Here is a 144,179-nt window from a genome sequence, read left to right as displayed (position 1 = left end):
TTTTTGGGCAGTAAGTGTGATATAGTCCACGTACATGTGTTCACATACTGCAGTTCATGCTCTCACTTTATTTTTAAAGAGTTATTATTAGGGAAGTCAACTCGAATAGCCTAGTCAAATAATCGGGGATTTTCAGGAAAAATGATGAAACCCCAGTATGCAGTTAAAAAAAAAATATCATCTTCTTTACACACATTTGACACAGAAATTTAAGTTATTCAAATAAAAGTTATCATTAAAAAAATTGATGAATTTTTATTAAATGATTACTATGGGGTTCGTGGATTTTAATCTGTCTTCAATTGATTATTTTTTCATTTATTTGAATAGTTAGGTGACATAGATCTGGAGGTGATGTTTGTGGCCCCCGATGAAGACAGCGAGGAGGAGGGGAGCCAAGTGGGGGAGGATGACAATGGATTCAGGTAACATCCTCAATCTGTGGATCTGTGATTGGAAAATAAATGAACATATTATTTATACAGTTGTAGAATAATCTTTGAGGTTGAGAAACGTTTTTTTTTTTAATCATATAAAAGCTGAGGCGTTATCACATTCATGAGCTATAGTTGATTTGTATACTGTATACAGGGAAATATTCGCTCCCATTTTATTTTCGCCCCTTTCACCCTTGTTGTCAACGGGTCAAATTAAGACAGGGTGAATTACGATGTCTTAAACTATCTCTCTTAAAACACATCTATGTCTGGGCGAATTCAAGATGGGGCGAAACTGTTTGCAAGAGTAGAAGGGCGAAAATTACACGGGGCAAAAATTACCCTTTATATAGGTATAAAATTGCTTGGAAATGTGGTCTATTATTTTGCAGGCAGTTATTTTTTAATGCTTTACATTGATAGATACAGAATCTATGATGACGATGTTCTGAGCAGTAGCAGTGAGGCGGAAATGCGTAAAAATATTCTACAGAAGTCAGCCCTGCCCCCCAAAATAAACGGGGCCATGTCACCATCAGAGTCTGTTCCTTCTAGTCCATCCAGGTGAGAAATACAGGTGGTAAAAATTTGTAGTTCACCTGAGCCCATGCAAGCCTTTAAAGAAATATAGAAAAAAATTCTTGTGAAGTTTTACATGTGATTTAACCTTTTACTGTATTTGACTTTGTAAAGCTGCTTTGGTTAGAGTTATGTCAGATGGCTACTGCTTATGAGGTTAGCAATGTGTCCCCTTGGGCCTCTTGTTCAATTTGGATCAGACACATTTTTGTATCATCAGATATAAGGGGTTTCCTTCAGTTCAACATTGATATAAGATTTGGTTACTCAAGATTAGGAAGGGGTGGTGGTGGTGTAGAACATTGCTTTTATGTGTGAAAAGAACAGATTATTTAGTTAATATTGAGATGAGGGGATGAAGAGTATACTGTCAATTGATTACCGGCTTATCTCTCTTTTTGTACAAATGGAGGGGGAAATACAGTGCACGATGATGATATATCATGTGTAAATATCAAAAATCACATTTACATGTAGTTTATCCCCTGGATCATACATGTAACAACCTCAATTTGATAAACACTTTCTGTAAAAATATGTATAAAGCAGCGTGTTTTACATGAAAAAAAACCTACAGTGTTTGTCATTTAAACAATCACTCCTTGCTACTGATATTTCATTAATTCAACATGTATTTTTTTTCCAAGACAAGGGTTATTTTTGCAGCAATGCATAGTTTTTACTTATTATGATGCTTTCATTTGTCATTTCATAACAGCTTCATCATAAATGTGATTGTTTCCTCTCGTTAGGTTCGAGCAATCAAATGAGAAGCCTGTCGCTAGTCGTCACCCACAGGGAAGCAAGATGCCAAAATCCCAGAGTGTGGAGATGGGGGTTATACAAGCAAACGGTGTACAGCAGAACAGTTCAGAGGACCAGCATCCAACATTCAACGGTGATTACACCTAGGTCTACGGCCCCGGCCACTAACATACTTTGTGATATCCCAGAAGGCATCAGCCTATTTATTTCTTCAACTTATAGTTGCTGGGTTTTTTTCCTAGGTACATGAACATTTAAATGTTTGTATCTCATGATTATGCCCTCAGTTTGTAGTTTCTTTTTTTTTTGAAGATTCAAAAATTAATCAATTTTAAATATTATATTCATTTTGCAATATAGAGTTTGCCCGGTCTTTAATTAGCCCTGTGACAACGAGGGCGAATGGGGCGAAAAAAGAAAAAACGGGGGCGAATATTTCCCTGTATACAGTATTGATAGCCTGACAGTTCTGACTCTGATTATTAAGAGTTATTTTGATCAGATTGTTGATGCACAGTTATTGTTAAATTGTTGAAGGGATATTAAGATGTATTTATTTCTTGAAAGGTTTGGTTTAAGTAAACATAGGAACTAGAAGCAATCTATCTACATGTAATATAAAAATGTAAGTGTTCTTATCAATCTATGTAAGATCTGTTACTATCACCTGATTGTAGCTTTAGTGTACCAGTGTTTGATATTCTTGTGTGCAATGGTTACATAGTACATAAGATCTACATTTACATTTCAATTATAAATTATTTATATCTTATAAAAGGTGTATGATTATGCAATGAGTAGAAGGTTAGAATTGATTTCGTTAAAAGAGAGCTACAAACATTAGCTCTAGGTGATATGTTCTATTTATGGTAGTAGTATTAATTAAGCACATACATGTAAACTTGTGTAAACATGTAGACATCTTCAAAGATTGCTACAGTGACTTTGAAAGTGTAGAGTTTCTCTTGATCTCACTGATCTTGTAGGGGCTGTAGAGAAATTGATTGGGTTCAAAAAAAAAAAAATTTATAATTATAATGTACATTATGCATTTTCACTTTGAACATCTTTTATGAGGGATAAATTGAGTATGTGTACATTTTTATTTAGGCCTTTAAAAAATCTATTAAGCATTTTCCAGACGAGTATTATTATTATTACAATATTCAAGAAAATTCATTTTTATTAATTTTCTTTGAGAAATAAATCAAACAGGTAGCCTTCAGTTGATAATTTTTCTTTCTTAAAGTTACATGTAATTATAACCCACAAACAACTGCCATTATGTTAATTTTTTTATAGAACATGCACTGTAGACCACATGGCATTGTATTCCTACATTGTTATGCTTGACATGAATATCTTAGACTTGTTACACTCATGTTACACCTATGTCATACATGAACATAACACTAGTTACCACACTAGTGCTTGTATTACACTAGCAGTCATTGTTTTACACTACCGATCATTGCATGTGATTTAAAATTTCTAGTGTAAATTGTGTTGCACATATTTGCATTGTATTAAAATTGTGCAAAAAAAAAGCTAAACTTGTGTGTTTTTTGTGGCTTGTCAAAAATATAGTCTTTTAAGTAAACATGCATTCAAACACAAATACAATTTACACATGTATGCTTAAATATGTTACCACATAGCTGTATTTTTCTGCATAATAGTAAAGGTTTCTAATAATATATTGCATTTAGTACCATGAGACAATCATCATTTAAGAAAACTGTTTTATTTTTTGATGATTTCACATGAATTTTATATTTAAAAAAAGCCCTTAAAGATTTTAATCTATGCTTTGGATGTTTTTTGAGAATAAGTGCTTGTTGCCTGTGTGTTCTTGCTTGAGTAAATGTATCATACTACACAATCTGTGAAATTATGTGTGCCAGATTATTTTATGTATTGGTACATGACTTATTTGTAAAGATGCACAATTCGAAAATCAGTTTGTTCTCTTTCATTTGTTGGTTATATTCAAATTTAAATGAAAATTGCTTCAAAACATTAACTTATTACTATAAAAGTGTGTTGGGCCAGAATTTGTTTGTACATGTATTATCGATAAAGTTGTAGTTTAGGATTTGAATTTCTGTTACCTAGATACTGATATTTACAATTTGAAAAATCATATTTTAAAATTCATCTTTGAGGATTAATTTGAAATTGTTCCAAAAGTATGAATACAAAGTTATGAATGTATAATTTTCATGCATAAGGTGTTATGGGATACCTTAATTATTAATTATTAACCATAAAGTGCAGTAACTGTTTAAAAATTCTAATTAAGGTTAAACTGTAAAATGTCCCAGCAGGTTTTAGACCCATGACTTGTCAATTGCTAACTGCTGCTTTTAAAACTTTTTGCACTACACCATTAGATATCATGATTTTGAAAGAGAAACAATATTATGTATAAAGTAATGACTCATATCACTGAAACAGTTCAGCATGCATTATTTGTAGATATCCCGTGCCTCTTCAAATTTTTCCATGTTATTTTTTTATTACTCTTGGCTGTTTTTTGTGCTTTGTTATAAATAATTGTGAATCATTATGTGTACAGTATGTTTTGATATTATTGGGACATAATATTTTTAAAAAAGCTAGCTTTGTAGATGCACATTAGATTTATCAATAAAACCTTGCAGGAGTTTTGAAATCGTATGATAATGCAATAATCATTTTATATCTCTGATATCAGTTTTTAGTGCTAAGAAATATTAGGGGTTTTCGCGGAGAAAGGGGAGTGGGGTATCTTTAACTTATTCATTTCTTTGTTTAAAATGTCCAGCGTCAATATGTCACTCATAGTTGTATAAAATCTATACATTTTGAACAATTACAGTTTTTATTGAGATTAGACTGTCACATGACTGTGTCTAGTGGTATCACTTTAATTAAAGCGACAAAGTTGATCATGTTTTATTGTTTCTTCAGCACAGATTTACAGGTATCGGCATTGTTTAATCAAGTCAAAATGTTTAAGATATTTTTCTCAACTGGATGTATATTTCTGTTAAGTTGTTTTTATTCCATAAAACTTAGTATAAAATTCTATATTGGTTAAAAAAAAAAAAAGGGTTTCTTGTCAGTGTAATATACCATTTTTTGTCCTTTCAAGATTCAGTTTTGTTTAATGATTGAAAGTTAGCATGTTGTATACATATATATGTACATGTAATTTACATGTATGGCGTGCTATGTGGGTCCCTTGAGCATTTAGCTCTTATTTTACAACTTCATGTAGTTAAAAGGTTCTGTATGTGCATGGTATCTGAGCATATTGATTAATTTATTTCACAAAATTAATTCCATTTACTGTTATTTATTAAAATATGTTATGTGTATATGCTTATATCAAATAAAAGAACACATAATTTACATATTAAACTATGATATGACTGATTAATTTCATTTGGAAACGTTCATTTTTTGGAATGCTTGTACTTAATTACGTTGATGGAAAGTTAGTTTGTGTGTTGTGATTAGTTTTCTGGTTTTCTTAAAGAATAATTCATTTTAACTCAACGGGTCTTTAAGACTTAATTACAGTGTGAAATATTCATAAGAAGTAAACATCTAAATCAAATAGGCAAAATAAAGCCATTTTGGAAAAAATGGTTATTTGATTTTTAAAACATTAAAAGTCAGTAAATATGACCAACAAATCAGGCGGATTTGAACTCAGGACCTGCAGTTTGATTCAGATACACCTGATCTTATTGCGCTGTAATGATGTTTTTCAAGCGTACCGACATCTTCGCTATTGCCAACAATGACGAATCATGGTGTTTCTCTTTTCACTCTTTAATAGAGAAACACTATGGATCGCCACCCCTGACGAGCGAAGATAATAACTATATTGAATAATGCTTACAATTTTACAACGCATTATTAAAATTTAAAACCATCGTCTTGTAACGTTTAATAAATTAAAGTATAAACTTTGATGTAGTGAGCTACCTTAGAGTAGATCCCATTTCTTTAATGTAACTGGTCCTAACTTCACCAAACTTGCATAGATGGTGCATCTGGGAATACTTAAGGACAATACAGACTTGGATGCTGAATCTGAGTAATACATGTATAAATTTCAGGTATTGGAGGAGAATAAGGTTTTATCGAACGTAGTTAAAATCGTGAAATACTGCCCTTTGTTGGCCATCCCAAGATTTCCCCTTCGAAACGCCCCGTCTAGCTTGTCGGGTTTCAATACACGGCTAAAAATAAAAAATAAAAGACTACGGGGATTTTTTTATTGGAAAAGAGATAGAAGTTCCCGGGTGATAACGTTGAAAATTTTTTGGCGAGGTATTCCAAGTGACTTCCGAATGGAGAAAAGATGTAAACATTCCCCATTATAAATCTCCATAATTACTAGGAAATTGGTTTAATTTCGTTCCTGTGAATTTTTCCGAGTGAAAAATGATAATGTGTCAATGAAGATATCTTGGAAAATTCCTTTTCATCAGTTTCAATTGCACTCCTTTCACAGGTATGTTTATTTTTTTATTACATATCGTCTAAATGTGCGGAATAAATATCTTGGGACGGCACAGGCCTATTCGATACAAAAACTGCGTTCCGCAAATTCTTAAAGTATTTGTATATGTACACTTTGTATGTCTTACTGTTTTTAAGATCAGTTCTATGTAAGAATCAAAATTCAGTGGCCACGCATAGTCACGGATTTTCTTCATACTTGACAGTTTGATAGATGTTGGTGAGTAAAAAAGCCTTCACCATTTGTTTGTTGCTATGTGGTCCCGTTGCCATGGTAACCAATAGTAAAGATGTAAAAATGTCATATTGAATAAATGCTTATTTGAGAACATATTGTGAGTAATGTGCAGAACTTGGGGTTTCCAGGGTAGAATATATTATTAAAAATAGATGTCATTTTCTAAAAGAAAGAAAAAATTTATGGAGAAACGCATATTATTAGAGCGTTTCCATGGTTACTAAACAAAAATTTTTAAATCTGTTTTCTTTATTTAATTTGAATAAAAACTGCAAATGTTGGATTTTTTGGTTAACACTATTATGATTGTGCAATTAAGAATTTAAATATGAAAACTGAGAACCGTTGCTTTGGTAACAAGCTTAAATATAAGGAAAATTAAAATATTTTTAGGCATCATTTACTTATAATGTATCCAGCTGGAAGGCTATTTCCCCGATAACAGTTGTTCCCAAAAATTTTAAAGCGGCCGACAACATTTGGTCAAACTCGATTCCAGAATCATTGTCCATTGCATTATACTGCTCGACAGACTTTGGTTTTGAACAACTGTCAATAATATATGTATACATGCATATATCTTTTTAATTTTTAAAGTTCAGTGGTATTAGCATTTGAGAATTCAGATAGGTATGTAATTTAATTTTTTTATCTAAAAAGAATAATTATCCTTTACGTATAAATTTAATCTATTTATCTTAACATTTTATTTATTGTGTGTATATTTAAAATATCACAGAAAATGTTATAAATTCTACCTCTCTTTTCTATTTGCGCCATTGTAAATACTTTAAAACACATTCAACGGTTTGAAATTTCATTACTTCATGAATACTAAGCTGAATATAAAAGTTTTTCATCTCATTGGGTCAAAGTTAAAATAAAAAAATTCTTATATACAACAAGACACTGTATTATTCAAATCTTCTTCAAAAATCTCGGTTCAAAAAGTTTTTTCTAATAACGATTCAGCCATACCTTGATTCAAGGCGTGTTCTGTAAAAGCTTTAGGCGTTGAAGTGGCTAGAGGCTTCATTAGAAATCTCTTGTACTTTGAGGTGGAAGATCTCCTATTACACTCCGACCAGAACTGAGGAAATCTGATTCCAAAGGTACAGCAGCTTAGTCTACCTGTGGCATAACAGCCTCAAAAGTTGTCCAGATCTTCTCAATTTCCTTCATTTTCCAATTCAGCGTCCAGGCTTTTAGATTCCATTTCCATGATAGAATACTTCAATTTTTGAACTTGACAAGTTTCTAACACGGGGGAACCTTTTTCAATTCCCCGACCAGATAGACCTATTTACCGAACAATGTCTCTCCGACATTTCTGGGGTTTGGTTCTACACTTGGTGGAACGTATCCTGAATTATTGGTTGTTAGTCCTATTAGTCCTACTTTCCATCAGTGACTTTTGATCGGCCGTATTCCCGTAATCATTGGGAGTTACAGGATCGAATGCTTTGGATGGCAATATTCATCGTTACTTCTGTCGACGGTGACAGATTTCTTTGCTTGAGTTTGGATGAATTTTACGGCATTTCAATACAGCAGTATCCCCTATTCTATCATATAAATATAAAGGTTAATTTGAGGAAAGAAAATTAATGTCATAGAATTTTCATACAGGAAATTAAAGCAGCCTTTATGAGGATCGAATCGTCCTGGCTAGTTTTTAGACTACCTTCATCTCCTGTTCTGTATAAAGATATATATAGCAAAGATTCGAATTACAATGTTCAAATTTTTTTTATTAGATGATAGTTTATAGCTAAACAAATCATAACATTTGAGGTAGATCTGATCGTTAATATGTTGACCACCATGCCCGGCCTCCTTAGACATGACGTATGCATGATGACGTATGCATGACCAACGGAAATGACGTGTCTCAGTATGTTTGACTTGCTTATGACTATAATGTATCGCTTTGTTACATGTCTCCAGAAAGTACGACAAGACTGTTTCATACAATTGATTAGAGACTTGTTTCTGGACTTGTACAGCTTTAAGATATTTTGTATTTTTAAAACGTAGAATTTAGTAAGTGTGCTGTCTATATTTATATAGTAATCCTTAACATGGTACATTGATCTAGTACGTCTGGCACAGTACAAAGTCCTGCAACAAGCATGAATCCAGAACATCAAGGATTGGGTGTCAGGGTACAATTCGAGGGATTTCTAGGGGATTTTCGGTAATTTTACGATGTAATTTTAATAGCTTTGAATCTCTCAGAGGTTGGAAAGGCCTTAGGGGATCTGGACCTTCAAACCTCGACCCCTTCTAGATCGCTCATGCGCATAATTACTTATGAATTAATTTGTACTTCGTACCTAAATTTACATATTTTTAAATATTTAATATTTAAATCTGTTGTGTGACATTGACGCTGTTTCAACGTACTGTAATATACGTGCAACCTCTGTTGTTGTGTCCAATGTATTCATACCTATTATCTAATGACTAGCCAGTGACAGTTAACCATAAGTAGACTCCGCCATCATCAAATTGTTTGACATGAACTGCCCAATGTACAAGCTCTTGTTAGAACGGCTATAATTTACTAGGGCAAGAAAACCCACAGGGACTTAGATAAAAATGAATATTTTTAAATCAACAACTTTACCAATCTTTGTTTAATACACATTTTGACGAAAACATTTGATTTATAAAGTCTAAAGATTTTATATTCGTTAATTGTATTTATACAGCATGAATGAGACACCGTCAGATACATAGTGTGTACATTGTATAAATGAGAAATATTCATCATAGATAAAACCATTAGTTTTATATATTTAACTTCTTAGTTAATAAAGCAATTGATATATAAAGACAATATGTATCTGAACGTTTGCACATTCGCTTTTTGTATATTTCCACCACCAATTGCCTTTTTGGAAAAAATGAAATACAAAAAATGTTAGTACGAAACACCTTAAAGTTTTTTAGTTATTTTATTATTGTATTTATTCGTTTTGTATTTTTGTATTTTTCGTTTTATTCAATAAAATCTGAAATTTACATCAGTCAAAGTTTTACTGCGCAAGTTCATTGAGTTTTTCCTACCTGTAATTTCATTGGTTAGTAATATTAACCAATTATATTTAAGCTATATGTATATATAAGTTACCTATATTCTAATTGAGTATTTAAGTAATTAGGCAGTATACCTTTTCCACAATATACTATCCAGTCTATATCCGTAGCATCTTATGATATGTCAATTTCACATTACCTTACGTTTTACATGTACTTGTCAGTGTAAATGATTAGTCTCTAGGGTTTTTCTCGTTGCATTGTCAATACTTAAGTGTATTTTTGTAATTGAAGTTAAATACTTGGAATGTGTCTGTAAAGTTCAATAGTTAGCTTTCTTTACAGTACGCACTGTAATTGATTTTTGGATGAAACGTATAATGTATTTGTGATAACTTATAACTAAATGCTTTTCTTTCATTCTGTCAGGTTTCTCATACACATGTATAATCTATTATTTTGTAGGTCAATGCATTATACCAATAAAGTCATCAGAAACCCTATTTATTATTCTTTGACTGCTCGGCTACATATGCTTTTACCCAAAATGTCATGTCGAACGATAAGGTTTGAACATAGTCAATTCTAATGTTGCATTTAAATGCAAATTCATGACAAATATGCTTTATGTTCTTGAAATTGGGTTTTGCTGTTCATGCAATAGAACGATTTTAATTTGTTGTAAGAAATCAAACAAAAATTCATATAACAAATATTCTTTTTTTGTATTTATATTAAAAATATACAATAATTATGATATGATTATGCCAATATTTTCCCAAATAATCATATCAGACTCGCTGTGACGTCATACTCTTTTTCCGTGTCCCCTTCCTTGGAATCAAACTTAGATAATTGTTTGAAACACTTCATTTTTCTTAGTGTTTCGATATCCTGACACGATGCATTATTAAACTGTTTATACACCGAGTTGATTTCTAAGCTCAATCGAATCCTATTACTGCTACAACTTTTGTGACGACATATAAAATGGAGTCTTCCGTCCGAGTGCGCATGCGAACTACTACTTGACGACGAGCACTTGACAACAGTGTCTTTGGTCGATGCTTGTTTAACAGGTCTACTGTTTGCAGAAAGACTGCCACCGTGTTTATTAAAGAACGTATCCATTCCAACTGGCTTTTGGGGATAAATAAACCTCGGGCTCGGGGATCCGGTGTTTTGATCGCTCCTGTTGATGAATATTGCCTTCAGTTTATAAAATGTAGGGAAAGGTTCCAAATTCAAACAACACCGACAAAAGGTCCTTTTGAATGCGTAGCGGAATTTTCTGGACAGAAGGTTATATAGAATTGGATTTACCGTCGAACTTACAAAATATAAAACACCTGAAAAGAAACGAAAAACACAGTCAAAAACGTGTCTTCAATTAATAGTCTCCTGTCCTAGCTAAAAATCCAACTGATTGTTAAAAATTATAATATACTTTAAAAAAAACCTCCAAAGCATTCTATCAACCATTCACATTCGAAGTCATGGCTATTTTATTTGATACATGTAACGGCGAGTTTTCTACCTGATCAAACGAAAAACAGTCCCGCAATGACAATTCGAAACGTAAAACGGTAAATTAACTGAATCGAAGGAAATTTAATTTTGCCAACGTGTCCAATTTTATTGAAGTTAATTCAGCTAGAGAGGTTGATTGCTTGGGTCTATGGAGCGTCGATATAACAAATTAAAGAAAATAATCATTAATCTTTAGTTTCCCAAACCAACTGTTTCGGTTCTAAAAATATAAATTATGCAACAGTTTTTTTATTGTAAAATTTGAAAAGGCAACAAATTCTAATTTTCATTTCATCAAAATATACTATTTATTTGAAATTTTGATTGAAATAATAATTAATCAATACGGAATTGTTTGACACCATGCAACGAAATCCGATAGACTAATCTGTGGTGTGTGGCCTATAAAATTTTCACCTTTGAAAAGGTAGATGTACCTGATATGTAAAACAAATGGCTGTGGAATTCCATGGACTCCGGGCTCCAGTCCTTGACGTATAGAGTCATTAGTCTTTGTGCGTGAAATGGCGCCCAGCACAGGAAGAAGGCTACCACTACGGCCACTGTGGATATATAACAGAAAAATCAAATAATTGAAAATGCAATTATTCATTGTTGTTGTACAGGAGAGAGAGAGAGAGAGAGAGAGAGAGAGAGAGAGAGAGAGAGAGAGAGAGAGAGAGAGAGATCGTCTTTCTTTACAAAATTTCAAAACAAAACAATCTAACATTGAAAAGGTTCAGCAATTTCAACTGCATTTTTTGGTAGAGATTTTGACATTGATTTGGCTTTATTAATGGTTTCTAAATTTACACCATCATCAAAAGCTAGACGCTGGAAGAGAAATATAAAGGCTGAGCAGCATCCATCGCGGTGTCATCTCGCCTAAAGTGTAATTCTTTGATCGCGGTGTAACATGTAATTAGAAATGTAATACTTCGATAACTATACACACAGATTGCACTGATAAGGCCTCATTTATTGCAGACCGTCTGACTTTGTTGCAAAATTTGATGAGAAATGGTATCATCTGGATTCCCTTCTCAGCCCTGCTTAAGTGGCAAACAATGTTAGTTGTTGCAGTGATATTTTGTCAGATATAAACATACCGACAGTTATGTACAGAATGACCTTGGCTTTCATTTTTGTTACCAGTTGTTTTGATCTTTTCCCCCTTCATTTCTGTACAGTTTGACTAAGTATTTAAACATTTTTACGAGAACTCGACATCTCATAGCATACACGCGTATTTACATGATGGAGAGAAAGAATTACGCAGAAAGAGGAGGAGAGGGTAAATCCTTCCAAGCGGATTTTCAAAACAAGACAACTGAATTGGAAATGTAATTTCAACTGCCAATTATTGTATTACAAGCCTCTAAATTTAGAGTTTTTATTAAGCCCTGAAGCTCTGCTATAATTTTTGTGACAGTTGTAGAAAGTGTTTGATCGAGTACCGTAATCAAGTTTTTCGTCTCAAGGTTGATTTTATTTGCGTTCATGCTGACTTTTCTAAACCCAATCGATCCCTTTGCAGTTTATATATTTATTTTTTTTCATCTCTTCATTATTTAATTAACCCTATTCTGTTTGCATTATTTGAGACAGTATTTAAAGAATGTGAATGAAGTAAGGTTTAGAGTTAGTAACTGAGGTACTCAGATAATGACTAATTTTTTCCCTCTGTGTTAAACATTTTAAATACTGATGAACCTTCCATCAAAGTCGGTATGCTGGAGGTAAGCATACCTTAAAATTAAACCAATTGGCCTTTTCACTTTTTTCTCATTTTTTTTGCAAGGTTAACCATGATATAACGATTGAAAAAAACAAATGAAATCAAATACCCCCCCAATAGGAAATAACTATCTAAATGACTTTTCTGACGCAGTTCCGTTTTTTTGAAGACAAAAACACGAAATTTGATAGCAATGCCACACATAGATTCACATCTTCAAAACAGCATTCATTTAGTAAAAGGTTAATTAGTACGACTCATACATAAAGATTTACAGTGCAATCACTGTTAAAGTACTATTTTATTTGCCCCCTAACGCTGTTTAAACCGAAGAACTATAGTTTCTATCGCTGTCGGTCATTCCGTCTCAACTTCGTTTTCCAGATTTCTTTTCTTCATTGTGGTTTGGTGAATTGAATTGAAACTTGCGGTGTAGATTTGTAATGAGAAACTATATATCAAATTTGAGTTTTATTAAGATTGCTCAAAAAGATAATGAAGAAATGAATTTAAAAAGACTCGGGTTTTTTCTAATCGGTTTCTTTCTTTCATTAAAAATAATATCATACCGAATTCTCGAAACTTTTTTAGCACATAAAATCGGGGGTATACATATATTGCTTAATATGCAATAGGTACTCTAAAAATGCTTGTTTCATTAATTTCACCTTTACGATACCCAATACTCAGCATTGTTCGATAACTCTCGAATATTCAAATTTGCAGTTATGAGACTATATCTTTCAAAAAATAATGATTTAATGCTTATACATGTATTTATATTTTTTAACTTCTTGACTTTTCTGTAAATGTGATTTATACCTTTAAAATCCTATTTTATCCTAAGGGCAGTTTCATATAAATTGAAGAGCCACTGTAACAGCCACAAGCGTGAACATTGATTTTCGCTAGCGACGTTGCATTTAACATTGTTCAACGTTGGTGACGTCATAATAAAACTCGTCATTTTCAGTAGGCCTACACTACACTGTATTACTTTTTTGTTATAACTACAATATCTTTTCACGCAACAAAATATGTGAAATGTAATTATAAATTTATATCCTTCATGAAATTCGTACCTAGCATCTTTAGAACAGCTTTCCTAGCTCTAGCGGTCGTGGATAGCGCCCCTTTGTATTGGATTCCCATGGATGTATCCACTTCCGTCCTGCGCAGTCGAATTCCGATCAAAATATACATAATTGTTATAACAGTCATTGGAAGAAAAAAGAAAGCGAACGTTGACACTTGGAACATGACGATCATGCGCTTATGCCATTCTACAGGAATGTTGCACAATAATGTGTCTGTAATTGGCAGATTAGTCCTCGGATCATTCAGATAATAAAATGTGCGTGTGTGAAACGGATAGGGCAGAGCACAGCATGCTGATATTATCCATATGCAAATGATGCATTTGAAAGCTCTGGATTGTCGCGTCACTTTTTGTCCCGTTATTGGGTGACATATTGCGATGTAGCGTTCCACAGTGAATCCTGTTATGGTCAGCACAGATGCGTACGAGGTCCATTCTAGGAGGAAGGCCTTGAATATGCAAAATGGCTCGCCGAATCTCCATGGATACGCTTCCCAGATGGTGTAAACTTCCGGTGGTAACGCTACAACGAAAAAAAAAGGGAACGTTTCAATAGAATATGTGTCATAAATAAAATTTAATATACCAATATTTATCATAACGGGTGATTGATTGAGATAAAATAGTGTTTTTCTGCGTGGATGAATGTATCATGATAATCTATATGCTCATACAATTGATACTTCTAATAATTGTGATATAACATGATGGTCATAAAAAGCAAAATAATGGACGTGTACGGTTGTAGAAAACGCTTTAATTTTCATGTCTCGGAAAATTGATGTTCCTAATTTGATTTTAAAGTAAAAAATAAATGCAGAGCCGGTAATAAATTTTTCTTTGAAACAATTTCACCAATTTAATAAGATTGGTGTCAGATAAAATATTACACTTTGATACGAGATCCATTTCATTTGAATGTTATATAGCTTAGTCACAAGTTAAGAATATGGCGAAATTTTATATTAATAAAATGATGTTTTCTTTGAAAGGCAATGAAATGATAAAAGATATATCAGTGCGTCTGCATTTGCACAGAGAGAGAGAGAGAGAGAGAGAGAGAGAGAGAGAGAGAGAGAGAGAGAGAGAGAGAGAGAGAGAGAGAGAGAGAGAGATTTGCCAATGCTAAAGGCCTGGTATCAAACCATCAATTGAATCACTTAGCTGCTCCATTACATCTCCATTAAAATGGAATAACATTGTAGATGAAGAGTTAACGTATAAACAATCATTTAGATTTCGTATCCTGAAAACACTTTCTTTTCCGTTTTATGATATAGAGACAAATTTATAGCCCAACGAGCGAGGCAGATTTATAGCAAAGATGGCTGAGAGAACATCTTTTTTTCCTTTTTATGATATCATTATACGTTTAGGTTTCAGGGGCTTTCATAACTCAATATGCTTGACCAAAAAAAATATAAATGGCATAATAGGCAAAAGATTATACTGCTGCGGCGTTATGGAATGAAATATCACCTGAACATTCCGAAAAAATAGGTCTGGAAGGACTTTTCAACATGATTAGCTTCGCTCACTTGGGCATACAAATGCATTCGAATTTCTTCGAATCGCAATAATACACGATTTATATTCATTTCAAAGACACAAATTCTTTGAGCATCGGAATCTGGCGTAATTGGTATAAGGAACGGTTTGCAAACTATAAGGTAGAGATAATGAATAAATGAATGGGCTTCAAACCCAGAATAGAAATAAGTAAGAAATGTCTTTATTTAGAATAAACAGTCTTTGATAATGTGGAGACAATATCAGATAAAGATCAGTGCCGAAAAAACTCCAAACAAACATCTAGACCTATCTGATCGTTATATCAAATGTTTCGGTTACTGTAAATTCCTCATTTTACACGAATACGTAATTCCGCGATTCCGCTGTTTTTGTATCAAATCACGAGATGTAAAATCGCGATCACCAAATTTTTGTAATTATTTCCTGTAGTTCAAAACAGTCTGAAAAATAAAAGCAACATTTTAAAATAGTGGGGGTTGTTTCTCGCGATTTTTCGTGAATATTAAATTTCTCGCGTTTAATAAGAACGCTACAGTATTAAATATCTAAAATATAAAAGATTATAATTATTATGATTTTCCATGATTGAAATAAAACAAAAAATCACAGGAAAGAATATATTATTTAAAGTAAGACCTCGGACCTTTTGAAACAACTGTGGGTGGCCATATCATAAAGCCCTCACCCTCACTTAAAACCATTTGAGCAAGAGCTTGGACTTTCAGTATCATCTAATTGTCCATTTCTTACGTCAAAACAAGTTTAAAATGATGTGGTTTCAAGCGAAATATACATCGATTGTGTATGCTTAGCTCAAAAGCCTGACACGTCTTGTTGGTTTCAAAGAGCCATATTTGAGAGACCAGCAATGCAATAGACAGGCATAGATAACTTAGCTGTTTGACACAACTACCCAAAGTCCAAGCTCTTGTTAAAATGGGTCTAAAAAAAATTGCGTTTTTTTTAATGATGATACTAGTTATTAAAAATGCATTTTTGTTTGCAATTATTTCATGTAAAATTTCTCAAATTGTGACTAATGAAAGTAACTGTAAATTTTAAGCATGCGCGTTACAGTAATTCTAAACGAATATACTACCATCAAAATAGTTTATGAGTGTGGTGGGAGGTTGGGATGAATGTTTTACCCCAAATTTTTAACGATAATTGGGTTACTCTTGTACATGCACACATTAGTTGGCCAAAAAAAAATATAGAGGGGGTCCCGTGTACTTCTTTCAAAACAGGATGAGACAATCTTTGGAAAAACCGAAATATTAACATGATGTATCACACCGCCACTAGAACAACTCCATGTCAATAAATTTACCCGCAATTATTCGCCCTTAATCCACAAATGGCTGATCCAGTTTTTTCGGAATGGCGGAATCCAAAACGATTACAGCGTTAAATGTAAAGATATGTCAAAAGGCGGCCTCTATATGACAGTCGTTTCCTTCTTCAGACAGCCATTAGTTTGATAATCAGGCTATAATGGGAGTGATAGGTGGCATTCTTGTGCTTAAGTAAAAGCGAGCCAAAACGGAAGGAACAATATCTATACCGTATTGAGTCGGCGCCACTGAGTGAGGCGATTACGAGCAATCTGGGTAATGGAGGAACGTGTGGCTAATCCTTACATATCGTTCAAATCAAGATGAAGCCTCTATCAACTTTATTAATTTTAATTTAACCAGTGTCATCGCCTTTATTAGCAATGATGCTCTATATAGATTTACTGCAGATGTTCACTTTTATATATTAGAAATGATATATCTCGTTAACCCGGTATTTCGGTTTTCTTAGGAACGTGTATAAAACCTGATCAATCAATCAATCAATCAATCAATGAGCTTTTATTTATTTATTTATTTGTTCAATATAGGTTTCATCTTTCCATCGTGGCTCGCAATATTAAGCAAAAATTAGAGTATTTCAAGCAATGTATGGATATTTATTCCGTTTCTATGCCGTATCAACTCAAAAGATCGTTGATGCTGTAAGAACTGCCATCAAGCTATTCGAGCGGGGAATACTTAATATCCAAATCCTATCAAAATTCCTCTAACGGCTCATCGATTCACTATTTCCCTCATGTTTTGCATTGAAAATCAGACACCATTTTTTATGCTTTAATTATTGTTCACGTTTGTTGACCAATGTTTTTAAAAACGAAAACTACTATAAAAAAATAACTTAGATTGTACAAGTAGAATTCATCAACAATGCTTTAGGATAGAGTAGATTTCTAAACATGATTATTTCTTTAATTAATTATTGTCGATGTCACGTGGTTGAAGGGAGTCGGCGATAGGACTGTAGTAACAAATCACCATGCACCCAAGAAACAGTTTTAATTTGCGGTAATGGTGGGGGTTGTTTTTTTTGGGGGGGGGATGTTTTGTCGAACATTAATAAAAGTACCTTTTTATATTAAGTGTGCCCCCTTATTTTTGCATTGATAGACTAAAGAACAGATAATAATGAATTAACCAAATTATGATATATCATCGCAAAGAATATTTAGATTATGTATACGACCTTATAGACATGTACTATTATATAATACATGTTTGATTTACAGTCTAATCAGTATAGTACACGTACATATAGTACATGTACTAGATTAATTAAGGGGAAAGCAGAAGTACTGATAATGATAGTTTGTAACACGCATGGTGCCACTTTGCGCTATCCTGTTTATCCAAAAGTGAGCGAACAGCATCTCTTTTTAAGTCTTACAGTCTGATACGGAAACCTTATTTTAAGACAAATAAGCACTGTGATCTCTTTTCGTTGAAGTTATATTTATGATAAGAAGTTAATTAATAACATGAATACTAATTAAAGGTCCTCTGCAGAATTTTGCCCACATGGATTTTTTTTTACCGCGAGAATGTAAAAATGCATTAGACTATCGACATGTATTTGAGTTGCATGAAAATGCGCGAGTTTTGCACGTTTTCTTGTTAATTTTCCTTCCATAAAACAGTTGGTCCCCTGGGGTGTCGTCAGGGGGTGTGCTGAATACAGCCCACAGCATGCATTTATCTACGAGTGGCAGAATGCGGAACAGGGTCGTTAACAGAATTACATAGCATTCCCATGCTTCTTGGGATCACAGGAATTAAAAGAGTGTTGTAATATGGTACATCTGTCAAAACTTGTTTTTATACACAAAGGATGGGTTTAGAGTGTTTTCGCAGATTTGTGCAGAAACTGCAATTGTATCAATATCATTACGGATAAAAAGTTTCACGTTTGTGCCGACTTATTGCATGTACCTTAATTAATAGCTTAGTGTGAAAGTATAATAGTGACGCATGTAAGTCATGACATCAGTTGCATGCCCGAGAAAAAAGCCAAAAAACAAAAACAATTAGTCGCATAATAGACATAATTGCTTTCTTGATGCGACATTAACGTTCCCAAGTCATAGTTCCAGGTGATGAAGAGCATCTGAATAGGTATAAAGCTGTCATATATCGTAGACTCATGAAATGTGTCCATATTTTAGCTTTAAAAAATAAATTTCTTGATCGAGTTTCAAAATTATAAAGGAAATTTTTTATAAAATCATTGGAAAAATTACCTTAAATTATCATTTAATGGTCCATTCATTTTACGGTTTAACATACATGTGAAATTTGAAACCTACTACATCTATACATGCATGTATATTTCGAGAGCGTGAATGTTTTAGTTACGAGTAATAGTTTACAAAATCAGTGTGTTTTCAAGAGGAATGGAAGAGTATTCGAAAGGCTTTCTTGTGTATTTCAGACCTTTTAAATCCGATTTCTACAGAATTAAAGAAAATAGGAATTCGATTGGGAGAAAATTAACTAAGCATCCGTCTCGTGATTTCATTTGTTCAAATCCGATGACCTATTAATTTATTCCCTATTGGAAAATTTGCAACCATAATACGAAAAGTCAGATTATGTAACCCGGATTATGATTCATGATAATGTGTTTTAACATGTCATCCCACATTGTTTCGTCTTTTTTTAATGAAGGGGGGTATATTCACTACAACTACAGTCTAGATGAAATTTATCTTACAAACCGACATACATACATACTTATTGCCACAGAAAGACAGATCTTCGTTGATAAACATATACTTGTGCAATATGCGGAAACAATATGAACAAACGAGTGACATATATATCAACCATCGATCCGTTATTAAAGTAATAACACCAAAATTTATGGCGTTTCTTAGGGACAAATGATTTCATGCAGCCATTAACATTTAAGCCTGAAATATCATACATCACGGATAAGAAATTTATTACATAATATCTTTTCGATGACAAAGAGAAGTATATTCTATAGCATGATATTTAGTTGATGGTTTGCATTAAAGACGGGACTTCTTCTGTATGGATTGAATTTTATCAAGTCTTTTCAAATATTTTGGCTAAAACAAATATTTCTGTAAAATATTGAATTTTAATATTAATGGTTTTTAATGCAATTTCCTGAACTTACATGTGCATACTGATACTTAGAAAATCTGCAAGGAAAGTTGCAATTGATTTACCTATAATACAGAGATTCCCATGCAGTTGAGATTTAAATGAAACTTCGTTGATTGGTGTAAGGGTACAACAAGGACCTTTCTTTTACTACGAAATGGTGTTCATAGCTGGAAAACACTTGAAAAAGTGTTATAATTCCAAAATCAAATGATGCATTAGCTACAAATGGTATACAGTTGGCAAGACTAAACGATGTTAATCATACTAATGTTAATTAGTGAAATTTATATTATAGATATCAACAACTATCATTACTGGCAAAAGTTCGATGCTAATTGATTATCTTACATCTATCTTATAACAATTTTAAAATAAAAAACTAGATTTTTATCTTCTAAATAGCGATAACAAAAGATCTTAAAGTTACGATTTCGATGTATTCTTAGTATGATAACCCCACTATGAACTGTGCAATTGGTTAACATAAAATGCGGGTGAGGGAAAACTGGTTTAGAATTTTTTTTTCAATATATTTTATATACATTGTTACAAGAGGAAAAAAGCTCATGGCAAAAACAGTGCCAGGTCCATGAAAAAATGACGACTACAATTAAAAAAATTATTCATTTCAGCTCTGTGAATCTCTCTTTTGCACGCAACCATACACAACAAATTAATAACCTCTCAGTGCGAGAGAGATACCCCTCCCCTGTAGTTGCAGAATTATCTCTGAATGTAACCAGACCAAAGCACTAAACATTCATTGAGATTTCATCGAACAAATCTTCGGAGAACAAGAGTTTCAATGCACGAAGAGATCTTTATCCCTAGGGGGAAAAATCAAGTTTTTATTGGTATACACCAGAGAGAGAGAAAATAAAGCACTGTTGATGTTCACAGTATTTGATCAGCTTTCTCTTTATTAGAGCAATGGCAAAAAGTTCATGGTCACCAATTAAAACAGAAAAATAACACGCTATGCATTTTAAGATGCGCAACGATACTATATAGGTTCATCAGAGGGGCAAACATTATTACAAGTACTAGAGATTTCTCAGTCCAATTTTGTAGCAATCAAAATGAGCGAAATATTTTAAATTTAAAAAATTACATCTTTTCAGCACAATTGCATATACTTAGGATAAACTTAAGGAAACTGTTTTGTCCTTGTTGTGTTTTCATAACAAAAGTTTGATTTAATATTTCCTTCTTCCCACGTTTTAAATTGTTCCGTCGTACCGCCTACTGTTTTGGATATTGTCTACTTGGTCCGACATTCTTCTGTTCTGAATCAACAATGAAGCAATCAGAAAGTTCATTTCTTAAAAATGCTCCATCGAAGTATATTTTCCAATAATTCCCATAACCCTATGCCTTATGCATGGGTCCAATCAAATACAAGTCGATGATGCATGCAGGCATGCGGAAAGGTGAATAGCGTATGGCGATGTTCATTCTGATACTGATAAAATGATCTTTCATAACAAGTTACAAGTTACAGATTTTTCCCATTCATTTTCCAAAAAAAAAACCCATTGAAAACATCACATCAGCTTTTAAATTCAAGATGGATGTTTTATCTTCAAAGCATGTAACTTGTTATATATTTTTGCAATGATCCTTTTAATGGCCATTCATTTTCGATTCTTCATTCAAAATACTCCATTGATTGCAAAAGAGCGTTAATGATACTGAACATTATAAGCATCTGATAAAGATATCGAAAATAACCTAACTACACTTAAGGCACACGACATCTGACAAGTGACAATCTTGTTTACAACGTATTTTAAAAAACTCCTCACTGAATTTTTTTTTTATGACCAACACTTAATTCATTAATGAATAAAAGCAGGAAGATGAAAATCTTCATAAATGATGTCATTTACCTTTCCATGTGCTACCACTTACACTGGAAAAATCAAAGAGAATTTCAGACCGACATTAGTCATGATGAGACAGGGACATATGTAAGTGATGTTAATGGTTCGGAGTGATCCTTGAAGTTGTCTTATTCTCTGATGTCAAGACGAACTGCGTTGTCAAGTCAAAGTTATGTCAGTTCGTCTTGCTCTATTGTAACTCAGGACATTGACCTCATCCGGGCATTGTCTATCACTTCACGGTGACCCCCCCCCTCCAAAAATAAACAAAAAATACCTTATGAATATGACCCTCCTAAATCGAGTTACATGTCAATCATTTACCCCATTTATTTATTCCCAATTGGAAAACTCAAATGAAATAAGCGATGTATAAAGTATATATATTCTATTCATATTTTAAGAATCAGCTATAATAAATCATTTTGCAAAAAAATAAATGAATAAAATAAAATAACATTTAATGAATGTCATTCATTTTCCCCAGTTATATAAAAAAGTTATTAGAGAATCTTTTTAATGAAAGAGTGAACATAATGTTTACGACAGCTTCAAAAGATGTTCTTAGTAAGACATCTGTGGTATTTTGAACGCCGGTACTTTTTTGAAGCAGCCATTATAACTTTTCATTTCGTTTGATCCCTGACCTTGACATTATTTTGACCTGTTTAGGAAAAAAAACTCGTCAATACACTTGACATCCTTTATAACAGTATTAACCTAAAAAACACTCTAAGTAGCAATTGAAAGATAAATATGATAGTTACGAGAAATCTGCATCAATTTTATATGAAAATTGACAATTTCTATCGGCAAGGTTTTGCTTTAAATGGTGTAAATAAATCTTTTTCCTATATATAATTAATGAACAAAATTCAAGCAGTTACATGAACCTAAATGTTATTTCGGGGAAAATATTCATCATTTAATTTCAAGGCTTATTCCAGTTCAAACGCGTTGCATTTATACCATGTTGATTGCACCAACATCCGACTTCCTTGAAAATCCAGATGTTAAATTATTTATTTACCGTGTTAATTTGTCGAAACAGACGAGTGTCACGGCTTGGAAATTTACATACATATAATATTACAGACTGTACTCACCGACTGATATTGTAAGCAGATCAGACAGCGCGAGGCTCATCAGGTAGCAATTGGTCACCGTTCTCATATAGGCATTTTTGTAAATAACCAGAAACGTTAATGAATTACCCAACACACCACTCAAGTACACCACCATGTAAACAATAGTCAGTGCCACCACAAGACCGGTATCTCCTTGCTGTTTTCCAAGATAAGCAATAACGAACGATTTGGAATCAAACGATCCACTGTCATTCAACAAAGAGCCATTGTATCCCCCTTGATCTCCGCTCTGAACTGCAAGGTTCGTGGAATAATTGGAAATTTCCGTTAGGTTATTTCCAAATTGTATCAAGACCATTACACCAGCATTAAATCCTCGACCAAGGAAAACATTTAAGTAAAAAGATGAGAGCAAACAAGTTGTTATTTTTTCTCTCTCTCTCTCTCCACCGAACTGATCATTTTTTTCCTTTCAGCCAATGAATTCGGCAGGAGTCATAAGTGTTATGAGCCATAGCGTTTGATTCCAGTCGCTTAAAGTAAATGTTCTGCGAGGGGGAGAAAGTAGATCAATAGCAAAATAGCTCAAGTGAATCAAGTTCCTTAATTGGTTACCTTTAGTACGCGATGTCTTCTACCATACTGTCATTCTCTCTCAATGCTCAATTGCAATGATAAAGTTGTGACTGTTATTTTGCTAACCACGCGAGCAGCCATTGAGCGAGATCTAAATATGAACCACCTTTGATTGCATGAAGAAACATGACACTGCCGTCTGAAGAGACGAACTTTTCCTGTCATTTAAAACTTAAAACACTCTGTCATCTTTAATAGAAAACCCCCCAAAAAAGAACGCATCAGTTTTATGAGAAATTAAGTTTTGTTTTAATTATTAAGAGCTGACTTTTTGCGTAGGAATATAATTTAATGGCTATTAATGTGTTGCTTTTCTTTAAATTTGAGAGTGCTCAGCACGAGGAAATTACAAAAAAATAAATTCTAATTCAAACATTTACACCATTACGTTTTTTCTATCAATTTATCTATCTATCTATCTATCTATCTATCTATCTATCTATCTATCTATCTATCTATCTATCTATCTATCTATCTATCTATCTATCTATCTATCCATCCATCTATCCATCTATCTATCTATCTATTTAAAAAAATCAGTTGATTGAACAAATGTAAAGTACTTTTTCTGGGTGTTAAATTCGTCGTGCGTTCAAAAATCTCCAATGTTTACATTCTGAGTTCAGAAGGAGTTCAAACGCAACTATAGTGTTATATTTTATTAATGATTTTCCTGATTAATTATGAGATTGGGGTTTTTTTATTGGGAGAGGGGGGGGGTGTTTTTTGCATTGCCATTGGATAAGGACTGTGTACAACTTGATGCATTAGTAAATCTAACACATTAACAATGCAAAACGTGTTCTGAGGAAAGATCACAGAAGCAAAGCCGGAGGAGCTAAACATTTCTACAACATTTAACGTATTTCAATGATTAGTTGTACTATGTTAACCAATATCAAATACACATCTTTGTCATCAAATTTGCAAGCAATAAATGTTATGATCTAATCGGACTTTCATTCAACTTATTCTTTTGTATTGATCAAGGATAAGTTGAAAATTAAAACATAATAGATTTTTTAAACTAAATTTTATCTTCCAGCCAAGATCATGAGCGATACTTCAGCAAGGGACTATTCTGTTTGTCAATCATAAAGTTGAAACCAAAAATTAATCATTTTGTAGGTAGCAAATTCACAGAGAAGTACATGTACTTTAATTGCACCACACCATAGTTTTAATGGCATGAAACTTTCAATAAAGTTGAGTGCCATATTTTATTAAATAAAATTCATAGTAATCTAAATTAAGTTGTGAAATAATCTTGAAGGATTTTAAATATGGCCTAGAAATGTTTTTAAATTCTAACGCCGGCCTTTTTTCTAGAAAGGTTGTAAAGTTACTGGTATATGCGGCAAAAAAATTCCACAGTACACGAAGCTAGTAGAACAGTATATAGCTCCAACTCTGAAATATTCTGGCAAATATATAGTAATTACAAGAATGTTAAGAGATAAATAGTTATGAAATTGCCCATAGAACTCAGAACAAATATCATCCTAAAATGCAATAAAAATTTCAAAATATTTTAAACGTTTAAAATGCAATTTCAAAGCGCTTTACGAAAGTTTTCAATTAGCAACATTCGAAAACAAAACATAAAGAACAACTGAAAAACAAATACAACGAAAAATTTTAAGCGTGCAGTTTCAAAGCGTTTGACGAAGTTTTTAATTAACAATGACGACTTACCAAAAACAATGGTGAGGAGATCAGCCGTGGAGAGGCTTAACAAGTAGTAGTTCGTCACAGAACGCATGTACACGTTCTTCAGAATCACAAGTACCGTGAAAATATTCCCGACCAACCCGCTCAGAAGTATGGTCACATAGATAAACGTTAATAAACAAACGGTAACGTAGTTGATCTGACGTTCGCCAAGGTACAGTTTGACATACTCCTCGGTACTGAAATGGGGTCCAGTTAAATTGTTCCCATTGGTGATAACGTAATTCACGTCCCCCTGAAGTATGTCCAACTCCCTGGTACAGTTTTTCAGTTCGCAATAAATCCTGTCACCTGTTGAGGAGCTATTTGGATAGACCATGTTCGTGGAATAAACTTAAGAGTAGTAGGAGGAGGCCAAGAGCCGGCGTAATAGGGACTAACCTAACATTGATAATGCTTAGCGATTGTACATTGATTCACGGCCCCGTTATGCGGCTCGTTAAAGCCGGTTTCCATGTGCTAGCTACGCGTTTGAATCGTCATTCGGTGGTGACGTTTACAGGATTTCTTCAATCGGGTCATTAGTGAAACAAAGAGCAGACGACACCGCGGTACGGACATTCATGAACAGCAGGAGGGAGTTATTGAAAATCCGAAACGAAACAAAAGAATTATTCCCTTTTTTCTATAGTTTTCTATAGCAATACTGTTAAAACTGACAGTTTTCGTCAAGAATATTGCCCACCCTCCAATAAATATCAATTTTCTAATGGTCAAAATAAATTTAAAGAAAAAGAAACACGTTAGTAGTGTTAGCCTCGATTACCGAAGTACTCGTACGCACCTTTAAGGCCAAATTAGTTCCAAGAAAAACTAAGGAGACAGAAAAAAAAAGAATGAGGGTGATAATATATGGAAATTCTGTAAATTAATAAAAGAAGCCCCTTCTTCACTTTCATTACGGGCTAGCGTGTTTCAGCACACTTCAATTCAATTTCTCTCAAGCCCCTTGTCTCATAATTATAGCCTAGAATAAAAATATATGACGCGCTTTCACGTAAAAAGTACAGATAGTCCTTACTCGATCTAATGAAAAGTAATAACATCTGACAAGCTTTTAAAAGGCGGAGAGGGAAGATGTAAATGGCCTATTTCAATTCTGTGTTTTAATGTTGCAAACAGGATTTAACGACATTCCTTGCTGGTCATCAAAGAAATGGAAAGTCACCTGCTTTCAATGTTCTCTAAATTAAACCGAACCAGATGTTTTGCTAGGAAGTTGCGTTTTATTAAATTATGGTTATCTCTATATTAAATTGTCCAAATATTCATCGGGTCCCTCGTGGTATTTTGTCAATGAGAATGAATACTATAGCAGAAAGGAAACCCATTTATTTGAAATGCCTGTATAATTCAAGATCTCTGGAATGGTTGACGATAAAAAGAGTTATGCAATTTTTTTACACAATTTTCTCCAAGCTTTCAAGCGGTGTTTAATAATTGCCTTGTTTATGTTGAGTTTGCCGGGGTTTTTTTTTTGGAGAAAACATTTTTTTAATATTATACTTTTACCCTTGTACCCGATGTTTTATTATAAAAGATAAAAAGTATTCATTTGATTTTTGTTCTAAAGAACAAAAAATAAAATAAAGCATTTAAAGTTTTCCATTAAAAATTGCTCATAAAGAAAAAAAAAAACACACGTTTTTTTGTTGTTTTTTTACATGCAATGCGAACTAATGGAAAACCAAGATGGTTAAAAAACCAGCTGAAAAGAACCTCAACCTTATCACAAAGGCACAGGCTACAATTAATGTTAGGCTAATCAAAGTTGCAATGAAAGTAGAAGATCCTTAAATGGGCATCATTACGATTTGAGCTGAAAATTTTATCTTATTTATTTTTAGTTTGATGTTTCGGATGATTTCAGGTATTATTATTTTTTCTAATCATCAATCAAAATTAGAGAGTCGGTGTTCAAGTTACATGCAACTGTACTCCGCCATGGTACCTGATCCTACCTCTATCTTTTAGAGGTCCTTGTTGCTCTGCTTTGAATTTGTATTTTATTTTATGGATTGTTGAGATGGTTGACGGTTTGTTATTGTCATTTTTTCATGCAGAGTCCACAACTCTTTGTTATGGAAACAAAAGCTACAAGTTAAAAACAGTCTGCATGGAAAAAACATGTATATGCAATACTTCTTTATAATCGCCCATGATAGATGTAGAGAATTGATAAGTGTATGAATGCTAGTTTGTTTATTATAAAGAAGACTTAAAGATATCGTATCTATATGCATCATATTAATTTCTATGTACCAAATATCTTTTTTTCGCGTGTCGTAAAATTTGCGAAACCTATTTTGTTTGCGTTTGTCATTTTAAAAAGTTCCTGATAGAAAGCAGTAACATAAAATTTCAGCATAATAATTCGTATTTTTTGCGATCGCGAAAAATGCCAAAAATAGATAATCACGAAAATAACCGGATAAATTCGATACTTTATATGCATTGTAACAAGTCAAAGCGTTTTCATTTCTAAAGCTGTCGGTGAAGTATATCATAGTTATCGATTTGGCCGATTTTATTTAAGGAGGCTGGATGGTCAACAAAATAACCACTGAGACCTTAAAATTAAGGATATAATTAGTTTAGCTATTTATATATACTATTGTCTAGTAAAGTAAAAATCCATATATTTTGTTTTTAAAATTTGGATATCTTTTTCTTATTCAGTCTAAAAATGGCCACGTACCTTCTTAATCTACGAATAAAAATTAAAATAAAATAGGTAATAAGTTTAAACTTAATTCACAACGCATAAAAAAAACATTTTTCTGTCGCGATGGGATGTTCTTGCGCTTGCAGTGCAATTATTATTAATTCCATTCTCAGACAGTCTCATGCCAGAACAACAGTATTGTGTAACAAAAAGCCGGTGTTATATCAGAAAATTCAATTCAAAATCTTAACTGTTGATGGAATTGTTTTGAAATATGATGAAAGGCACTTCATGACACAATTTTTTTCAGTGTAAATTTAATGGGGTCTTATTACAGCGTTTAACCTATAAGACGTTATATATGCATCTGTGCTAACGTTTTAAGGTTTATTCTATCAGGAACTTCCGCTTGTAAAGTGGGTTTTTAACAATGGCTATAAACTTGAAGAATCAAATTCCGCTTATTTGATGCATGTATACGAAGAAGATGTTGTCCGTCGTCCACATTGCTCACATTCAGAACATAAATATGGGTTGGTAGAGAAGAGAAGTACCCGACGTCATTAAAACGTTATTGAAAGGACCTTACGTTGGAGTAGTGTACAGATAAAAATAATGGTCTCATTATCAAAACCTTTCTATTTTATGAAATTACATAGTTATGTCTACCTTTTGGTAAAATATTGTTTATTTTGGGGAGAAGGCCGTTTTTGGTGTTTATCGTACCTAGTTCTTTTGTTTCTAAATATGATTTCTAGAGAAAAAAAAGGATATTTTATTTATTTATTTTTTTACCTCTGATATTATATAATTTGGCTCCTATCATTTAACTAAAAGACAACCATATAACGGAACATATTTATTTCAAAACGTTTAGGAAGTAGCATTCGAAGTAAGCTCACAAAAACTCAAATTCATGGCTGAATTTATACGTAAACTAATTGAATACCACTTAAATTTGTACTTTCGCTATTTTAAACTAATTCTGCAATTGTGTTAGAATTTTACAATTGTGAACATGGGGAAAAAATCTTGCGAAGAGATGCAATAGAATTGTTTGGGCGTGTAGCATTACTGTGGCTATAAAACGAAAATATTTTCCTTATGATCCTTTATCCCTTTAACCTGAGGGTAAGTCAAAGTAATGGAATACCAAAAAAAAAAATCAAACCAAGATAACCAATATACCATTCTCGCTATCTAGTGATTCTAATACTGCAGATTGATCAATAATAAAATTCAAATGATGGTACTAAAATAAATTGTAAAAAATGTTAGATATGTTGTCACACACTTTGCAGAACTCTATGTTAAAAACACATGAATCATATTACCGATCACATAAAACAGAAATAAAAAAAAAATAGTGAGGCAAAATTAAAATATTGTTGTTTTTATTTGACAGTTATGATCGGACGTTTTCGTTGTTGCTAAGCCGATCAAAAGGCGCCGTAATAGCGGGATTAATCACGATTTATGATACTGACAATCAATAGAAACACGGCCAGTTGGTATCATGTTTATCAATTTGATAACAGTTCGTCAACCTTTAATTTACGACTGCGAGAGGACAGGAAGTGGATCCAACTCAGCGGAAACAGTTGTCGTCTGCTCAATAATCATTTATTCAGTCGGTTTGCTGATGATGTATGTGGCCATGCTAAATAACCAATCCCCCCCCCTCCCGAAAAATATTAAAATTTATTCAATTGAAGAACATTCATGGATTGTATTGAATATATCCATTCGTTAAAAAAAACTTTATGGATGATGAAAAAGAAATCCAGATCATATTTGAAATTGAATCGTTCTGGCTTTTGTAGATTCAGTGTATGTCTGTTGCTGATAAATAAAGCGATTCTAGAACATTTGCCAAATAGATTGCATTGGTGTACACTGAAGTCAAAGCCAAGGCTATCATAAAATGTCATTGTTAGTTTGATCATTAATATCTTTAACCATAGACAAGGATTCTTGATTTGTGTTGTTGTGGATAGTGGTAATGTACAGTCGATTTTCCTCGAGAACTATTGGAAGTCTTGGCTCTAGATAGTTGTCTTTTGGTCCTTATGAAATAAAATATTTAAAAACCCCGGCTACAATCTTCCAAAAACAAACTTTAATAAAAGTGCTTCCACAGTTAGAGTTCTACTAATGTGTACTTATTAAACTAGTAAATCAAACGATGACCTTTATTTCGAAAAGTGAAACATTTAAATGAAAACTCACAATTCATGCAGTCTGCCTTTGGAACGAGATACAGATATGAAAGTTAGAAATGCAAAAATGTTTGTTTAACGATAATAGTATCTCTTTTTTTCTAATTCTTTGCTAAATCTTACAAAACTAACTACAGATATTTTGTCCAAAACATTTTTCATACACTAAGACAACAATTAGATGCAACGCGTATTTTTGATACCCGAATTTAAGTAATAGAAGCAGATGAGCATCATTAGACTATTTGTTCTATACAACGGGTATTCACCTCTTCAGCAATGAACTAATGACATATCGTGTAGGAACAAGAAAACACATCAATATTAATTGGCCATATGGGCGGTCACATATCCAATAGGAGAATTGTCCTCTTCGAATTATTCTAATGGAGGGTACTTAGATCCAACTGTATCAATCGAAGATGAGACTATTTATCAATGAGATGAGGGGTAAAAACAACAACAGTGGATTTTACCCTCCATGAATCTGAATAAAACAGTATCCTTAAAGATAACACGGCATAATAAATTTCAACCAAAAAAAAAATGTTTTCCTGGTCAGGATTAAAACTCATAAACACTAAATCGAAACTTTGCACAATTTAATTATTACAGTTTAAATAAAAATTATTTAAAAGTTCATTATAATGGGAAATGTGTGAGTACACACGCATATCAGGTAAACCATCTTAATCTCCCATGATAGAACAGACGAAAGAAGCTCTCTGACACAGATTTCATGTGTCAGTTTCGCAATGTACATTTCCGATACGTGCATCATGAACTTGTTTGAAATTTACAGCAGATCAATCCGAGGCCGTGGGTGGTGATTTCTGTTACAGAGAAACTTACAACGAAGTTAACGTATGTTTCTTTGCCCGAACAACCCCATTAAAATAACAATAGGTTTGAATGAACTGTCCAGAAATCGATTGCATGACCAATTCCTCTTTAAATTTGATTTGGCAACTTTTGAAATCTTACAAAAAATTTTAAGCATTTCTAGTTCACAAATTTGAAATGAATAAAGTAAATTTTTCAGTATCTCTTTCACAAACGTGTAGAATACCTGGTAATTAAATCAAAGATTTCCTATCAATTAAAGTCATATTATTTTAATGTTTATACAGTTATATACACTGAATAGTCATGTAAATGTTAAGCATTTGTCACGTTTATGTAGAAATGTTAACAAATAATATACGTTCACCAAATGACTAATACCAACGATTTCTAATTTTTAAGAGAGCTGCTGAATAATCGCTGCCATTGTTAGACTTCACATGTAGTATATTGATCTCCTCTGGAATAAGAGTTCTGTTTAAAATATGAGTTGGAATTAAGGTTCTGTTTAAAATTTGAGGGTTTTTTCCTGGAATCTTTGATTGTTAAAAATATGAGTTGGAAATTAGGGTTCTGTTTAAAATTTGAGGGTTTTTTTTCCTGGAATCTTTGATTTTAAAACCAATAGGGGTGTTTCTTATAAGTCAATAGGAGTTATGTCTACAAGTTTTATTGCAAAAAGTGCAGAGCCTTTTAGAGATATTATACAAAAAAGTACTACACATAGAATCTAGAATTTGTGTCCTTGACATATTGTCTATTAATCTCACAATTGACAAAGGTCTTTTTTCGTCAGAGAGTTTTCGATAAAAGTCCATTGCAAAAGCTTAAACACCTATTGTAATGTCGTACAGAAACTACAGAGTAACACACAGACATAATGACAGACAGACGGACGGACAGACACGCCCTCACAAATTAACATCCCTTAATTCAGTTCAAGCCGTGGACAAAAATCACTTTTTGTTCTGTAATATTTCATGAATATTTGTCAGCATTTACCTTTTTTAAATACTGTTGATTCATAGTTAAACGCGCGGAAAATCGCAAGAAACACCCTTAGAGAGTTGAGAACTATAACAAACCAGGGGATAAGATCGACGTTCGCGAATATATTCTCGCGATTTGATGCAAAACAGCGGGATCGCGGAATTAAGTACTCGCGTAATATAAGGAATTTACAGAAATCTAACAAGAAACCAGCAAGTGTAGCAGCAGACTTTTCAATGTGTCAAGTTACACTTTCGAATATTCCTCCATCCATTATTTTCTCTTTTGCGTCCGACAAATAACTCACAAATGTTTTATGAATGGCTCCCTTACACCCACCAGTGTAATGATCAACGCGGTGATGGATGAAAAGCTTCATCTACAATTATAATATCCATTTACTTCTGATGAACTTTTCAACTCTGCTCTGCATGTTTTACATCAGAAGCGGTTTTTAGATGTAATTGAACGCTAACAGCTCTATGATACAAGTTTAAGTTTTGATCGATGGATTGATTAAAATGATGTGGTTTTCAATTTAAAGCTAATTATATAAGTGCTGCACGTCCAAATTATCAGCAGTGGTTGAATTATTACTGACGATTTACACATGAAGTTCGCGAACTTTTTTATATTCCAAGCAGTTCTTATTTGTCGGCTTTATTTCGAACACTTGAAAAATGAATTGCAAAAATTAAAATCTTAAATTCATGACACGAAACTAGTAGCAAAATTTTGCCATATTGAAATAAGATAAATCCAAACAAGAGGCCAAGGGGCCTTAACGGTCATCTTACTACCATGGCCTATACACTAACTTGTCGAGAAGTCTCAATATGCATTTAATTAAGTTTCATTCTGGATTAGAAAAATTACAATATTGTAATGACGACCACCTCTCTGCCTGAAATTACAAAACCTGAAATTTATAATAAGCGAAAAATCCAAAGATCATGATACTAGTATAGTGCTTGGCCTGATAATACAAAGGTACAAGGCTCTGATAGAAAAAAATGTCCCCATAATTGTTAACTTTCAAGAAGTTTTTCATAGATAAACTAAAACAAGGTGGCTAGTATAGCTGCAGGTATGCAGCTCCTTGTCTGAAAAATAAATCGCATGGACCTTGGAGCAACAGTGCCGCCCATTGAAAAGAGTTTATTAAAAACGTGCGCTAGTTCTGGACATATTTAAATTTAACCTGATTTATACATAAATGTGAAAACAATTACAAGCATTAAATACTCAATGCAATTTCCTACTGCTATAGTCTCTTTACTTGCCTCAGTTTTTCCTGGAACAAGCTACCGATCTCGGAAAATTAAGTATGTTATTGGGTAAATTCTCTTTTAAGTCTTGATCTAGACTCTCATTCAAAAATCAATGAGAAAAAAAGAATAAAAGTTTATCCTTTTAATAAAAGTACCTTAAGGATGAAGTCTAGACCCATTCATAACAAAATCTTACAATTTAGCACATTAAATGGTCAAACTTTAAGAATAAAACGTCCTATGGATGAATTTGGAAACCTACACATTTTGTGTTTTTAGAATGAGATCAAGTTATTTCATGATGTCATGACGTCATATTTTGACGCAAGAAAAAGATAGCTACGCCCTACTGAAAGTCCAAGGTCTTGTTAAAATGGTTCTAAAACGTCTTGTAAACCCGTTCTTTATAATTCACAAAAAAGTCATATAGCTATTGTTCAAACTAAAATTCTTCAACAAGGGATTTTAGTTTAGATTGATATAATATCAATTCATTATCTTCTGTACACAGATAATTTCTTTATCAACAAGTTTCTTGGGGGGGGGGGTTTGTTGGTGAAGTGGCATGATTGCTACAAAAATTATTATTTTAAAATACAAAGTCTATCACGTTCTGATCGAAAATTTAATTTTAAGGCAACATCAGTATTACCAGTGAACAGACACGCCATATTTTTTGTCTTTACATTTGGGACATAAACTACGAGCAACATTTCTTTTGATGTTTTAAGCAGACGACAGCTCTTGATAAAAGATGCTTTCCAAAATTTTTATGACATTCCCGACATTTTATGAGTATGTTAACCTAATTTATTGGCGAGTTTGAGAGGTGCACACTAATCACTTTTCATGTTGTTGTCAAAGAGCATAAAATCTAGTCTCAGATCGATGAGGTTTGTTGAAAGAACAATTTGTGTTTTTTTAAAATTGCATTTTCAGGTGGTACATGTCTGTGACATCTAACGATATTATTAGGATTTAAGTTCATTATAATCAAAATACTCTCACTGGTTTAGAATTTTGAAATTTCATAATTTTTAACCGAATTTTTTTTTTTTGAAAGGTAAAATTTTTAAAAATCTCCAGCGGCATTCGAATTCATGATTTACTGATAACCCACTAAGCTACACTGTTATGTTACAATTTTGGGAAACAAACTTTTTATAAGATCATACTTGACTTTATTGTTTATTCCGATAAATAATATGTCACAACATGGCGGTGCCCCATATCACCTTAATATACACCACTCAATTGACCGCAGACTAAGTCTTTATTCCAATCTCATCCAAATATTGTCTGCATTATCTTAGTTTAAAATCCTGCTTTTGAACTGGGCTACAAGTTAATATTATGCTTATTATGTCTATAAAACCATTTCACGATAACTGCAGCACTGCATGGTCTCTTGCAGGGCGATTTGATATACTTGGATGGAGATTTAGTAGGTAGATATGTAATTCAATGACGTACTAAATAAAACGGTTAACTTTGCGTTACGTCCTTTTTCACTAAACTTTGTCAATTTGCCCAGAAAAGGACCACCACAGTTACTGTAAAAGTGGTGTATAAGTTTCCTTTCGAACAAGCTTAAGATATCCATGCAAGAAGCTGAATCTCACTCACGTGACCAGTTCAGGTAAAAACACTTTAAAAGCTCTAGAATGTATTCTTATAGATCTAATTGTCATGTTGGTATCTGGTGAGGAGCTGTCACGTATATGGATTAAAGCCTAAAAGTAAGCACGAGTCTGACATAGAAATGCCAGGAAGAGGGAGATAAAGAGTTATATATCTACAGATTGAATTACAGACATTGTTGGAGAAGAAGAAAGACAACGCATTGCCTATAGTCTTTTGATGCTTTTAGATGTTAGAGTTGGCTCAATGATCAGCAATTGCAGACAGCTTAATGTATCACCTTACTCAATGCATGTTTTCACGCTATGCGTCATAACATAACAGGATGGTTTGAAACATTAATTTAGCTTTTGCAGTCGAAAAAAACAATGGCATCAACAATGCATATATCCACGTATCAGTTAAGCATATTATAATTATTTTGAAGTGAACATGTTGTTAATGTAACACTACCACTAACATTTAAATGCGATTATTGCCAACAAAATTATGACATTATATACTAGTAAAGCTGATACAAATAAGCAGAATGGTATTAAGGTAAGCATCATTTAATACCATTAAAATGGCAAGGATTTGAGTTATTTGAGAATAGTTTTTAAACTTTAAGAAATGGCGGGGTTTTATTTTGACCGTTTGTGATCTGTTTTTTTTTTTGTTTATATTTGGACAAATTACGCTTAACTAAGCTATTCGGTAAAAAACTATAAAATAACTATTAATGGAATATTCCAACTAGGGGAAATACCTTTCTGGACATGATCGTACTCTGTGAAATAATTTTTTACCACTCACCCCCACCCCCCCCCTCCCCCCCTTATTAACATCACAAGAGCAGGGGCGTCGGTCTTGATCTTCAGTGGGGAAGATGGGGTTAATCTAGAGTCAGTTTCCATTTAGAAAATCTTATCTCTAGCGGCCATTTTCTGAGTGGATTTTTTTCTTTATAGCTAGAGTATACGAGTATATATAAAAAGAGTATAAGACCGATACACGTTAATTTATGTTTTACATGAATAAAAAAGAAAATCATAATTAACATCAAAATAAATCACTGTTTGCCCCGTGAAACGATAAAATTATTGGTCCCAAACATCGATATGGTTGTTGTTGGGGGGTTTTTTTATGGAAGAAAAGTCAATTGTGGGAATCGTTCACATTTCCCCACAGTGGATGTTTTCGTTGAATTACAGATTGGGTTTTATGCATTTTACTGTCATTATCTAAAATTAAGGATATACTAGTAAAAAATCAGGAACAACTAAGAGACCAAAAATCGTCAAGTACCTTAATTGTCGTGATATATTGCAAAGATTGCAAATACATTTGATAGAAAATGAGGCCATCGAAAATATGCTACAATTTAAGCAAAAAACTCTCACAAAAAACTAATAAATTCTAGACCTATGCAGTCAAAGAGGATAAAGTGAGGATTAGGTAGCAGGAAGTTATGATATGTTTTTATTATAATCCCTAACTTGCCGTAGGAATGCTAAGCCTCCACATTGGTGCACATGATGGCCATAACTTTGATATTTTTAATATGCTTTGGCTGATTTTTTGCTATTATTTGACATGAAGTACGGGAAAACTTAAGGTAAATTTATATTATATATAATGTAGGGGATTTTTGCCTGTTGCAACATTAGCAGCGTTGTTTTTGGTAGGTTTTTGTTTTGTTTTATATTTGTTTTTTTCGGCAACTTAAAAGTTTTTAATAGTACTTGATAACAAATTTCCGCAAATAATTTCAGATATTCAGTATTGTCTTTCGAATTCCAATATCAATTGTACAGTGAATGTTCGGATAATGCCTAGTCTACAGTTTTAAAAAAGCTTTCAAAATCTGCGAGAGATTAAATTTGTGTTAAATGACGTTGGAGGCAGATTAATATATGTACATGCACAGTTTTTTCAGAGTTCAGACACTTAGCTTTCCTTAATTTTGATAATCAATGGCAATAGGAGTCACTTTTCTCAAGCTATGCGTTTATATATGTTCTCACAGAATTTAAAAAAAAAATATTTCAAAACATGGTTTGATTAAGATGTCGTTTGTTTTCTGTATTGCTTTTGTTGCATGGACGTGCAGATATTGTACTATATGAATGACTTAGTTTTGCAATCTTAGGTTATTCTGAGTGCAGAAAACAGCAATAAACATTTTAACTAGAAGTATCCCATTCGGCCTAAAAGCTAAAATTACAATGCACATGATTGTCCTCATCATCTGTAAAGACGCGTGCTTCGTAATCCGAGAAGTAACTTAATTATTGTATCGTACATTTCCCTCCCAAATGCAATATTGGAAACGTCACGAACTGTGATGTAAACTGAAAGAAATAGCTATTCCAAAATTACACAACCCCCACGAACTTAAATCCGATCAGCTTTGACCGCCAAATTCCCAAATCGGGACGTTATCTGTGTCATTCACCAAGAAAGTCAGTTCCGTGTCACGTGACCTAAGATAATCCCTTTTTTTTTCTCGCCATATTTCGGTATACAAGTAGTACGCGCGACGTCTAGACCAATGATAAACGGGAGAAGAAGATATATACCAAGAGAATCACCAATCCGTAATTGACACGTGAATGAAAAGCAGCCGACAGGAAGTTTCTGAATGGGGGAGAGCCACCAAACTATTAGCGTCAGAGAGATTATGATCTGAGAACGTGCGCTTTATATTTATATCATACAGGCATGATTCTTTTTTTAAATACAAACGGAAGCTTAAGTCGGCCATACAATTTGTCATTTTGGGGTTGTACTTTTTGAAAACACTGTTTTCAGTTTTGTTTTGTTTTTTTTTTTGGGGTTTTGGTTTCAAAGATACAAAAGAGTAATATTCATCTATCTTTTGCCCTTTTTTCACTAGCTCATATTTCTTTCGTGTTATAATACATGTATATTCTTTTTTTTAATATAGTATGCATCACAAATAATGTATTTATATTGTTTTGAAGTATTAAAAGAATGTTATATACATGCAGTTCTTAAAAACGCCTTCTGTGTGTAAAAAAAATTCTTGTTTTTTAAGAGAAAAGATTGACAGAAACATGAATTTTGCTTCTATCCCAAGCTTGAAAAATATAAACCCGATAAGAGTTTGATTTTTGCAGCATTTTCTGTATAATTTCTCACTGTAGGTTATATTGAGTTGAACAGCCTGTAGAGATTCATATATCTCTGTACACTTGCTGTGTCGATCCTTATTAAAGTGAATTAGTGGCAAAAATTAGAAAAATTGCTACTTGGCTCCATCAAGATAAAATTCATCAAAAATGAAACGTCTATAGTTTTTGCATATTTAAATTACATAACACGTACTAGTATCGTATCAAATCATATATCAATACAGACTGAACTTCCGTGTTTTCTTTTTTATTGTTAAATGAAGTTTTAAAAGTTAGAACCATTTTAACAAGAGCTTGGACTTTGGGTAGTTGTGTCAAACAGCATTGTGACCTATTCCTGTCTATTTCTTTGCTGGCCTCTCAGCCATGGCTCTTTGAAATCAACAAGATTTGACTAGCCTTTGAGCTAAGACTACGAAATTGGTGTGTATTTCACTTGAAACCAGCGTCATTTTAACTTGTTGTGACACAAGAAACGGAAAGTCCAAAGTCGTGTTAAAATGGTTCTTAACATTTTACGTCTAAAGAAAAGTAATAAATCATAGTTAATTAATAACGTGTACTTGTAATTTCTTATTTCTCTAGAAACTCTCACTCAGAATAGAAGCAGAACAATAGCATACATTTGCGAAAATTTGGCTCTCTATCATTTGTGGTGAATTCCATTTTAGTTGACTTTAACGAAGTTAGATGTCCGTGACAACTTTGTAGTATTATTCGGACAAAGAAGACTTTGGTTAATTTTAAGTAACTCCACTTTACCGAATGTACATCTTTATCAGTTGTAATGTTGTAAATTCTGAACCGTGTGGCAGTAAATACAAACTTAATCACTTGTCAGTAGTTTGTAAAGCATTACATTAAATACTTTTGAAGGAAATTAACGCAAATCGATGCTTACATAGTTCCCACTCATCCTCCTTAGTATGTTCAGGAGAAAAACAAAATATGAATGGCTGTGTATATAAAATGCTGTATTATGTTTTATTACACGTTTAACTCGCCTTCTATGATATGCATTAAAGACTGCTAAACTCCAAGTAGATATATAACACCGATGACGGAGATCAAAGCTACTCACATTAAGCGAGATAACACCAAGTTCTCGTCGACTGCTGAGTTTTATTCTGGGTTAAACGGGGTCTGTTTTAAGTCAGCCTGCCCGTAGATTTTTAACGCCCGTATTATGATCATAATCTTGCATGTATAGATATTGTACCGGTAACTAGTACGCACAACGTACGAACATCATATCAATGGGATTTCTTTAAAAAAAAAATCAACTAGTAATTGAAATATTTAACAGAGATTACTAGAGTATTTCTGATATTCAGGACGTTGTAATGGAAATTATCATGCAGATTTTGCAACGACTTCAAATAAAAAAAAATCAATTAACAAGATATTGGAGTCATATGGATATATTGCCTACCCACGTGACCTTATCTAAAGGTCCACTAATAATATTATATTATCCATAAAATCATTTAAGCGTGATATCTGATTCTGAAAATATTGAATACAATTGCATGTATCTCATCACGACGTCAACTATTACGATGACTTAGTCGCACTAAAAGTTAACTGGTGTTGTGTGTTTGATTGCTACGTCCGTTCAACATGTGCATCTTGTTAATTGATTCAACTTCCTGGTTTCTATCAGCTAATGGTGGATACTTGTGGTGCGTAAACTCGTATACAGCAGAACACCTTTGGAACACGTTTTTTGTTTAGATTTGACAGAAAAATAAAATAAACTCAGTGAGACATACGACGCCTTCTTAAAATTTAAGGACAGAAGCAAGAAACACACATGTATGCAAAAAAAGGAACACATTATAGACCCTCTCCAACCTCAAATATATATAATTATAGATAATATGAATAAATAAAAATAATCAAGTTAACTTATAAACAACAAATTTATTATTGAACTATTGTAAATACCAACAAAATCACTAACACTAAGTCTTAACTAAATATACCAAGTTAAAAGCTGTCGAATCTTTTTTTTTTATTTCTTCAAAACTACTTGCTGGTTTGTGTGTGTGTGTGTGTGGGGGGGGGGGGGGGGGGGGTGGGGGGGGGGGGGAGAGAGGTTATATGTAATAGATCGCAAGTTGTCATCCCGTTAGATAGAAAATTCGTGAGAGTGTGGTCGGTCTTAACGAACATTGACCCCCAAAAAAACCTAAAAACGATCAGTAATGATTTTTTATTGAATCAAAAAGAACCAAAATTTAAAAATCAACAGAAAATATTTTTCGTTTCAAACCATTAAATGGTTTTGCTTTTATTTAGCTGACCTGTACCCATATCGTTCTATCGCGGCAGTTTTTTTTTCTGTCTTATCATGTGCCTTCGCCATTGTTTATTCACTCTCGGCTTACAAACATTAAATATTCATTTATTTTATCTATGAGAAAAGGCAATGATCGATTTCAGACCAGGAAGACAACCGTCTTAAATCGAGAAAGAAAACAGTCTGTACTTTAATGTTCGTCACACAAAGCTACCCAACTGCCATTTTGTTATCATCATGACCTTCACTTTGTTTTTTTTTCTGATGAAATTGCGAGAGATCAGAGAAAATGGGATAAATAGATATTAATTCTAAGAAGAAAAAAAAATTGAGCAACCGACTAATGCATGATATCAAATCCAATTGCTTTCAACCTCTACGAGCATGAAATAAAGATATATTGTTTATAAACAGATAGTGAAAGTACGAAGATAAATGAGTTTTAAAAACTATAATAAAAAAAATTTCTAAAAAGATATTAGTAAATCAAACAAGACGACCAACTGTATCACAGAATTGTTTGAATATAAGAGTAAGCCAGAATATTATCTATAAATATCCATATATCGTCACCAAAAAAAAAATTCCTATTTGTATCTTTGCAATTATGACATAAGAAATCTCATTTACTGTAAACCAGCTTTAATTCGCGTGCGAGAAATTTTTGCGAGGTTCGTGAAGACATCGTCGTCGCGAATATTTCTCGCCACGAATCATTCGTTGTTGTTTAGGTGTTTTAACAAGACTGGTTTGAAGAATGCTGGGTCATGAACATTAGTCATCGCAGACCAGTTTATCGGAAATAAATCGCGAATTTAAGTCGTCACAAATGTTGGTATACATTATATGATTTGTAAAAAAATCTTAAAGGTAAAATCGATTAGTGTACTATATATCAAAAGGTAGATTTTGTTGAATTAGAAAAATCAATAGTAGCTATAATTATAATGAGGTTTTGAAACAATAATCAAAAGGGGCAAATTATTCCACTGAACTATAAAAATTTTGAATTTAAATTAAAGAAAAAAACCCAACTAACTCGAATATTTAAGATTCAAATGGCAAACTGTCATAACTTTGAGGCAGAAAAATAAAAATTGTATTGATTTAATGCTTCTCTATCTGACAAACAAATTCTATGCTTAAAAAAATATGAACCTGATTAATTTATTTTTTAAACTTACTTTTATAAAATCTTCTTTCAGATGCCTTATTTTTTTTAATTGTCCTTGGCCTTTAAATGTAAATTGCAATTATAATGTAATGCCACTCTAGCAGGTGTTGATTTATTACATTGATTTTGCCATTATCTGTAATCAAGCTTACAATAGGCGGATGAATGATGGGCCGTTTGAGAGATGATTTTGTTGATTTTTTTGTATTAATTTCTTTTCTCTCGACAGGATTAAGTCGTGTAAAAGTGCATCGCTGACAAGAATAGACGACACTTGATGCTGACATTGCTATCTATGTCCAAAAGTGCGTTGTGTCTCTGTCACGTTAATGTGCGTTTATAATGGCCCGGTACCGTGAAAAAGTCCTGTAATTTGTAGCAGATCAGGAGCCATTAAAAAAGTTGCATCTTGTATATTCGCCAAAATGGACACATACATGCAGTTGTAAATTATGTCAGTTCCGGGTAGATTTGCATGTTTTACAGTATCTTCAATTGATATTAAAAACATTTCATGAAATTATCACTGTACATTAACCTATCTGTCAATATATATAGCCGTACTTAATCGTTTAATAAAATTTGTTATGAAACCAATGACCTTCCACGTTTTCAACATTAATGTAGTTTTTTTTAGATATAATACGAAAAAAGATGCTGTCAAACACTACCTAATTCCCATTTACACATTTTACCTATTGGATTTTTTTCCCAGCGGCTCTTTTGACATTTGATGTATTGCCATTACGAAGGTACAGCAAGTAATAATAATATATTTACATTTTATACTGGCGCTGAAACATTTATTTCAAATACCTTAGTAACTACTAAAATTAATTTGCGACTTTTCTATAATGTCCTCGGTACCTAAAGATTCAAGACTAAGAAAGTCTTTCACAAGATTCTTACCTAAAACGATCGTAAGCAGATCGGCAATGGCTAGATTCAACAGGTATATGTTGGTCACGGTATGCAAATACACCCGCTTTCGAAGAATCAAGCAGGTGGTCAGGTTACCTACACTTCCGGTCAGGAAAATGATGACGTAGACGATCGTTAGCAGCACTACCGTAAAAAGGTCTTTTTGTTTCTCTCCGAGTTTGGATATGACAATGGCTTCCATATCGGTGGCGTTCTGTTCTCCGATTCCGTCACTTGTTCCGTTCCGAGTGGCTGCCATATTTTTAAAAACACGTACTCTGACTATGAATGCTTTCACTTCTTATGATTTTACTGGTATTTATTTTGATTGCTTTTGGAAACTTCTAGAAGTTAAAAGGTCAATAGAATATCAGATATAGGTTTCCATAAGATGATTGCCAATGGTGAGTAAGTCGACACTATCAATCTTGGCCATCATAATTCAGTAATTAATGTTCTGCGCATCTTCGCCATTTCCCACTCGTCAATAGAGTCGATCTTTTTACCGATTGGACTGGTCTTATCATTATGAACACACCAACAAATAGAAATATGATGTCTTCCTCCCAACTGAGCTCTTCTCAGCATTACAGATAAGTATTGATATTGTATGTACGAGTACGCACGTGTTTACAAATAACTCCCCGCCCGTTCAAACGCTGTTTATGTTACAAAACTGAGATGTTTTTCTCTCACCTCATTCCTTCAAATCAGTGTTGTTCATTAGTGTGCATATTAAAACAGCATTCTTCTTCAATGAGGTGGATTGTTGAGGCATTGTGGAACATATCATCGTGTAAAGGACTTCCTAATTGCTCATTTGCATGACAAAGATTCCACATATTATTATTTTTTCTCTTTCTTCTTTGTCACATGCAGGAATATGCGCTAGAGAATGTTTCAACCTCTAGAAGAGTTATATCATACATGTGAACATATATATACACCGAGACGGCAAAATATATTTGTCGTGATTGCACTAGATCAATGATAGAACAGAAGGTAAATAAAAGATTTCGAGATAAAATCGGCGCGATTCAATTTCCCTGGACTGCCTTACTATAATGTATGTGTGTGTGTATACGTAAGTCGACTGCACTTTTATTGTTATCTGAATTTGTATCTGCAATACGCTCGGATCAAGCTAGAGCATAGTGGTTTTAACTCTTTAATCTTACGTGTGTACTTTTAATTGTATTCACATCAGTAGTTGCTTGCTTCTTTTTTTCCTGAATTCAAGAATCGTTCATGTTCCGGGTATTGTCATTTGATTCCACTTGAAAAAATAAGTGTAGTTTTATAACTTTTCTGCGATTGCAGTTTGTATTTTAATTGCCAAACTGTCAACTTTAAATTGCTGCTGTTAAGTTTAGGGTTTTTTTTTTTTGAGCCAATTGATGTGGTAAAGTGCTCTCTGTAGATTGAAGGAAGCGATTGTTAGATTGCTGCTACAGAGGACTGTAACGGTTTCCTTGCACACACACATTGTAATTAAAAGAGCATAGATAAAAAATTTTAAATTATGTAATCCTGTGTTCGTGTCACTTAATTCTTTTTAAATTTCAGGGATTTTATGGCAAAACCAGGAAATTGAAATGTCGAGGTCGGAGGAACCCATTATAAGCGATTACCAAGCCTTTCTTGCATTTCAACCATCTTTTATAATTAATGTTTTATTTAGATTAACCAATGCTAAAATACAGTAATTATCTTCTGCAGGAAACAAGAGATTTATGTCCCCTGACTATCAAATGGCGATAATACAGCTCTGATGAGTTCATTTTTCCGTTAGTTATTTTCTTAACTTCACAATGCACACGCAACCAGTTTTCAATAATCTCTACGATCATACAGCTTAAGAAAGTGCTAGGGGTATATAGGGTAGACCGATGAGGTAATTTGAGATATCATTAATGGTCAGTCATATAAAAATATCAAAATCGTTCATTTTTCGATGTTCTTTTAATTTTCATAAACATGTGTTTAATTATATAGTACCAGATGCTAAGGGGTTGCAAAATGTACTGTATAGTACTAAGCATCGTATTTACCAAAATTCAAAATCTTAAGAAAAATTCGAGTACTTTTTTAATCGTAAACAAAGTGAAACATGTAACATAGACATGTAGAAACAGCTTTTCGACGTAAAACTCTACAAATATCCTATCATTTCCATTGACAAAACTCCGAGAGGATCAATTGTGGCAAAGTTGTGTCCTATTTGAAATTTCACATGTTAAGTTATACCCGTCCGCATCTACAACTTTTACCAGTATGTTGGTTTGAGTGAATAAACTAAACTGAATATCGATTCAAACTTTGAAAGATAAACTGTTGCAGTTGATAACTTTTGACTAATTACAACTTCTTACGGAGATATTATTCAAACAGAACACCGGTTTTTAAAGATAGATTTGTTAAGTGTCTTACTTAACAAAAAAAACGCAAATTTCCAATTTGATGTACCGAAAATTTCTTTGATGATTTTAAATGAATCATGTTAATGGAAATAAGGACTTTTTCCTACTTAAAACAAAATAGATAAGAATCCATCATTAGTACCGTTGCACTTTAAAATTTAAGACCAAATATATTTAAAGAATGTGTTACATAAGAAGTCTTAATTTTTTTAATAGAAAAAGCACAATTAGTAAGATCCATATGATAACATCTTCAAATAGACATAAAACCAATTATGACTTATTGAAAAAAATATATAATTACATATATGATAATTCAAACAAATATACGCTTCTATATCACAAATAGCCGACTTGGACCTACATTATCATATAACATGCGCGGATCTAGAGAAACGGGCTGAGGGTCGGCCCCTTCCCCCTTTTGAAAATTCCAACTAATCATATTCACATAGTAAAGTAAACCACCTTCCAAAAAACAAAAACTGAGATTGAATAACAGAACTTTGTATTCTGGTTAAATATTTGATGAAGGCAAAAAACGCCTTCCGGCAGCAGAGTGACTCCAAAGCTTTAAGAGCATGACCAGGAGACATTTGTTTTTGTTAAGTACATAACCATATAAAACACCTTTGGAAAGAAAATATATTGAATAAATAACATCCCTTACGCTCAGTGTTTTGTTGCAAGCAGTGTCGTATTAACAGAAGATTTTATAATCGATAAACTACACAGCCATATACGTTGTACTTTAATCAAAGCAATTTGATTTTTATCAATCTAGACGCCCCATTTACATGTTTTTTTACGAATTGAACATACGACGGATGGATTAGTCTACAGTACAGAAAGCATCATCATCATTATGTTTTACGTTGTATTTTTTTTTTCGTGAAACCTGCTCTTGATTTCTCCGTCTTGCACTTACAATTTTTAGATTCGATTGATCTGACTTGTAAAGTATACGATAAAATAACCTCCTTTTATCATTTAATTGGATAAACAATTTTGTTTTGCGCAATTTCCTAGAAATTGTATCAAATATTTTACCACAAGTCACATTTTGACCAGCGATTAAAAAAGAAATAAATCCATAAAATGAAGAATTCTATGTGTACATCATATTGACTTATGTGCGATCAAAGTTAAACCGTTATCTGTATTTCATGTATTTTATGTGTTTAAATTAGATATCTTTTAAATTCTTTAATCAATGCCATGGCCTGCATATGTTTAAACAGCTTACATGGTTTACACGATTAAATTACTTATTTCAAGCAGAAAAAATGCATATTTGTCATTAATTCTTGAAATGAACATCTTACAAAAAAAAAATTATACTTCTGATATACATACCCAGAACAAGAATTAGGAGATCTGCTGATGCCAGGCTTATCAGGTACGAATTTGTAACGGTATGCATGAAAGCATTCTTCACGATGACCACACATGTCAGCACGTTCCCGACAAGTCCTGTCAAAAACATTATGACGTAAACTATTGTCAAAATGACGTAACAGTCATCTTTCCGTTTTGGTCCCAATATTGCTTTCACGTATTTTTGAACATCGGTACTATCCAAAAGTGACCAGTGAGTTGATTTTGAGTCAATGACGTCATAAAACATAGATATATTGGACACAGCAGACGTTGTTATTAAGCACGAAAGTCGATCATGATCGCATGAATAGTTTGTATGCACATAGTTTTGACCATATGTTTCCGAAGTCTGCATTGTTGACACGAATAGATGTGTTCGGAAAAGACTTGTTTTTAAATCTCTCCTAAGCATCTAGATCCGTATCAGCAAAAAGAAAAAAAAGATTCTGTTATAATTAATCGCAGGACAGACACCATTTATCAATGAGACTTCAGTTTCCGAGGCAGAGACGAAAACCGTTAAGAAAAGCATCTTAAAGTTGGTGTGAATGGACCTAAAGCACGAATCCCTTCGATTTATTAAGTTAACGGCCCAAATGGGTTTTTTGGCTACCGCCTTCCGGGATGAACGGATTTGGACCCCATTAAATACTTCCGTTCTTGGCATTATCCTGCGTTAAAAGTTCGAAATGTTTTGCTACATCAATTTTCTGTTCTTAAAATAAGTCTGTGGCTAATCTATTCCAACATGATTTGACCATTATTACATCACTTTGGAAATGCAGCTTTTTATGACGTTATAAATAACACTGATATTTTTTAAACTCGAAAAGGAAAACAAAGCTTATATAGATCTATACAACATGTTAAATACATGAATATAGCTCAGATATTTTATTTCGGAACGCCTTTGAATTTGCTAACAAGCCATCAAATTGCTTTAAAAAGCTGATTATTTGTCATTTTATTTAACGTCTTTTCCAATGAAATTGACTTCCTGATGAAAGTCAAAGCAACCATTAAAAATTTTTATATTTTCGAAAATCATTAAGCTTTCCAAAATATCTTTGCAACCCAACTTTTATAAGATAAAAATACTTAATTGCGTCTGTTAGCTATCTTGAATAAAAAACGACCATAACTGGTTTCACAGTATGAGCAACAATGTGAGTTTTAAATATAAATAAACCCTTTCATACTAATGTTTGAAATGAGATTTACACAAAAAAATGTACTACAGACATTTAGATACAAAGAACAACAAACAACACATGGTACTTTTAAAAACCCAAAAGTTGACACAATTAATGCACTTTTTAAATTTTTGAATACTTTTATTAGACTACCGAGAAAGATTCTACTGGGCTTTTTATAATAAAGTAGATAAAAACAGAACTCTACAATCCTGCTACATTTTATAGACCCCCCCCCCAACTGCTAGCCTCTTCCTCATCTCTTGTACTTTCGATCTCTGGCTGACAGGTATTATTGTTACAGTTTAAGCAATTTTAAAGCTTGTTTTAATTCATTGATACATTGTATGCATTTCTACTAATAGTAGAGCAAACTTTATTGTGTACTTATAAAAATACAGATTAAACAAAAATTGTCTATCTAATCGATTGCTGCGTTGTAAACAGAATTAAATTATTGATGCTTTAATCTTTTAATTTAATAGTTCTACAGATATATAATAACAAAATGTCATAATTTATCAATAAATAAACATATGAATCTCTACATGAATGTTAGCGTTAGAATAATTTGTTTGATGAATATAAAATATCAAATACATGGATATATTGAAATTTTGTTCTTATATCGGGCAAAGCGATTTCTTTGAGCTATATTGCGTAGGAAAAAGAACGAACTTAAGTTACATATTCGTCGAGAATTTTTTTGATGCATTTATTTGCTCCAAGCCAACGTCCACATAAAAAAAAAATGTCTGACTTTTACATAAAAACATATAGACCTTCACCTTGAACAGGAAGGGAGTTGGCACGCATAAAATGTAACAAAACAATACGAAGAACACAGATAAAAAAAATTAATTATCTATTGATCGATATCCTTGAATTTTCCCTAAATATTAATAGAATCCAATAGCTCAGTTCAGCTTGCGAACTTTAAAAATCACAGTTTTTTTTTTCAGGACTAATACTATTTACATCTTAAACTTTGTATTCATAAAAAATATCCCAATTTCTATAAACATTGGTACGAGTTGACTTTTATGGAAATCAGTAATACAGCAAGTTTGAATAAATATCATGATTCTTGAACTGGGGTCTATAGTATTTGAGTGAGGAAATGCCGTTTTTAGGATGAAAGCAAATCTGTTGGATTGGATAGAATCTACTGTGTTGAAAATTGGGCAAGTTGTCTGAAGATCCTGTTGCGGTTGCCCTAAGGGTCACACCGTAAAACATGTCTATCTATTTTACGTCTTAAGTTAATGACATCAAACATTCTCGGTTAATGTACATTGCTTACAGGAGGCTCGATGGTCAACAATTTAACCACTAATACCTAAAATTTTAAGGTATGATTTGTTTACCTATACTCCATCATTAACTAAAGAAAAAATCAATAAATGTTGACTTTTGATTTTTTTGTATTTTCCTATATTTTTATATGAAGCTCTTCTTCTAAAGAGGATAAAAACAGTCTGAATCTTGCCACGGCCATCGAGCGCTCTTAATTGCTATTTCACCACCCTAAACCAATCAATTTTCACTAAATGAATGTTGAATGACTTCGTGTCGACTGCATCACCTTCTTACTGTTTTCAATGCAATTTTGTTCCAAGTAAATATTGCTCTTTTTTAAAACGGTTTTAAAATTATATAGCCTCTGGATGAATATTTTTTTCTTCCTCCTTCTTAAAAGAGCTTTACCTATCATAGGCGTCGGAACCGGGGGGGCTAGGGGGGGCTTAGCCCCCCCACTTTTTTTGCAAAGTTATACCTAACCATTAGAAACATACCATGATAGAGGGTTCAGCCCCCCCACTTTTTCTCGCAGGAAAGATTAATGTTCCTAAATTTATATCTTGAAAGACTGAGAAGTTGGATTTAGAAGCATACTAGTCCCCCCCCCCCCCCCCCCCCCCCCCACGGATTAGGAATTTCATGATTTTGAAAAAAAAATTTTGGGTGAATATTTTTTTTGGAAATATAGGTATCTTCCCCCCCCCCCCCCCCCCCCCCCCCACGGATTAGGATTTCCATGATTTTGGAAATTACTTTTTTCTCAATATTTCTGAGGATTAGTCTAGCCCCCCCACTTTCAATTTGGTTCCGACGCCAGTGCCTATACATGTGCAATTCGTCTCAGGAAAAAACTCTGATACTGAAAATACGTTCAACGTAGTGCAAGCATTTCTGTGTACTACATGTAGTTCTCCGTAAATAAAAACTGGTGTAGTGAACAATCATAAACCTATGGCATTATGATGTCAGATATCAATCATGCTGTAAAACCCCCCCAAAATACTTCATTTTTGAAAATCAACCTTATAAATGCAAAATGAAAAATGTTTCTTTATATTAATATATTTTTTATGATATTAATAGAGAAAAAAAATTTAAACATTGCTTTTTAAAATATAATGAACCATAAATCCTTATATTGTTATGAAACGTTTACCTTATCATACACTTTGTCTGACGTCATGAAATCACGTGATTGTTGGGAGTTACATTTACCGTGTTTGAAAAATTGTCTCTATAGCGCGTTTTGTGATGAAATTAGCAGCTTGATTTTATTCATAAAACCAATGTCTTTACAAGTATAAACGACATAAACCAATTGAATTTCTTTCTTACGTATAAACTGCCTCAAAAGATAGTTTATAAATATCGGTCACATTCCCCAGGTTCTATTATCATTATGACTAATGCTGCAAAAGATCAAGGGATATCGGTAAGAAAAGCGTTACACGGTGTAGTAAGTACTATGATTTGTAGTCGATACTGTGTTGTAGTTGATACTACATGTACTTTGTAATTCTTTAGATATCACTATTGATAAGTTGATCCAAAAGTACTGAGTGCCTGAGTCAGTATCTATGGTTTGACTGAAAACTAGTCAAAAGTGAATAGGTCAACAAATTAAGTACACCACCAATAAGTGTACACAATGCTTGAAATTATATCGACGAGTAAATTATGTGCTGTCTTCTGTTCTATTTCCGCTCTACTTTTTGTATTTTAAATAGTTTTAATTTATAGATCAGAAACAATTACTCGCAAAAATGTATTAATGTACCGCCTAATATTTTGCATACAATAAAACATTATTCTATTATTCAATGGCTTGCTCCTTCCTTTTTTACTGGATGTCCGACGAACAAAAAATTATATTGGTGTGGCCTTATTTAAACTAATTCATATGACTTTTTGAAAATTATCAAGAATACCTCCATTGATAGGCTGATCGAAAATATGATGATTTTCACAACGTCCTACTTAATTAATTTTGCAATAATTAAGTAAAAACAGAAAGATGAATTTTAGGTGTCAAATTTTGAATAAAAATGCCCTTTAAAAAGTGATTTTATTTTGTTGGTATATTAAATGTTTTTTTAATTTCAAAGAAAACCCCGCTGATATGTTTCTACGAGTTTTTGTTTCATATTTAAAAGAATTTTAACGTTCTTGCTTCTGAAGAAAGATAACCCAAACTGACATATTTTCCCGACGTAATATACATGTGTCTTTTACTAATTAACAATTTTTAATTGTCAATGAGTCCATGACTAATTATTGATAATTAGCCAAAGTATCATTGACAATTAACAATTGTCAATTAGTAAAAGACACATGTACTAGTACCATTTACATATTGCAGTACACGTATGCATAAAATTTAAATGTTTTATAATAATTTCATTTCAAAGGTGCATGTACATGTACAAAATTGGAAAATACATGCAGTTTTTTAATGCTAACCATTTTTACTTCTTTTCAATTTTTCACTCAGGTTTTTACAGAAATTTTTATTAATTCGATTTCAAGGTAGATGCTTGTACCTCAATTCAAGGTAGATGATCAAAAAATCAATCTTGATATAAATATATTTGCATGTTTCGTGCTGCAATTTGTCAGAAATAAAGTAGGCAACGGCTGTAAAATTTATATTTAATGTTTTAGAAGTGTATTAGACAATATCATTAATGAATATCTTCTTTTTTCTTTTTTAGAATTAAGTAATCTTGCATGTATCAAGTACTTGAATATAAAAAATATTGCCTCTTTTGATCAAATTTTAGGCTGTTGAATTTACATCGTAGTAAAAAAAAATTCTCATAAATTGCGCAATATCGGGCAAAATATCACGAGATAACCGAGAAAGGGAAAAGAGACACGACTACAGATACCAAAACAAGTTAAGGGCCTTTAAACGTATTTTAGTATTTATATAACGAATATTTTCCTTTTCATATATATATTGAAGATACTTGAAATCATAGGATGCATATTTTTCTTTTTAAAAATGAAATAAAAAGGTTTTAAATATTGATACATGTACTTATAAAAGTTTGATAGTATACTACAGGTACACGCAGCTGATTATAACGAATTTGGGGTTTTTTATGGTCCTTTGAAATTCGCTATGAACGAGGGGTTATTTTATGATCCTTTGAAATTCACTATGAACGAGGTGTGCTTTATAAGTAATATTCCATGTACATTGTACATATATCAAGCTGAATAATGAATGGTGTTCAAGTAAACAAAATTAAACGCCTTTATACATAATAATAATGATAATAATAATAAAATTTATTCCCTTGGAAAAGTGAAGAAAAACATTACTGGAATATTTTCAGACTAATAATAAATGAAAACAAATATTGTACACAACAAATAAACTTGAGTACTTAGAATCTCTGCCTGGCTGCATTTTCCCTGAAAAAAGAAGAGGAATTATAAAGATACATTATACAAGTCCATTTTATCAGAAAATAACAGTTATTTTCTAATATGATAGACTTGTATAATGTATCTTTAATTAAAGTCAAAACTTGTTAGTTCGTAACAGAGTCATCAAACAAATGAAGGAGATATGTGTAATAAATAGAATTCAGATTAAGTAAAGAAAAAATGAACAATTAACATTTTCAAAATAAGACATGCATGAATTTTCTTTAATTCAACAGCAACACAAATTATATAATTATGAAACGTTTTTTAGCAGCAGATTTTTAGACCAATAGTTTCATAAAAATGTTTTTTTTTTTTCAAATACGAGAGAGCACTAAATACCTGAATGCGGTGAGTATGGTGGCAATAAATCAAACTAGTACAATTTGTGTTAGTCTATTGCGTATTAGTCCACAGAAGGTTGCTGTAACAAACTATTTTCAATTAAATTAGCATATGTTTTTCAGTCTGTGCTAACACCTGATATTGTGTTAAGCAAGAAAAGCATAGATAATATTAAGTAAAACTTAAGCGATTTAGAAGGGGCGGAGAGAGCACCATCTAGCACCTTTTTAATTGCTTAAATTTAACTTAATGTGATCTAACTGTTTTAGAACATAACCCATCTTTTAAAGAGTATTAATTAAAAGTTCTGCGCCAAACATATATCTTGTGCAATTACAAACACCTAAGGAGTCACTCAGAAACTTCTCATTTCTGAGAACTTGTATTAAGTTCTGACAATGTGAGCAGTATATGCTTTTATATAGAACAGTTATTTAGCACATGACGGTTGGGTAAAAGTGGGTGATGTTCTTTAAACTATTAAGTAACACACAGTAATAATACTGTTAATTTATGACAGAACTAAGTCTTTTTACGTTGAATTACAGATGTAAATGTTTTTTCGGATTTATAATAAATACAACATAAAAATTAGGGTTAATACTTTGTATAATTTTGTCATAAACTTTCATATTTGCTTAACGTTAATTATTTTCTTGAGAGCAAATTCCATGAATTAAGCAATTCTATGCAGATTTTTTTTATTTTAAATGAAAAATTGTGACCAATTTTAATTTGTAAATTAATAATGTTTTGGCTCGGATCAAAACAATCATAAATTTTTTTGCCTGTACATCTCTGAAATAAACACAGTAACGTTTCAATTTACAAAACTATAATTTTTCCAGGCTTACAGATTATTTCAGTAATTACTTCTAGTGTATTTGAAAGCATAACAGCCTACGCAGAGCTAGTCCTAAAGACAACTAAATAAAATATATAAACCTACAACGATCTACTGACCTTGACCCTTTTACTTGCAATATTTACCACATGACCCACTTACTTGGCTTCCTCTTGCTCTGAGGACGCCGGATTCTCAGGAATGCTTGACTTGGATACCTTCTTCATCATGACAAGGTCAAATTTCTTTCTGTAGTCAAAGAGAATTTATAAACGACATTACATTGCAATTAACAACGCATGTACTATGACTTACAGCAGCAATAGTTTATCCTTAGTATTATAATTTTTATTAAATTACTACATGTAGTAATCAATGAGTCAAAAAAAATCATCTCTAAATATCATTTCGATGATCTCAATTTTAACTTTTTTTGAGCGCCAATCGTAATCACTCGATAAAATAACTTTTTCTTAATTTTCAGTCTGGTTTGTAAACTTGAATAAGTTGGTTTTAATGTGATGCAACAATATCTAATGTTGCAAAACTTTCTTTCGCTAAAGAATATTATCTTGTTTTTTTATGTTCTCAAAATCATTGGGGAATTAAACGTATGTTTATGAATATCTGCTTCAGTGTAAAAACAAGAACCGTTCCTAGCCAAATGAAGTTCATAAACATCCACCGATTACTTGGCATAGGTGTACCTTAAGCTTCACATTTACTCTTAAAATCAAAGTATGATCAAATTTTAAACCACCCTGTAATAGTGTACATCAAATATATTAATTTTAGGCGTGTTACATGTATATATGCAAGGTTTTGATTTACTTTCCAAAGTCGATTCCATCTTGAATCGTCTCCGGTAGTTTTCGGTTCAGGGTTTCTGGAAGCATCAGGGTGAGAAGTCCGGCTGTGACTGAAGATCCACCAAATATCACCAATGGCAACGCCAGCCCGAATTTGCCGCTTACAAAATCACCCTGTAATTACAGAGCATAAATTTTGATGCTTTTGGGGTTTTTTTGGGGGTGTAACCTTAACAAACACATTTTGTGCTAAAACGGCTGCTTTCTTCTACATATAACAACGAATGATTATTAGTGTAGAACAGAAACTCCATTTATTATTCAGATATCACTAGATACAAAAAAAAGCAAATAATTTGCGTTAACTGGATGTTGATACATGCACTAGTATACCATTTTTGTATATTTGCCGACCTCCCATCATCTTGCAATACTTACAGTGGAAGCTATGTAAGGCGCCGCCATTCCGCCAAAGCGAGCTATACAGGAACTGGTCCCCATCGCTCCGTTACGGACGACGGTCGGGTACAGCTCGGCTGTGTATATATAGATAACCCCAAAGGCCGCAGCGGACCCCATTTTCCCTATCATGGATAGGACTAATGTCAAGCTCTGAAGTTCTGTACCAAAGAAGAAAAAAAATTATAGTTACGGTTTTACAGTAATTCATAGTACTATAGGTATAAGTTCTGTGTCTTATGATAATCAAGTTTACAAGGTTGATTTTAATAGTGTTATAATTAAGATGACTCAAACATAAGGTAGAATAATATCAACCAAATAAACTGAATATTTCAAGAAACTTATAAGGGTATTTTGATTGTATAGAAAAAAATGAGTCAATGTATGGTTTCTTTTCCCCCAAATTTTAAAATTCGCATTAGAATTTAGAAAATGTTTTTTACATCTACCGATCGCTTTGAATAAAAATGGCAATGAATATACCAGTTGTACATTAGATTAAAAATGTTGTTTCTATTAGATAGTCAAGCCTTGCCTTCTTTGCCGTAAAGGACTGGGAATATTGTACACAATAGTGCGGCACCACCTATGAACATGATTAGGCAGTGTAACTTCTGTCTTCCTATTCTGTTAAGTAGCAACATGGACCCTATTTTGGCCGGAAACTCCACCACCGCTAGAATGAACTGGTTCAAATAGAAGTTGCCTCCTAGGTTTCCGATATGCATTGTCACTCCATAGTAGTCCATTGCAATCACAATCCTACCGAAAGTACAGTAGAGTTAAAACCGATTCTCTACCAGGTTACAGCCATACACTCCAAGACATAGTAGATGGATAATGAGGATTTATGTAAGCAGAAAGCTTCTGATTAGAACAAAAATAAATTTTGTTATATAGACAATGCAAAGACAATAAAAATCCATACAAAGAATTCCAATCGAATAAACCATTCTTCCAAACAGTCGCTGACCATGTATTAAATTATATCAGTACTTGTATTAAATGAGTGTACAGAAACTGAAAATGATATTAAAATAGCAGCAACAAAAAATATGTGTAACTCTCACCAGTTAAAGAACAGAATCATGCCCCGCACCAGCAACACTTTGTGTTTATAGACATGCCAAATTCTCTCCCCTTTCGGGATTTCTATTTTCTCGCCTACTATTAGGTTCCCGGTCACTTTTACGCCGTTCTTTTTGGCCACTTCCTGTATGATCTCCTCTGCCTCTTCCAGACGGCCCTGGGACAGGAGCCAGCGTGGAGACTCGGGGATTATCCTGTTGAAACCAAAAACAGTTATCGAAATGTCATGTAACTGTATATTGATGATCAGCATCACAGCTCCTTTTATGACCACAAATTGAATATCATTAAGTACGACATGAAATGTAGAGAATGAAATAATTAAATTTTCATGGTAAAAATCCTTTATGTTAAAGTATTAGGTTTGGTTAAATACAAAAATGAAAATTCCTTTATTTTTTTGTAACAACACGAATACAATATAACGAGCATGTAACTTTGCTTGAGTGAATAATATTGATAAAGGGACTCTTCATCATATTTATTATCATATTCCAAATTTCAATCTTACCGAAATATTCACCATCTTTATTCTTATTTATAAGTGTCTTTTTTCATTTAGCATACGGGTTAATTACATGTATATTTCATTGTATAAATACAGCACAAACATTTTCATTTTTTTCTCAAACTAATTCGAGTGCTAATTTTTTGTTTGCTGCAATACACTTTTATCAACTGGAGGTATATGTATATACTATAGTACACTACTTGTACAACATAAATATGACTAGACGCGCTTCTTTATAAATATAGGCGCATTAAGAATGAGAATGAATAGGAATGTAAAACCAACATTATTTTTTTTCCTTTCCATAAGTAAAAGACAACATTGGCCCCTACCACCAGTAGAAGACGTAGACAATACATGGGACAGCCACGGCCAGTTGTAGGTACTGCCAATGGCGGACGAGGGCACCCACCCCCGCCAGATACACCAACCCCACGGCAAAGAACATGTGAATGGGAATCCCCGTCATCACCCTTTTGGAGGGCCCCACGAACTCGACGCCTGTCAATAAAAAGATACACCATACTAAAGATATGTAGTGTGACATATTTTGATTATTTATTTACTCAATGCATAGAAGGTTTAGTAAAAAAAAAAATGGAGTCAAAAAGATTGCCTTGAATCGTCAATTTTTGTTGTTGTTTATTGTTACATCACATTAAAAATAAAATTAAAAAGAATATATTTTGATCAGAATTTGTAGCTATAGTTATCAAACCGTTGCATATATAGACTCTGGAAAAAAAAACCATTGCAATAACACATTGCAAATTATACAGTTTGAAGCAAACGCATTTATTTACTGACCAGGTCGGTCAATAAGATTACCTTTGGAAAAATCAAAGTACTGATGTACTGACGGGAGATGACTTTATCTATTATCATTTATTTCAAAATCAACTTATCTTGCATGGGAATTAGCTTCTAGTCTGTATTTAAATTACGCCTTTTTTTATTATATGAATTTTTAGACTTTTCCGACAAGAATTTCGATAAACCCCATATGAATCATGTTGTGTAATATTTAAAGATAGATTTTAAACTATGTATTAGTCATCGAAACAATTCTAAGAATCGTATGGATCCAGGCACTATTGATATCGAACTCTAGTCTCGTTCAACCAGACGCTCGGCTGTCTCCGTTAATCTCCGACAAGCAAGAGAGCCTCTCTGCTTGTCGGAGATTTACGGAGACATCCGAGCATCTGGTTGAACGAGACTTTATTAAACTCTTGCGTAGGAACACATGAGACTACAAAAATATCTAAATTGTTCGTATTATATAAAATCTGACTATTTTCAAAGTGTTTATAGATAAGTTTCCATGGAAAACAATGCTTCAGCATACATTACATCGAATGTTTCTATTATTTTCAAGAACTAAGCCTTGTCAGCGGTGATGATTTGTGTTTAGGTCCAAACACTGTTTCACTTTCGGTTTGCCAGAGTAACTGCATAGGAGAGTTGATTAAAATCAACTCCCAATTATTGTTTGACCAGCTCGGTTTTTTTTTCAATATCACTGTACTTAATTTACAACAAAGCGTTTTTCTTTTGCCGATTCTTATATATTTACTCTAATTTGCTGAATATCATATATGTTTTAGAAGGAAAGCAGAAGACCTGAAACAAATTTTCAAAGTGGGTTATATACTTGGTCCAAAATTTAACGCACTTTGAATTTTTTTCAACGTACGTTACCACAGCGCCCAACTTTGAAATATTCATTACGCGTTCAGAGAGAGAGAGAGAGAGAAGAAAGAGAAAAAGAAAGAAAGATTTTAAAAGAGAACGTTGTAAAATGAGGATCTATATTGAGCGGTGAAAATCTGTTAGAAACGAATTAAACTTTATGTTAACGATGAGTCTGCCGGGGTCTTACTGTTTAGAGTCGATGGGCCCTAGAAATGATAATTTTGACGTTCAATTTAATAATTTTCTTGTCAAACGTATGAAAATAATGGTCTGTTGCAAAAGAGCTCTCATCGATTGTTATCGACACCGATAGACAACCACATAAAATACAAATGACCATATCTGATATTTTTCCTTTTAGTAGCACAAAAATCTTTTTGATATATAAATTCAAACAACTGTAAACAAACACGTCGTATTACTTACCTCGTTCAACATGCTGCTTTAGTGCACTACAATTCCCGCGCACATGCGCAAATCCACCTCAAGCTTTAATCGTTTATGAATATTATATGCATTGGTAAATCACCATTATTCGTTTTCAAATCATTGCTAATACCTCGTTAATACTTCCTAATTCCAAAATTTTCTATAAACTTCTTTTTCATATACCTATTTATGCTGAGACAATTTGGGTCTGTTTTTCATCATCACAAAAATGCCGTTAAAACCGACATATATACCTTTCAGGTAAGACGACACGTTCCTCAAATTTTTATAAAACTTTTGCCAGGAATTTGTTATTGATATGCTACTACATGTACTTGCAATGAATTAGGGTACCTTATCAGGCATCTGTGCGAGATACTAGATTATGCAATTTTTATATAATCTTATTAAATTTTACAAATTTTTCTCCAATCGTAGAAGAGCACAGAGAGATGCATAATTAAATATGATTTTTGAAACCAATTTCGGATAAAATCAATATTATTTTATTGGAACTCTTTATCACCAGGACGGGTGCTCGCTGAACGTGTCGTCTGACCTTAAAGGACTTACTGTAGTAGGTCATCTACACATTAACGAACAAACATGCAAGTTCACAAGCAATTGAAGGAGCTTAGCAACTGGGCAACACACTAATTTTTCTCCAAAGTTCACGATTATTGAATCTTCCTGAAAGTAATTTGACAGTCTGTTTAATCAGCGTCTTCTAGTGATATATTGGGGGCCGTTTGTTTAAAGGAATAGATAAATAAGGTATTAATTTGGGATCATCAACTGGGTCGGTTCCTTATTTTCAAAGCTGCGATGCAATTTATGGAAAAAATCCATTTTATGCTAAGCACTGTCACTGGCAACACTTAAGAGAGAGAGAGAGAGAGAGAGAGAGAGAGAGAGAGAGAGAGGGTGTGTTGGAAGATGCAATGATTCACTCTAAACACAGCCACCAAAACAAAATAGCATTGGATATTTATAATATAAACTGTTTTCACTTGTACAAATGACAAAAATATATTAAGATAAAAAGATATAAAATCATAATATTAATCTCAAAACACAATCATTATGCTTTTTTTTTTTAAACTAGTAGGTTAAACACAATATGGCGCTGTTTTTTGTATCCCTGTTTATCTCTAGGTACCCAGACTGTGCACTTCAAACCAGAGGGAAAAAACTATTCGCAAATTGTGTGACAGCCATATGCACTGTCACGATCAGATTTGTTGGATTTCACTCAATGCTAAAAAGTTCAATGTTTTGCATTATGCATGATGATCTTAATATAACAGTCATTTTTAGCCACATCGTCAAATTTTATATTGTACATGTAAATTTGTGTAAGCAAAGGAACAAAAGGGGTATCAATTGTTTGAGCCAAAAAAAACCTTACGTTTCCTCTTTTTTTTTTTAAAAAAAGGCAGAGTAATTTATTAAAAACAAATCTTTTAGGTTTTAAATTTTTGATACCGTCTTCACACTATTTCCACGTTAGAATGTAAGGATTACTGGAGACCAATTAAAAAAGTCCTGACAAAATCTTCCAATATGTAAATAATTGTGTGTATCTTACAAATTAAACAATTCTTAAAATCTTGTTTTCAATATAAACGTTGCATAAATTTTTGCAGCATAAATATCACAGTTTTACATTTTTTCATAAGATGACCTTCGTCGTACGATTTGGTATCTTGGCATCTGAATTATGTTTGTTTGTTGTTTTTTTTAACAGAGAGTGGGATACTCCAAATGTTCAAACAAAACAGGTTTTTAGGCCACGATTAGATAGGTCAAATTAACTAGGCCGAGCGTTAGTTTTTTATACTTAAAAGTTCATGTATTTCAATATTCAATTTGGTGTTTTACTGCCGTTTTAACCGATTTTCCGAGCGCCATTTAATTCCACTTTTTTTTTTTTTTTTTTTTTTTTTTTACAGGACATCTATTTTTAAGAACATCATCAAGTCTGATTTTAATAAAGCTTAAAGCGATTTATAATATTTTTTTATTTATTATCAATTTCGTTCAAAACAAACTGAAAGTGCATAAAACGAAAAGCACATGTGCCGTACACAGACAAAATACATGTACTAATTAACCATGAATAGGAAATGAATTTTGTATATTAGATGAGCTACATCAATGTATAAAGCATCCCCTTGATAAGATTTAAACACACATTAAATACAGCTGGTAAGACAATAAGAAAGAAAGCCACAACAATTACATTAACCTTTCTTCGGGAACAAAAAAAAATCATAAGAAACGATTCCGATTCGTTTTTTAATGGAGCGGATTCGTATTTCAATGGGGCGTTATAGAATTTCTATGATCTATGGCAATATCTGTTATAAATTTCTATTGTGATTTTTCTAGTAGGAAAGTAAAAATAACACTTTCGTGTTTCTGCTTACTCAGTACGGTGGCTGGCACGAAGACCCCGTGACACGCCGCTCCCACGAGGAAATTCAGGACGACAAAGACGTAATAGTTGGACACGAAGGCCACACTCACAGCAGCCGACACCTGGAGCACGGCAGAAATTACCAGAGCCTTCTTTCGACCGATCCTGTAAAGATAACAATTGAACATTTCAAACTCTCTTACAGGAAATGAATTTCGCGCTATTTTCACAGAAATTTCGTGAAAACATTGAAGGGTGACAAAAAATCCGTAGATTGCTGGGTTTTCTTACAGCTAGATTCACAAGTGCGTTTGTTGTTGTTGTTGCAGTTTTTGTTGTTGTTGATTGCTATCCTTCATGCATTATTTCTATATTACGCCATTCGTTGAAAGTGTCATATAGAATTACACCGTTTTAACAAGAGCGTGGACTTTGCAATTGGGCAGTATGTGACATACCATACTCCGATTGTTGAAGGAGGGGTCTCCTTCATTGGCTAATAAATATCACTACAATCAACGCGATAACTAATGTCCGACTTCATCCAGAGATGTATATTTCGCTGAAACAGCATCAGTTTCACACAACAGAGGAAATCTTGGCAAACAACTGTCCGGTTTTGACAATCTATGAATATTGATGAGATTCTCTTAGCGAATTAGAAGATGGGAGATCAGTATTTGAAGCGTGTATTGATTAGCAGATTAGATAGTAGCAGATAGTAGTATCCCACAGGAAGTCCAAGCTCTTGTTAATGTGGTACTAAAATCATAGATACATGTACGCTAAACCGCCAATGTCAATCTACTATGTTCATCCTCAATATTTAATATCATTGGTACAGCTCTAAGAATGATGACGCCATCACTTTGGCGGTGAAGTATTTCACTTGGTATATTTATCGTTTTTGAGTGAAGGGTAAGCAAAAAATCAGCAAAAATTTAGTGATTCCTTTTCAGATAATTTAAACGGATCGTCAAGTAATTACATGAAAAAATCATTGCAAATTTTAAAAAATTGGAGTTTAATGTAATTCACATATTTAGTAAACTTTTTTATTTATAGCATATCATGCAGTATGTGATGAAATCTACGTACACATCTGCGAGACTTCCGAATCCAACATCTCCCGCTAAAACCCCAAAGTAGAAAATCATCTGAGCATGGGAGGTTTTGAGTGAATCGTCACACACCAGGTTCACCTATTTGTAAAATGCAAACATCTAACTTAATCTACATGCAACCAATGATGAATTTATGTATGAGACAGTGCATATTTGATATTTCACACTTTAGATTAACAAGGCTTCATACAGAAGGGATACTTTGACCGTTCGGGCCTTTATGTTTCAAATACACAAATAATTTAGGAAGCATTATTAATATGCAACATGAATGTATACAAGAAAGGATGTTACATGTATTAATTGCAACTGTAGAATTAAATTAAACAGAATTATGTTAATATCAATGACATAATGATTGTGACAAAAAGTTGCCTTATTAAAGATTAGAAAAAGCCCAAAGTCTTCAGGTTATACATGTATATTTCTTACAAGAACGTGCCTCTTCTCATTATTCAATCCTCACGAGCTTAAAGTTAAAAATCAAAGCACCCTGATTTCATGTACATGCACGTAAATTATTGTTCAAAGTAAATGATTTATTAATCTTCCGAAAGATACAGCTCAAATAACAATTAAACCTATACCAACCTTTGATGCAAAAGTTTCCTGAAATACGGACTTGTCATACACCCACTCCGTGCACTTGACTTGCGAGGAAACGTTAGACTTGTACTGTATTATATGACACCTGTCATATTTATAAATCGAATCCGGGTCGTCGGGATCAGGAATGGACATATTGATCAGTTGCCTGTGGTAGTCGCTTTGCTCCAAAAAAGTATCGTTGTCATAGCCTGGGATTTTGCATCTGCAAAATAGTTGTAGAACGATGGAACGATCACAGTTATAGTTCTAGAACAGATTGTAACCATCAACGTTATAAATGTTGAACATAATATTATACGGATCATTGTTATAGTTGTAGAACATATTATGAGGATCATTGTTATAGTTGTAGAACATATTGTAATAACGATCATAGTTATAGTTTTTGAACATATTGGAGCAATCATAGCTATAGTTGTAGAACATATTGTAATAACGATCATAGTTATAGTTTTTGAACATATTGTAGCGATCATAGCTATAGTTGTAGAACATATTGTAACGATCAAAGTTATAATTTTTCAACATATTGTAAAGGTCTAAGTATAGTTGTAGAACATATTGTAACGATCATAGTCAAGGTAAAAAACATATTGTGGCGAACATAGTTATAGTTGTAGAATATATTGTAACATATTGTAACGATCATTGTAATTGCTGTCAAACATTTTGTAGCGAAAATAGCTTTAGTTGTAGAACATTATGTAGTGAACAAAGCTATAGTTGTAGAACATATTGTGGCAAACATAGTTATGGTTGTATAACATATTGTAACGATCATAATTTTAGTTGTAGAACATATTTTAACGATCATAGTTATATTTTTGAATTATATAGTAAGATCATACTTATAGTTGAAAAAGTATTGTAGTGGACATAGTTATAAATAGTTGTAGAACATATTGTATCATAGTGTAACGATCATGGCTTTAGTTGTAGAACATATTCTAGCAAACAAATTTATAGTTGTAGAATATATTTTAGCAAACATAGTTTAGGTTAAGTGGAACATATTGTAACGATCATTATAGTTATAGATTTGGAATATATTGTAACGACCAAAGTTATAGATGTAAAATATATTGTAACAATCATAGTTATAGCTGTAAAATGTATTGTAACAATCATAGTTATAGCTGTAAAATGTATTGTAACATTATACTAATAGTAAGTTGTAGAAATAGATATTGGAACAGAATAATCATTATTATGATTAGGTATAGCGTATTGTACATGTAAGTAGGAGGTATGTTTTAGGTACCTGTGATCGGTAGGTGTGTGGTAAGTATGCCAATACCTTTCAGTTTGTGTGTACAAATTTTACCTGTGTTCGCCGGTATGTATCGCGTACCGGTGAACCTGCAAATGTATAATTTTGTACTTTTTATTATTTTAGGTAAATGTGTACGTATACAGGCGGTTGGTAATTGTAAAGTAAGCATACAATTTGTTGCCAATTTGCCAATATGCGGTTTACCTGTAATCATGTGTGTGTGTGTGTATACCTGTAATTTACCAATCATTAGATGCATCCACTGTTAACCTATGATCAGTAAAAGTATAATATACCTGTAATAAACCATGACTTACTGTAGTTTCTTTAATATTCAAGGGTATCAATTTTCGTGGAAATCACAGTTTCAAGGAAACGTAAATTCGTGGCCAATGACCCAATCAATAAAAAGAAATTGCATTTCAATGAACATTTAAGTTCGTGGATCAACTTAACAACGAAATCCACGAAAATTGGTATTCAACGAATATTGATGAAACCACAGTACCTTGTGTGCACTATTTATCTGCAATCATGCACATAAGTTATATACCTGTAAATGACCCTTCAGTACCTGTCTGCACTATTTACCTGTGATCAGGTGTATGCATTGTACATGTATACCTGTAAATGACCATTTAGCACCTGTGTACACTGTTTACCTGTGATCAGGTGTATGCATAGTGTAGACCAGCATCATCATGTAGCAGCCCACGTTGATGGCGGGTATACACAGAATCAGGTAGAGCCGCTTCTGGTAGAAACCGAACTCGCCGACCCTGACCAGGATGTCGTCAAACTTCATGGTTGGTGGATGAAGCCTGTAGATCACATAAAAAATCAAGGAGCAGATTTGAACAAAAATAATACAAGCTTGACTGTTATTTACGATAAGTGATAGAAACTAATGACCAGGCCTGAAATGGACAGAGTTTACACATGTACAATGTAAATGACCGGAGAAAGAGCCGCAAATTGTTTAGTACATGTAGACATGTTAATGTACATGTACCAAAATTAAAAAAAACAAAACAAGAAAATAATATTTTTATAAAACAAATATGAAGTAACCTATGGAACGGCTATAAAACAATTAAAAAGAAAACACCAAATAAATTCTTGAATTTCACTACCCCCCCCCCCCCCCAAAAAAAAATTTAATTAAAAATCCCCGATGATCACTATAAATCTAATCAGAAATCAACACATATAGGGGATGAGTACAACGTGCTCAAAGGGAAATAGAAAAAATAGTATGTTGCTGGTTTACGTTAATCTATGATTGCTAAATGATACTAACTAATAAAAATATTTTGTTTTGCCTCGGACTAGAATGTCGCGACGTCATTGGATGAAACGCGTCACGTGGCTGACTTACAAATTTCTTTATAAGGCAAGCGTCAAAATTTATAGGGCAGCATGGCGGACGTAACGTTATTTGAACTGATTTTCTACACAAACGTTTGTTTACATATCAAACTTTAAGTCCTCGACAAAACAAAACACTTATTAGGTTTGTTACTGGCTGTTTAAAGAAATTTGTGGGGTCGGTAAAGTCCATAGCCTTGCCTTCTATGGACTTTACCAACCCCACAAATTTCTTTAAACAGCCAGTAACAAACCTAATAAGTAATATTAATGGGGTTACCATCACTTGAAATAAAATTTAAAAAAAAAACTACTAACAACCATAAAGTAAAAAAAAACAACATGAAAAATGTTCAGTAAATCTAAATAACAACACATACATAAATCTTCTTTAAGAGCTAGGGAAATAGAGAAAACAATAGATCATAGATAACAAGTTAGCGAGTATTAAAAACATATGTGGTGAAGATTTTGTCCAGTGTGTCGTCAAACTTCATGGACCAGTAATATACCTTAAAATGTAACCTATATGAAGGGAGAAGTAATGGGAAGATAAGTGTTACACACTGACTAGGTTTTGAAAGGACAATGAGAGATAAGGGTTAACAGTTAATGGACCGGCCATCGAATGACGGGAAATCAAGGCCATATTGCTGTGAATAAGTGTCGTGTTAAACGGACTCGGACAAGTGAGAAAAGGGCAACGGCATAAAAAAGAACTAAAAGTTTTTTAAAGTCAGTTTAATAGAATGACGATGAGTGATAAAAGGATAGTGAAGACAAAAAATGTAGCAAGGAGTATCAACAGAAAATCTCCCAGATATGATGAATAACTTTAGGGTAATTTTAAACATACATGTATCTAAAGTGGATTGTTTTAAAGTGAAAATTCTTGTTTCGGTGTTATTTTATTTGCCAAAAAATTGGAAATGGGGTAACAATAACGCATTGTGAAATGTCTGTAGGTGGTCCTCAAAGAGAAATAAATTCAAAAGGAAGAGCGAAACCAAATACGCTAATCTATGTTTAAAAAGTTAAATATTCTATACCGCCATGGAAGGAATTAAAAATCCCTTTTACAACATGTCTCACGCATCTTATCATCAATACACTCAAACGGAAACCTTAAAACTTTAAAATTAACATCAATGGAAACAAAATGAAATATTAAAAGACGAAAGAATTTCACAACATTTGTAGACGAAAATAGATTGTCATCAAAAAATGAGCACAAATATTATCACCAAAAACAATGTCTGAGACGCAATTGCAAGAGGAAAAAGTGGTAGTCTTGTAAAGAGAAAAACATTCAAGACATTATATAACAAATCTGATATTCATAGAGACTATAATTCAGTTACTTGGCCTCAACAGAGAGAGAGAGAGAGAGAGAGAGAGAGAGGGGGGGGGGAGGGAGAGGGAGGGAGGGATGGTTAAATTAAGATGATTAAATGACTGAAACGGAATGATTCGCCTTTTTTTATTTGTCAGTTCTCATTTGCATAAAAGAACTGAGACCAACATTAATATTCGGCATATCATGTATCAATATCATTATAAGTGTGAAATTATAACAATCTTTCTTTTTTTGAGGATTCGACTGAAAACATTTGCTTTCAAAATAGAATGACATTTACTTAAACTAGTTAAACACAGTCATTTCGTTTTTACCATTCATGCTAAATAACCCTCATTTGGTATTTTCCCATGCACTAGATAATATCACTTGATTCAACTTTTTTTGACCTTATCGGCCTATAAAGTTGGCAATCTCTCTCTCTCTCTCTCTCTCTCTCTCTCTCTCTCTCTCTCTCTCTCTCTCTCTCTCTATTTTCTACATTGTTGTCGTCAAAGATTTAAAGTATCGGATTACACGGGTGTAAATATCGGAGAGAATCCCTGTTTTAGAAAACAAAAACTGACACTCGGGTATCTGAAAACTGCATCTGGACACCTAAAAATGGCCCCGACCATACAACTCTATATTTTAATGAGACCATTTATACTGCTGGCATTACAGGAAAACGTAGAACTAAATTATGATAAAGCATGAAATTGTATAGACTGATTTACAATGTGCCACCATTTGCTTACTATGATTGTAAAAAAAAAAAAAATTAAGTTTTTATGTCATATGTAATCTTTTTAAGTACCGCAATTTACATTATTTTTATGAATATATTACAACACAAACACACCTTTTTAGAAAAATTATTTTGTATTTCAAATTTTTTGCAATGAATGTTTTTTGCTGATTTCCATACCTAACCCCCGTAAATATAAAAGGGTATTGAAGTCAAGACGTCGGGTATTAACGTATATTTATTTTTGGGGGCCACATTTTAAGTTCCTGTATGGCTATTATACATTTACGGTTTACGATTTAAAATGCACGACCTTGACAGCTTATAAATTTATGCTTTTCTTGGAAACATTTTTTTTTCGATTCATTCATGCATGACTAACGTTTGGCATGGCGACACGGTTGAGATATTTCTAATGCAATGGTGTTGAATGAACGTACATTGTCTTTTGACAATTGTGTACTTTTAATATTGTGGCGAAATGTGCTGACTTTCATTAGGGAAGAAATTCGGCATCATTTAGCATATTCACACAAACATTTATTTGAAAAAGCATTTTATAATTCATTTATTACCGGTTATACATTTACATGGTGTTATAGATTTGATTCTTGTAATTTTTACAGGTAACAGTAATTAATCTTTTGTGCATTGTTTTCTTCCTTCGTTGGCAGACGATTGTTAATAGTCTTACCTTTTTGAGAAAAAAAGAAAACCCGGCGTCGCTTGTATATTTATATACACGTCCCCGATGCGCTGCTGATAGGTAAATGATGTTTATTCACTTTCAACACTCGACTGACCTAAAAAAACGGCCTTCCATATCTAAAAGTGATCGCTTCACACATACTCAGCACAATAAGGCATATGTTGACAATACAGGTTTATTTTCTTTTCAATAGAAATGATTTATAGACTGTGAAATTCACTAGAAACTTATCGAGTTATCATGAACATCACCTAATGTATGTAAATACACCAAAGAGATAGAAAAGTCATAAACAGAATGAAAATCATGTTTTATGCAATTTGTTTTTTTTTTTCAAATGTAATGAGAAAGTCACAATTTTTCTTGGTAAATGCAAAAAAGAGTGTCTACGTTGTATTTATTTGCAAAGTGAGATATATCCCTTTTTTGAAAAATATGCTTAATACTAGGTAAACAAAATTCTGTTCTAAGGAAATTCAGCAAGTAAAGATGAAAGTAAGTTAAACAAGAAGCTCATGGGCCACATCGCTCACCTGAGCAACAATTGCTTTCATAAAATCATATTTATGGAGTGACATATACAAAATATCTCGACAGTGTGATAGAACAGATCCTGTATAAAAAGATTTATTTTTTTTTTCTTCAGTTATTTTTATCATGTTGATTATTGAGCTAATTTTGGACAGGATGATGATTTGAAAGTCACATCATATAATGAGCATTTACAGTTCTCAATAAGATTTTGAACAAATATCTGTACACCTACCTCAAACTTTGAGCCCCTGGTGGGGCCCAAATATTAACCAGGGTCTAAGCAATTAAGAATCAACAATATGTCAAGATGTTTGAATCTAAGCATAACCATGTATTACATTGTACATGTATAACATTTAAGTTTAGAAGAATATTTAATTTTTTTTCTATTCACAAAGAACTATATATGATAAGAGTTAAATTTGGCCCCCTTAATTCGCCATTTTTTAAGTGTTTCGGGTACAATGAAATGTTAACTAATTTTTTAGAAGAGTTGATATAACATATATTTTCCATCTATTTATTTGATCTATTTGCACTCACTGGCAGTATCTGACGTCAGAAGTGACGCCATTTCTATAATTCAATCACAATCAGCCAAAAATTGACATTTTTCTTATCTATTTACGAATGGGAAATATAGAGCGCATGCTTGAACAAGGAAAATTTTTTTGTCACTTATTAGTCTTGGCTAGATACATCTCTGATTAAAATATTTTATTTGTTCAAGAATGCGCTCTATGTTTTCGGGAGGAAAAACTGCTTGAAAACAAGCTGTTTTACGCTAAAAATGCAAATATGGCGGGAAAAGGTTGTCTTTACAATGTCATTGTTCTAAATTGTGGGCACTTGAACCAAAATGAATATTATGTAAACACATCACATACATATCTGTACTAAGAAAACAAAGAATGATAGTAAAATAATGATGTTCATTTTAGGGGGACATTTTAGGCCCTTATCATATATAGTCCTTTCACCGTAGTATTTTTATAAAAAGATTTTTCTCTATATATTCCCATGACAAAACTCAACCTCCGTAGCCCCACCCTACCTCCGTGGATCATGATTTGAACAAACTTGACTCTACCATACCGGCTTAAAAGCTTCTACATGAGTAACAGCGTTTCTGGCCAATTGGATGTTGAGAAGAGTATCTTTAAAGATGTTTCTCTTTTTATACCTTTGTAAAAATTTGAACCCTCATTGTGGCCCCATCCTACCCCCGAGGATCATAATTTGAACAACTTGAATCTACCTTACCTTAGGATGTTTCCACCGGAGAAACAGAATGTCTGGCCCATTGATTTTTGAGAAGATTTATTTAAAAAGAAAATTATCTATATTTTCCTATGAAAAAATCAACCTCCCCATTGTTGCCCCAGCTTACCCCAGGGATCATGATTTGAACAAATTTTAATCTTTTCTACCTAAGGATGCTATCACAGAGTTACTGTAACAGCTTTTCTTTGCCCATTTCTTTTTTTTTAAAGAAGATCTTTTATGATTTGTTTCTATATAATTCAATGTATTGACCCCCATTTTGGCCCCATCCGAGCCCCGGGGTCATAATTTTCACAACCTTGCATCTTTACTACCTGAGAATGCTTCCACATAAGTTTCAGCATTCCTGGTCAAATGGTTCTATAGTCTGTCCCAAGATATTTAAGCAGCACATTTGGGCGACTTTTAATAAAAATACACATACATATGCATTGTACCTCTCAAAGAAGTGCAATTGAAATAGTTGAAAGGGATATTTTCCAAGATAATTTAATTCACACATTATCATCTTTCACTCGGAAAAATTCACAGGAACAAAAACAGATTCTTTACGTAGATTTATAATGGGGACTGTTTACATCTTTTCTCCATTCGGAATACACTCGAAATACATACAGTGGGTCTGTGCTCCATATTTTTCTCATTGTTTAATTAAGGTCTATTTGAAAACAAACCGATTTTAATCAATAAAAACGTGGAGAGATGACCCACTATACCTTAAGAATATCATTTTGTATCCCAACAATTGAACGTTTTGAAAAAATAATACAAGTCCGGTAGTTCGTGGCCTTAGTCACACATAATATTTAAAAAGCCCACTTTATTGTGTCTGAAATGGCTCAGTGGTTAGAGCACCTGGCATAAGCTAACCTTATATAACCAGGGTTTTTATGTTACGGGTTCGATACCATCAAAATTTCCGACAATATTTTTTTCTTATTTTTTGTTAAATATATTAAAAACTGACTATAGTTAGAAATTTTGCTTTTGCAAAGTTTTATAATAATATATTTGAATAGATTTAATTGGGGGAAAAAAATTCAAAATTGTATTTCACTACTAAACCGAATGGGCATTTGCGCCACCTTATTCCCCCATCTTCTTTTTCATACTTTTGAATGAACCCTGAGGTTTTTATAAATATCAAGCAATTAAGCCAAATGTGAATCCAGGATATCTTGGGACAGAGTATAGAGAAGAAGATCTTTGAAAATTTCTCAACAATTTTTGATAATACCTAATTATCGCTCCTTGAAAAAGGGCGTGATCCTTAATTTAAACAATTTTTATTCCTCTTTGCCTAAGAGTGCCAAGTTCGGTTGAAAATTACCCATTGGTTCCGAGAATGTTGAAAGTGTGAAAAATTTACGAACGGACAGACAGACGGACGACAAACAAAATGTAATCAGAAAAGCTCACGTTACCATTTAAGACTATATTTATCTCCTTAAGAAAGAGCTTGCATGAAGATGTGGAGAACTGAAATTTCACAAAAACATACAGAGTTTTTTTTTAACCTAAAAGACAGTTAATGGCTTGAGAAATTAATTTTAAGCTTTGAGGTTAATCTGATTAGTTATCTTCTTAGAGCCATTTTAAAGAGGCATGGTCACGATTTTGGTCAAATTTTATTTTTCTGTTTTTATTATTTGCAATGCTTGAGGAATGCATTTCTAATGATCAAATGAAATTTTGGTGCGAGTCGTTCAGTTTTAAGCAAGATACGGGGCTTACAATTTTTCGTCGTGTAAACAAGGTTCGTGCCCTGTCTTTGTTTACATAAGTTCAATATACCAGTAAAAAATCATTTTAAGCTGATTTATCTATCTTCTTATTCATTTTAAGCATAAATAAACAGTTCCTAACGATTAACACATTCATTTTAGGTCTAAAACTGGAATTTTCACTTCAACATTCAAAATGTAAACAAACGCTTTGTTTAACTCATCAAATGACACTCAAATTTTGGTTGCCTATTAAACATACCTTACTGAAGCATTGTAAACATTAAAATCGAAAAATAATTCTTGACCAAAATCGTGACCATGTCCCTTTAACAAGAGCTTTGGTAGTTGTGTCAAACGGCAATGTGACGAAAGCCTGTCTATTTTATTACTAGGCATTGAGGATCTGATGTATTATAAGACACTTTCGCAAGAGGAGAAAATGTATAAAAATAAAATTTCTTATATTTTGAGGTAGATTAATTTTTAAGATCCGTATGTATATAACAAATTACGTCATTAATGCATGATTATTCTGTATGATACCAAATGTCGTTTTATGATAGACAGTACAAAAGATGTATATGACATGATGAATTAATTTTACAGCGTTCAAAGGGTCACTGATATACCCCCTTCAGGTTTCAGCAAATTCAAAAATTTGTAGACAATGATTCTATATGTTTATCAATTATCACCGATTAGAATGCCTAAACACACGTTATCAAAAACAATGTCCGTGACTCTACTGTTACTTAAATGTATTTATACATGTATAATCTGCAGTAAACTTCCTATACACTATTGAAAAACAGTAGGCTTTGCTAGGCTACGTGAAAATGAAAAAAAAAAACACGTTACTGTTGATATATCAAATATCTTTACGGTGGTTTCCTTTGAAACATATACAGATGCAAGTTTCTATTATTTTAAAAATGCCATCAATGATTATATTTTTTTTAAATTATCAGTTGAAATATGAGGCTGAAAAACGGGCATTGGAAAACTCATATGAGATTCTGCTTTAATCGTCATTCGATTGCTCGATCTTATCAATAATTAAGATCGTCTGCATCTAGAACCATTTCAACAAGAGCTTGAATGGACTTTTGGTAGTTGAGTCATATAGCAATATGACGTATATGTAGGCAAGTCTAATATAGGCCTGTCTATTTCATTGCTAGTCACTCAGTCATGGCTCTTTGAGAATCAACCAGATTTGTCTGGCTTTTGAGCTATTTCTTAGACTACGCAATTGGTGCATATCGCTTGAAACAGTGTAATTTTAAACTTGTTTAGACGCAAGAAATAGATAGCTATATACGTCCTACTGAAAGTCCAGTCTCTTGTTATACTCTGTCCCGGGTTTTTGCTTCCATCACTTTTTGATGATTTTAAAAAAAAATACACATGACTGTATAATAGCAATGGCCGTCAATGACAATAATCGTAACGATCAAACTCTTATAAGGTGACGCAACTAAAAAAAAACAAAACGTTGAGTCAATTGTGTCCTCAATTGGAACAATTTTAAAGATGTTTGATTTAGTTTCAAGTCTTGAGATGTCATTGCATCTTAGCTCACAAAATACAAAACATGTCACAAACATTAATTGTTACTTTAGTGCAATCTTCGAACAGTTGAATATATACTATTATCTGGCAAATTACTTAAGCTGCTACATGCACAAGTATTAGTATATTTGAACTTGGTTTTTTGAACATGGATATCAAAAACACCCCCCCCCCCTTTCAAAAAAAAAAACACCTAAACACTGCTAAATAGCATTTATTGAATAAAGTTGAAAATTCCCATTAGTATTTCTGTTGTTTTTAAAATCTCTAGTTTAATTCTGTTTTACTCTGCCTCAAAACTTCGAGATATCATTGCATAGTTATTACCAAGTTTCTAATAAACAGCTTGAGTATAATTATATTCTAAAATAGTTACCTTTAGCTCGATGAAATATTCCAACAGCAAATTTTAATTCATTTAATTCACGTGAACCTTCCAAAAAACTATGCACAACGACACATTTTCCAAAGCACGTGCCAGACAAAACGGCTTCTGAATGCACCCCAAATTACATCAGAGATCTTAATTCTCGTGAGTTCTGGTTAGAAGCAGTAAACGCTTACAATTATACACCAGAACCAGACTGGGAAACTTCGATGCCAACAGAAGTAAAGGAATTTTAGCGAAAAGAAATTTTATAAAAAGGTACAAAGTAAAGGAATGAATCTGAGTTTTGTTTTCTTAAACTTTGAAATTTTTGATTAAAATTTTTAATTGTTTTGTACAGAATTTATCTGTACAAAACAAAGAAAAAGGCAAAGAAAAAATCATCACATTTTGGCACCTCCGTAAAATAAAAACCTTAATTATACGCCGTGTACCTAACAACCAAGATGCATCTCCTATATGAATTTTTTTTCTAAATGAATGAAACCTTCTAAGACGCCAGTGCGTCTTCATCGAGTTATCGCTCTTGGTTAAGGTCATTTAGCTAAATGAATTTGTCAAAATCTAGTAAATGATTGCAGAGTGTCTTTTTGGTGCTAGAACTATATGACGTCATAATTGATTTGAAGAAACTTTTCCCGTGCTTTACTGTTTTAAAGGAATTATGTAGAAAATTAAATAGTTCCTTGACATTCAATGTTAAATCATGGGAAACGTAATTCCGATATCTATATTCCATTTGACATCATTTTAAAGAGGAGGTCAAGAGCTTGTTTAATTCCATTTTGGGAGAGACTGTAGGCATTCTAGATATAATTTATTAGTCAAAAAATTGACAAAACTCCGACATTTGTTCCTTAATTCCTTCATATTTCATTGAAAATGACAGTTTAAAACATTATTTTTCATTGTGTTTACCAAAACTTTTAGCCCCGGTACACCCTATCAAACAAAGCTATTGTTATTGTAATGTTATTTTATTTCGCATCATTGAAAAAATTTATATCTTAAATTTTTATTAACCTGTAGGCACCTTTCATTTACTAGATCTGAAGCTTAACAAGTTTCTTTGATCAATGTTAGGTACATGTACCTATATAATTATGTGAAATTCTGTTATACATATACCAATTTTAAAAATCTAAAAGAATGTAAGCTGTTCATTAAATCTAGCTGCAGATCTGTAAGGAAAATTCGGGATGACTTACCTATACAGAATGTCAGGAGCTATGATGATCTGCAGCTGTGTTTTATGCAAGTTTAAGTATTTTTGTTCCTCTTTTTACGGAATACTCGTATAGTAAGGAGTTAAATGTGTGTAATATTTTTCCCTTCAGAATAATTGATAAAAAATTATATATATAATTTGATGACAAGACGATGATCCTATGGAAAGGGTTCAAAGTTCAATAGACACATGTACTGTGTTAGTCCTATTGCAATCATTCAGAGAAAGATGTAAAACATATAGTACATGCGCGGATTCAGAAATTTTTACCAAGAGGGGGGGGGGGGGGTTGGTCCAAGGTATATCTGTGATAATTTTACTATGTAAATTTGAATATTTTCCGGGGGGGGGGGGGTCGGGACCCCCCTGACCCCCCCCCCTCCCCTAGATTCGCGCATGTACTAGTACTCTGAGATGTTTCATACGGAATATGAAGGTTGCTAACGCAAAGAGGATATTTTCCCTGCAATCCTAGCTACCTTCCATTTTCCCATGTCATGAGTTTCTGATCCGCTCCGCTCTACGTAACCGTTTATTACGTAGATAGCGAACTCTTGACGTGGGAAGATGGCTACGTTCATATCCGGATGAAACGCCAAAAAAGAAAGAATTTTATTGGTTAATATTTACATTTCAACTGTCTTTGTCTGTTATAACATTACGAATCAATTTTGAAGCCTAAAGCGCAAAAATCTTATAAAAAATGAGCGACACAAAAAGGGTGTGTCTTATACCATAACTGAAAAACGGTATTGGCTGCGCCGCGTAGTAACACATACCGGTAGCATGTGCTACGTGAAAAATAGCGGGTTAAAAATGTTGTTTTTACAGTATACAAATTGGAAGTAATATAAATATAAGTAATAAGCAATTATTCTTTGAATATTATGAGGTGATAATTTCGGTCGGAGCGGGGTCAAATTTATCATAAAGCCCTTCAGATTTTGTTGGATTTGATCACCTAATACTCAAATAACGATTCCTTATGTATGGACAGTTCTCATTATAATGGGGATAAAAGTATCAGATTTTCCCATGCATTTTAAATGTTTATCTCCAAAAGAACTTAATTTTCAGAGGTATCAACTTCTCCGGGTGAAAAGAGGGGACATGTGAGAGAAGAAATCTTAGCGGTCAAATCTATCATAAAGCCCTTCGGGCTTTCTTGGATTTGACCACGTCCCAACCAAAATTATCACCTCAGAATACTCAAAGAATGATTCCATAAATAAATAGCATGCCCCAGGTTTCAATTGCCATAACGTGTGATGGACTTCACTCATTTGTTGATTTTCTCTATAAATTCACAAATCTTTCGTCAAAGAAAGGTTAACAAAAAGGGAAAAATCGTAAGATTTGGCACTTTTATCCCCTTTTAAACGAGAACTGTACATACATGTACAAGGAATAAGGAATCATTCTTTGAGTATTATGAGGTGATCAAATCGGTTTATTCCCACGAAGCTAACATTTTGAAATTCTTATTCCCACCTAGCTAAAATTGTGATTTTCACACCTGAGTGAGCACTTGGTATAGTCTGTTTTAGGTGTGAACTACCTCACCCCTGCGAATGTTATTGTCATTCAAATTTTAGACCACGTGGTTTTATTTGACCCTTTCAGTTTCGCAGTAAAAATCGTACCTCGTGTATAAAATCTATTTCACAGTACATGTATCTAGGTTCTTAATATAGTAGTCAAATATAAAATCATTAATTGGTGAATAAAATGTGTTCTAGAAATAAATGTGACTATACAAAAATTAGTTTTTGTCTGCTGTTGCAACAACTAACATGCTTAAAAGAGATCCCTCCTGAGGATTAATTTTCGATCCGCGCCTGACCTAGTAATAACATCAGTATTGAAACAGACTATACCATTTTATGCAGAATGTTCCTTGAAAATGGCTCGATATACTAAGTTTTAATGCAAAACAGACACCCATTATTTTTTTTTAAAACATGGTATTGCATACCACAAGCATCAAACATGGCTATGATTTTATTAAGCAACCCAATGGTTATATTTTCAACCACTCTTCACGTGTTTGAACACGAACGATAACTCTGTTCTGAATAATATCGTTTAATATAAATAACTGCTAGATGGTAAAATAAGACATACATCATGAAAGCTTTTCCTGTTTTAACATAAATCACAGTAGGATGTGATATGAAAAACGACCAGTACTTACGTATTTTGAGAATATTATCCGAACACTTATACTTCCGCTCGAAATTTCACAGGAAGTGAACAAATATCGGTGAAGTCTCGTGAACTTTCATTCGAGCACCTCTGGATTTATTACTTACTTAGCAACGATAAAGAAATCATTACGAACACATTCGCAGGGGTGCACCCCTGCGAATGTTATTGTCATTCAAATTTTAGACCACGTGGTTTTATTTGACCCTTTCAGTTTCGCAGTAAAAATCGTACCTCGTGTATAAAATCTATTTCACAGTACATGTATCTAGGTTCTTAATATAGTAGTCAAATATAAAATCTAGAGGTTTATTGATTTTAAACTTTATCTTCATTAATTGGTGAATAAAATGTGTTCTAGAAATAAATGTGACTATACAAAAATTAGTTTTTGTCTGCTGTTGCAACAACTAACATGCTTAAAAGAGATCCCTCCTGAGGATTAATTTTCGATCCGCGCCTGACCTAGTAATAACATCAGTATTGAAACAGACTATACCATTTTATGCAGAATGTTCCTTGAAAATGGCTCGATATACTAAGTTTTAATGCAAAACAGACACCCATTATTTTTTTTTAAAACATGGTATTGCATACCACAAGCATCAAACATGGCTATGATTTTATTAAGCAACCCAATGGTTATATTTTCAACCACTCTTCACGTGTTTGAACACGAACGATAACTCTGTTCTGAATAATATCGTTTAATATAAATAACTGCTAGATGGTAAAATAAGACATACATCATGAAAGCTTTTCCTGTTTTAACATAAATCACAGTAGGATGTGATATGAAAAACGACCAGTACTTACGTATTTTGAGAATATTATCCGAACACTTATACTTCCGCTCGAAATTTCACAGGAAGTGAACAAATATCGGTGAAGTCTCGTGAACTTTCATTCGAGCACCTCTGGATTTATTACTTACTTAGCAACGATAAAGAAATCATTACGAACACATTCGCAGGGGTGTACCTGTATAAAAATCACCGGTGATATGTAGTCATATATTCTTGACAATATTGATTTTAGTGTTATAAAAATTTAGATTTAAGTTCTATCAATTATTCAAAGGTTTAATATTTATAAATTGAATAAATAAAATAAAATAGAAAAATAAAAATAAATAAAATTGAAAAAAAATAAACTAAATTTAATAGGCCTAGCAAGCAATTGCTTAAATAAACAATGCACTGCAGAAATTGATGGCTTAATTAGATCATAGTTATTTTGTTTCACTTATAATTAAGATGATTTACCTATTAACAGATAGGAATATGAAACTTCAATCAAACCAATGCTCGATTTAATTGTCATTAATTTTCTTTATATATTCTATACAATTAACTATCTTATACATGAACATCATATGTGGTTTATGTTGTGTTCTTCTAAGATGTAAAGGTTCCCAGCCCAGTCTATCATACAAACATGATCTAGATGAATTACTAGTAACTCTTAACCCAATAATAATTCCTGCCGTTTCAACCTGTACCTTTTCAAGCATAAAAGCAAAATGGATTTCTTTCTATGACATGTTTCAGTAATCTAAGTACATCCAACATTTCAGCCTTTTCATGTATATTTGTTATATGATTAGTCCAAGTTCCATCAGCCTGAAAATGTAGTCCTAAATGTACATGAGCATTTGATTTTTTTTATATCATCACCACCTTAGCCAAACTGTATGCTGTGATAATTCCAGTGCTTTCGTAAAATTTAACGTTAATAGTTTTTTCCCCTATTAAAATCAACAGCCAAAAATTTGGATCATATAATTTTTATTTTTTTTAAGATCCTCAATAAGGGACAAAGAAGGGGTAATAATGTCATTATCAACAATGGCGAACAGAGATGTATCATCAGCAAATAATCTAATGTTATCTAATGTGCCATTAGCAATATCATTCATAAATATTAAAAACAAATACTTGCATGCTAAAATATTTATGTACATGTATATGATATTCAAAATAAGTTATAATTGCTAAACAGAGTTTGTTGTTGACATTGATTGTATTTAAAATAAACTTGAATGCAACTATGTCTGATTTTTCTTCTCCTCAAAAGAATGAATAATGAGTGTACATAAAATAAAATTTAGCTATGATCAATCATAGAAAAAACCCTTTTTAATTGTTAAAATTTACTTCTATTACAAGTATCTAATTAATTTTTTTTTCTATTTTAAACATAATCTTTAATATTGCCTGCTATTTTTTATTTAATTAAAAATTCGCCTAAGGTCAATAATTGTACAGACTATAATTCACCTGTAATTAATTTCCTTTGTTCTTTGACACCCTTACCTGTGCACCATTCCCACTTAGCTAAAATCAGTCACCCATAAAAAATTCAGAATTTTAGCTAAGTGGGAAGACACCGATCAAATCCAGCAAAACCTGAAGGGCTTTATGATAGATTTGATCACACCCTGACCGAAATAATCAACTCATAATATTCATGCAAAGAATGATTCCTTAACATTTATATTTATTAAATTTTCGGCATTTGTACAATTAAATACCGGGTATTACATTATGCAAACCCCGCTTGCGCCAAAACAATACGTAGTTTACGTCATTGATGAAATGTATCGAACTATACTTAAAAAAATGATTCTGGTATTATCACAAAGACCCTGAAAAATGGAAAATAATTAGAAATGTCTGCAATGTCAAAAACCTTTGTAATAATGTAAGAAACTTCATCAACAGATTGTTTTATTTATTAACTCATTACATGTTAACTTGCATGCACCTGTAAAATATGTATAATTATACATTAATTAGTTGTATATAAAATACACGAATACTAAACCGTCTCTCAATTCACAGTCATATTTTGATGAAACATACATGTAACACATAATATAAAACAGTTTTGTAATATACATATATATAAACATGTAATATATATATTATATAATCGATTACAGAATTTGCCAATCAGTTAATCCAAATTCGTTCCGATCGATTAACCGGTTACTCGTATCAAATTACGTTTTATGTACATAAGTTTTTGCAGTGTTTTATTTTCTTAAATTTACAGTCATTAATGCCACAGAAAACACGATTTTTTGTAAATAAGTTTCAAGTAATAATATTATATGGCAATTATTTGTCATTATATTTCTCAAGAAAAAATCCCCCAGCAAACAGTCGTGCAATAATGTCCATGCCCGCTGTATCGTAGTCTGTTTATTTTGTGAAGTAAAATATGATCATCAATGGCCAATTAAAGTTTTTCAATTCAATTTATTTCACTCAAACCGTCAACATGACGGTACATGAGGTACATATATATATATATATATATATATATATATATATATATATATATATATATATATATATATATATATATATATATATATATATATGCACACACACACACAAATGTATGTATAGAGTCAGAGGTACATGTACAGCACAAATTAGAGAGAAAAAAATATGAGAAAAAAGTACAAATGTTCAAGGAGGACATGACAAATTCCTAGATTTCCGTTTAACATTGTCATCCTTTTGTGCGGGCCTACATACGTATACGGGCACACACAGGAACATACTGGACAGTTTGTTGATGTATAACATTTACATACTAGTACCATCAGTTTATTTACATATATTTACATTTTCCAGTGTCTTTGCCTGTGATAACACTACGTATAGATTTTGTACTATATAACCCATAATACAAATGACGCCAAATCGAGGCGCCAGCAGAGTTTGCTTATTAATATTTAAATATATAATTGTACGATGGCTTAAAATTATATAAATATAAGTAATAAGGAATCATTCTTTGAATATTATAAGATGATAATTTCAGTCGGGGTGTGATCAAATCTATCATAAAGCCCTTCGGGCTTTATTGGATTTGATCACACCCCGACCGAAATTATCACCTCATAATACTCAAAGAATGATTCCTTATTCCTTATTTAAAACAAGATTTAAAAAAAAATGTTCACCTTGTTGACAATAATGTAACAATATGATCACAGTTGGTTTAAATGTAATACTGGATTTTCTTCACTTTACCCGTTTTATTCTCTGCCACTAAGAGGTTGTTTCTGGTGTCCACACATAAACATTGTAGATCCTGTAAATGACAGTTGTCAATGTAGCGGAGGAACTGTCCATCCTGATCCAGGATGTGGATACAGTTGTTAAGGTTTGATGCCAGGATCCGACTCTGGCTGTCTGTAGTGATGCCGACTGGATGAAATGGTTCCTTGGTAGTAGAGGGTGGACCGGTGTACGTAAACCGGAGTTTCCCGGCCTGATTGACCACCACTACTGCACCGGCTATACAATCAGCTACACAGATATCTAGGTTCTTGTTCTCACTGATGTATTTAGAGTAAACAGTCTCATCAGAGGAATAGAGAGGATGTCCTTTGTCATTGTATTGAATTGTTTGTTTCTCTGTGGACCCAGAGTAACGCACAACTTTTGCTTGTTTCTTATCATCAGTGATCATGACAACCAGGAGATCACCAGAGGAGGTACTACAGATATAGAGAGGATACCACCCCCTTAGTCTGATCACTGTCTGTATCTGTGTATTCTTCACTATGTTCACAGTTCTATCACTGGGATCAGTATAAACTAGTTCACCACTCTGTGTCACTGCTATGTCCTCTGGCGGGTTCCCTGACTTGGTTTGGATTGACTTCACTAGTTTACTGTGGATGTTGTAGAGTCTCATCATGTTGTCCTGACCACACGTCCATACCTCATCATCACATAGACAGGACACACTGCGAAATATATTAGATTCTTCATACTCTGTGTTTATATCTGTGATGATCCGTGGTACATCAATGAGCGGTCTGTCCGGGGGAGAGGACTCAGCACCAGAAGAATCCATTGTGTAGACTTGTTCTTCTGTTTTAATAGATAATGATGACAAAGAACCAATCTGCTGGTAATTCTGTTCTTTGTTAATCTTCTGAGGGGTAAATCTTGGTAAGGAAATCGTGAGTTTAGGAGGCAATCTTCTGAATTCAGCATTCCTGGAGTTGAAGGCAGAAACAATGCTGACATCATTGGAGTTGAGTAGCTTCTTCAGTTCAGCAATGCTCTGTGTGATTTCAGAAATACTGCATTTGATTTCATTTTCCTGCTTATCAAGGACAACCAGTTGTTTGGATTCCATTTCATTCACGTTAGATTTCAGTTTCTTGATAGCATTGTCTATTTCTGTGTGCAAGTCATCTCCATGTTTGTCTAGAGCTGTTGTTAATTTCTTGGAGTTTTTATTCAGATCAGCTTTCTGAACTAAGATGATGGATGCAATCTCTTGATATTTAGGATAAATTGAGTTTTCTAATTCCTGTAGATCTTTTTTTAAGGCGTCTTTTTTAGTATATAGTTTTTTTAAAATGCCAACTTGCTTGTGTCCTAGATGTTCACCAGAGGAGACACACTCCACACAAATAGGTATGTTACATTGTTCACAATGAAGGTCACATAATTGTGTAGGATGCTTTAAACATTTAGGATTTAGTCCTCTCTTGCTAAATGGCACCACTTTGTGATCTTTGGACTCATCGGAGAGATGTTCCCCCACACATGCTTTACATAGATGTATGTGACAAATGTCACAGAACATAGGGGGGCCCGGGGTCTCACAGAGATGGCACCGTAACACATCCTGGGCCCAAGAACGTGGTAGCATGGTCGGACACCTTGATAGATTTTCATCTGATTTCTGAAAGAAACAACAGCTGCTATTACATGTAGCTCACTTCTTTTTAGATTCTTTGTAATATTTACATGTATTATATATGTAGTGATAAATAAACTAGCTAAGTTATGTGGTGGTGGTGGTGGTGGTAGTGGCGGGGGGGGGGGGAGGGTAACATGGCTATAACTCACCCACTATCAATGGGTTTATTTTAAATAAAAGCTTTTATGTTTAATGTATTGTCAGGTTAAAATTAATCTCTACATATGCATTTTATTTTGCTTGCCTTGATGCAAAATGTAATAATTATGCAGAGTCGATCATCTGCTCATAATCTTTGTAGAAGCATATGTAGTATCCATCTTTGCTTGGGTTGTGTTTACCGAACGATAGGGTCCCCCCCCCCCACATATTGCTCGCGGTATTTAACAGTGAAATATAACTGCGCAATACCCTGCTTAAGCGCATGACAACACTATTAAATATTAATATAGTATGTCCTAATGATGACAATAACCGTGCGTTTGTTCAAGATCTTGCATACTCTTCATGTACATAGTTTATCGCATGTCTATTCTTGGGGACAGGGGTTATAGTGTGGGATAAGGTGGGATCGGCCTTGTCATCACACACCTGTGTTTTACCGGCCGAATCAAGGGTATATTTTTAATTATGTATAATTCAATACAGATATTTGTTATTCATCGCGTCTTGATTATCAGTTATTCATAGTATCCATAAACAATATACAAACCTTCACAATCCAACATGGCTAGGCCTAGGTCGATTTGTTTATTTATTCTTCCTGGTCTTTTATCTGGTACGACCATACCACGTGATTAATTCATGGGATTTTAAAACCGAATCGGGTCACCCAGACCAAACCCGAACATTTCGAAATGTGAGAATGGTACATGCATGAAAAATGTTTGCTAGCTGTAACAATATGGCTATATCCTCATCAAATTAGAGCCTTTCTGTCTGATGAGCAATCATATGGCATTGTGTCAGGAACGTAGCGTCGTTTTTAAAAGTGAATGAAGGGTGGGGGGGGGGGGTGGTGGGCAGACTCGTCGAAATATCTTGAAAAGCAAGCAGAAAATAAAGGAATTTCGCCAATCATGAAGAGGGGGTAGGAGAACGTGATACCAACATTTCGTTAATTTCACTTCAATTTTTCATATGCAGTGGCGGATCCAGGAATTGAAGGAAGAGGGTCGCCACTTGTAAGCAAGGGGTCTGGGTCCATGGCAAAGCCTTGGTGGGAGCTCAGGGGGCTAAGCCCCCGGAAATTCCTGAATTCTAAAGATTTTTTTTAGGAAAATGTCAAACTATTGTGATATTTCTTCTCGAGATTACGTGTATACTTAATAATAATCAAAGTACTGAAGAACTGACGAGAATTGATTTTGTCGATGTTTATTTATTCAAAAATCAATGATATGTTATTTTGCATGACAAGTACGTGTAGTTTCTAATTTGAATTACACACATTTTTATAGATTTATGAGATCACTTTCATCTGTTTATCACATTACGTGAAAATCATAGTTAATGACCTTTATTTAAATATTTATATACACGTAATAGTGTTGTGTTGTGCATGTAATAATGTATGCCTAAATATTAGTCAAGGTTTAATACTAGAGTGCACGAGCCGAAGGCGGCAACACAGCATTATTGTTATTATAATCAAAATATTTTCACCGGTTTAGAATTTTCAAATTTTACAATATTTGACCAACAAAATACGTTTTAAAATTTTTTAGATAAGTAAAAATTATTAAAGCACCGGCAGGATTCGAACTCGTGACATACAGATTCGTATTAAACGCTCTAGCCCATTCGCTACTTTGTTAGGTAACAATGTTTGGAAAAAAAATATTTATAACAATATATTTCATTTTATGATGACTTTTTTTCCATAAATATTGATAGGAAGTACGTCACAATATGGAGGTGTCCCATAGCACCTTCAGTGGCCTAGATGCACCATCCCTGCAAGTTTGGTGAAGGAAAAACAAGTAAAAACTTAGATACAGGACATGCTCCAAAAACTTGATCCAGGTCCAGACGCCGAGGGTATAGCAAAAGCTTTCCTATACTACATATCGATGAGCTCAATATCTGGATCGCGAATATATAATACATGTATAGCCTGTATCAGAAAAACAAATCCTCATATTTAACCATCTCCGTTGAACGTCTCTCTATAGAGAGCAAGAGCAGCGATAAATCCAATCCGTTTGCGTGTCCGTTGAAAATTGTTGATCACGAAAATGTCGGGACCAGTGTATTGTAGCGTATAAAACGGATAACATCCGAACCATTCACAAAAACAATCCATACGAGCAATTTGATAACTTTGTAGTGTATTTATGCAGAATAGTAGCATCAAAAAAGGTAGGCACAAAGTCACAATCATAATTATTTTAATGAGGAAAAAAAAAAACTTGAAAGAAATCCATCTGCAACATATTAAATACTCATTAACATGAACGATACTAGATACAAATTGATACAAACAGTGTATGTATTGTATACATTGCATGTTACAATAATAATTGAAGAGCTAAAGTTTACAAAATTAAAGATTTATAAATTCATGTATATGATATCCACTATAAACAAATAAATGGGGAACAGGGGATACTTCAGTATTTTTAGAAGGCAAACAACAGGTAAAAAAATATTTCCTACCGCTTGTAGCTCACAAAATTTAGGCACAAAATTTATGGACACAATGCATTTTTTTGTGTTTTCTGTGAACCAACACACCAAAAATGTCCACAACATAAATATGCAAAATGCAGTTAATTAACAAGGAATGTGTAATAATAATTGCAGTATCCCACATAAGCAGAATGATTATAGTTGAAATAAACATTAGACAGCACAAAAAAGTGTTTGATTTTGAACATCCACACCCACAATATTCAAATAAACTCTATAATTCGAAGAATTAGCTCAGTAAGTCAAGTTCATTCATAAACTGCACCATTAGGTAGTCACCATACATTTAACCCTTAACGCAACAAAGAATGTATATTCTAATATAACAGTGAGAATTCAATATTGATTGATATTATATTGAGAATACATAGAACAGTCAACTCTCTGTATGTGCATGTTGAAACATTGTACAGAGTACACAATGGTAAATCTTTGTTCAATGGGCCTATCACGTTACAACTTATTGCTGCACACTGAAAACCATTATCACAGATTTATCTAATATATCACCCAGAAAAGTGCACTTTCTTATCTAATATTATATCATTCAGATAAGCACATCTTGTCACCACAAAGAAGAAGAATACCGGTAGTCAAAATCCCCTCAATGACATGCCAAATACTCACATAAACATACAAGTACTAGAGAGTTGGTTTTTTTTTCAAAAACATAATGGAATCACTTACAATGAATATCATGTAGAATTCCTCATGAATCTAAAATACTATTTGTCATGAATTAGAAAATATTAAAAGAGATTTTCTTGTACATATAGAATCCCTCATGAGCATGATTATATGGAAAATCTCATACACATGAATGTCATGTCAATGCAATTACATGTATGATAGTAAATCAATCTTCTGTCAATCCAACATCTAAAATTTCTAATGAACATAATGTGAAATATCCACCGGACATGTCAAACATCTAAAATCCCATAAACATGAAAAATACATCAGAAACATATTTAAGAATTTCAGTTTTTCATAAAAATCATACGGAAGGAACGATCACCCATGTACATGATGTAAAAGGATTAATTTAGTTACATATTAAATCTACTTGTACAAGTACACAAGACATAGAGTGACAGAAGAACATATACAATGTCATGTAAATATCTTGTAAAAATAACATTATTTTTTTCCAGAGAGTAGGTTACCTTATGGATACATTATAAATAACATTATTCAAGAAAAATATCCAACATATTGATAATGAAATAAGGGTGAAAATTAAATACCAACACATAATTATATGACTTTTAAAATAACAGAAAGTCATTTTTAATCAGATAAAGTCACAATTGGCAAATATTCTTGAATATTTATCAAATAAATGCAAACATTCTTCTAATATGTAAAGGTATATGTACATGTATTTAATTTAGTGATAAGTCATAGTTTATGCCATAACACAAAACACCCCAGCAAATGTATATTTCACAAAGTTTAAATAAAGAGACAAATACAGATTTGTCTACTAAATGTCACAATATCATTATAAATCATTGTGTAAAATTCCTTGCAAGGCTTAAAAATGTCATGCACTATATGTACTATAAAGTCCAAATATAGAAGAATCCACATACAGAGATCATTAAAATCAATTTTACTATGTTTCCATTGTTTGCCCAAATGTCTGGAACCTACATATTAGGGCTCTGGGCTGGTGCTTTGTGAAGAGCACTTGTCCTGTTGTCCATGCATATTTAGTAAAGAGTAAGAATATATATTCTTTAAGGTACCGCACTACACCTAGACTTTAACTTTTTAAGATGGCGATTTAAATGTTTTGTTAAATTGTTTATATTCAATTAACTAGGCTGAATATCAACATATCTCAGTGGTTAAAGTATCGGGCTTGTGAAACTCAGATCATGAGTTCATATCCACCAAACTTTTTTTTCATATTTACTGAATTAATTTTTTGAAAATATAAATTTTTATCCAAATTGCACATTTTTTCACATATTTGACTTATATACTTCTTATCTATCATAATCAAATAATTTTCCAAGGTATAGTGAGCCACCTTAATTGACAAGGAAAATTGCTTAAATGACCAGTAACCTTTTGTTTATAGGCCTGTAACATATGAGGCACCAAACAAAAATTCCAGTAAAAAAGACAGAAACTAAAATGTGCTGCTTAATACCAGTATCAATAAAATGTCCATTACTTGCTCTACATAGATACAAATCTTAAAATAATTACATGTATCTAATATTGTGGGATGGTTCAATGCCACAATAAATAGATTCAGATTCAAGACAAAGACCAAAAATATACTAGTCTTTAAAATTCATGAAGTGCTTTGAATTGTATGAATGAAAGGCTTAAATTATTGGGACTTAAAAATGAATCTAGCATATGAACGATTCCATGAATATTTTGCAAGATATAAGTTATTGGCTGAATATAAAGCATTGTGGGAAGCGCGTGTCAGTTCATTTACTACAACCATATGCAAACGATGCTTTAATACGCCATTTTAAAGAACAATTCAATTCATCTTGACACCATGCCTTCAAGCTCTTTCCTAACATTAAATTTATGCATTTACGCACATCAGAACAACATACTGGGAGGTTAATAGCACTGAAATCTTAAGAGCATTTTGCTACGATACATAAAGCAGTCTTTCATCACAGCTTTTAAAGAGCATCTTGTCAAATGTCATCACATAATTTGTGAGAGCATCTTAGATTGTATCATAGTTCACGACCTGATCCATCACAAATCTGCTATATTTATTTATTGATATGAATAAGGAAGGTTCTGCCATCTTTTGTGTTATGCCAGCAGTTCTTCATCACTGTCGTCATGGTAACTGATGACCGCCGGGGACTCCTCGCTCCGTAATATACTTATGTCCTCGGTATCTGTGGTGACCTGCACCGACCCCTGAATTCCAAGGTCACTGGCCGAGATCTCTGGGAGAAAATCCTCTACTTCACTTGATGGAATCTAACAATAAAAAGAAACAAGATAAGATAAGAAAGAGGAGGATCTTTCATTTCATTTGATGAAATCTAGCAACAAATTTACTATCATTGTAACAGAGAAAATTAATATTAAATCTTAAATAGTGAAAATCAAGAACATATTTTAAAAAGATTTTCCAATTCACCTGATAGAATCAAATCTAACAACATCTTCACTACTGATGATAAACATACCTCCCAATATCTAGTATAAAACAAGAAATGTTACCTACCTCACTATACCTATATGAACTGGAATGTCTTCTGAATAGCCCTCGAAGTCTGGAAGCTACTGCGTCACTGAAATGTCAGTCAATATACCCGATCATATCAAATTAAATGAAGAGGGATTTCAGGTATAGAAGTTTTCAAGGACTATGCTATCTATAGATTAGTCAAAATCCATCATATACAGAGGTTGGCTCTGTCTATACAAATTTACTAACAAAGAAATAAAGTTCTTTACAGTAAATATTTATATAATGTTTTAGAGATATCAAGATTTGTGTTGGTATGTGACTTTTATTCAATGCCTTAGGTTTTTTTTTTCCATCTGCCATGGAGAAGGGGTAAATCTGTAATAATCTAATGTTTCCAGTGTACATGTATATTGTTGCAATCCTATAGAGGGATGGGGAATTAAGATTTTAGAACTTGTCCCCAATCCCTAGTTACAATATTGCATTAAAGCAATATGAGCTGTATTTTTTGGATTTTTATTCTGCTGCTTAAACCTGCTAGCATGATAAGTCTGCATATAACTTAAACTTTTATGATAATTTAAAATAAGATTTGAAAACATCATTAATTTTTGTCAAAGGAAATATTTCTCGTCTAAGGAATATATAGCAAATCAATTTTTGTACAGGACGAAAAATAATTCAATTTTGCTCCAAATAAGGCTTTTTACGGCCTTTTCCACAAAAATATGGCTAACAGAAATTAAAAAACCATGATATTTTAGTCATTTAGTAGAAAAGAACATTTTGGTAAAAAAAAAAATCAACATAAAAAATGCACCTCATATTGCTTTAAAATACGTTCAGATCAATGGCTGTCACCAACCTTCTCTCCTTTTTGTGGAACACAATCAGAAGTAGACATATCACAATGGCCGACAGGAAGACCGCTACAATGGTCCCCACTGTGCTGCCCGATGAAAATTCTTATTTGTATTTCTGTAGTTTTAACATCTCCAGTTTAATTCTGTTTTATCCTGCCTCAAAAATTCGATATACCATTGCATAATTACGTTATTATATATAACCTAGTTACAAGTAAACAGCTTGAGTATAATTAAATTCTAGAATAGTTACCTTGAGGGCGATGAAATATCCTAATAGCAAATTTTAATTCATTTAATTCACGTGAAATTTCCTAAAAACTATGTACAACGACACATTTTCCAAAACGCATGCCAGGCAAAAGGGATTCTGAATGCACTCCAACTCACATCAGAGATCTTAATTCTTGTGAGTTCTAGTTAGATGAGTAAACTCTTACAATTGTACACCAGAACCATACTTGGAAACTTCGATGTCAACAGAAGTAAAGGAATTTTAATAGAAAGAAGTTTTATAAAAATTAATTAATTAAATTTTTTCACTGTTTGGTACAGAATTTATCTGTAAACTAGTGTAAAAAGGCAAAGAAAAAATCATCACATTTTGGCACCTCCGTAAAATAAAAATCTTAACTATACGCCGTGTACCTAACGACCAGGACGAAACTCCTATATGAATTTTTTTTTCTAAATGAATGAAACCTTCTAAAACTCCAGTGCATCTTCATCGAGTTATCGCTCTTGGTTAAGGTAAATAAATAAATAAATAAATGAATTTGTCAATATCTAGTAAATGATTCAAGAGTGTATAGTGCTAGAATTATTATCACGTCATAATTGATTTGTAGAAACTTTTTCCCGTGCTTTACTGCTTTAAAGGAATTCTGTAGAAAGTTAAACAGTTCCTGGACATTCTATGTTAAATCATGGGAAACGTAATTCCGATACCTATATTCAATTTGACATCATTTTAAAGAGCAGGTCAAGAGCTTGTTTAATTCCATTTTTGGAGAGACTGTACGCATTCTAGATATAATTTATTAGCAATATTTTTACCTTCAGAATAATTGATAAAAAAATATATATATAATTTGATGACAAGACGATGACCCTATGGAAAGGGGTCAAAGTTCAATAGACACATGGACTGTGTTAGTCCTATTGCAATCATTCAGAGAAAGATGTAAAACATATAGTACATGCGCGGATTCAGAAATTTTTACCAAGGGGGGGGGGGGGGTCCATGGTATATTTGTGATAATTTTACTATGTAATTTTGAATATTTTCCAGGGGGGGGGGGGGTCGGGACCCCCCTGACCTCCCCTCGCCTCCCCTAGATCCGCGCATGTACTAGTACTCTGGGATGTTTCATACGGAATATGAATATTGCTAACGCAAAGAGGATATTTTCCCTGCAATCCTAGCTACCTTCCATTTTCCCAAGTCATGAGTTTCTGATCCGATCCGCTCTACGTAACCGTTTATTACGTAGATAGCGGACTCTTGACGTGGGAAGATGGCTACGTTCATATCCGGACGAAACGCCAAAAAAGAAAGAATTTTATTGGTTAATATTTACATTTTAACTGTCTTTGTCTGTTATAACATTACGAATCAATTTTGAAGCCTAAAGCGCGACACAAAATGGGTGTGTCTTATACCATAACCGAAAAACGGTATTGGCTGCGCCGCGTAGTAATACATACGGGTAGCATGTGCTACGTGAAAAAATAGCGGGTTAAAAAATGTTGTTTTTACAGTATAAAAATTGGAAATAATCTAAATATAAGTAATAAGGAATCATACTTTGAATATTATGGGGTTATAATTTCGGTCGGAGCATGGTCAAATCTATCATAAAGCCCTTCAGGTTTTGTTGGATTTGATCACCTAATATTCAAAGAACGATTCCTTATGTATAGACAGTTCTCATTAAAATGGGAATAAAAGTGTCAGATTTTCCCATGCATTTTACATGTTTATCTCCTAAAGAACTTAATTTTCAGAGGTATCAACTTCTTCGGGTGAAAAGAGGGGACATATGAGAGAAAAATATTAGCGTGGTCAAATCTATCAAAAAGCCCTTTGGGCTTTCTTGGATTTGACCACGCCCCGACCAAAATTATCACCTCATTATACTCAAAGAATGATTCCATAAATAAATTGTCTGCCCCAAGTTTCCATGTCCATAACGTGTGATGGACTTCACCCATTTGTTGATTTTCTCTATAAATTCACATATCTTTCGTCAAAGAACGGTTAAGAAAAAGGAAAAAAAATTGTCAGATTTCTTCTCTCACATGTCCCCTCTTTTCACCCAGAGAAATTGATACCATTGAAAATTAAGTTCTTTAGGAGATAAACATACATATATTATACATAAGGAATAAGGAATCGTTCTTTGAGAATTATGAGGTAATCAAATCCAAAAAAACATGAAGGGCTTTATGATGAATTTGATCACGCCCTGACCAAAATGATCACCTCATTATATTCAAAGAATGATTCATTTTTACTTATATAAGGAATAAGGAATAAGGAATCATACTTTGGGTATTATGAGGTGATTATTTTGGTCGGGGCGTGATCAAATCCAATAAAGACACGGGAAAATGTAAATAAATATATATATAATTTTCGGCAATTTTACAATTATATTATCAATATCTTAACATTATTTTCATATCGTATAATTATGCAAACCCCGCTTGCGCCCAAACAATACGTAATTTACGTCATTGATAAAATGTATCGAACTATACATTAAAAAATTGATTCTATAGCATAATCACAAAAACGCTGGAAAATGGAAAATAATTAGTAATGTCTGCAATGTCAAAAACCTTTGTAATAATGTAAGAAACCGCAGCAACAGATTGTTTTCATGTATTGTCCCATTACATGATAACTTGCATTTGCATGTAAAATATGTATAATCATAAATACATTAATTGTATATAAAATGCACGAATACTAAATCGTCTCTCAATTTTTACAGTTACATTTTGATGAAACAAACATGTAACACATAATATAAAACAGTCTTGTAATAAACATATATATACATGTATTATTATTATTAGGGATGGCAATCGATTGCATAAAATTTGCCAATCGGTTAATCGCAATTCGTTCCAACCGGTTAACCGGTTACTCGTATCAATTCAAATTGCATAAATTTTTGCAGTGTTTTATTTTCTTAAATTTACAGTTATTAATGTCACAGAAAACACGATTTTTTGTAAATAAGTTTCAACTAATAATATTACATGCACATATATATGGCAATCATTATTTAATAATATTTCTTAAGAAAAAATCCTCCCAAACAGTCGCGAAATAATGTTGATGCCCGATGTATCGTATTCTGTTTATTTTGTGAAATAAAATGTGATCAAATACTAGTACCATCAGTTTATTGACAGTTAAAACGAGATTTAAAAAAAAAATTAAGATTGTTGACAATGATGTAACATTATGATCTCAGTTTGTTTACATATAATTCTGGATTTTTTTCAGTTTACTTGTGTCCCTCTCAGCCACAAAGAGGTTGTCTCTGGTGTCCACACATAAACCGTATGGATACTGTAAATTACAGTTGTCAATGTAGCGGAGGAACTGTCCGTCCTGATCCAGAATGTGGATACGGTAGTTGGCACAGTCTGCTGTCAGGATCCGACCCTGGCTGTCTGCAGTGATGCCGACTGGATTAAATGTCCTGAAGGGAGGACCAGTATATGTAAACCGTTGTTTACCGGCCTGATTGACCACCACTACTGCACTGGCTATATAGTCTGCTACACAGATATCTAGGTTCTTGTTCTCATTTATATATTTAGGGTAAAGTTCAGATGAATAGAGAGGTTGTCCTTTGTCATTGTATTGGACTGTTTGTTTCTCTGTGGGGCCAGAATAGCGCACAACTTTTGATTGTTTCATATCATCAGTAATCATGACAACCAGAAGGTCACCAGAGGAGGTACTACAGACATATAAAGGATACCATCCCCGTAGTCTGATCACTGTCTGTATCTGTGAATTCTTCACTATGTTCACAGTTCTATCATAGGGATCAGTATAAACTAGTTCACCACTCTGTGTCGCAGCTATGTCCCCTGGTTTCTTCCCTGACTTGGTTTTGATTGACTTCACTAGTTTACTGTGGAGGTTGTAGAGTCTCATCAGGTTGTCCTGACCACGGGTCCATACCTCATCATCACTCAGACAGGACACACCGAATAACTCATTGGATTGTCCATACTCTGTGTTTATATCTGTGATGATTCGTGGTTCATCAATGAGCGGTCTGTCCGGGGGAGAGGACTCAGCACCGGGGATATCCATCGTGTAGCCATGTCCTTGTGTATTGATGGATAATGCTGACAGGGAACCAATCTGCTGATAAATCTGTTCTTTGTTAATCTTTTGAGGGGTGAATCTTGGTAAGGGAACTGTAGGTTTAAGGGGTAATCTTCTGAATTCAGCATTTCTGGAGTTGAAAGCAGAGACAAGGCTGACATCATTGGAGTTGAGTAGCTTCTTCAGTTCAGCAATGCTCTGTGTTATTTCAGAAATACTGGATTTGATTTCATTTTCCTGCTTATCAAGGTCTACTAGGTGTTTGGATTCCATTTCATCCAGGTCAGATTTCAGTTTCTTGATGGCAATGTCTATTTCTCTGTGCAAGTCTTCTCCATGTTTGTCTAGGGCTGTTGTTAATTTCTTGGCGTTTTTATTCAGATCAGCTTTCTGAACTATGATGTTGGATGCAATCTCTTGATATTTAGGATAAATGGAGTTTTCTAATTCCTGTAAATCTTTTTTTAAGGCTTCTTTCTTAGTATTTAGATTTTTTGAAATGCCCACTTGCTTGTGTCCTAGATGTTCACCAGAGGAGACACATTCTACACAAATAGAAATGTCACATTGTTCACAATGAAGGTCACATAATTGTGTTGGATGCTTTAAACATTTAGGATTAAGTCCTCTCTTGTTAAATGGTTCAACTTTATGTTCTTTGGATTCATCAGAAAGATGTTCCTCCACACATGCTTTACATAGATGTATGTGACAAATGTCACAGTACATAGGGGGGCCCGGGGTCTCGCAGAGATGACACCGTACCACATCCTGGGCCCAAGTGCGTGGGAGCATGGTCGGACTCCTAGATAGATTTTCATCTGATTTCTGAAAGAAACAACAGCTGCTATTACATGTAGCTTACTTGCTTATAGATCCTTTGTAATATTTACATGTATTATATATATGTAGTGATAAATATACTAAGTTATGTGGTGGTGGTGGTGGGGGGGGGGGGTGTAAAATGGCTAGAACTCACCCACTATCAATGGGTGCAGCTTGATACATCTCCCCTTATTTTAAATAAAAGCTTGTGTGTTTAATATCTTGTCAGGTTAAAATTAATCTCATCATATATATTTTATTTTGCTTGCCTTGATGCAAAATGTAATAATTATGCAGAGTCGATCATTTGCTCATAATCTTTGTAGAAGCATATGTAGTAACCATCTTTGCTTGGGTTGTGTTTACCGAATGATAGGATTGCCCCATCCCCACATACTGCTCGTGGTATTTAACAGTGAAATATAACTGCGCAATACCCTGCTTAAGCGCATGACAACATGACAACACATTATTAAATATTAATTAAGTATGTCCTAATGATGAAATAACCGTGCGTTTTTTCTAGATCTTGCATACTCTTCATTTACATAGTTTACCGCACATCTATACTTGGGGATAGGGAGTGTGTGAGATAGGGTGGGGTCGGCCTTGTCATCACGCACCTATGTTTTACCGGCCGAAACAAGGGTTTAGTTTTAATTATGCATAATTCAATACAGATAATTGTTGTTTATCATGTCTTGATTATCAGTTACTTATAGTATCCATAAACAATTTATACAAACCTTTACAATCCAACATGGCGTGGCCTAGGCCGATTTGTTTATTTTCTCTTCCTGGTCTGGTGTTACCTGGTACGACCATACCCCGTGATTAATTCATGGGATTTTAAAACCGAATTTCACTTCAATTTCTTGTATGCAGTGGCGGATCCAGGATTTGAAGTTAGAGGGGCGCCACTTGTAAGCAAGGGACCTGGGTCCATGGCAAAGCCTTGGTGGGAGCTCAGGGGGATAAGCCCCCGGAAACTCCTGAATTCTAAAGATTTTGTGGAGTAAAAATGTTAAACTGTTGTGATATTTCTTCTCGAGATTATACTTCAAAATAAAAAAATAATAACAATACAAAATTTCAAAGGTCTGCAGATTTAAGACCTAAAGTATCCTCATCAAAAGCCTCTGCCTTGTAGAAATATACGAAACATTTGTTTTATTTTTTTTCTAAGGAATGACTGCATGTACATGTAAATAAATCAGTTTAAAAAATGGGACGGTGTAAATGAAGTTTATTAAAGATAACCATGCCAGCTTGTATTATAATAAACATGGAAGAGTCATTATTTAAAACACCAGTTTGTATAACCAATAATTCAAAGGTGGTTGACTGGTCACATTTGAACACAAGGGGAGCGTGACTAAAATGGGTTTTCTATATGTTACACCATTTCTTCATATTACACCATGGAAATGGGTCTAATTTTAAGATATCCCACGAGTTTCAAAAAAGTTGATGTTTAAGACTCACAAGTTGTTCATTTTCTTTGCCAGTATGATTTAGCTTTATTTTGACAATTTTATTTAAATCCGGAACTGAAAATGATTGACTGATTGATTGATTGATAATATATATTTTTTTTCATCCAAACCATAGGTAATCACAGATTACTGAGCTCAACGATACGAGGCATCACCTAGCTTTATGAGACCACCTTTATCTGTTGATCACATTACGTGAAAATCATAGTTAAATACCTTTATTAAAATATTCATATACACGTAATAGTGTTGTGTTGTGCATGTACTAAATGTATGCCCAAATAGTAGTCAAGGTTTAATACTAGAGTGCACGAGCCGAAGGCGAAAACACAACACTATTGTTATTATAATCAAAATACTTTCACCGGTTTAGAATGTTCAATTTTTACAATATTTGACCAACAAAATACATTTTAAAATTTTTTAGATAAGTAAAAAAAAATTAAAGTCACGGCGGGATTCGAACTAATGGCTTACAGATTCGTATTAAACGCCCATTCGCTACGATGTTATGTAACAATGTCGGGGGGAAATAATATTTATAACAATATATTTCATTTTATTGTTCATATAATTTCGAAAGGAAGTACGTCACAATATGGAGGCGTCCCATACCACCTGAAGTGTCCCTGATACACCATCTCTGCAAGTTTGGTGAAGGAAAAACCAGTAATAACTTAGATACAGGACTTGCTCCAAAAACTTGATCTAGGTCCAGACGCCTAAGCTTTCCCATACTTCGTATCGGCTAGCCTAATATCTGGATCGCAAATATATAAATAAATATATATGAGAAAAACAAATCCTCATATATAACCATCTCCATAAGAACGTCACTCTATAGAAAGCAAGAACAGCGATAAATCCAATCCGTTTGTGTGTCTGTTGAAAATTGTTGCTCACGAAAATGTCGGGATCAGTGTATTGTAGCGTATAAAACAGATAACATACGAATCATTAAGGAAACAGATCCATGCTAGCAACTTGATATCTTGGTAGTGTATTTATGCGGAAGAGCAGTATCAAAAAAAGTAGGCACACACAGTCACAATCATAATTATTTCAATGAGAAAAAAAAAACAACTTGAAAGAAATCCATCTGCAACATATTAAATAAACTCATTAACATGAACGATGCTAGATACAAATTGATACAAACGTTGTACGTATTGAATACATTACATGTTACAATAATAATTGAAGAGCTGAAGTTTACATAACTAAAGATTTATAAATTCATATATATGATATCCACTGACAAATAAATGGGGGACGGGGGATACTTCAGTGTTTTTAGAAGACAAACAACAGTTCGAAAAATATTTCCTACCGCTCGTAGCTCACAAAATTTAGGCACAATAATTATGGACACCATTCATTTTTTTGTGTTTTCCAACACACCAAAAATGTCCACAACTTAAATATGCAAGATTCAGTTAACTCGGAATGTGTAATGATAATTGCAGTATCCCACATAAGCAGAATGGTTATAATTGAAATAAACATAAGACAGCACAAACGAAGTATTTGATTTTGAACATCCACACCCACAATATTTAAAATAATTAACTCTCTCATTCAAAAGATTAGCTCAGTAAGTCAAGTTCATTCATAAACTGCAGCATTAGGTAGTCACCATACATTTAACCCATAACGCAACAAAGAAATGTATATTCTAATATTATAACAGTGAGAATTCAATATGGATTGATATTATATTGAGAAAAGAACAGTCAATTCTCTGTGTGTGCATGTTGAAATGTACAGAGTACACAATGGTAAATCTTTGTTCAATGGGCCTATCACGTTACAACTTATTGCTGCACACTCAAAACCATTATCACAGATTTATCTAATATATCACCCAGAAAAGTGCACTTTCTTATCTAATATTATATCATTCAGATTCGCGCATCTTGTCACCACAAAGAAGAAGAATACCGGTAGTCAAAATCCACTCAATGACATGCCAAATACTCACATAAACATACAAGTACTAGAGAGTTTTTTTTCTCATGAATCTAAAACACAATTTGTCATGAATATATTAAAGAATCTTTCTTGTACATATAGAATCCCTCATGAGCATGATTATATGGAAAATCTCATATACATGAATGTCATGTCAATACAATTAGTATACATGTATGATAGTAAATCAATCTTCTGTCAATCCAACATCTAAGATTTTTAAGGAACATAATGTGAAAATCCCATGGACATGCCAAACATCTAGAATCTCATAAACATAAACAATAGATCAGAAACGTATTAAGGAATTTCAGTTTCTCATAAAAATCATACAGAAGGAACGATCACCCATGTACATGATGTAAATGGATTAATTAAGTTACATATTAAATCCACTTGTATAAGAACACAAGACGTAGAATGACAGAAGAACATATACAATGTGATGTAAAAATCTTGTAAAAATAACATTTTTTTTCCAGAGAGTAGGTTACTTTATGGATACATTATAAATAACATTAGAAAAATATCCAACATATTGATAATGAAATAAGGGTGAAAATTAAATACCAGCATATAGTTATATGACTTTTAAAATAACAGAAAGTCATTTTTAATCAGATAAAGTCACAATAGGCAATTATTCTTGAATAATAATAAATGCAAACATTCTTCTTATATGTGAAGATATATGTACATGTATTTAATTTAGTGATGTCATAGTTTATGCCATAACACAAAAACACCCCAGCAAATGTATATTTCACAAAGTTTAAATAAAGTGACAAATACAGATTTGTCTACTACATGTAAATGTCACAATATCATTATAAATCATTGAATGTGTAAAATTCCTTGCAAGGCTTAGAAATGTCATGCATTACATGCACTATAAAGTCCAAATATAGAAGAATCCACATACAGAGATCATTAAAATCAATTTTACTATGTTTCCATTGTTTGCCCAAATGTCTGGAACCTACATATTAGGGCTCTGGGCTGGTGCTTTGTGAAGAGCACTTGTCCTGTTGTCCATGCATATTTAGTAAAGAGTGAGAATATATATTCTTTAAGGTACCGCACTACACCTAGACTTTAACTTTTTAAGATGGCGATTTAAATGTTTTGTTAAATTGTTTATATTCAATTAACTAGGCTGAATATCAACATATCTCAGTGGTTAAAGTATCGGGCTTGAGAAACTCAGATCATGAGTTCATATCCACCAAACTTTTTTTTCATATTTACTGAAATATAAATTGTTATCCAAATTGCACATTTTTTCACATATTTGACTTATATACTTCTTATCTATCATAATCAAATAATTTTCCAAGGTATAGTGAGCCACCTTAATTGACAAGGAAAATTGCTTAAATGACCAGTAACCTTTTGTTTATAGGCCTGTAACATATGAGGCACCAAACAAAAATTCCAGTAAAAAAGACAGAAACTAAAATGTGCTGCTTAATACCAGTATCAATAAAATGTCCATTACTTGCTCTACATAGATACAAATCTTAAAATAATTACATGTATCTAATATTGTGGGATGGTTCAATGCCACAATAAATAGATTCAGATTCAAGACAAAGACCAAAAATATACTAGTCTTTAAAATTCATGAAGTGCTTTGAATTGTATGAATGAAAGGCTTAAATTATTGGGACTTAAAAATGAATCTAGCATATGAACGATTCCATGAATATTTTGCAAGATATAAGTTATTGGCTGAATATAAAGCATTGTGGGAAGCGCGTGTCAGTTCATTTACTACAACCATATGCAAACGATGCTTTAATACGCCATTTTAAAGAACAATTCAATTCATCTTGACACCATGCCTTCAAGCTCTTTCCTAACATTAAATTTATGCATTTACGCACATCAGAACAACATACTGGGAGGTTAATAGCACTGAAATCTTAAGAGCATTTTGCTACAATACATAAAGCAGTCTTTCATCACAGCTTTTAAAGAGCATCTTGTCAAATGTCATCACATAATTTGTGAGAGCATCTTAGATTGTATCATAGTTCACGACCTGATCCATCACAAATCTGCTATATTTATTTATTGATATGAATAAGGAAGGTTCCGCCATCTTTTGTGTTATGCCAGCAGTTCTTCATCACTGTCGTCATGGTAACTGATGACCGCCGGAGACTCCTCGCTCCGTAATATACTTATGTCCTCGCTATCTGTAGTGACCTGCACTGACCCCTGAATTCCAAGGTCACTGGCCGAGATCTCTGGGAGAAGATCTTCCACTTCACTTGATGGAATCTAACAATAAAAAGAAACTGTTATAAGAAAGAGGAGGATCTTACATTTCATTTGATGGAATCTAGCAACAAATTTATAATCATTATGATATAACAGAGATAATTAATCTAATTAAATCTTAAACAGTGAAAATCAAGAATCTAGTCTAAAAAGATTTTCCAATTCACCTCATAGAATTAAATCTAACGACATCTTCACTACTGCTGATGAACATACCTCACAATATCTAGTACAAAACAAGAAGTGTTACCTACCTCGCTATACCTATATGAACTGGAATGTCTTCTGAAGAGCCCCCGAAGTCTGGAAGCTACTGCGTCCCTGAAATGTCAGTCAATATACCTGATCACATCAAATGAATTGAAGAGGGATTTCAGGTATAGAAGTTTTCAAGGACTACGAAATCTATATAGATTTGTCAAAATCCATCGTATACAGAGGTTGCCTCTGTCTAAACAAGTTTACTAACAAAGAAATAAAGTTCTTTACAGTGTATATGTATATAATTTTTAGAGATATCAAGATTTGTTATGGTATGTGACATTTATTCAATGCCTTACAGGTTTTCTTTTCCATCTATCATGAAGAGGAGGTAAATATGTAATGATCTAGACTAATGTTTCCAGTGTGTATTGTTGCAATCCTATAGAGGGATGGGGAATTAAGATTTTAGAACTTGTCCCCAATCCCTAGTTACAATATTGCATTAAAGCAATATGAGCTGTATTTTTTAGAATTTTATTCTGCTGCTAAAACCTGCTAGTATGATAAGTCTGCATATAACTTAAACTTTTATGATAATTTAAAATAAGATTTCAAAACATCATTAATTTTTGTCAAAGGAAATATTTCTCGTCTAAGGAATACATAGCAAATCAATTTTTGTACAGGACGACAATTATTCAATTTTGCTCCATATAAGGCTTTTAACGGACTTTTCCACAAAAATATGGCTAACAGAAATTTAAAAACCATGATGTTTTTGTCATTTTAGTAGAAAAGAACATTTTAGTAAAAAAAAAAATTAAATTAAAACATGAAAAATGCAGCTCATATTGCTTTAAAACATGTTCAGATCAATGGCTGTCACCAACCTTCTCTCCTTTTTGTGAAACACAATCAGAAGTAGACATATCACAATGGCCGACAGGAAGACCGCTACAATGGTCCCCACCGTGCTACCCGATTTGGATCCTGTTGACCCATTTCCTGTGCCCGCTTTATCAACTGGAAGGGGCTGAGGGTTCACACTGTTGAAAATACAAAGTCATTGAGATAATTAAGTTGTTTTAATATTCTCCAGGACAGTGATGCCTTGCTAATCAGCGAATCATCAAGAGCATCCGCATTAATATGGACTTGAAATTTTGATATAGTATTACATGTATAAAAATCCACTAAACGAATGTGCATGTAAAATTAAAGTACTTTTTACATCAATAAAACATTTATTCCCATTAAAATCCATTCAAAAGGTAAAACATCTGGATAACTGTAACTAATTTATACATGCATACATAAGTCGGAGTACATGTACTTGTTTCTTTTTAGCATTTTTTTCATTAAACATACTTTACGCCCATGTTCTACAAATAACTGGAGTTTGTGTTCCAGCTTACCTATTATTACATTTACATGTAACATAAAATCATTTAGTACCTTAAAAACCATTCATTGCTACTTTGTAACAATAACTTGTTTTGTCCCTCCTTCACTGCTCACAAACTAGAACATGTACCTACATGTAATATATAGTATTACTTACACAACAGGATGAGCACAGGTATGTGGATTTTCCCAGGTAAACATATAAGTACAGTCCATAGAATCAAAGAGAAACTGGGGCTTACTCTGGTAATCAAAAATTAAAATTTAATTAAACACAACATCTCTCACAAAATTGATTGCTAAATTGATATATATATATATATATATATATATATATATATATATATATATATATATATATATATATATATATATATATAAGAATTAAATTCTTTTGAAAGCCAAAAAGATCTTTTCGAAGGACATAATAGAATCACTTTACACGTCAAGTAGATTCTGAAGTATTTGATTGCTAAAACTTATATAAATTTATATATATAAGAATTAAATTCTTTTTCTTTTGAAAGCTAAAAAGATCTTTTCAAATAACATCATAGAATCACTTTAATACACAAGTAGAAATATTTGACATCTTTAATAAATCACTTCAATAAATAGTAGAAAGAAGAGAAAACTCCTTACATCACCCCAGGGATTACAGTGGAACTGTAGAATACTGGAAATCTTCTTCTGTTTATCTTTATCACAGATCTGCTCGGTTTGAAATACAACTTCTACTATGTCATCTGAAAGAAAGAAGACCCCACACAAATGAAAATAAAATACTGTTAGTATAGTATTACATTGAAATATTCGCCATGTTTTATTTTCGCCCGTTAACCCTTGTTGTCTGCGGGCGAATTTAAGACTGGGCGAATTCCAATGTCTCATACTACCCCTCTTTTAAACACAACAGTAACTGTGTCTGGGCAAATACAAGATGGGGCGAAACTGTCTGCAAGTGCAGAAGGGCGAAAATATCAAGGGGCGAAAAATAACCCTGTATACAGTATGTATAGGAATCAATTTACCCATAAAGAGCATAACAAATGTTTACAATATCATTTACAAACTACATGTAGCTAATAGACAGAATCACAAGAGCTTTATTTAGAGAATTTATATTTAAGCATCAGTTTAATTTCATACAATACTGTGGAATAATTCGATTTCATGGTGGCTCATTTTCTGTGGAATTTGTGGGTACCTCTCACCCATGAATTAACATATTACACGTATTAACAAATTAGGGTTTTACAGTCATATTTCCTTATGTTGGTATAAGAGGATACACGAAACTACATCCCCATGAACCTGAATAATTTAAGGAGTACACAAAATTATGTCCCCACAAACTTGTGAAATTTAAGGAATCCACAAAAATTGGCCCCAACGAATTCAAATGATTCCACAGTACACCACTGACCTTCCACATAGAACTGGTGACCAGTGGTCAGACCCAGGGATGTTTTGGTGGCCTGTGATTTGTCGACCTTACAAATGGTGGTGCCCGGGGAACAGGAGGTGCTTGTTCCGGCCAGGTCAATCTCGTATTCCGTGGATTCTCCAGGCACAGTCACTAACCTGTACAATTCAATCAATCATTTATTTCATTCTCAGTCATCAGGAAATGGTATTACTCATTGCTTTTTCATGAAAAAAATCATGCATAGATCTTATGTGATGAGTTTCATGTTCTAGCATTTTTTTAATCTTTTAAATTAGTTATATGTTTAACTTATGACTTATATGTTGAGAGTATTCATTTAAATCATAAGCAAGTCACAGATTCCTCAGATGTCAGTACTTTCACGTAGAGAATATTCAATAAGTCACAGATTGCTCTGATGTCATGACTTGCAAACAGAGAGTATTCAATAATCCGCGGGTATCTCTGACGTCATGACTTACAGTAGAGAGAATTCAATAAGTAACAAAGCTCTGTGATGTCAGAACTTACATGATTGTATAGAGTATTCAATAAGTCAAAAAGCTCTGTGATGTCAGGACTTACATGTAGAGAGGAGTTATGTCGATCACAGAAGAAGATTCCGGGTCTATAATTTTGCCTTTGTTCTCCTTAACACTGTGTCTGAAAATATAATCAATCAATGCTTCACAGTTGTTTAACTCCCAGTTTCATCAAAAAGATTCATGTACAATGTACCTATATGTACATTGTACATATACATGAAGATAAATTTACCAGCAATATGTCATTTAGTTTATAAATAATGAACATTTACATTTACATTTGCAAATATGCTTCTTTATATCAACATATAGGATGGCGAAAATGTTCAATTCTATTTGAACTTTTTTATGACATAACAATGATTGTCACACATGCTTATCACTTGACAGGTATAATAATAGTATAATTTCAAATATTTACATTTTACAGTGTCTTTGACTGTGATAACACTACAGATCAATTTTGAACTATACAGTCCAATAACTTCAAATGATGTGTAATTGGGGCGCCAGCGGGGTTTTATTTATACATATATATTTTAATATTTAATCGTACAATGGCTGTCAGTGAACATTATATAAATATGAGTAATACGGAATCATTGATTGAATATTATGAGGTGATAATTTCGGTCGGGGCGTGATCAAATCTATCATAAAGTCCTTCGGGCTTACTTCGATTTGATCACGCCCCGACCAAAATAATCCCCTTATAATAGTCAATCAATGATTCCTAAAATAAATCTCTAAATGCTTTCAATTGACAGTATACTGTACCTCTCTACATGACAGGCCACTGTAGACTTCCAGCGGAATTCAAACACACACTCATCACTGTTAGGCTGTCTACAAGCACAAAGTCGACAAAAACATGACAGTCTAGAAAACTTTTGGACAAATTAAAAAAAAAAAAAACCTGTAAAATCAGACTGATACATCATATCGAAATTTTGTAGCAATTAGTTTCATAGTTATCTTACACGTCTATCAATTTGAAAATGCATGAGATATATTTAGCATAAATTCCAATTTGAATATCATTTCTAAAATTAATTTTTTTCAATATCATTAATCATTATTAAAATCATCATTTATGATAAAGATATTTTTGTTTTCAGACCTGGGAATATAAACTGGTCCTCCTACAGAATTTCCACACTCAAAGTGAATGATGGTTCTCGTCTTCAGGTTATCACTCCGTCGGTGCTTACCGGTACACGCCAAATCATTGCTAGTGTATTCCAGCCTCAGGGTCTTTCTATCCTCTGTCAATGAAGAGATAAGTTCAAAAACAAAATGTTCCCTGAATGCAGATGTGTGTCAATAATTTTAAAACAAGTTTCAAAGAGGATATTAGTCTGAGTTTACAGTCACTGAATTTGTCCAAGCATACAAAAATAAATATAATTTGATCAACCTAACCAAAAAACCTATTCAACACTTCTTATATTGACTCTCAATTGACATTTAAAAAAAGAAAACACACTTATATTTTTTGTCTTAATAAACTTTTTTCCCTGAATTCAAATGAGAATGTCTGGAATGTGACATATCTGCTGTTCTATACACACACATTCGAAAGATTGATAAGAGTGTCTAAAATATGTTGTTTTTACAGCATTGCTGTATATAGTGTCTGGGATTTATTATTTCTACAGTATTGCTGTATACATTGTATACAAACCTTCCATGGACAAAGTCTGAGATGTGACTGTCCCTAGGTTGTGGATTTTCCCGTCAATAGTCCTGAGACACGATGCGGATCTTTCCGAGCAGATCTGAGGATCAGGTCCATCATGTATACCCTGACAGATGTTTATCCAGTACCTGTAACAACCAACCAGAAAATCTAACATGTATTTAGTTAAAAGTACTATAAATATACTTGTAATATACTTGAATATACACTGTATATGGGTCATTATCAAAATATGCAGACTTTTGAAAAATGAAAAACATGAGAAAATTATTGCTGAAAAAATTACTTTGATTGCAAAAATCACATTTAACAAACAATGAAGTATAACATCTAAAAATTTGCAAACATTGGAATCTACCATTTGGTTGATAATTAGACCGTAATTTAATGAACTGTGAACATTTTGTCAGTGGTGTAACAGGTATATAGTATAGGAAAAAATTCTTAAATAAAATAAAATAATTCTTTTAAAATGATGGACATAAGGTTTATATCAACAAACTTCATTTAAAGTTATTAGAATTAGATAACAGAAAATATTTGACACATTTACATAGTGACCAACATAACATTTGAGACAAAGTCTTGATGTTACTCAACAAATTTTTTTAATTTGAGCATTAAAAAGAACACAACTGGATTTTTCTTTCAATGGAGCATAAAAAAGACATTACTATAAATGCACTGGTGTTTTCAAATATACATGTATTATTGTCAGTTAATTTTATTTGGAGAAAAATGTACATGTTACACCACTGATTATTATGTTTTACCACTGACATAAAAGTTACACCACTGACCTAGCGATAATAAATAAGAGATAAGCGGGTTAAATTTTGTAAAATAAACTAATTTCTATTTTTGATTGCATTTAAAACGTGATAAATTTGATCTTAAATAAAAGTTTTCGTGCCTCATTCTTTCATAATCTGAAGATAGACACACTGTTACACCACTAATAATCAGTGTAACACCACTGACGGAAAAATTGCATGTAGATGTTTTTTTACATGAATTCACTCATTCTCTGATGTTATATTTTTTACTATTGGCATCCACACACTTTTATCCACTTTGTACCGAGTTCGAACTTTCTTTGCCTCATCAATCTCACAAACAACATCGTCAATACTATACCAGCTCATATCAATCATACATTTTGGACAATCAAATTGAATTTTCTCCAATTTTCTCTAAAATCAATGCATACAACGCATATACACTTTCTGTTTGTCTATATATGTTTGTTGAAGCTCAGCTAGCATTTGTTACCTTTAAGCATTTGAAAGATTTTAGTGTAACATAATAGGGAATGTGATATGTCAGTTGAATAACATATCTTATAATACACTATAAGTCATTAAAAAGTTTGATTTTTTAATAAAAATAAAATGTGGATAATTTCATTTCTTTATTAGAATAAATTTGTTTTTACTTTTATCTTTTAATCAAGTATTAAAATGAGTAAAACATAATTAGAGCATACAAAATGTCAATGGTGTTTCAAATAATGTCAATGGTGTAACAGGTCTCATTTTCCAGATTAAGAAAACACAATTGCAATTAAATAGTCAAGCTTTCTTTATTGTGACAGTGTCTAACTTGTAAAATTGATAAATAACAATTGTTCAAAATGCTCAAAATATAAATGAAATGGAAGAAAAAGTAAAATAATTAAATAATGTCATGTGGTGTAACAGTTTTTTCAGTGGTGTAACAACAATTTTTGGTTACACCACTGACCGTTATACCACTGATGTATCCATAGTAAATGTAGCAGTATGACCCAAGATAACAGATACTACACAAAGCTACATAGTCTATGTTATAATGTGATAAACATTCATCATTTTTGTGAAAAACTTTTTTGTTCTTTCATAACAGAAAACCTCAAATAGCACGTTATTCCACTGACACAGTTTACATTGTATTTTTCGGAGCATACTAACATTTTCTGCCATATTTTCTATCACAATGATGTCATCACTGATACATTTATCTTTTTAGTAGCAGGGAATGATGTCACTATGATCTGGGGGATTCCAACTGTAGTACAATATTATTTACTTGATGTATTTTAAGATATTTTTATATAATTTGCCTTGTAACACCAATGACAAAAATTTTTTGTACAAGCATATATCTCATCAAATTCATTGTTTTTAAAAGAGAACTTGTTAAGGATCATAGCAGAAATTAAAATATGAATGTTGTTTTGAAAATAAACGGTGATTTTTTTTAATAAAACATGAATATTATTGAAGATATTGTAGGTTAAAGACGTTGGAAAAATTTAATGACAACATAAATTCACTGAAATCTCATAACAAATAATTTTTTTTTATACTTTAAGCAGTAAAATTGTCGATTTATTAGTTCAACAATATAGGTTTAAGTTTCTAAAATCCAATGGTACTGTATATATTACACAGAACATTATTTTTCCCCCTTTAAATTGACACTGACACAAAAGGCTGCATATTTTGATAATGACCCATATAACAAAGCCATTTGATTTTTGCATACATATACTACACAGTGATATTACTAGTTCATGAGTTTATGGTCAAATAAGCATACTAGGTGTAAAAATATTTTCAAAATAATGTTATTACATGTACTACACATACTACATTTGGTGTTCATATTCTCTATAGTGCAGGTCATTGCTAACATGTGTATGCCTAACTGATTTTATGGTTGAAGAATTGATTATCAAATGAATCAAAATTCCTATTGATATCACAGCCAACAGTGCCCCCACATGTAATGAAAGTAGGCAAAAAAGAACTGAATTATCAGAAAAATTCTTAGCCTTCAGGGGGAAACATTCCATCATCTGCTTTTATCATTACAATGATAATTTAATCTGTTCTTTGTGGTTACTTATTAATTAAAAACTCAACAAAATTGACCAATTCTGCATGTACCAAGCTAAAATTGATTATTCTCTCCACATTTGGTTTTTTTTTCATTACTTAGTAAATTTTTTTTATCATTATGAAACATTCACTAAACTTTAAAACTCCATATTTAAGTACCTGTGTTATGATATGTCAAATAAAACTTCAGCAGAGCTAGTACTTAAATATACTAACGTGTTTCTTTGAGCATCTGTTAGATTCCAGCTTCCCTGTTGCCTTGACAACACACTGAGGTCATACACGTGCCCATTATAGGCCAGTGTGCATTGGTCGGCTACAGTGGCACAAACAGCTCGAGTCAACCAATGAAAAGTCGCAGAACATTCCTTCGCAAACTGTCAATTCAGAAATATGACTTACTTTAATGTGTGTAAAAGAAATTGTAAGATACGTTGTTCATTTTGTATAATCTGCAAGCAGTCACTATGACTGTGAACATCTCTGCAATGAGTTTGTATCACACTCAATATAATAGACTGATACAACATACTGTAATTGTAACATTAATGTAACGTCACTGTTTGAGTCTTACAGTTATGGTAATATCAAAGTTACCAATTTTAATACTTAATGTAATCATTTGGTAAAATCATGTAATGTAACATTTACATCAGTCTTACCATACAGGTTACATCAAACTTATTGTAATACATTTACTAGTTACATTACATTTACTATAATCACTTACTATAATCGTGGGGGATCCTGGGTAAATGTTGGGATCACACTCAAAGTTAATGAAGCCTTCACTTTTACCTGTCAGTGAAAAGAACACACAATTCTTAGACTAATTATAATGATTCCATAATGATGACAGATAGAAAATATGTAAACATTCAAGTTATAAACTCAAGATTAGGTAATACTGTGGAATCATAAGAATTTGTGGTGGCTCAATTTTCGAGGTATTCGTGGGTAGCCCTCCCCCACCAATTTAAATCCTCAGTGAAAACAATTTTTAAAAGAGTTATCTTTGTTATTTAATGAGCAAATGAGCGAATGAGCAAAAAAGTCACAATCCACGAAAATGCCCCCCCCCCCCCCACGAATTCAAATAATTCCACAGTGTCAAACATTAAGAATCATCAAAAATTAGTACATGTATATACATGCACTAGAAGAAAAAATAACATTAGAAAAGCTACAGACACATGAAATTGACAGACACTGTTCATAAGTTTATAAACCACATGATTCTATGTACAATGTACCATCAGACATGTCCATTATTACCTAACCAACAGCACTTGGTGAGAAACACACATGTCAAGTAAACAACAAAGGATTCAGATCAACAGACAATACAAAGCAAAAGAAATGTCACTCTGTAGATTCCTGATTAAACGCATTGCAAGGATTTCAAATATCCACCCCCAGATCACAATCTAAATATAATGCTTGTGGATTTTAAAATCTGGCTTTCATTGTTGACAATTATGAATTGCACTCATGATAAGATATTAATGTTTGCAAATATTCTGCGACTTGCAATTTCATACAAAACAGCGGATTAGCAAAATTAAGTTCTCAGACAAGGAAAATAAAAAATTTACAGCAGTGAGCAACAAACATCTTGTCCATTTACCATTACAAGACTTTCCGTCCTTGTAGGCCAGTTTCAGCTGTTCCTCTACCGAGATGAACTCCCCGGAGGTCACCTGACCGTACCCATGACCCAGAGTTCCGTTCCAGCGACACAGAGAGGCCTGCTCACACCCCGGGTACCCCTCTCCTAATCCCTCACACAGACTGATCAAGTACTGAGGGTCATTCTGGATCAGCTGTTAAAAAAATCCAGCAAATACGACATAGAACAATAAGAAATCATTCCATATCATTCTGGATTCTAAGTAATAGTAAGATCATACGTATTGAAGAGAAATCTTCGTCATGGAGAATGGGCGGAGCAGAGTGAAGCGAAGCGTAGCCCATTCTTCATGACGAAGATTTCTCTTCATATGATCTTCCTGTCTTAGAACAGAACCCAAGCCAATGAAATCAAAGATTTGAGGAAAATACACCGTCCACTATTGTGTCCAAATATTGCCGTGCCTTAAATAACATGTATGGAGCCCGGTTTTTTTTTTTTACGTGAAAATCTAATACCATGCATCTTTTTAATGTGGACTTCCAACCAAGTCATGTTAGAATGAATATGATTGAAAGGATATCAGTTTTGATTAAATATTGATATAGTGTTAAGGTGATTAATCTATACAGATGATTAAAAATATACCTTAAATCTGTACAAGGTGACCAAATACATGTAAAGATGTTTTCTCTCTTCAGTAAATATCAATCTATTGAAAACATTGCCTAAACAGTTTTAAAAACATTGCTGGCTGGTATCTGATATTCATAACACCAATCGTGATTGCGAGAAAAAAGGAAAAAATTTATCATGTGACGGAACATATAAAGGTGACAAAAAATTTGTGCAATTTAAAAGGAAAAAGAATTAAATGCTTGAATCCTGTACAAATTCATTGTGATTTAAGTATCTTTCACCGAAAGCTTTTCTTTTCTGTGTGTGTGTGTGGGGGGGGGGGGGGGGGGTGTATACATAAAGTCAAACGACAAATTTCCAAAACACCCTTTTTTAAAGTTTCCACCAATCTAAAAATTAATTCTTCAGTATTCGAGAAAAAGAAAAAATCTTCACCACGAAGACTGCATTCTTAGCGAGAATTGGGGACATTTGATTAGCTGAATAACTTGATTAAATGCTCTAAATATAAGAAACTGTATTACATTTTCATCAATTTAAATTTCTTTGCAGCACTTTACCTCCTATAACAATCAATACACCTTTAAGAGCTTGATTACCTCCTTAAGTTCATTTCCTTACCTACCAATTTATAAAGCAGCAGACCTTTTTAAACCAACCATTATGAATATCACTTTTTTTTTACTTCAATTTCTATTTCTATTTAAATTTACAAGCATCAGTGTCATATAACATTTTATACAACTTGAAGGTTAAATACTAGGATGGTTAAAAAATATCACATGACATGATACCTGCATATAACAACAAAGAAAACTAATTCTCCTACACCAAGCTGTTCTAGACAAGCAACAATCATCAAAAACCATATAGTGAAAATGATCTACCTGAAAAACTGTCAAAGCTTTGTTTACAAAGGGTTTACCTTGATAGGCTGTGCCTTTCTGAGTCCAGTGAAGTTGTACAACGCCCCCGAGACGGGGTCCTGATACACACATTTCCCCTTTGCAGTGTCTGTGTTGTTTCTCTCACACACAACATTGGTATCCCACTCAAAGATGTACTGACATCCAGCAACGTACTCCAAAACTGGAACACCCTGCAATGCAACATAATGGGACTGTATTCTGATACAGAAGCACTAAAAGACTGAAATTAGGGATTAGGGCTTTATCATGAGAAATTGTGACACCCAACCATGTACTCCAAAACTAGAGTACGCGTATACATGTACCACACAATGAAACATATAGGGCTTAAAACTGGTACAAAAACACTGAAACCTAAAAAAGTTATTAAAAAAGACTTAGGCTTTATCTGAAGTGATTGAGACACCAGGCCATGTATTCCAAAACTAAAATACTCAGCAACACCAAGAAATTGAAATAGTATGATTAAAATTGCTGAAAATACTGTTTAACATGTCCTTGACCATTTTATTATCCTTAGAGTTTTATAGGTACATTCAATTGACAATTTTGAAATGTTCAGAGCTTGAAGCTTACAGCTAAAGGTCCTGGTTTGCAGTTGAAGACGATTTTGGAGGTGATGTTGGCGGCGGGGTTGGACGGACAGGGAGATCCGTGGTCATACAAGAGGACAATCTTGTTGGACACGGGATCCAGCTGTGGTCGGGTTCTAGCTTTACCTAAACTCTGAAAAACACAATATAAAAGGGTTTTTTAGATAGCAATATTGTGCACTAATTAAAAAAAACACTGATTCATCAACTTGATTTTTTTAAAAATGAAAAAAAAAAGATTTCCGATATAATGTGCAAGAAAAGCTATGGTAACCCAATAGCTGACTTAGTCTATATTCACTACACTCAATTAGATTTTGACAAAAAGTCCTCAATGTCCAATTTAGGACAAAATACACTGTACATACATTGTAGAGTGTGTTATTCTTGAAGCCATCCCATCTCTCTCTCTCTCTCTCTCTCTCTCTCTCTCTCTCTCTCTCTCTCTCTCTCTCTCTCTCTCTCTCTCTCTCTTCTCTCTCTCTCTCTCTCTCTTTCTCTCTCTCTCTCTAAATGTATGTTTAATTTTTTTCTTATTAATATACAGCCATACAATTACAGTTTCTGTTTAGTTGACTGACTTACAATGGGTGGCTTTCCAACTCTGTCCTGACAAGCACTGGCCCCTGGGGGACACAGTTTGCCATATATGGGGTTCAGAGGCCTGCAGATGTTGATGTAAAACGTGCCATCCGTGTCTGTCCCATGTCCTGCGGTAGACACTGCCAAGTGATGACCAGACATCTTGATCAGGGGAGACAAATCTACTGTGTAGCCATCCTTCTCTACAGAGCATCTGACCTTTATGACAAAAAAAATACCAAAACAAAAATCACTCAAAAAATCTCATGGCACATACACAATAAATTAAAAATATCATTTGTGCTATAACTTCAATCATTTTGCAAAGTTGCTCTATGAAAGTGTACTAACTAAAGGTAAATCTGAACTGTAAATTTATTCCATTCTTACTTATTTTTAATATAATTACATTAACCATTGAAGGGCAGAATCAATTCAATAAAAAAGCGATATTTTATGGGTGGGAGAGCAGAAAACTTTGACAACTTGTACATGTAAGTACCTGTTCTTCACATGCTAACTCTGTGTGCCAGACAAACTGATAAGTACAGTCGCCAGTCTCAGCGATGAACTCTGGCTGACCCTGCCCCGCCCCATGGGAACAGATGAAGCTGATGATGACGTTCCGCTCAAACTGGTTGTTATGACATTTGTCTCCCCCGGAGTAATTCAGGAACAGAATGCCATCGTCGTATTGGAGATTGGCGTTCCATTTCCCAGCACTGAACGCTCTCATCTCGCCTTTCTTTTCCACTTGGCAAGTACCTGCAACAATACATACGGTTAAAGTACACTATACTGTATTTTTCAAAAATTAGGTCAAAAAATAAAAAAAAGTATAAATAGGTCGACTTCGAAGAATTGGTCGAAAAATTACCACTAGTTCTAATGAATAAATGGTTAAACCAATAAGGTTATCATATAGTAGCCTTTAATCTTATTTCACAGTTTTAAACAAAAGGGAAATAAAATGTATTTCTTCAAGAAAATGTCTGAAATTGCATCAAAATTTTCAAACCAATTTATTCAGTACGGCCGGTTTTTATTTAAGATCGTTTTTTTATTACTTCCCTGCCATGTGTACAAACTGGTGTTAACCGGGGGATAGTAACCTAGCCGGAGGCATGATTACGGTAGCACATGTCACCCTGTATCTCTGTGCGACTTTTTACTGTGTATATACACACGAGTCAACCTCTGATCTTATTGAAGCCTGCAGGCATGAGTAGCACGTGCCGAGAGTTCAACTGTGTATAAACAAAGTAAGCGCTACCCTGACTGATTTCAGAGACACCTGGCTAAAATTTCATCGAAAGTTTTATGTTGAATATGCAGAAAAAAAAATTGTTCATGTATTCTATTATGAAAACAAATTGTTTTTTTTTATTTCTACCTGACGATATTTTCTCCCCGTAATTACCCTTTGTACGGTTCTCATTTTATTTTTACCGCGCAAAATCGATTTCCTGTTTATCGTATGCACATGATCAAAATGCATGACAGCATATAATAATGATCGAAAGATGAATAGGGCGAGGTCCACGTGTCAGGAAAAAAAAGTATCAACCTAATTTCCGAAAAATAGGGTATTCATAGAATAGAGAGAAATATATTACTGACATCTATCTATATGTAGCTATGATGCTATGACAGTAAACATGATAGTACCCGTTGAAGCCACACAAGTGGTGCCCGCCACCACCCCACATGATGTATGGGTAAAGTACATTATAACAGAATGGAGAGAAAACCTATTACATCTGTCTATATGTAGCTACATGTACATGTATTATGCTATGTAAACAAGATAGTACCTGTTGAGGCCACACAGGTGGTGCCAGCCACCGCCCCGCACACGTTGAGGGTAAACTTGTGGTCCTTCCTGTCATCCACTGTGTATCCCTCGGACCGTTTGAGGGAACTCAAATCAAAAGCATAGCCTACAAATGGAGAAGCGTTGCAATAGTATTTAAGTTTTTATAATACGTTTACGCATATCATTACACTCTCAAATCTAGAGCTAAATTAAACAAGAAATTTTTTAACTACAGACCCTGAAACATACTACTACACCAAAAAAGTGTGCAACTTTCGTGTGAGAAACGTTTCATGTAAACCATTTAGCGTTTCGTGTAAACCGTTTAGCGATTCGTGTGAATCGTGAAGCGTTTCGTGTAAACCGTTTAGCGTTTCGGGCAAAGCGTGCAGCGCTTCGGGCAAAGCGTGTAAATCGTTTTGGGCAAAGCATGCGAGAACATTATAAAACGTTCATCAGATTTCATTCCGAACTTTCTGACAATTTAATTGTTTCAAAATAGCGCTCGTGTTAAACATTACTTTAAACTGTGATTGGCAAAACTCCTTTGTAGATATTCTCGTGAAAAAAATCTATAAGAAATGATATACTTATCTTTTTACAATATTGAATTAATTTTTAACGAACAAAATAAAGGTACGCATATTGAAAGAAGGCGTTACTGAGACTATTCGGCTGTGTACAACCAGCACACATAACCTCGGACATCAAGTAGACCTGCACCTGGCTGAACCTGTCAATCAAACTGTGTATTCGTTTTCATTGGATGGTCACGCGTCTCTTCTTTTGTCAATAGCCAATAGAAATTTTAATGACTTCAAGGTAGTCGAAATCAGTATTTGATGATGCACACAATTTAAATGATAGATTATTGAACATTAATTTGAACAAAATTAAATGTTAACATAGAAAGAAAATATACTGTTCATTTCTATAAAATGCGGTAAGTAAATTCTTCTGAATCCCGATTAAAAATATTTCTACAAGTTATTGTTTTAATTATTTAAACACTGATAACAGAAAACAACAAGTAATTTACACACTGAAATTTTCCTACAATGTACACATGCAATTAATTATTATGGAAAGAATATGGGAGAGAAGACCCACTATATATTAAAAATATCATTTTATATCCCAACAATTGAACGTTTCGTTGCCAAAGTCATACATGATATTTAAAAAGCCCACTTCATTGTGTCTGAAATGTCTCAGTGGTTAGAGTACCTAACATAAGCTAAACTTATATATCTAGGGTTTTTATGTTACGGGTTCGATACCACCAAAATTTCCGACAATATACTTTTTTTCTTATTTTTTGTTAAATATATTAAAAACTGACTATTGTTAGAAATTTTGCTTTTGCAAACTTGTATTATAATATATTTGAATAGAGTTAATTTGGGAAAAATAAATTCAAAATTGTATTTCACTACTAAACCCAAAAGGCATTTGCGCCATCTTATTCCCCCATCTTCTTTATATGCATGGTACTTGATTGATTTTTTTTCTGTGATTTTATGTACGGAACATTTATTTACGCAAATGATACGAGATAAAAAAAATAATCGGTTGTTTTATAGCATTTTTCTAACTTATGTGACTAATTTTATTTTATATAATTTTCAAAATTATCAATGTAAATAATTACAGGTTTATTTACTGTTAGTATTTTTACATCAAATTCTCTGAACCCAATAAAAATACTAATATGAGAAGAAAAAACAAATGCCGCCGAATACTGAAACCGATTTCAGTTTGTAATCATACGGAATTTTTTTTTGATATTGAATATTGTGTTACGGTAACTTTTTTCTCTGGAATTTTTATTATTTGCGGCACTAATTAGAATCATGGATATTTCTCTTGAGCAATAAATATATTTATAGAAGTAGTATTTTTGGCTAATTCTGTGAATAAATAATTTTTTGCTTTAAATCTATGTACCAAATTAATTTATTAATTATTAATCAATTCAATACTTATGTACATATATGTTTCTATTATCAGTATTTCTATTATTTGAAATTCGTGTTTTCTTAAAATTAATTCTTACAAACAGATTCAAGGTAAAAATCCGAGAGCACCCGAATCGATCAGGATACAAGTGAAAAGCTGTCAATGTGACAGCAAACCGGGTTTTCTTTTATGTGAATTTTATCCATAATCCATATGGCAGTGCAATATTTTGCCAAAAAGTGACTAAGTTCAAAATCTGGTATTTTTTTCATAAATTATCAGAAATCAAAATCCTAGCAATATGCACATCTCTGATATACCCTATGTACAATTGATCTGCAAAAGAACAACTTCCTTTCTTGAAATCTGTAAGAGGAGTTATCCGTACAATGAGGGTACCCTATATGCAATATTTTGCCAAAAAATGACTAAGTTCAAAAGCTGGTATTTTTTTCATTAATTATCGGAAATCAAAATCCTAGCAATATGCACACCTCTGATATATGTACAATTGAACTGCAAAACAACAACTTCCTATCTTGAAAACTGTAGGAGGATTATCCGTACAATGAGGGTACCCTATATGCAATATTTTGCCAAAAAGTGACTAAGTTCAAAAGCTATTTTTTTTTTCATAAATTATCGGAAATCAAAATCCTAGCAATATGCACACCTCTGATATATGCACAATTGATCTCTAAAACAACAACTTCCTATCTTGAAAACTGTAGGAGGAGTTATCCGTACAATGAGGGTACCCTTTTGGCAGCCGCCCGTCCGCCCGCCATTTTCACCATTTTAATAACCAGATTTTTCCTTCGGAAAACCCGGTTAAAAAGTGTGTCCAAAGCGTGTGAAATGCGAACAAATCATTTCGTGCGAGAATCTTTTCGTGTAAACCGTTCAGCGTTTCGTGTAAATCGCTTAGCGTTTCGTGTGAACTGTATAGCGAGCGTGTGGTGAAGTAGTACGTTTCAGGGTCTGTACAAGTGGGGGGGTGTAGATTGCTTCACTGACCTGTTGAGGGGTTAGTGACAGTACAGTTTGCTCCATCGCCCTTGGAGGTTTGAATGGGACAGGCGGCCGCCGTCTGCCACACAAATCTGTGTTCACACCCCACCTGAAAGTGTCCCGCCGGAGAGGTGTCCTGAAACGAACAACACAATAATAGGATCATATACTTATCATATCATATTTTCCCAATTTAAAAAAAAATTGTTGCTAAAGTACAAAATCATATACACATCTGATTTTAAATTTTTCCCATCAGAACATTTGATGATTACAGAAGCAAAATACTTAATTCTATATATCCTGGACGGATTTTGAAAAACAAAGAAAAAAACCCCTTAAAATTAATGGTAAATCTATAATCATCCTCAATATGGAAAGTCATTATATAATTATAAGCATTGCAATACCTTTCATCATTGAAGTGACTACAGATTGAATGACATGCACATGCAAATCTAGGGAAAGGGGGGTGGGGTCCCAACCCTCCCTGGAAAATTAAAATTAATTACATTACATCTCCACCACCCAGCAAATCAAAATATATTTCTGATCCTCCCCGGGTCAAGCATGAATGATGTATGTCAGAAAGGAGCTTACAATGGAGTCTTTGCTGCAGTAGAGGAGGATGCGGGTGGTGACGTGTTTGGTGGGGTCCTCCTTACACGCCTCTCCGTTTGTGTACACCAGCTGTAGGTGACCGTCCAGGAACTGTACCTGCTGCTCGCTCACCTCCCCGATGTTGTGGAACTTCTTCCTATTAAAAAAAGATAGCCATTAAAAGTCATTTTCAATACCTGGTAGTTGTTGATAAGCAATTAAGTATAATTATAATTATAATTATAAAAGATTGAGAATTTTTAAAGAGCATTAAATATTAATAAATTGTTGAAATGAGAACCCATTAAAAATACAGCTTCAATATGAGTACTACATGTATGAAGGTTCAACAAGTTTCTTCACAAAATGTCATGTGCATGTATATCTTTATTGAAAGCCCCCTTACTCTTCCCATAAAGAACAAATATACATGCATGTACTTCCATATTCACAGTTGCATTATTATCATGTACATATGGAGTGATGTAATGTTCATTGGGAAGTCTGACCGACATTCTTGTAGATAGAAATATACACTTACTTGGGATCTGTGACGCCGAGATCAACGATACAGGCCGCTGAATTGAAGGGACAGGTCTCCCCTGAAAGAAATCATTGAAAATTAATCATTTATCCCATTATTTAAAAATACATACAATTATATTTCGAGACAGGATTAAATAGTGATGGTTTGTAAACTCAGGTAAAAACAGAAGTGACAACGACAAAATTTTATATGTTGTGATATTGCAATAAAGTGCTTTGACCAAAATCCATCAACTTGAAGCAACTTATAATTAATAGTAATTACACAAATATTGAAGGGAAAGCTTATTTACAGGTAAGAAAAAGAAAAAAAAAAGATTCATGTCAAATTACGCATCGGTCTCAAAACACTACACCCTACCAACCCGTCATATGACTGCAACAGATTTGCAATTAAGTCCTACACGTATAATAAGAATATTTCAGCGTTTTTTAAGTCCATTGTTATACACATCAAACCCACCTTTCTGGTGAACAAGCGAGCGACACACGTTAAAAATGTACTTCTTCTTGGCGACGTGGTCAATGGTCTGATAATTGTCATCGTTCAGGGAAAGGCTGGACAGGTCGTACTGCCCCCCGCTGGGATCTCTAAGCCCACAGTCAGCGACCTTGAAGGGGGGACAGGCCTGGGCGGTGGGCCACACAAACTGATAGACACAGTCCTCTGTCTCGTTGAGGAAGGTGGGACCCGCCAGACCGGTTTTGGACTGGTCGCAGACAAAGGTGATGACGGTGGAGCGGTTATACTTTTGGTGACAGAGGTGTCCGTTGTCGTAGGTCAGAGTTATCTCCCCTGAGTCGTACACCAGGCTGCTACTGCTGTGACCTAGGTGATACAAAACAATGTAGTTTTCATTAACATTACTGGTAAATAAAAACATTATAAAAAGTAGCCAAAGCTAATACGCATAATTAATATTATAATATAATAATGTTTCCTAGGTTAACAGTTCACATAAATACATTGAAAACTATTTTCAGCCGATTTACAACTTTTTTCCACTTAAGCATCAATAATTATGAACATAATGTGAGTTCATGATATCCAAAAATGAATCATAATATCTATATTAAGTTTAAAGGCAAATTTTAAAATAGCAAATTTCATGATTTACTATTCTAAAAGTACAGCATTTTGATAAGTTTTTCACCAGTGGTATGTACCGAATAGCCAATGCACAATGTTTTTAGTAAATTTCATAGATAAGAATGCATTCTTTTTAACTTTTGACCCAATATTCCTTTTCCTTTTTAAGATGCCATCTCCCAGTACATTACATCATTAAACATACCTGCATCAAAATGGAAGTTGCTGTCGGCTGGCTTGGTCTGACAGGATGCTATGGAGGAGTCTGTGCACTTGCTGGATTTGACCAGGGGACCACACACATTCAGTTCGTATGCATACTCCCCAGACGTCACCAGATAATTAGCATCAGCTTTGCGGAGTTTATTGAAATCAAAGGAATAGCCATACAGGGGGTCTGACACAACACAGTTTTGACCCACAATTCTCTGTTGGAAAAAAGCACAAGGATTCATGATTAGCAAAGACGCTTACTAATAATTATCTTAACTGTACTAACTAGCAGTTGAGAAATATAATTATGTAAACAAGAGTTGTATAATTAGTAAATGGTCAAGTATGTCATGCTGCCATAATGTTTATGCCAATATTAAACAAGAATGCTCTTTACAAACTATAATAATGGCAATTTTATTTTTCATATTTGTCAAAAACCTTAATTCCATACTAAAATTCAACAGAAATTGCCATTGGTGAAGGCAATTTTAGGAAAACCTTTGAGATGGTTTATCTTGAATATATTGTTTTTCAAAGTTTGAAATATAAGAAGTAAGCGTGAAGTACCATAAGAGACTCCAGTAAGCTGTCTTTAAGAGCTGACCGGTCAGTGACTTACCTGTACCGGACAGGCGGCGGGGGTCAGCCAGTTAAAGATGTACTCACAGGTGTCCGTCTCTGCCTCAAAGGCCGGACTGTGCTGTGAACAGAGTAACACAAAACATTAATATACAAATATTGACCGAGGTTGAGGGCAACATTGATTATATTAGCCCCCGAGGGACGCAAAGCAGAGAATTGGTCAAAAGCCAGTTTTTAAACATTCAAATGAAAACAGTTTTTAAACATTCAAATGAAAAGAGATGAGCAGCCACAGAATAACCCAGCCAGCTGAACTTTGAACTCTGACCTCTGAAGGGGAGCAGAAGAAGTTGATCCTGGTGCTGCGGGGGGCCTCGTTGGGCTTGCCCTTGTGACAGCGGTCGCCCCCGATGTACCTGAGGGTAAGGGTCCCATTCCCTGCCACCACCGGCTGGGACTGAATGTACCCCATGTTGAAGGCACGGCCCGAGTTGGACACCTGACACCCCCCTACAGGGCCCCCTGAAGACAAAGCACACTTTGGTTTACTTACAGTTTATGATGCAATAACACTTCTTGATTAATATTGGGAATTGTTTGTGTGGGGATATTCTTATCACATTTATGATGACTAAAATTTTCCAGATTCATCACTCTATGCATTGTTTTTTTTTAAAAAATAAGTACCATAATTATACATTATGTAAAACAAACATGTATTTTGAGAACTTTTGCATCTGCAAAAAATACATGTAACAGACAGTCACCCTATACATGTATTACATATTAAAAAGAGTAAAAATATGCCATTTTAAATTGCAAAATTATAACAACGTCCAAATAAAAAAAAGTATCATCATGATTGAAGGTAGAATCTATAGACAAATCTTTTAAAATTTGTAAACTGTGTGTTAAACCTTGTTTTATCTCACTGACCTGGGCAGGTTGATCCAGCCACAGAGTTGATTGGTCGACAGACGTTGATGTAATAAGTCAGGTCGGAGTATCCCGGCCGAGTATCCAACACCTGCCAGTTGGTCCCGGCGCGGGCCAGGGGAGATAAGTCATACTGAGTTCCCTTCTCGTCTTGTACCTGACAGTCCACCGGCTGGGGGCGACAGGCCAGGGAGGTCTTAAAGTCAAAGTAGTAGGCATTCTCTTCCTTCCGGACAAACTCTGGGGCCCCAAGGGGGATATTCTGTCTGCACAGGAACAGAACTATCACCTGGGTTCTCTGACCTACAGTTTTGGAGGATATTAAAAAATATTACTACATTAGTAATGATGACTATTGAATTTAACATTGCAGAGTGAGTTTACTTCACGGTCTGATTCAGATATCCATAATTAAATTATTAAAAGATACAAAGACAGACCTGTTGATTTTTTTTTCAGTACATGAATTACAATTCAATATTTAATCATTAAAACTTTCTTTCCAATAGCCTTAGATAGAGATCAAAATATTTCATTATATGTCATTCCAACCCAAAATTACTTATTAATAACAGAAATGTTAATATAGAAGTGATGGCCATTTTAAAGAGAATTTCATAACATTCATGACCTTACAGACTGGGTATTTATCAAATAATGACCTTTTTATAATTTAAAAATATGCTTTTTTAAATTTTTCAGTTTGTGCAAAAGTTTGAAATACATGTATTGTGAAAAATCTGTTAGAAATACATGAAAAACGTTTACATAGTAAAACAGCTCTATAAAGATACACATGGTACTAACTACCCACCATTCTGCTGCCTGACCCCATCAAAGGTCATCATGAGTCTGCCGTCCTCGGAATAGTCCAGAGTATGGGAGAGGGTGGCAAGTCCCTGGGACAGTCCCGCGGCGGTCTCCAGACAGGCAGCTGATTCCGCCCCCTCTATCGCCGCACAGTGTGGTGACTTTATGCTACCACACAGGTTCATCTACACATACACAGAGAGATGAGGTTTAACTTTTTTTTAAAAATCAATATACATGTAAATTTAATTTTTACTATAATCTATATATTAATTATAATCAAAATTTATTATATAATACTATGTTGAAAATTGTGGAAATAAAGAAAATCAAAAATAGTTTTTCTGTGTTAATTTGGTTAATTTAAAAAAAAATTATTTATATGACTAAATTGTTGAGTATTTATTTACTCAATTGAAAAAAAAATGTGACTCTGTTTGCTTTAACAACAACTGTGTACCTTATCTAAGGGAAAAAACTACCTCCATCTTTAAAAAAAAATGAAATATTCATTAAGTAAACAAAAGTCCCTTACCCTGATCTTATATCCACCCATGGCAGTAACTTCATAGAAATCTTGATCCCCACTCTTACGTAGAGGCGAGAGGTCGAACGTGTAGTCAGAGTTGCGGTCCTTGATGCTACAGTTTTTACCCTCGATGTTCGTGTCTGCTATTGGGCAGGCCGCCTCGGTCTCCCACACAAAAGAGTACTCACAGTCCCCTATCTTCTGTGGGGGGTTGGGACCTTTAGCCTAATGCATAAAAAGATGGGGGAAAAGAATTAAATACATGTATCATTTCAGAAAAAAAAAATTTATGATAATTTATAAATAATACTAAATATAATCTCAAAATAGTTGACATTTGAAAAAGAAAATCATTATGATACAACCAAAACTCTTTTCCAAAATGGCTCCAATTAAAGAAGAAAATGTTGACTTACCAGGGCACCTTTCTTGCAGACAAAGTGGATGGTGGAAGTCCAGTTCTTCCCCTGGCACTCGTTCTTGACGCTGACGTACCTGAGAGTCAGCAGTCCCTCCCCCTCCACAGTGGGGCCCGAGGTCACCTCCCCGAGGTTATCAAACACCAGCTGTTCCTACAGATAGACATAAAATCTCACTGTACTAGTTTGGACATTATCTGGTTATTTTAATTTATAATAATTTATAAATATTACTAAAAAAAATCATATTTATTCATAATTATAATCCTATTTTGTACAAAAATACTGATATCACTTAGGCAGTTCTGATTTATACATAAAGATGTACTGTAAAACTAATTCTAAAAAATTCATGATATAACATAATTTGTACACTAATAATCCCGTTCATACCCGTGCTTAAAAAAAGATTGCGTTAATTGTCAGTAAGAAATATGTCAATAAAATGTATATTATAACATAAAGTATCATAGCTAAGGATAGATTTTTCATATGATTTTGTTTACATAATGCAAACAACTATATGATACCTGTGAATTCTGGTAACTAGTTTGACAGACTGCTGCAAAGGGACTACAGCCCGACCCCACTGGAATCTCCTTCAGGGGGGTGCACACGTTCAGGTAGAACTTCTTCCTGGAGCCAGGGTTGGACTCATCCACCACCGCCCAGTTCTCTTCATCTGTTCCCCTTGACAAACTGGTCAACAAAAATCAAAGCACTGCAAGTACTAACAGGAATACAGCAGGTGTTCTTATGTCATTATATGTTTTAATACTTTGATGACAAAATCAATTCAGAATATTATACTGATATCCATACTTATATTTCATCTACACATATAGTATCATTCTGGTTGTTACTGAAAACCCAAATGATTCATATTGTTGTTGGCTCATGCACAATTTTTTAAACACTTGTTCCTACTAACCTAGACAAATCATATTGCCTGCCTCTACATACATATACCTAGTACATAAGTCATATTGCCTGGCTCTACATACTTACACAAGTCTTATCCCAGGCACTGCATGCCTACACAAGTCATATGCCTGCCACTACAAACCAAGAAAAGTCATATTGCCTGATGCTACATACCTAGATAAGTCATATTGCCTGCCCCTACATATCTAGATAAGTCACATTGACTGCCACTATATACCAAGACAAGCCAAGTCAAATTGCCTGGCTCTACATACCTACACAAGTCATATTGCCTGCCCCTTCATTCCTAGACAAGTCATATTGCCTGCCACAACATACCTAGATAGTCATCTTGCCTGCCCCTACATACCTACACAGTCAAGTCATATTGCCTGATACTACATACCTAGATAAGTCATATTGCCTGCCTCTACATTCCTAGACAAGTCATATTGCCAGATACTACATACCCAGATAAGTCATATTGCCTGATATTACATACCTAGACAAGTCATATTGCCTGTCACTACATTCCTAGACAAGTCATATTGCCTGCCACTACATACCTAGATAAGTCATATTGCCTGCCACCTCCTGTGGCTGTACACTCTATTGGACTGCTAGGACAGGCATACTCTGTGTTCCAGGCAAAGGTATAGGTTCCACTGCTGGTCAACCCTTCATCTACAAATACAGGGGACCCCCGCCCTGCATGACGGTCACAGATGAGGGTGATTTCTGTGCGTCTCGGGGTTGGAGGGTTGCTGTTGTACATTTCCCCCTGCTCATATTTGATCTTCACAAGTCCATCGTAATATGTGAGGTTAGTGTTGGCTTGTCCAGTGACAAAAGCATCCCTGTTGTTGAGAGACAGTAAATAAACATTGTGCATCAAGAACATCTGTCAAGATCATATCTTACAGTTGAATGTTCAAAGTTTACAACAGGAAGTGAAATGGTAAAATATTTCAAATGTTTTGATTTATGAATTCACATTTGCCTGAGCCATTCATATTTGCAAGACATGTCAATGTAACAATGAAATTAAAAAATGTCTAAGTTGTAAACCTACAACATAATTTTCTAAATAAAAAAAGCAGCTGCTGATATCTAAGCTTAGTTCACATGGAATTTTAATGACCAAATCTACACATATTGTATATAACTGGTGATTTTTTGCCTGCAATTGTTTCTTTCTTGTGACTAAAGATTCTTTCTACTCTGTTCATGCCGACTCACACACATAACTGTCATCTAAGTTATTTTTTATATTTATTTAATGCTATGCTTTTATCAGCGGACACACTTACGCTGCTGTCCCTCCATGCTTGACCTGACACACCCCTGGGTTCGTCACCTGTGAGGCTTTCTGGTCACACAGGGTGTTCTTCACCGGTCCACACAGGTTCAGGATGTAGTCGTAATCTCCGTTTGTCACATTGTAATAGTGGCCCTCCGCAGCCTGTAGCTTATTGAAGTCAAAGTTTATTCCTACAAAATTATGAATAAGATCATAATTAATTTTCTCATCCTTAGGACTTAATGAATTTTGAAACAAATGTTCTTAGGCAAGAAAAATTACTTTTGCGGGTAACTCATTTATACAGAAGATTCAATATGAATCACTTCATTTACAAAATTATAGTTTTTGGAGAATCAGATGTAAATTTGGGGATTTTAAAGGTAAAATACATGAACTATGAACAATGTATGCAACACAGAGTGTTAACACTAGATCCATCAGGTGACTTACCCAAGTCTTCATTGTACACCTTACAACCAGAGCCGGTCTCCCTGGAAAGGACACAGGCGGCCGCTGTCTGCCACTCAAACTCATACACACACTCGTCCAGGGACCGTCTCAAAAACACAGGCCCACTGTCCATGTCTCCTGTATAAATTAAAGTACACACAGCTATGTCTAAAGTTCAGTGTTTCAGAATTTCTTGTACAACTACACACTGAATATTCAATGTTATTCTCAAAGCAAATCATCATTTAAAGTGTGCAAATGCATAGTTATTTGGTTTCTTAACTTACACTAAAGTCAAAACAATTATGTTGTTGATTAACAAACAAAATGAAGAAAAAAATTATAATTATAGTTACTAGGCTATACACATGTGTAAACATTTAACGCCGGCAAAGATAAAATCTGCTTTAAAACATAATCAAGTGAATCCCATTATATGTGATAGAACTACATGTATATTCATCTTTAGCCGATAAGTTGTGTAATTTCAGAGCCTAGGCTTAAAATCACACATGTTCTACATGTACAGTATCTCAGCCTATTGAGATGTTCTAACAAGCAGTAAATGTAATATGTACTGTATGACAAAGAGTCGAAAGGGAGATAAAAAGTAAACTAAAACATAAATTAATTATCAAAAATTTCCTCGGGTGCAAACGTACCTGGTTTACAAATGAATGTGATGACAGAGGACTTTTTCTGTGTGTTGTCCCGGCATGGATCTCCCTCCGTGTAGGTTATCTGTATGGTGTTGGATCGCGGGTCAAAGGTCGGGTTTTGGAGGTAGCGACCCAAACTGTGTGCCCCAGAATTATCTGAAACAATCATACAATGGTCATGTACAATATGACTCACAATAATACGACCACAGATTCTATTATATCATCAATACAGGGTCTTGTTACTGTACCTAGGAGACAGACGGAGGAGTCAGACTTGCAGCGCGCGGCCTGGTCACTGTGGATGAGGTCACTACATATGTTGATGTAGTACATACTCAGCCCGTCTTGGCCCCCGCCCTCCAACACGTTCCAGTTTTTACCTTCAAAATACGACCAATAGTTAGAGGGTCAGAGCAAAGCATGCTAATGCCGGTTAGGTGTATTTTTTTTGCTGCAATGTCGCTACCTTCATATTCCACATGAACCATCAAAAAAAGCATTATACTGTTTAAATAATTCCTTATACCCGGTATAGTAAAATATTTACAAAATTTAATAAAAAATATTTTCCATTAATGAAACATTAAATTAATCTGAATGTTTTTTTTTTATTACATATGTACATCAAAATGCAATCCTTGAATTCAAAACTGCTTAGTAATGATTAAGACTATTATGGCATATATGTCAATTACGTAAATACCAGTGTGTTTGACCAAGGGAGATAAATCGAATCTCTTTCCGTTGTGGTTGACGCGACACTCCTCTATGACAGGGTGGTCCAGACAGGCGTACTTTGTGTCCCAGTCAAACAGGTAGCTACAGTCCTCCTCCCTGTTAAACACCGGCCAACCCTGACCGTTGTACGCTGACAAAAAAAAAGTCATCCATCAGAATACTTATAATTAATAGAGAGAAGGAGTGGGTGAGAGCTAGGGGAGAGAGAAAAAGGAATGGGGGGCAAAATAATGTTTTCATTGTTGGTTGACAAAATATATATAATTTAAAAACAGAGAGAGAGAGAGAGAGAGAGAGAGAGATCTAGAGAGAGACAGAGAGAGAGAGTATGTGTGTGTGTACAATGGTATATTCAATTGAATCTGAAGCATTTATGCACAAGACATGACACTTTCACATTTCTCATTAGCTATTTTCATCAATTTGGAAAAGAAAAAAAAACAAGTGAAAAGTAACACTAGTAACAAATCATCACCTACAAGCGACTGTCATGTAGATGTAGATGTATCTACCTGTATTTTCCATGTAAAAAAAAGACAAAGTACAACTGTTACTTTACCTGCGGAGTGATTACAGTGGAAGTTGATGATGGTCTCTCGCTGGAAATGGTTGTGGTTACACTTTTCTCCTCCTTTGTAGGTCAGAGTCAACAGGCCATCTACATATCTATAACAAAGTTAGGAGTACATATTAAACAAAATGTTATACATGTAGTTAAAATCTTGCAGAATTCTTTAGGTCAGTATCATTTCAAATTCTTCATCAAACTTTTTTAAATTACATAAAAACACAAGTCATTTGAGATTTCACACAGGCTAATAACTTAATAAATTCATTTGTAGATAATTGTAATTAAAACTCCATAAGATAAAATGCATATTGAAACTTTTGATTTGAAAGGTGGTTTGAAATTTTAATGAAAATACAATTCATTTTTAATGGCAATTTTATTTTATTTAAAGCTTCACTACCTAAAAAAATTGTAATTTCTTAATTCATAAACCTGTGTAAATTAAATAATATATTTTAATCCAAATTAAAGAACATCGGAGAGATGGTCGCTGGTTTGTGTAATGAACTTTCTTGGTGGTATTCTATTTGTACTGAACCTACTTGAGTTCTTGGTGGTCAGTTTTCCCGAGCACGTGGCCCCAGCTGGAGTTGCCCACCATGGTCTGACAGACTGCCACGCCCCTCACGCTCTCATCGTCCGGGCACTGTATCCCCAGCTCTCCGCACACGTTGATGTAGTACCTCATGGGGCGAGAACCCGGGCCCGAGGCGTTCACGTACACTTCATAAGGTTTATCCACACCTGCAAAATACAAAACAACTTAACAATCATACCTAAATTTTTAAATCATTCTTTTTTTCTTTTTTTATACGAAGTCAATTTTTTAAGCTTTCTATTGCTATGTACATATGAATGTATTGTGGTATTTCAAAGAAAATGGAGATTGGAAAATTCATTCTAGAGTAACTGCTACAGTATCAGCTATTGTAACAAAAAATGTCAAAATAATTTTTAACCATGAAGTTCATTATGAAGCATGTAATGAATGCTTATAAATATTATTTTTTAAATGTTAAATATGTTTATTTTTCTTGTATTATTAGACATTATATATCACTATTTTAAGGTCATATATCCATCTTTATACTTTGATGGAAAAGAGGGGCAACTTTATAATACAGTCTTACTAGATGTTATGGTTATCTGCGTACAACCTTAAAATTTTTAAGATGTAAATTTTCTGCCATATGACAACCCTGAAAAGTAAATGCTTCAACATCTTCCTTTTTTGAGTTTCCCAATGTCATACCTGGTGAGTTTGTGAGTGGACTCAGATCTATGTCGAGATTTCTCTGTGGATTGTGTAGGTGACAGGTGGATGAAGTCACAGCCACATCTGGACAGGCGTGCTCCCTTTTCCACAAGACTCGGTACTCACAGTTGAAATCGAATTCAAGCTGGGGGTCCTCACTCTATACGCAAAACAAACAAAAACTATTTTTAAGGTAACATTTTTAACAATACATATTTCATTTTCATATGAGACAGACAAAAATGTTCTAAATGAAACGAACTGTTCATGGTGAGTTATTTTTCATTTTTCCCATACGAAAAAAACCCCCATAAATTAATAGTAATAACTAGTTCATCTTGTGCTGTATAGAAGCAACAAAAGGTTTCCTCTAAGCTAAAAATTAACATGATTTTTTTAAGTACTCAAGTACTAAAAATCATTTTAAAATTGCTAGATAAGTTTTTTAAAAGATTCCTAGAAAAATTAAAAGACAAAATTTTTTTTAAAAAATACCAGTAGCAAAGATTAAATAAAAATAATTCTAGAAAAAAGACACTGAAAAACGAACCCCGCCAGACTCTGGACAGACAAACTGGATGGTTGTTTTAGGTTTGGCGGTGCAGCCAGGGACGGTCACATTGGAGGTATAGGTGAGGGTGGGGTGGCCCCTGGCATCCACCTGTAACTTCTTGTTCGTGTGGCCCATGTCTATGGACGTGTCATTTTTCACCCTGCAGGCCGCACTACCCTGGGGACACTGGGCTGTTTTGTCCCCTGTACCTGTAACAATTAAGGTCAAGTGTGATAATGACCTCTGACCTCAAGGTCACCAACTTTCCTCATCTTAATTCTCAGCCTCAAAGCTGAGGTTTTACTTCAAATTTATGCATTTGTCTGTTCTGGATTTAAGTTGAGAACTGATTTGAGTAATTTCAATATATATGATGGAGAAAGTGGGGCAGAGCTTGCATGTATTTCACTATCATTAAACATCACAGTTAACAAATACTTTAAGGTCAAAAATTGTAAATTTTTTTTCACTTAATTTTCAAATTACTCCTTACCTATTCCAATACATTAACATGATTATATTGCAAATGGTTGACTTTGATTGGTCAATTCAACTACCAGTTAGATTTAAAAAAAACATTATCTGTCTAGAACATGATCATATCATCTCAACAAATCAGCACTTATCTGATTTACCTGCTGTGATGTCCCTGCACACATTGATGTAGAACTCCCATCCCTCCGCCGAGTCCACCAAATACCCCCCCTGGGTCTTCACCAGTGCACTAAGGTCGATCAGCTGTCCCTTTTCGTTGTAAACATAGCAGGGGACCTCGTGATGAGATACCGGCATATTCCGACAGGCATAGCTAGTTCTCCATTCAAAGTATGACGTGCAGTATGTATGCTCAAGAAACTTTGGAAAACCCTACAAGCAAAATTTTGTAGATATTTTTTTCTGGGTTTTTTTTTTTTATCAATCATTTATCTTCATTTACTTCTCGATCATATGTATCTACATCTTAATTTACCATACATATTTTGCCTTTTACCGGTGATAAGCACTTATTTATTAATGATATGAAGCAATCATACCCATTGGGATAATCTTTTTTAAAACTTTACTAAACTAAAGAGAATAGCTTGCAATGAAATATATATCTGCATCTATGGGGTTCTCATTGATAAAACTGGCTGAGTTAGTTATTTCATCATATTATTCATTTGTGAAAAATAAAAGACAGAAGTTATCTTAATTTATTCTATTTTCTTTGATGCATAAATCATGTAACATTATTTTTTTTCTAAAATTTGTGTAAATCTATGAATGTCTAGAGAAAATAAAATTGGCACATTACAGTTTATTGTGAAATCACATACAGTGTAATCCACTCATAAAGAAAATGATCAAGGGTTTACACACCAGAGTTTTGCCACATTTAAGGTTGATGATACTGTTCAGATTCTCTCCAGCCAAATCAGGACACCCATCGCCGTTCCTCACTATCCACATCTCTGCTTCTTGGTCGTTCGATGGGGAATTTATTGTGTTGTTGGTGTAATTGGCCAGGGAGAAGGCCTGGCCGTCTTGGACCATGCACACCACTGTATCATTGTGGCAGTTGGGTTTCCCGACCCCTGCACTGTAGGTAGGGACTCTCCCACACAGATTTATTTGGTAAGTGTTGTTACCATCATATGATATCACCTCCCAGGGACCAAACCTTGATATGGATAAATAAAATTGATGCTAAGTTTAAAACTGTTTTAAAACTCTGTATGCAACCATCCGTTTTTGAGGATTGCATAATTTTTAATTAAAAATAGAAATCTATGTAAAGATTTTTATGATTTTGCTTGGTAAATTGGTTGATATACTAGACAAAAAAAGAGAGAAAATTCGAACTACATTTATAAAACAAGTTTTGCTTCATTCTTCGACTCACGAAGTTTTGTTTACCTTTCAACGGCAGAAAAGTCTTTGTTGTTAACCAGGCATTTTTCTGTGTAAATATATGGCATAAATACAAATAAAACAGCTAATCTATAAAGCTTAAACTTCATTTTACAGATTATATAGTTCCTTGTCATGTGGACGTCGCCATTTACCAAAACATCACTATGCGCACGCACTTGCTCATAATCACATGATTATCATGCGACTGGCGCGGTGGTTGGGGGAGGGGTAATTATTTGTACAACCGCGCGCACAAATTATGTCATTTTTTCACCCTTTATATATATATATTTCATTGAAAACAAGGGTTATTTTGAAAAGGGTTTCTGTCCGATTTCAAAGAAATTTTTATTGATTACAATACTTTTATTAGTAGTTCATGATCAATTTGCACTCGTACATTGAAATAGTTTTTTAACAACTTATCTGTAAATGGTATTTCAAACACCAGGCACGTAGCATTAGGGGAGGGGCCAGGGGGTCTGAAAAAAACCAGTGAAATTGAAGTTAAAAGTATCCCCCCCCCCAATGTTTTGCTTGTCAAGAATTTTTGGATAAGTCCCCCCCCCCCCACCACCATTTTAAAAAAACAATGCTACATTGTACGTGCCTGAACACAACAATATACACTACTTTAATACCAAATCCCCGGAACAGAAGGTTTGAAAGATATTTAAATATGATGCATTTATCTAGGGACATATATTCTGTTATATTAGTATACGTCCCTGATTTATCAATCCAAATTAACCTTTTGAAGTCAAATAGGTATATTTAGTGAAAAGGAAAAAAAGTTGACATACGTACTTTTATTTGTCACCTAGCGGAGTGTAGTTCAGGCCCTGAGGATGGCTGAGTTGGATAATACCTCAATTCACATTTTAATGACGTCCCGTACTCATGGCTATGAATTGATTGGTTGGGGGTGTCAAATGTTGATTTTAAATGAAATAGGTATATTTAGTGAAAAGGAAAAAAAGTTGACATACGTACTTTTATTTGTCACCTAGCGGAGTGTAGTTCAGGCCCTGAGGATGGCTGAGTTGGATAATACCTCAATTCACATTTTAATGACGTCCCGTACTCATGGCTATGAATTGATTGGTTGGGGGTGTCAAATGGTTGGGGGGGGGGGGGGGGGGGGGCATTGCATGTAAGTACATGTAGTTTTTTTTTACAACTACATGTAACTAATAGTATTTATTTTTTGGTCTCTGCTCATATGTAGAAATTTTTAAAATAGGCCAATACTTAAATCACTTTTGATAAACATAAAAATTGATGAAGTTGATATGTGTAACCTAAAAATCATTATGTGTGTAATTGACGAAAAATGTGCTCACGTATGTATACACTTTCGGTAATCCCATTGTACGGGCCTCATTTTACGTTTATTGCCGTGCGCTTTTTATCATATATTATTTTTGTGACAGAATTTACGTTTTATTTCGATAAACAGCAAATCCTGCAATTATGTAGTTTTTTTTCCTGGCTAAACATACTTTATTTGCGGTAGTACATGTACTCCAATTCATTTACAATTGCTAATATTCTCAGACATTCAAAGTCGTCGCGGTTTGTCTCTACATTACCATGTCATTTTAAATACATAGTGATACACATGTTTGATGTGAATTAATAAGCCTAAATATCATAAATTGTTTGTGATAGTAACATGTTTTTGTAAAATTGTGTATAAAGCAGTCAAAATACATAGCTGTGTCTTTTATTCAATAGGGTACATGCATATATCTGACAGCCATTAAAAATGTGTCTCAACCTTTGAATCTTAAATTAAAATTGCATTTTACATATTGCATTTTACCTTAAAAAGTAAAACTCATGAAACTTGAAGTATCTTTACTGTTTAATAAAAAAAAATAATAATATATTTTATTAGTATATCCTTTTTACATGACAGAAAAATTAAAATCTTACATACTACACAAATCAATGCATTGATAAATAAGATAAAGCTTCTAGCTGTTAGAAGAATGCATATATATTTCATGGGGTTTTTTTTGTTTGTTTTTTTGGGTTTTTTTTTATTGATTTAACTGAGTTTCAAAGAAATTATATGTCGCATCGTATATAATCCTGAGGTCGCTGTATATATCCGCCCGAAAGCCGTCTTATATCACACCCCTTGGATTTATATTACACGGGTAGGCGAATTTTCTGTGTATATCGCACAAGGCGGAAAAGGGTATACTTTCTATGAGTCTACGTTATAATAAAAGAACCATTTTAAAAAAGATCCATTTTAAAAAATAGGCTTGGAAAATTATAATATAAAACTCAAAGTTTCAATTCCATACCAGGCACGTAGCATCAGGGGGGGGGGGGGGGGGAGGATTTACTACAAAAAATTGAAGTAATATGGAGTAGCCCCCCCCCCCACTTTTCTGTGACCATGTAAAAATCGAGTATAAAATAAGGATATAAACAGTGAAATTGAATTGAAAAGTATACCCTCCCCCTTATTAGGATTATCAGGATTGCATGGGAAGTAGCCTTTTCCTTTTTTTTTTTTTTGCTTGTCAAGATTTTTTGGATGAGTCTGCCCCCCCCCCCCCCACCACTTTCAAAAACGATGCTACATGCCTGCATACTACACGTTAGTAACCAAATTATATGAAATGTTTTTACAAAACATGCGCACGCATCACATGGAGAATGGTCAGGATTGGTAAGGCCAACATTCCACAGAGTCTACAAAAATGTGGTAAGACTTATCATAAATATAACAATAATTAACATACATGTACAGTGTAAAAGTCAAATGACATATTGGTATACTACAGTACATGTATTTCAAATATAATGATTGAAAAGCTTGAACAAAATTTATCATTTTTTTAAAATTAGGTATCAAGTGTTTTATCTCTTTAAAATTACTTCATAACTATGTTTTAGTTTAACTACATGTATATGAATTGAATAAATGATATCATAATGGTATTAAATATATGAAGATTATACCTACTGCAATCGATATCAAAGCATATATATACCAGTTCAGTAATGCTATTTAGAATGTTGCCAGATATTATGGATTTACACGCATACATATGGTACCTTTCTGAAGCCGAATAAGGATGCTTCGAATCTTTAATAGTGTAGTCTGCCATCTTACGATTCCTTTTTACCAGGTCATAGCAAGTTTGATCTGTAAACAAATGAATGAGCGTTATTGAAGAATTTGGATTTCTCGAGTTAAAATTGAATAATTATATTTAATACGGTAATTATTCATTTTCTTGCTGTATATGAACTGACACTTGTATGCCTCTGCCGAGTTGTACGATGACGGACATGGCGGGTTTAACTTCGTACAGTCTGCCCCATAATTATCTTGTATCACAAACCCGTTGATGTTGTATTCTGTACAATACCCTATGTGTATAACAAAAAGTATACATTGCAGATAAATGGTTCAAAACATTTATAATCTACCTGGAGGGAATGACTGACAGGATTGGAAAAAGCGGTACCAAAACACGCTTAACATGCGCATACGTACTTTCCCTCTGGTATTATTAAGAAAGATCCAATATCTTCAAATTCTTAACTCAATAAGTTCCGATACCCGGAGAAGTTGGACATAAATGTTTTTACCTTGTATTATTGTTAAAATCAGTTTGAGTAACCTTTGAGGGTTACTTTGTATACAAAATTGTATGACGTTTGATGTCTGAAAATCCGGAGAATCTTCGATGAATTACTGTAAGATATTGCGCGGATTATTAGGGATTTGCATCCAGAGCTATATAGACACCGTTTGATGTCTGTCAATGCAGTTTAGATTAACCAAAATTGTTAAATTCCCTTCAGTTACGGATTGACTACCTTAACCAATTTGTTTTTATTCCGTACCAAATATAGTTCTATTTAGGGCGCACACTTCCAAAGTGGCGTTCATCCAAGCATTGATGACGCAATGGTACTGGAACTGATGTCGCCCGGTTTTGAAGGAATCTGAGCAATGTTGTTCAATGGATTCACAGTTCATCTTTTTGGCCACAATTCCCCACGATCTGAAGTCTGTTGGACAGTGATCAACGTATCTAACTGTAATGGCAGACTTTTCACAAAAGGTGATGGCATAAACCTTCAAATTAAATAAGGAACTATATAATGGCATTGCATGACATATGGATATAATTTCACTTAATTACAATATTCTTATATGAAAAAAAGAATGACACAAGAACCAATGCTTTCAGCGAAAGTACGTACGTCTCTCAATAAAACCGTGACTTTTTTTTTTTACACAAATATCATCTAAAGATTGATATTGTGAAATAAATCATTATAATAATGAACGAGGCATTAAAAAAAACCCTCTTGTTTCAGACACCTTGGAAGGCACTCTTGCAACTAGTTTCATTCAAGACTCATTTTTGTCACACCAGAAATTTTAATACTTTGGACTTAACTATTTTCTTCTATAAAGGAATGCCTGGTATTTTTTTAATTTTCCCAAAGTTTTAAAATAATGCATTGTCATTGTGTACATTGTGTACCCAAATTAAATGACAAAACCATGCGGGAATTTATATTTTTTTTTTTGGTTTTGTGTTGTTGTTTTTTTTTTGGTTTTTTTTTTGGACAATACATTCACAGTGCACCATTTTAGTAAGTACATGTACGTACTACGTTCCCATCCAGAGCAATAGCAAAATGGTTTCTATCAGTGATTTCGATAAACTAGGTATAATATAAATAATAAGGGATTTGCCATCACGAGTCGGTCTCCCAAACGTTTACCGACCCCGATGGAAAGAAATGCGACTTCTCAGCCCCCCACCCCCCATGCTACGTGTTTGAGTTTTATTCTATCTAACATGTCTAATGGCAAGTACTCTCGATCTACTGTTGAACGGGTATGTCTTTTGTTGAAACTCACGTGAACAGTTAGATGCATACTTAATTTTAAAGGTGGTGGGGGTCAAAAAATTCCACCACCCAAGTGAAACAGTATAATCAGAATTAATTTTAATTGAGCCATGTAATCCGAGCAATATCATGTAAACGGTTTGGTATCTAAACATTATACATGCACATATCAGTTTCAATTAAAATATAATATAAAACATACCGTTTACCGCGATAAGATTGCGTAGCACTAATAATACATATTTAATATTTGTTAAAATATTTTGAATTTACCTCAGTATATATGAACATCATAGATAACAGTAAAATCATCCTCTCAAGAGTATACAGGCCCTTCATCATTTCCCTATAAAAAAAAAACAACAAATGAAAAGTATTAAAGAAAAAAAAACATAGGCCTACATGTACACCCTGTTTTCAAATCTGCGTGAATAACAATTTACATCTTGATGACCAAAATACAATATAAGCTGATAACTTTATATTTTATACTAACCTTTCTTTTGAGCAAAGATTTTGAATATCTTAATCATATAGAATGTTTTCTTTCAATAAAAGGCTTGATAGACAGTAACGTTCTTACCTCATAACCGTGAAGTTTCAAACTGGAAAATAACTTTTATTCAAAAATAGAACAGAATACTAGGAATTTAAAGGTATCACACCGGCAAACACCGTGTGCAATATTTGAAATAGATGGAAAAAAAGGGGGGAGATGTCATGGAGGTCAGACTTCCACCTAATCGTAACTACTCGGCCATTTCCGTCTTTTTATCGGTTACGGAAAAGGGCGAGCGTGATCCGAATGTTCGTTACTACCCATTGTCCTCGTCCTCCGCGTCTCCGCATAACGCATACCGAAAAGAGATAATGTACGTCCGCGATTACAACGCGGACAATTTACGAAAAAAATAAGTACGTACATATCGGTCTTAATTTCATGTATTAAAACTCAAAAGATTATACAAATAAGGTAGAAAATACTATTTACATAAGTATATTTTATAATAAAGACAGGTCAATCATACAATTTAGTGTTTTAATCTACTTTCACTTCATTAAAATTATACAAAACACGTGGGTTTTTTCTACTTTCACTTCAACGAAAACCATGGATTTCAACCGATTAACAAAGGCTAAACAAAAGATTGGGATCACGTACGAGTGAAAGCCAGAACAAATAACTGCACTTCGTGCTTTTATGAAGTCAAAGGACATTGTGTGTCTTCTTCCAACAGGATTTGGGAAAAGTATAATATTTCAGATGATGCCCTTTCTTTCTGACGACCCCATGGCGTGTGTCCTTGTAATATCTCCTCTGAATGCCATCATGAAGGACCAGGTCAGAAAACTCTGTGAAAACGGGATTTCAGCCTGTTTTTTAGATATCACAGGGAGAGATGGTTCAACATACACGTTAAAACCTGCATTGGGGACATGCAGGTTTGTAATTTCTATCTACATATGTTGTTCTCATAAATGTCCAGACTTGGTACCCAAATAGTCATGTTTTTAAATCTACATGTTCATTGTATATAAAATATGTATTGATCAATATTGAAGATTATACAGAATGAGATTAGATTAGAAGAATTAGGCCTATACTTTTTCAGCCAAATGTTGCAAGAATGTTACATTTTGTAGCAAATTTATTCTTGGTACTGATTAGTGTTCAGATTGTAAGGTGTTATCTCTTATCAATTTCTCATTTATCGTTAGTCTTATCTATCTTCATGCCAGACCCCTAAATACCTTTAATTATAGTGATAATTGGTTAATTGCCTGAACAGTTATAATTATTTAATATTATGCATTCACTCCCCACACTAAGGAGGTAGATTTTTCACTCCCCACACTGAGGAGGCACTATTCACTATATAAGAAGATGAAAGTACCAGTAAGAGGACAGTGTATAGTAGTAGCAGAAGTAGAGTGTAATAGTAGCACAGGACAGTGTAAAGTAGTGGCAGAAGTAGAGTGTAGTAGTAGCAGTGGACAGTGTGTAGTAGTAGCAGAGCAGTGTATTAGAGTAGCAGTAGATAACGAATATATTTGGATTATTTTCTTGTGTGAATTGTGTGGATTGTTCTTATGCGATACGTAGACTTTGTGCGTAGATATGTATATAAATTATTAAACTCTTCAACGACTTTTCCATACTAGGACTTCATACATTCATTCGGATCAGAGTTAAATGTGTTGTAACTCGGCAATGTTCAGGCCGCACGCTCGGCGGAGAACATGCGCTACAATTTTGTTAATTTCTAACAGATTAATAAATCACCAACTCCCATTTCTAAAGTAATTCATTTCTAAAAAGTTTATCAGTTCATAATGCTTATTCACACCTTCTGTGTTGTAGATAAATGTACTTTACAGACTGCCTTAGTGTAATTGGTCAGCACACCTCATGCTCCTAGCAATTGCTTTTGGCTGGCTTTGAGGAAGTCCAGGTTCAAATCCTGGGGGCAGTCTGAAGTGCAACTTACAGCAACAATTGTTTATACTAAGAGGCCAAATATTTACTTATTCTATCAATTAAACCTGCATGTGTAACCTTAAATGCTAATGCACCCAGTTGTCCGATAAAACTATATTTATGTCCGAGGGTTCCACTTAACAGCTAAGCATCATACTCTCAAATTATTATTTTTAATATGATGGATGCATGATGAAAAGATTGGTAAAGGACATCATAGGACAAAAACTATATGCCTCAAATTATTATCAACAATATTAGAGTACGATTGATATATAACTTTAACATACGTACTTTTGTCACCAAGCTGAGTGTAGTTCAGGCCCTGAGGATGGCTGAGTTGGATAATACCTCAATTCACATTTTAATGACGTTACGTACTCATGGCTATGACTACAGTGTAATTATTGGTGGTTGGGGGTGTCAGATGGTTGGGGGGGGGGGGGCATTGTTAGTACATGTAGCATTTTTAACAACTACATGTGACTAATAGAATTTATTTTTTGGTCTCTGCTCATATGTAGAAATTTTTAAAATAGGCCAATCCTTAAATCACTTTTGATAAACATAAAAATTGATGAAGTTGATACGTGTAACTTAAAAATCATTATGTGTGTAATTGACGAAAAATGTGCTCACGTATTTATACACTTAATTTCGGTAATCCCATGGTACGGGCCCCATTTTACGTTTATTGCCGTGCGCTTTTTGTCATATATTATTTTTGTGACAGAATTTATTTTATTTCGATAAACAACAAATCCTTCAATTATGTAGTTGTTTTGTTTTCATGGCTAAAAATACTTTATTTGCGGTAGTACATGTACGCCAATTCATTTACAATTGCTAATATTCTCAGACATTCAAAGTCGTCGCGGTTTGTCTCTATATTACGATGTCATTTTAAATACATACACATGTTTGATGTGAATTAATAGGCCTAAATATCATAAATTATTTGTGATAGTAACATGTTTTTGTAAAATTGTATATAAAGCAGTCAAAATACATAGCTGTGTCATTTATTCAATAGGGTACATGTATATATCTGACAGCCATTAAAAACGTGTCTCAACCTTTGAATCTATTGCATTTTACAGATTGCAATTAACTTAAAAAGTAAAACTCCCGAAACTTGAAGTATCTTTACTGTTTAATGAAAAAAAAAATATATTTAAATAAGATAATATATTTTATTAGTATATCCTTTTTACATGACAGAAAAATTAAAATCTTACATACTATACGAATCAATGCACTGATAAATAAGATATAACTTCTAGCTGTTAGAAGAATGCATATATATTTCATGCTTTTTTTTTTGACTGATTTAACGAAGTTTCAATGAAATTATATGTCGCATCCTATATAAGCTTGAGGTCTCTGTATATCCGCCTGAGAGCCGTCTTATATCACACCCCTTGGATTTATATTACATGGGTAGGCGACTTTTCTGTTTATATCGCACAAGGCGGAAAAGGGTACACTTTCTATGAGTCTACGTTGTAATAAAACAACTTGGAAAAATATGATATATAACTCTAGTTTCAATTTGTTAGTAATCCATACTACATGTACACGTTAGTTACCAAATTATATGAAATGTTTTTACAAAACATGCGCACGCATCACATGGAGAATGGTCAGGATTGGTAAGGCCAACATTCCACAGAGTCTACAAAAATGTGGTAAGACTTATCATAAATAAAACAATAATTAACATACATGTACAGTGTAAAAGTCAAATGACATATTGGTATACTACAGTACATGTATTTCAAATATAATGATTGAAAAGCTTGAACAAAATTTATTTTTTTAATTAGGTATCAAGTGTTTTATCTCTTTAAAATAACTTCATAATTATGTTTTAGTTTAACTAAATGTATATGAATTAAATAAATGATATCATAATTGTATTAAATATGAAGATTATACCTACTGAAATCGATATCAAAGCATAGATATACCAGTTCAGTAATGCTATTTAGAATGTTGCCAGATATTATGGATTTACGCGCATAAGTATGGTACCTTTCTGGAGCCGAATTAGGATGCATCTTACGATTCCTTTTTACCAGGTCATAGCAAGTTTGATCTGAAAACAAATGAATGAGCGTTATTAAAGATTTTGAATTTCTCGAGTTAAAATTGAATAATTATTATATGATTTTTCATTTTCTTGCTGAATACTTCTATTTTCAATTGAACTGACACTTGTAAGCCTCTGCTGAGTTATACGATGCTGGACATGGCGGGTTAAACTTCGTACAGTCTGCTCCATAGTTGTCTTGTATCACAATCCCGTTGATGTTGTACTCTGTACAATAACCTATGTGTATAACAAAAAGTAAACATTGCAGATAAATGGTTCAAAATATTTATAATCTACCCGGAGAGAATGAATATCTAAAATACCAAAACTGACTTTAAGTTCTAAGTATCTTAATGTCACTTTCTATGACTGACAGGATTGGAAAAAGCGGTACCAAAAACGCGCTTAACATGCGCATACTTTACGAACAGAAAATGAACATAAGATAAAAGCATAAAATCTAAAGACCACGAAAGGAATACTACATGTCGGCCACGAGGTTCAGGTGTGCAATCGGGTGTAACGAAATCGAAGGGTTTATATACCAGGTATCTGTGTGACGGTGCCTATTTACGAGCGGTGTTTAAGAAAGATACAATATTTTCAAATTCTTAACTCAATAGGTTCCGATGCCCGGAGAAGTTTGACATTTTTTAAACCTTGTATTATTGTTAAAATCAGTTTTGGTAACCTTTGAGGGTAATTTTGTATACAAAAGTGTATGAAGTTGTATGTCTGAAAATCCGGAGAATCTTCGATGAATTACTGTAAGATATTGTGCGGATTATTAGGGGTTTGCATCCAGACCTAACCAATTTGATTTTATTCCGTACCAAATATAGTTCTATTTAGGGCACACACTTCCAAAGTTGCGTTCCTCCAAGCATTGATGACGCAATGGTACTGGAACTGATGTCGCCCGGTGTTGAAGGAATCTGAGCAACGTTGTTCAATGGATTCACAGTTCATTTTTTCGGCGGCAATCTTCCAGGATTTAGCGTCTGTTGGACATTTCTCTACATACCTTATTGTGATGGTTGACTTTTCACAAAAGGTGATTGCATAAACCTTCAAATTAAATAACGAACTATATAATTGCATTGCATGACATGTGGATATAATTTCACTTAATTACATTATTCTTATATGAAAAAAAGAATGACACAAAAACCAATGCTTTCAGTGAAAGTACGTACGTCTCTCAATAAAACCGTGACACAAATATCATCTAAAGATTGATATTGTGAAACAAAATCATTATAATAATAAACGAGACATTATAAAAAAAACAAAACTATTGTTTCAGACACCTTGGAAGGCACTCTTGCAACTAGTTTCATTCCAGACTTATTTTTGTCACACCAGAAATGTTAATACTTTGGACTTAACTATTTTCTTCTATAAAGAAGTGACTGGTATTTTTTTCCCCAAAGTTTTAAAATAATGCATTGTCATAGCGTACATTGTGTACCCTCCCAAAAAAATGACAAAACCATGCGGGGACATTTTTTGGGGGGAGGGGGTGGGGGGGGGGGGTTGGACAATACGTTCACAGTACACCATTTTAGTTAGTACATGTGCGTACTATATACGTTCCCATCCAGATCTAGAGCAATAGCAAAATGGTTTCTATCAATGAATTCGATATACTAGATATATTATAGATAATAAGGGATTTGCCATCACGAGTACAAATGTACGTGTGTCGCTTGTATTGGAAATATCTGCACTAAAACAAAAGTATGAAAAAATACGTAGCGAAGATTAATTTGTTTGGTTGTCAACAAGATTGAGACCATTCAAGTGTTGTTTTTTTTTTACAGTCGTGCAATTCCGTAGACAGGTTTCCATCCTTTATATTTGTTACAGGCATTAGCAATTCTCTTTCAATGAATTCCTTGTGTCTGAAATCAAATACATTTTTTTCCTTCTCAAACAAAACATGCTCAGTGGAGCGCACTTGCCAAAATATGTATTAAAGAGATATTGAGTTAAATTTCAGGAACGTAGCATCGTTTTTGAAAGGGGGAGGGGGCAGTCTCATCCGAAAAATCTTGATTAGCCAAAAAAAGGTGCAATTTCCCAAACCATAAAAATCCTAACCTCTGTGTTTTTGTGTGTGGGTGGGATGGGGGGGGGGGTAGGTGGTTTGGGAAGTAGGGGGTGCGTAGTATACCGACAACTACAATTTCACTCCTCATTTCCTTATTTTCACTGTAAGAAAAATGTTTGCTGCGACAAAAAGTGGGAGAGCCCGGGCAGCCCCCTCCACCCATGCTACGTGTTTGAGTTTTATTCTATCTAACATGTCTAATGGCAAGTACTCTCGATCTACTGTTGAACGGATATGTCTTTTGTTTAAACTCACGTGAACAGTTAGATGCATTCTTAATTTTAAAGGTGGAGGGGGTCCAAAAATTCCACCACCCAAGTGAAACAGTATAATCACTTATCAGAATTAATTTTAATTGAGCCATGCACTCCGAGCAATATCATGTAAATGGTTTGGTGTCTAAACATTATACATGTACATATCAGTTTCAATAAAATATAAATATAAAACATACATTTTACCGCCCCGGCGATAAGATTGCGTAGCACTAATATTAGGGGCATATTTAATATTTGTTAATATATATTTTGAATTTACCTCAGTATATATGAACATCATAGATAACAGTAAAATCATCCTCTCAAGAGTATACAGGCCCTCCATTATTTTCCCTATAAAAAACAAATGAAACAGACTGATAAGCAAAATCACAGCACAAAGTAATAAAGAAAAAAAAACATACCTGTACACCCTGTTTTCAAATGTGCGTGAATAACAATGCATGCGCGGATCCAGAGGGGGGGGGGGTCCGGATCCCCACCCCTCGAATTTTGCCAAAAAAGGGGTTATCAGATTCGATCGTATAAACAAAATTAAAAAACCACCACTATCCAGTATAGATCTGACAAGATGCCTATTAGGC

At 33.5% G+C, this 144,179-nt stretch overlaps 7 protein-coding genes and 1 long non-coding RNA gene across 10 annotated transcripts in view; 1 reads left to right on the top strand and 7 right to left on the bottom strand.

Annotated features, from left to right (window-relative positions):
- The window catches only part of LOC128184163 (Golgi-associated PDZ and coiled-coil motif-containing protein-like), a 9,342-nt gene extending 4,289 nt beyond the window's left edge, over positions 1–5,053 (top strand). Inside the window, exons 7-9 of the mRNA XM_052853531.1 lie at positions 331–425; positions 861–1,001; positions 1,769–5,053. Of these exons, the coding sequence (XP_052709491.1) occupies positions 331–425; positions 861–1,001; positions 1,769–1,928 (396 nt within the window). The 3' untranslated portion in view covers positions 1,929–5,053. The remainder of the gene's footprint in view (positions 1–330; positions 426–860; positions 1,002–1,768) is intronic.
- Positions 5,054–10,117: 5,064 nt separating this feature from the next.
- On the bottom strand, positions 10,118–42,968 carry LOC128184160 (pyrokinin-1 receptor-like). Of its 3 annotated transcripts, none has more exons than XM_052853517.1 (4): positions 25,269–25,823; positions 13,930–14,469; positions 11,547–11,672; positions 10,118–10,928 (listed from the first exon to the last, which is right to left on the bottom strand). In XM_052853517.1, exons 1-4 carry the CDS (start codon positions 25,621–25,623, stop codon positions 10,366–10,368), a joined length of 1,584 nt encoding a protein of 527 aa, XP_052709477.1. In that variant the 5' UTR covers positions 25,624–25,823; the 3' UTR covers positions 10,118–10,365. The 3 variants fall into 3 exon arrangements, with proteins under 3 accessions (XP_052709477.1, XP_052709479.1, XP_052709478.1); XM_052853519.1 differs by lacking the exon at positions 25,269–25,823 and adding an exon at positions 42,456–42,968 and having other exon boundaries at positions 10,120–10,928; XM_052853518.1 differs by lacking the exon at positions 25,269–25,823 and adding an exon at positions 22,956–23,635 and having other exon boundaries at positions 10,120–10,928.
- A 9,073-nt stretch (positions 42,969–52,041) lies between these two features.
- Positions 52,042–77,044, bottom strand: LOC128184156 (organic cation transporter protein-like). The gene is made up of 13 exons (XM_052853513.1): positions 76,895–77,044; positions 67,953–68,061; positions 64,469–64,627; positions 62,516–62,735; positions 61,899–62,002; positions 60,811–60,965; positions 56,590–56,758; positions 55,728–55,940; positions 55,193–55,419; positions 54,634–54,815; positions 54,218–54,369; positions 53,549–53,635; positions 52,042–52,182 (listed from the first exon to the last, which is right to left on the bottom strand). The coding sequence occupies exons 3-13, from the start codon at positions 64,609–64,611 to the stop codon at positions 52,155–52,157; spliced, it is 1,680 nt and encodes a 559-aa protein (XP_052709473.1). The 5' UTR covers positions 64,612–64,627; positions 67,953–68,061; positions 76,895–77,044; the 3' UTR covers positions 52,042–52,154.
- A 3,818-nt stretch (positions 77,045–80,862) lies between these two features.
- On the bottom strand, positions 80,863–95,472 carry LOC128184185 (E3 ubiquitin-protein ligase TRIM71-like). The gene is made up of 3 exons (XM_052853548.1): positions 95,323–95,472; positions 92,917–94,579; positions 80,863–82,244 (listed from the first exon to the last, which is right to left on the bottom strand). The coding sequence occupies exons 2-3, from the start codon at positions 94,544–94,546 to the stop codon at positions 80,923–80,925; spliced, it is 2,952 nt and encodes a 983-aa protein (XP_052709508.1). The 5' UTR covers positions 94,547–94,579; positions 95,323–95,472; the 3' UTR covers positions 80,863–80,922.
- LOC128184191 (uncharacterized) lies at positions 85,020–89,486 on the bottom strand. The gene is made up of 3 exons (XR_008243701.1): positions 89,394–89,486; positions 88,562–88,628; positions 85,020–88,311 (listed from the first exon to the last, which is right to left on the bottom strand). It is a non-coding gene; the product is annotated as an uncharacterized LOC128184191 (long non-coding RNA).
- A 3,849-nt stretch (positions 95,473–99,321) lies between the features above and the next one.
- On the bottom strand, positions 99,322–131,899 carry LOC128184146 (cation-independent mannose-6-phosphate receptor-like). The gene is made up of 43 exons (XM_052853496.1): positions 131,735–131,899; positions 131,198–131,498; positions 130,471–130,702; positions 129,833–130,044; positions 129,280–129,442; positions 128,570–128,771; positions 128,016–128,122; positions 127,422–127,586; positions 126,967–127,098; positions 126,719–126,871; positions 126,057–126,194; positions 125,614–125,794; positions 124,870–125,160; positions 123,910–124,078; positions 123,377–123,532; positions 122,967–123,185; positions 122,436–122,616; positions 121,622–121,924; positions 121,014–121,207; positions 120,723–120,803; positions 120,093–120,315; positions 119,261–119,626; positions 118,793–118,853; positions 118,252–118,408; positions 117,658–117,787; positions 114,680–114,805; positions 113,368–113,630; positions 112,869–113,084; positions 112,267–112,416; positions 111,687–111,860; positions 110,120–110,315; positions 109,223–109,290; positions 108,709–108,869; positions 105,596–105,738; positions 105,032–105,176; positions 104,689–104,757; positions 103,952–104,029; positions 103,364–103,521; positions 102,580–102,683; positions 102,095–102,180; positions 101,424–101,579; positions 100,584–100,650; positions 99,322–100,329 (listed from the first exon to the last, which is right to left on the bottom strand). The coding sequence occupies exons 1-43, from the start codon at positions 131,863–131,865 to the stop codon at positions 100,156–100,158; spliced, it is 7,182 nt and encodes a 2,393-aa protein (XP_052709456.1). The 5' UTR covers positions 131,866–131,899; the 3' UTR covers positions 99,322–100,155.
- A 2,435-nt stretch (positions 131,900–134,334) lies between these two features.
- On the bottom strand, positions 134,335–136,972 carry LOC128184175 (uncharacterized). Its single transcript, XM_052853540.1, has 5 exons — positions 136,904–136,972; positions 135,608–135,842; positions 135,011–135,127; positions 134,810–134,900; positions 134,335–134,443 (listed from the first exon to the last, which is right to left on the bottom strand). Exons 1-5 carry the CDS (start codon positions 136,970–136,972, stop codon positions 134,377–134,379), a joined length of 579 nt encoding a protein of 192 aa, XP_052709500.1. The 3' UTR covers positions 134,335–134,376.
- Positions 136,973–140,650: 3,678 nt separating this feature from the next.
- Positions 140,651–143,927, bottom strand: LOC128184176 (uncharacterized). Its single transcript, XM_052853541.1, has 5 exons — positions 143,855–143,927; positions 142,038–142,272; positions 141,325–141,441; positions 141,144–141,207; positions 140,651–140,784 (listed from the first exon to the last, which is right to left on the bottom strand). The coding sequence occupies exons 1-5, from the start codon at positions 143,918–143,920 to the stop codon at positions 140,718–140,720; spliced, it is 549 nt and encodes a 182-aa protein (XP_052709501.1). The 5' UTR covers positions 143,921–143,927; the 3' UTR covers positions 140,651–140,717.
- Positions 143,928–144,179: the final 252 nt, after the last annotated feature.

This window comes from Crassostrea angulata, chromosome 5 (assembly GCF_025612915.1).
Source record: "Crassostrea angulata isolate pt1a10 chromosome 5, ASM2561291v2, whole genome shotgun sequence".
Classification (NCBI taxonomy): domain Eukaryota; kingdom Metazoa; phylum Mollusca; class Bivalvia; order Ostreida; family Ostreidae; genus Magallana; species Magallana angulata.
Note: the sequence above shows the minus strand (reverse complement) of the source record. Positions and strands in the feature narration are given on the sequence as shown.

Bases quoted from the DNA above. Each gene is read 5' to 3' on its own strand.
- LOC128184160 (XM_052853517.1), bottom strand. From the start codon at position 25,623: ATGGTCTATCCAAATAGCTCCTCAACAGGTGACAGGATTTATTGCGAA. The intron at 14,470-25,268 runs GTAAGTCGTCAT...TTTTCGTTGTAG, and splicing joins TCTCCTCACCATTGTTTTTG to CGTTACCACCGGAAGTTTAC. The intron at 11,673-13,929 runs GTACGAATTTCA...ATATATCCACAG, and splicing joins AGCTGTTCTAAAGATGCTAG to TGGCCGTAGTGGTAGCCTTC.
- LOC128184156 (XM_052853513.1), bottom strand. From the start codon at position 64,611: ATGAAGTTTGACGACATCCTGGTCAGGGTCGGCGAGTTCGGTTTCTAC. The intron at 62,003-62,515 runs GTTGGTATAGGT...TTTTACAAATAG, and splicing joins AGGAAACTTTTGCATCAAAG to GTGAACCTGGTGTGTGACGA. The intron at 56,759-60,810 runs GTAAGCAGAAAC...TTTTATTGACAG, and splicing joins CGTGCCAGCCACCGTACTGA to GCGTCGAGTTCGTGGGGCCC.
- LOC128184185 (XM_052853548.1), bottom strand. From the start codon at position 94,546: ATGCTCCCACGCACTTGGGCCCAGGATGTGGTACGGTGTCATCTCTGC. The intron at 82,245-92,916 runs GTAAACTGAAAA...TACAGGAATTAG, and splicing joins TGTGGCTGAGAGGGACACAA to AAAACTCAATTTATCCTAAA.
- LOC128184146 (XM_052853496.1), bottom strand. From the start codon at position 131,865: ATGACAAGGAACTATATAATCTGTAAAATGAAGTTTAAGCTTTATAGA. The intron at 119,627-120,092 runs GTATGTTTAATG...TGTATCACCTAG, and splicing joins CAACTTCCATTTTGATGCAG to GTCACAGCAGTAGCAGCCTG. The intron at 111,861-112,266 runs GTAAGCTTCAAG...GTTGCATTGCAG, and splicing joins GCAAACCAGGACCTTTAGCT to GGTGTTCCAGTTTTGGAGTA.
- LOC128184175 (XM_052853540.1), bottom strand. From the start codon at position 136,972: ATGATGAAGGGCCTGTATACTCTTGAGAGGATGATTTTACTGTTATCT. The intron at 134,901-135,010 runs GTCAGTTCATAT...ATTTGTTTACAG, and splicing joins CTCGGCAGAGGCATACAAGT to ATCAAACTTGCTATGACCTG. The intron at 134,444-134,809 runs GTACCATATGTA...ACATTTTTGTAG, and splicing joins CCTTATTCGGCTTCAGAAAG to ACTCTGTGGAATGTTGGCCT.
- LOC128184176 (XM_052853541.1), bottom strand. From the start codon at position 143,920: ATGGAGGGCCTGTATACTCTTGAGAGGATGATTTTACTGTTATCTATG. The intron at 141,442-142,037 runs GTACGGAATAAA...TTATACACATAG, and splicing joins CCTAAATAGAACTATATTTG to GTTATTGTACAGAGTACAAC. The intron at 140,785-141,143 runs GTACCATACTTA...ACATTTTTGTAG, and splicing joins CCTAATTCGGCTCCAGAAAG to ACTCTGTGGAATGTTGGCCT.